The sequence below is a fragment of the Leptosomus discolor genome, chromosome 13 (genome assembly GCF_034619465.1).
Source record: "Leptosomus discolor isolate bLepDis1 chromosome 13, bLepDis1.hap2, whole genome shotgun sequence".
Classification (NCBI taxonomy): domain Eukaryota; kingdom Metazoa; phylum Chordata; class Aves; order Leptosomiformes; family Leptosomidae; genus Leptosomus; species Leptosomus discolor.
In genome coordinates this window covers 20,378,378-20,512,357 of record NC_141403.1, presented here as the reverse complement: position 1 = coordinate 20,512,357, position 133,980 = coordinate 20,378,378, and the positions used below count along the sequence as shown (strand labels likewise).

General features: G+C 42.3%; 1 protein-coding gene across 2 annotated transcripts; it reads right to left on the bottom strand.

Annotated features, from left to right (window-relative positions):
* Positions 1-18,335: 18,335 nt before the first annotated feature.
* Positions 18,336-132,713, bottom strand: LAMA3 (laminin subunit alpha 3). 2 transcript variants are annotated; one of them, XM_086472719.1, is made up of 78 exons: positions 132,453-132,713; positions 126,407-126,559; positions 117,377-117,494; positions 116,635-116,753; positions 114,907-115,077; positions 111,819-111,916; positions 110,269-110,384; positions 106,728-106,846; positions 101,310-101,400; positions 100,175-100,306; positions 98,298-98,360; positions 96,972-97,013; positions 96,702-96,839; positions 95,744-95,878; positions 92,162-92,296; positions 91,337-91,474; positions 90,770-90,816; positions 89,757-89,856; positions 88,431-88,483; positions 87,908-88,013; positions 86,573-86,672; positions 85,945-86,101; positions 82,970-83,108; positions 81,208-81,350; positions 79,790-79,890; positions 79,522-79,675; positions 78,011-78,171; positions 75,662-75,770; positions 73,369-73,466; positions 70,998-71,163; positions 70,489-70,615; positions 70,259-70,398; positions 69,764-69,879; positions 69,025-69,236; positions 67,994-68,198; positions 65,454-65,598; positions 64,555-64,695; positions 62,988-63,152; positions 60,147-60,248; positions 59,108-59,191; positions 57,933-58,163; positions 54,100-54,213; positions 50,244-50,353; positions 48,281-48,361; positions 46,934-47,040; positions 44,209-44,259; positions 43,668-43,819; positions 43,000-43,110; positions 42,789-42,900; positions 42,079-42,246; positions 41,050-41,246; positions 39,794-39,910; positions 39,109-39,263; positions 37,610-37,751; positions 36,915-37,014; positions 36,427-36,543; positions 36,164-36,343; positions 34,948-35,090; positions 33,716-33,892; positions 32,383-32,534; positions 32,117-32,279; positions 31,501-31,634; positions 30,849-30,999; positions 29,877-29,996; positions 28,864-28,988; positions 28,403-28,523; positions 27,087-27,227; positions 26,177-26,307; positions 25,235-25,366; positions 23,444-23,588; positions 22,980-23,140; positions 22,383-22,572; positions 21,940-22,080; positions 20,982-21,141; positions 20,714-20,841; positions 19,118-19,211; positions 18,665-18,781; positions 18,336-18,481 (listed from the first exon to the last, which is right to left on the bottom strand). In XM_086472719.1, the coding sequence occupies exons 1-78, from the start codon at positions 132,711-132,713 to the stop codon at positions 18,336-18,338; spliced, it is 10,317 nt and encodes a 3,438-aa protein (XP_086328845.1). The 2 variants fall into 2 exon arrangements, with proteins under 2 accessions (XP_086328845.1, XP_086328846.1); XM_086472720.1 differs by lacking the exon at positions 91,337-91,474.
* Positions 132,714-133,980: the final 1,267 nt, after the last annotated feature.

The window sequence follows — 133,980 nt, the reverse complement described above, 5'->3', positions numbered from 1 at the left end:
TTCTTGTAAAACCCACTGTGGTTTGTCACGGGTGGGATGCGGGAGCTGGGGCCGCAGCAGGGCCCTGGAAGTGAAATAATGAGCAGCTCCTCTTGATGATGCAGCTTTCGCTTTCCAGGGAAGTGATTTTTGTTTTTTTAAAGTAATGTTAGTGGCTGAGGTCAGTCGCACAGAGACTATAGTTCCTTGTTTGTGCAATGGTGACTTCATGACCTCCCCAGTGCAAATCTGGGAAACGGTAGGGTTTCTAGGAATTCACTCCCTAGCGCGTGACACCTTCCTGCATTTGTAGCAGTGTGAACTTGCCCATGACACTGACCGCAAAAATCAGTATTTTGCAAGTTTGGTTCAGATACAGGTTGCTCTGGCAGATATTTCCAAACACAGGACAAGTGAGAAAGTGCATTTGGGTTAATGTGTCTGTTCCAACCCAAAATGGCCAAGTACCTGGACACTGAAAATACACCCACGTTTTTTTCACCCTCCTTTGCCGCAAGAGGCTTTCTTGCTGCACTTAAGTTCAGGTGAAGACAAAGGCTATTACCTTCAACCTGGTCTTGCTTCCTGTCAGCTAGGACAGTGTTACAGCTGCTCTTGTGAAAATTCAAGGATCAGGCTTCCCTGCCCTGCCTTACTTAGCATACAGAAGAATGGGACCACACTCTACTTTCAGTAGAGTCAAGAAAAACATCTGTCTTCCTGCAAATCAAGTAGCAGTATTTCTGTACATGTTTTGTGGGAACCCCTACCACCGCCTCAGGAAACACTTTCTACCAAAAACCTCTCAAGACAGCACTTTTGAAGGGCAAGGATTGCCTTAACACCGGGAGGCTTCTGAAATCTGTCAGGTTTGAATAAGGCCCTTTGGCTGCTTCCCAGCCCCTCTGTCTTACGCTTACTGAGCAGAGCTGGATTCTCACAGGGGTGTTGGAAGAGAACATGCCTTCTGTTACAATGCACATCTCCAAAACAGCATGATCTACGCAGCCCAGAAATCCTCAAGGGCTTGTTAGGAAGCCAGCACAGCATGAATGGGGAATGACATGTTCTCCTGTGTATTCGCAAGTTATTTGTGAAATTTGGACGCAGGAAATTCAAGCAGCCTCGCTAAAAGGATCTTTCAGGTTTGCAGTTTCACCGTCTTAGTTCTCTGTTTCAAGTGTGTGCAAGACACTGCATTCCAGATGAAAAAAACTACTTCTGTAAGGTTATCTCCCATGCAGGATTCGGTGGGTAGGGTTCCACAGTGGAGTGGTTTACAATATCCTTTCCCTAAGTCATATGTCATCAATTTGATCAAGAAGCAATGAACCTTCTTATGGATTCCCTGAGAATTTGGCACAGAGAAGGCTAACTCCTAGCTACCATTTCTGAGGAGCAGCAGAGCGCCAAGTCCTTTGTGAAACACCTACTCCATTTATCCAAAGCTAGACTCCTATTTCCTAGTCCCTGTGTTTGAATAATAATGTAGCAGGGCTATGTACTCGCTGCAGCTTTTTGGGCCCATGCCCAAGGAGTTAGAATTCTTTGAGATCTTTCTAGCACCCAGTTGCTCCAGACCATGCTCAGGGCTGGCACTGTAATCTGTTTTCTGTAACAAACGGGTTTATAACTATCCGGTAGCTAGCTATTAATTTTGAAACTCAAGATGTGAACAGCGAAATCAACTCTCCAGGAACACCGCTATAAATCTGCGGAAAAAAAAATGGCAGAGTGAAACTGCATTTCAGCTGCTCAAGTGGAGAAGTAACGCATTTAAACACCAGTAATGGAGCAGCGTGACATCTGCAGTTTGACTTCAGCGGCTGAGCAGCAGCAGTTTTGTAGTGCCCGTGTTGTTGTGAACTGCACTGGGGCTGCATTTTCCTGCAGAACTGGATTTGAGATCCAGCAGGGCTGGAAGTCTCCCTGCCTGCCCTGTAACGGTAGCTGAGGTCTTGTGGCGAGTTAGTTAGTTTGATTCACACGGAGGATGTGGTACCGCTGATTCAGCCTGCTAAAAATGGCCAGGGGAGTGAGGAAACCACAGTGAGCAGAGCTACATGGATGACTTGTACTTGCTAATCAAAGCTTGTATTTACTTCCCAGTCTACCAGCCCTCTAAACGTCTGTCTTGGTGGTTTGGTTTTTTGCATTCCTGGTAGCATACTGTCATCAGCACAATAGGCAGGCGTCGGCCGACAATTTCAGCAGCGGGGCCAGTCGGTGGCCAGCTTTCCCCTTGCCTCACAGCTCGCTGCAGTGCGGTGTGGCATCACCCGTGCTGCTGTGGCCTGTGTTACCTCTCCCTTAGGAAAACTAGTGGAGGTGACTGGTTTGTAATTACTCAAGGACAATGAAGTTACTGATGGTGAACAAGAATTGTACTTTTAATAAATTAACTGGCCTAAAATTTCCAAGACGTTTACTCGGGTTTCCCAGAAGTCGTTAGATAAAAGTCAAAGTGGGTACACTATTCATATCCTCTAAGAGATGCAGAACTGTGGTGGGTTTATAGCCCCTTTGCAGGACACTGCTGTCGTAGTTCGAGATCACCTGTACCTTTGAATAAATACTCAATTGCTCTTCCCTTTGACAAGCTTTCCAAGTTTCTGCCCTGTCTTTGTGCTTCTGACGGGGAGAGGTCCTGCAAGTCATCGTCTTCACATACTGCTTCCTGAGTCAAAAATTATTTTTCATTGGTGTTTTTCCTCTGTAAGTCTGATTGGAATTCAGCCCTACTATAAACTCCATGAGATACAGAGAATGGCAAAAGCTGAAGTAGCGGGGAATAAATTATGATAGAAAAGCATGTTGATTTATCTAACACATCAGAGAGAAAAGAGTTAAAACCAGGAACAGGCCTATATTCGTATTTTCTTTAATATCACTTTCATACTCTGTAAATTAGGTCCCACTTGTCCCAGGGCCCTTCTCCACTGTGTCTGGATGAGGCAATCTAACCCCTTGCTTCTCTCTCAGAGTGCCCTAAATCTGATTTTGCTGGGTTTCTTTTTACCTGCCTTGTTTCTAAACTCTACCTCTGTCCTGGAACACCTCAATAACCCTGGTACAATTTATACTTTTTAAGATAGAGGTGAAGTTTCAGCTGTGGATTTAAAATATTTGATCAACAGCAATGAAGTTAGTCACTGCTAATTTAAGTAGAGAGAAGTGAAATCCTTCAGAATGGAATTAACTTTTTTCCTTCTATGTTCCAGAAAGTGTGATTGTGTGTGTATATCAAGTGTGGATAATACTAGTTAAATCATAAAAACATCTCCCGTACTTTTTCAATCTCAGACACAAACCTGCAGAATCCTCTCCTGTATTTTGCATTCCTTTTGAGGAGTTGCTGTTCTAGTTAAATATCAGGTGGGGTCCCGCTGTTGGTTAGGCAGGGGTGTTACAATCCAGGGTATAGCCATCTTTTCCACACCAGCTCTCAGAGGGGTCTTATCTGTGTCGGTGACTGCCAAGAAAGGCTAGTGAATACATAAATGGGAGTATCTTCCCTTTTTGGATATATTGTATTTGGTAAGGGAAAAAATTATTAAGTTCACAAGTCCATTTCTAAGGAAATACACTTTTTAAGCAGCTAAAGCCACTTGTTCTTGGGCTTTGTGCCTCACGTGGTACCTCTGAGTTTTGCAACAATGAAGGCGCCTGCCTTGTCACTTAAATATTGATGAGTGGTGAGCTCTACATCTGTTATGGTCATGCATTTTCCATACAGCACAGCAACTAAGCAGTACTGCAAAGCCAAGCTGATCTTCAGAGCTGGCTCTCCACCTTTTGCTATTAATATGCATTGTCATTTTAAGGGCTAAACCCCGCCAAAGGACGCAGACACGAAATGGCTGTTGAAATGATTGCTCTGCTCTGTCAATAGACAAGCAATACGCATACATATCCTGGTAAAACAACGGCTCAGTGAGCCGTTTCACCCGAAGTATTCCAAGGATACTGAAACTGAGTCTTTTGACCCTTTCCTCTGGTTAAAGAGCGTTGCAGTAATAACAGTTAGAAGAATAACCGCTGTTTGTTTGAGTGGACTTTACTCCAGAATGAACCATTCCCTCTCACAAGCTTTCTCTTTTCCCTGCCTGTTTTTTGCAGGAAGCCTTTCGTGTAGGGAGAGCTATCAGATGGAAGGTGACTGATCTCTCAGTCCTGGCCTCTTGAGCACTTGTTCGTGGCTTCTCTCGTCTGGCCTGTAACAAGAGCTGCGCTGTGGTATTTCTGCACAGGGAAATCACAGAGGTGGCTGGGTCAGAGCAGGTAAAGTTCTTGGAAATTCAGAAAGGAAAGTGAAAGATGAGACAAAGCAAGGAAGATTAATTTTGTGTGTTTCTTGATAGTATTTGATAATGTTTATTTTTATCCACACTTATTGTTGCTCTGGACCCAGTAATATAATCAGTCATATAATGGGATAAATTCCTGTGCAGTCACACAGAGTTATTTTTACCGAAGCGTATGAAGGTGTATAATTTTTGCTCTATAAAGGATGCTAAATGACAGAGCGTTTTAGTGTTGGGTTTTTTTCCCCAGAATGTGCAAATGGCCAAACATATGCACACAGTTCTGGAGAAAACAAAGGAATACACAAGTATTAAATACTGACAGCTGCTCTGTTCAGGCGGCAGCCACATGCTGGCCTGTTTTATGAAAATTAATTGGAAAAACTTCCGCAAAAAATATTCATCCTACTTGAATTTCTAAGAGCCAACTTAAAATGTTTTACTTTCAGAGGAATGACTTCCTACGGAGTTCAGATCTACATTTGGTTGTAAAAATACCTGCTCTGTATTGCCAGAGAGCATGACATGTAACGCCCAAAGTAATTGCCAAAAATCCACCAGTTCTAGCCCAGTCCTTTCTGGGGAGTCAGAACAAATTCATCTAGATCATAGAAGACAAATCTTTGTCTAAATCCCCTTAGAATCTTTTCAGTGTGGAAAGTCTGCAGATTAATTTTCCCTCTTGTTCTTGCTCCAGTGAGCAATGAAAACAATTGATTGCATCTTTGTTATACAAGCAGGGGGGTAACAGCAAATTAAACCAGGTGAGCTTATTGGTTTTGTGTATGGAGAGTGAGGCAGGCTGTCTTGCCCAAACTGGAAAACATAAACATCATTTGTCCCACACAATACCCTTCTTTCTACGTTACAGGACCTTGATTGGGGCCCTATTAGTCTTTCACTTTTTAGAACACTTTTTAGAACATTCTCTTTGACCTTTCACAAGCAGGCCATGAATTTTAAACCTCTAATCATTTTTGCTGATCTGCTTTGGAGGGTCCCTCCAGTTTTCCTGCATTTTTCGGTTGTGCATGGGGCCATTTCACAGACCAGATGCGTTTGTGAAGGATTTTTTCTCTTTATGTTCCTCTATATACATGCACGTGTATCTAGCTGCATCTGTAGCATTCACGCACAAATCATTTGCCCGGTTCCTGGGGATGTGCCACTGAACTTGCAAGCTTGTGATGAGAAACAAGTAGTCAGCAAGGCCATGGATAACCTGTGCCAAACATACGAGCCTCAGTAAACACCCTTTGTGTTAGTGCTCTCCCCCAATCCTTGTAATATAAAATAATCAAAAATCCTTGTAGGACCTATTTTGAAATGTTTGGAACGTAATAAACCAAATATCTTGCTGAGGCTTATTTTTCTTTTACTGGTTTAGCAGTAAATATTTTCTCACAGGTGTCAAGCAGCTTGATGCATAATGCGATTTGAAATGAGATTATTTAAAGATTACTTGTCAGCAACATTTGTACTTTTTTACTTCCATTTGGGACTTTTGGCATTATATGTGTTTTATATTTAGCATCTTAACATTTTTCACTAGCTTATTCCTCGATCCTTCGCTACAAAAATGGAATGGCCTTTATTGAGCTGCAGAGATGTTAGATGTCATATTTGTTTTTCCGTTTTGAAATCTGCGGTTCTTGCTCCTTTTCTTTTTCCTAGCCTGAGAGCAGGGAATATTTTGTTTAAAATTCTAGTGACAAAAAAGCCAGCAGACCCCACTGACAACAGGTTTTTTGTGACACAAACCCAAGTTTATGTAGACAGATTGTCCAGGTCATCACCTAGAGGAGACTAGGCAAAGCTGTGTGACCTAGCTTTACCACTCTTTGCTCTGAAAGGCCATCACAACTGCAATGACCAGTAGTTGAGGTAAACAAAAAGAAATGCATGAGAGAAAGAACTGGTGGGCTGATGGCTGGGTACCGAAGGCAGCTGAGAGCTCAGCTTGGGAGGCAGAGGGAGGTTAGAAGCAGCCGTGGCAGAGCTGTGAATCCCCCTCTCCTGGCATCAGTAAAAGCTTCAAACAGTGGGTTCTTGTGCAGATGTCCCTTCTGTCCTGTTTTCACATTTTCTTGTTGCTGTGGGCTTGTAGATGGGCGTACGACTTCAAGGTCTGAGAAACCATCACCACCCGACAGTCCTGTGTCGCTCAAGCACGAGGAAATCTTGTCTGCCCTGCGTCTTTCCGCGGGCCACTTCAAGTGTCCGCGCCTTGGTTCTCGTAGCTATTGGTGGGACCGTAGTGCACAATAATTTTGTTGGTGGCCTTGCGACGTCAGGGCGTTCAGTAGCCTACAGCTGCCTCAAGCTAAAGCATCTTGGCTTTCTGTGACTGGAATAGACCACACAGAGCAGAGTCTATGCCTACAAAGACGGTGAGCTTCTTCCCTTGCACGTACACTGTCTTAGCTCCTGATATCTTGGTCCCTGATTATTTCAGTTCCTTATGTTTTGGGAGTTTAATCATGTCTTCTGGAACATAGTGCTCTGTTCTTTACAAAACTCTTCTCTGAGGCTTGCACACATAGACATAGCGACTAGCTTTTAAAAGAAGCAATATGATCTGCAGCATATATTGTAAGACAGAAAAAAGCCTAAAAAAACATATTGAGAGACAGATGCTACCCCAGATATTCAAAGCTTTTATTTCTGGATACTAGCCTGTCGTCCGTGAAACCTGTGCTTTGGTCTGAACACTTTTGCTGCTCACTCAAGAAAATAACCAGTTGTACCGTTTGATTTAGGGAACCGTTTAATTTGCGAGAAAAGTCATGGTGTCTGTTTGTATAAACTTAAAGTGAAGGGATGCTCTTCTGTGAAGGGGGTAATCAGGCAGTACGTGTATTTATATACGCTCAGTTACGGCATTATCTAGAGGCAACAGCTAAACAGAGCCACGTGCTTAAATAATCTTTGTTCCAGTGGTCTTTGCCTTAATTTGTTTTTCTATAGTCATAAACATTGCTTTATGTGAATGGACTGTCAGTTTATATGAATGGAAGATTCTTCGTGTTTTGATGTGTAAAACTATAAAGCAGACATAAAAAGTGCACATTCATCATTTTGTGAGATTATTTGCTGCATCCGACATTTAATTTAAAGGAGAATTTAAGCGACTGGAAGCTGACGCTTGACCAACTAGGTTTTGAGTTGGCAGTTCCATAATGAAATTAAGCAAACCCAGGAATGTACATGCTATCTCCTGGTACGTAATGAAATAAGCAGCATGCAGCTGACCGAGGTTCCTATTCTCTAAAATAAGAAGCGATTTCTCTTTTTGCGTACCATTCGGTTCCCCTGTTCTTCTACTTACTTCTGGAGACTTGGGCCATTTGTTTGGAATACATACTCTGTCTGAATTGGTTTATAAAATGTTCCTATACTTGTTAATCAGGGTATGTGAATTGGGAAACACTCTTGAGAATTAGCGATTCCTCCGAGCAGTGACTCCCAGAACCAGTTCCCACTACGGGAAGCGGCAGCTCTGCAAGCGAAACGCTGCATTGCAGTTACAGGGCAGATGGCAAAGTCAAGATTCTGTGCGCAGGTAGTGGCAACCACAGGCGTGACTTACAAATCTTAACATGCAATGAGATTTTTACTAAAATAACAGCAGAACAACAAATTTTTAATTTTTTTCTCCTTTTTTTTAAAGTGTACTTGGATTCTGAAAGCTCTCCTGCCCTTAAACAGCACGGCGCCTTTGAGAACCACGTACTGGGTGACTTACGCTGTACTGACTCACTATTTAGTGCTCTATCACAGCGTGTTGTGAGGCTGAGCGCTGCGTAGCAGGCAAGCATCTCAAACTGAGTTGCGTAATTTTAGCCAGGATGAGTTATGCGCAGCAATAACCACGTTAGTACAGGGAGAAGAGCTGCGCTTTTACTGCAGGCCATTTTTTCAGAGTTCCTCTGCCAGACATAGCACAAGGAGAAATTGTCTTTTATTTTCTCAGTGCACCCCCCCCCATTTTTCATTCCATTAGCATTTTCCTCAAATGCTTTCTTCTACTGCAGTTCATCCAGCAAGTATTCCTCTCTTTTTCCTTCCGTTCCTTTCATTTTAATGGCTCTTGCACTTACCTATTTTTGGAGGGGCTGTAAGTACGCAAGCACACCTAAATACACATTCTATCCACATCTCTTTATTTTATATGCCTTTCACTTGGGGTTCAGCCTACATTTTCTTCTTAGGTACTCAAGCTTCAAATCATACAAAGCACACGCAAAAAAAAAATAGTTCATAATGATAGTTTCCTTGGTGTAAGGTAGAAACTAAAAAGAAATATGTGAGCCCACCAGTGTGCCTGGCTCATCACAAAAGCAGTGAGTTCAATAGAGATTTCTGCTAATGGTACCACCAAGACACTGAAAATAAGAAGGTGAAGAAATGCTGCCAAATCTAGTGTCGTAGAGCCAAGCACTGGCTTATCATCACGATGCGTCAGAGCATCGTAATACGGAGATGCCAGGAGGTAACCACACTATGCCTGGGTAGCTCGACACTGGAAAGGGTGAGAGACAAAAGCATTTGTAATGACAAACTGTCCCTGTAATTGGAAGCAGGAGGTAACTCCCTGTGTCTTGTTCCTTTCTTCACTGAGGCCTGCTGAGCACACTGCACAATGGCCTTTCTATAGCTAGGATGTAAGGCGGTCTAGTTACTCCTGAGGACTAAAGTGTAAACAAGTGCTGCCGCCCTCTTCAGGGAATTAGTTCCGTGGGTTTCTTGCCCGGAGCCCAGAGCTAGGTTGGCTGCTGCCGTGTCCTCTTACGGCATGTGTTTAAGGTGGTGGGTGGGTGTGGTTTTGCTTGGGGATAACTAGGGCCACCCACACACACACACACACTGGTTATAGAAGGAGAGCCTAGAGTAGACAACCCATTTTTGTATAACTGAAACTGGGAGATGAGTAACCGTACTACTGCACAACTGCTCGGGATCTTACTGAAGTCAGGCGGGTGGTACACAGCAAGTACCCGCAGGCCAGTTTCACGTGCACACAAGCCTGTCTAGCCATCCTGTTTGCTTAAAATCAAGTAGGTCTACATATTTTTTAACTTAAAAATAATGAGTTCACCTACCTTAATAGTAAAAGCCTTAACATTTTTGTCTGGATTTGGTGGTGGAATGTGCTCCCATAAGCACAGTTATGCCTGAAACGCAGATGCATGTGACTGTTACAGTGCTGCTTGGTGCCAGCCCGGGTTGTTTCGTGGGTTCCTGTTACGGGACGTTCACAAAACCCCTACGTTAGTGTTCCCCACCGAAACACAGGACACTTCATTTTACCTATACGAAAAGCAAACCTTTGTTTTCAACCAGGTCTCTGGGCCTTAATAAGTTTCTAAAAGCTACAGTTATATTTTTAAACAACTACTTGATGCAAACGCCTGCTGCAGTTTGTGTGAGTTTGTTATAGCTGGGAGTGCTTACGTACTATTAACGCACGCGAGTAAATCCAACGGAGACGCTGCAAATTACACCCAAGAAAGTTATTTCAGACATGCACAGGAATTCTCCAGCAGAGACCATTCGGTAGGTGTGGGACTCTTACCTCAACAAAAGCCTTGATCAGGCAGCTCTACAATGAGCAAACGCAAAGGGCCACGTGGCCTAATGGACTGTTGTCCACATTGGGAAGCCATCCCATTGAATCCAATCCCTGCTCGAGGCACAGCGGTCCCTTGGATCACACGCCAGCCCGTTCTTCTCCAACTTGCCCCTGCCCTAGCTGAAGCCCACCCTATTATTACACTCCCGTTTCAGCATACAGAGGAATTAAAAGCTGTGATTCCAGAGGCTGAAATTAAGGAATAAGCAAGGCAGTCTCTGGTTTTCATTGAGCTAGAAATTGGTTGTGCTTTGTAAATGACTCTGAAGTGTGCCTCTTGGTTGCAGCCCTGAGCAACTTCTGTTTTACTCGTCTAGAAAATTTGACTGTATTGCAGGAGAACTGAGGACGCCTACCCTAGGTGACAAAATGCTGCTTATGGCTTCATGGCCAGGGGACTCTCTACAACTGAAAAGGCAGGCATAGGTTATATGTATTTACTTGACGTGATAAGATTTTATAGTATGCCCTTCACAGGCCTGGGGTGGAAACCGCAGGGCAAACGTAAACTTTATAGCTGCAGGGAGTAGAGAGCCAGGATTTGCCTTGGGCAACTGCAGAAAGGCCAAGGTCAGCCACAGGAACTATCAGCAGTCAGAAACCACGCTCCAGAGCTCAGTTCTGAGAGAAGGGGCGAGGAAGGACTCCTGCTTATAGCCCCGGCTAAGCTGGGCTGCAGACCCGAGTGTTTCGACTTGGGTCACTTGCATCGTTTCTGGTGCAGAAAGCAGTTTCTACTAGAAATAGACGTAGCAGAGCAAGTTCATCCCAGTCAAAGCTACGTTGCAGGGTTTAAGCTCAGCTGTACCACTGCCTTCACAAAGCAAAAGGAGGCCAGGGCTCGGCGCCTCTCGGATGCACGCGTGAGAGGGCCGCTGAGGGGAACAGAAGAATAGGCAGGAAGGGGCGTGCAAAGCGATCTTCTCTCTAATTGCTCTTTGCAGCTGCAGAGAGACACGTGCTTAATTATCTGCTATATGCATGCAAATTTGCTTTGCTGTCAGGAGAGTCCAGATGTTCCCTTCCGTTATACTAAGTTCAACAAACAAAAGGAGAAGGGTCAGAGAGCAAAATAAAAGGGGCCAGGAGCAGCAGCTTCGTGCTGTTTTCCTTCCTGGCATGGGCTCGGCCCGGCCTACGGCTTTTCTGAACTCCCCGTCGCAGACAGGGATACGCTGAGCATCTGGTCAGAGAAGGGGTGAAGCCTGAGAAAAGCTGTTCCCGCCAGGGCAGCGCCGGGGAAGGGGCGCAGGCAGGCACCCAGCCCCGCAGGAGGCAGAGGCCGGGCTGCCGAGGGGCTGGGGCGCCTGGGATGCCGGGCAGGCACGCGGGAGCTGCCCGGGAGCGTAGCACCGAGCCTCGGGTGAGAAGGGAGCAGTGGCTGGGCACTTGCCGTGACCAGGGAGCCTGAAATTGCCCAGTCAAGCTAACAGTCATCGCAGTTTCTAACTGGTTTCTCTGCTGTAGACGTTTCCCTTGGCAGGCGAGTCCTCTCTGAGCGGTCCCAGGGCTCACTTTTCCTCGTTCCTTCTTCAACTGCAAAGTCTTTTTCTCTCTATCCATCCTCTAGGCTCGCAGTTGGTTTTTTAGGCATTATTTGGTACCGAGAAAAAAAAATACAGTATTATTTCACAGAAAGTGAATTGAAACATTCTTCATTTTAACTCTTTGTAGCAAAGTCCTTTCCATAAGATCTATACATTGTGTTCCTGACGTTTAAAAACAATAAGCTACGCAAACACGACTAGATCCTTTTCTGCTATCAGCCCCAATGCAGGAACAATGGAGATACATCGATTTACGCCGGTCACGCACCTGGCCTTTATTCTGTTTGATGGCATTGAGTGTCTCTTTGGAAGATTTAACCTCTTCATTCCATTTTAATCAAATAACAATAATGATCATTAGTGGGTTTGTGGTGTCTGTTTCGAATTAAATTTGTTCTGAGTATATACGTCATGTTGATTTGTTTTATCCTTTGTGATAAATGCAATATACATAGATTCGCTGATCACGTGTCCTCTTAAGTGGCTCAGCAGTGGGAACATTTCCTTCCTTTAACATGGCAATATCAAGTTACAAGAATCTGACTAAATACAACTTACTGGTTCAAAATTTGGCCCTACTTTTCTGCACGCAGGGATAACGAAATCCCATGCAGTGGGATGGCTGCAGTTACTGCTGCTTTCGAGCAGCATGGGAACGAGCTGAGCCCCGGCGGGCTCTCCGGGTGTTCAGGCTGGCTGGTTCATGGGTGGGGGTCTGAGACCACCCCCCCAGTGCTGCCTTCACCACTGACATGCGTCAGGCCGAACAGTTTATCATAGAATCACAGAATCATCAGGTTGGAACAGACCTCTGAGATCATCAAGTCCAACCGTTGACCTAACACCACCACGCCCACGTGCCACACCTACACGTTTTTTGAACCCCTCCAGGGATGGTGACTCCACCATCTCCCTGGGCAGCCTCTTCCAGTGCTTGACAACCCTTTTGATGAAGAATTTTTTCCTCATGTCCAATCTAAACCTTCCCTGGCTCAACTTGAGGCCATTTCCTCGTGTCCTATCGCTTGTTACTTGGGAGCAGAGACCGACCCCCACCTGGCTACAACCTCCTCTCAGGTAGCTGAGTAGTTCCCTCAGCTGCTCCTCACCAGACCTGTTCTCCAGACCCCTCACCAGCTTCGCTGCCCTTCTCTGGACACGCTCCAGCACCTCAGTGTCTGTCTTGTCCTGAGGGGCCCAAAACTGCACCCACCATTCGAGGGGCGGCCTCACCCGTGCGGAGTACAGGGGCACGATCCCCTCCCTGCTCCTGCTGGCCACCCCATGGCTGACAGACAAACAGAATTATCTGCGTGGGCTCCCTGCTTCCACCCCTATCGCTGATGCAAATACCCTGTGTGTGTGTGTAAAGTTTCTATTTATGTGTATTTGCATTAAAAGGGTTATCTTAGGTTTTCTGGAGACTGGGTCCTGCCCTTTATTACGTAACAGAGTTAATCTGCAATAACAGTTTTCTATAAACCTTGGCAGTATCTTAGAAGACGTTTTTTATAAACTGTATGTAGGATTTTCTGCGTGTTTTCGTGAGGTGTGTGAGCCAAAGTCCTGTGAAGTGGTTAGATCTTTCCACTAAGCCAGGGAACTTCAGATCATGCCTACGTGTTTTCTTGGAGAATTGCCCGGAGCGCCTTTAGCTTCTTTACTGCTTAGGTTACTGTCCCCAGGGGTACGTCATTACCTCTGATTTAACTGAGTACAGCAGAGGGAAAGTTAAAACTTTATTACTGATTTGACACAGTGCTCAAGTGAATTTTATTAGTTGAAACCCTTGCCTTAGCTGGAGGAATCAGTATCTGGGTCTATTACTGTCTAGGTTCGTAGCATCCAGACAGTAATTCTGATCAGAAAGTAATCAGAAAGATCTCAAATAAAGAGTTGTGGGAGGTGTTGTTACCTAACAATATAAATCCTCTATTAAGTAATATCTCATGCTGATAGATCTTGGCTTATCACGTTGTTAACACACTGTTAATTAAAACTGTGTCTGCAAGACCTGAACACAGAGCCATTTATTTCTGTATCCTTTACAATTGTTTTCTTCGTTATGGCTTCAGGCTTCAAAAACCCAGATCTGAACAGTTCTCTCTAGATTGAAATGCTAACCGTCTTCTTCCATAGTAATTTATAAATTGCTGACGTTCCTACAAATGCAATTATTCATTCTTACCAGCGCACAGTCCTCCTGCGACAGGAATCTTAGACATAGGCTCCCACACAACAGAGATGTGTTGCTGTTCCCAGTTTAAATATAACTGAACAGAGACAAAAGATCACAGTGCCAACTATCCGTCTTTTCACTCCATGTAACAATGCAGCAGTGCTCCATCTTTAGCAACGAGCCAGTGACATCTTAACAAAAAACCCTGCATCTCATGGAACATTTCTCATATGTTTCACATTCGGAACAACCTGTAGGAAACAGAGTGACCGGCTGAGGTGCGAAGTAACGACAGGAGCGCGTGTAAAAAAAGACCTCATCTATTTTGAATGCTATCAGCTGCAAACCAGGAGACACGTTGTGATATCAACAGCAGATCATAGTTTGGTTTCGTAGCTAAAGATGATCTCCAAAACTGACAGAACGTAAAGACTTGTTTATTTTGCTTGCAGTTATTTATACTGGGAGGATGCTTCGCTGCAGCTCTGGCAGTGACCAGCCTTTTGCAGTTTTGAGATGGCCGAGCCAGCTGCACAAGGGAGGTTGATGCTTATGCCTTGCACTCTTACTGCCTTCCGTATTACGGCACCATCCCCTTTAACATAAAGTAGTTCCTCTTGCCAGGGATATCCCTTTAATGTATTTTTAGAAAATACAGACAGATTTACCAAAGACTGGACCATTGTGCCCTAAATTTCCTTACATCATCAGAGAAAGATGCAGGAGGTTTTTTAAATGAGGAAACCGCAAAGAGAATGGTAGGAGGCAAAAAGCATGGCAAGAGTTTGTTACAAAGCCCTAACGCGTTTACAGCACTTTCACTAAGCCCGCATTTTCCAGGGTATTGTGTGAGGGGCAGAAGGGAAGCAGAGGGGAGAAAAAAAAACCCAAATAATGCACCGAGGACTCCAGCAGGGGCAAAGCTACTAGCAGGAGGGCGAGCTAAAATGAAATGGCTCAGAGGTGACTCCAAAGAAGTGGTTACAAAACTGGAGGAAGTTCACTCGCCCAAGTCCTTTTGCTGCCGACAGAGCGGAAGGTCGATGGCTCTGCCTTTCACCCGAAAGCTGCACAGTAACAGAAGCCCAGACCGTCAAGCTCAGATAGGGGAAGGCTGTTAAGCAGTTTTAATGGGAAGCTTTTTTATTAGACACTTACGTTACGGTATCATTAATAAGCAGTGAAATACAGGCTTTTTTCTACAGTGAATGTTTATTTTCTCCTACGGTGCCCTGTGATGGATTTTGTTTGCCCGCAGTTCTCACTGTCAGGCTTCCTAACAGTTTTTCAGCTCCCGTTAATCGGGCTGTGTTTTGTAGTGATAATAGATGGGAACGCACAGACCTTGGTGTCTTCCAGCTCAGATAAAGTGACTCTATTGCCTCTAATCCAAACTAACTGGAGGAGAACCCTTTGCCCTTGATACCTACACGGACAAGAGAGAGATTGGGCACTAGCAATACCAACGTGGTTCAGTCTAGAGAGGAAAGCTTCTGCTCTCCTTCTGTAATTGATCTGGGATTCAGATGAGCTGTTAGGGCAACCTAAACGCACTGTTACGGAGCGCGGGGGGTTAGGCATGCACTCTCAGTGTGCTGAACGCTGCATTGAATCCTTTTTTCATGCAACTTTTCAAACCTTTCCTCAGAAGCTTGAATTTCAGCAAAATCTTGCCAGCAGACATTAACCTGTGCGCTTCTTCAGTTATTACTTCTCATTTTAAGGTGAACGAAGCAAAATGCAAGCTGTAGTACCTTGGCACCCTTGAACACAAGCAATGAAGGCTCAGAAAGGACGACTGGAATTGAGAGTTTTTACCCTTGAAAATGTTAGTAGTACGTAAAGGCTTGAACAGCAAATAGTAAAGATGACGAGAATAAAAACTTACAGGGAAAGCCTCTCCTGTGGGAGTTATTTTTAGTCTAACGTGGGAATTGATAGGTTTGGGGGTCCACCTGAAATGCTATAGCCAAAGGAAGGTAAATGATCCAGGGAAGTTACTGTGAAATGCCAACACTTCAATGACAAAAGCCTTAGAAATACTACTTGTAACAATAAAAAAACCCCCGACAAGGTGTTTATCCAAGGCTCACGTTGCTATTTATTCTCATAACATTTCATCTTCCTACAAGATCTAGTCACTTCTGGTCTGCTATAACATGTATTGGGGGAGTTGTTTATTTTGACTTTTACAAAGATCTTTCCTGCTGCACCTGAGGAGAAGGAATCTTCACAACTGAAATTATCTCTGCCATTCATGATTTGAAATGCTTGGAAATTCAGGCTCTTGTTTTGCTGATGTTTCCCACGTGAGAGAATTCAAACATCCGAAGCACAGAACAGAAAATGCATGAAATGCAGTTCAGTGTCCGCGTGGATTTCTTCAATAATAAGAATTCTTTATCAGACTGATCTAAAGAGGACAACTTCTTTCCTTATGTAAAGAATAATCCACTGGCTCCTCAGGATCAAAAAGCTTTTTACCAAGTGTTTATCAGCCAGATACAGATTTATCTATGTTAAAGTACAAAACCCGAAACTCCAGTTGGCTTTCACTGGTTGTCCCAACCACGTGTGACAGCCTGACTCTATGGAAGCGATGCAGCTGAAGAAACCGGGGAGGAGAAAAACAACCACCGAGAACCTCATTATACATTTACTAAAGTCTTTATACATTTTTCATTTCTTCCTGTCAGCATTAAAACTACTTCTGAAAAAATAAAATCAGACAGAAGGGAACTGAAATCCAGGACTGGCTCCAAGGTTGTGATGCAAAAATCTTTGCCATGTTTGCTTTTTCTGAGGGGTGAAGGGAAGAAATAAAAGGCTTTTTTTGTGACTAGGGAAAACCTGCTTCAGAGAGCAGTTTGGTGAGCATGAGATATAAATGTTCCTGGAGAATCGCTTGATAAAGTTTACCTGTTCTTCCTTTCTCCCTGTGGGAATTTTCAGTGCCAGCTAAGGCCAGTAAATCAGTTGAGTATTTCCACAGTTTCGGTCACCTGGATGCGGGACGATCTACTTCAAAGGCAGGGGGGGCTTGATGTGTAGGAAGGATTCCGTTGCCGCTGTCCGAACAGCTGATTCCCAAACCCCACCACCTCCAGGCCGACGGGTGTTTCTGTCCCACGCGGCAGGCAGCCGTGCAGGAGAAGCTGTTCCTGCAGAGCATCTCCAGGGAGCGGGCTCCGCCATGACGTGCCAACCCTCTGCTCCCTCAGAGGCCTCAGCCCCGCCACGCTTTCGCTGCAGCCCGTTCGCTCCAAAGGCGGCTCCGCAGCTACACCGCCTCAGCGCGGGCCTGGACCCGCCTGTAGCAGAGTTGCCGTCAAAGAAAAAGCAACGCGGGATTTGGTGCGAGCAGCTTTCTGATGCTTTGGCCACCCTGCAAAGCTGCAAATCAGTGACCAAACCCAGAAGGGCTATCGTTCTGGTCTTCCAGGAATCCAGCCAGGACCTCATTCCAAACGCGCTGAGGACCTTGAGCAAGGCGGCAGTGGAAGGTGGGAGCAAACACCGCGTTAGGGGGGAAGGAGGGTTGGATTGCATCGCTGTCTGCTCCTGCCTACGACCAGCCTTAGAAAACGTTCTAGTTTTGCAAAAGAGGGCTGGCATCGGGGATTTAAAAAAGTGACTATCAAAATGGTGCTTCTGAACGGTAGCGGAAGAAGCAGCCGTGTCCAGTCTATTCAGGCCAGCCCTGTATTCAGGAGAATAAAGCAAACTGGGTCCCCCTGCCCTCCCCCATGGGTCATGATCAGGTACAAGGATTTGAATGTCAAAGAAAACAGTTTTGCTGATTTAGTCCTGCAATTCTTGCTACATAACTGCAGCAGGTGCAACTGCTGTTCCTAATATAACTTGTCTTCATTCAATAAAAAAGAAAAAAGCCCACAGAGGAGACTTTCTGACTTTGAAGATTACAAGAAAAATTACTCTCTTTCTGAGGTTTTTATATAACCGAATTGTACTAAGCAGAGATGACAGACTCCTTATTCAGACAAATCAGCTTCTTAAAGCTACAGAAATATTTGCCTAAAGCAAGCAGGATATAGCAGCCTGGAAAAAAGCACATCAAAGAAACACCAGGGTCAAATAACCAAACAAGATGAGGGATGGTTTTAAGAACATACTGCATTTATTTGGCCCCAGAATTCCTAGCATTGTAACAAACTCCCAGAGTTTCACTCCTTAAAGTGCTTCAAACTCCATTTATATTATTATTACTTTGAACATTAATGTACATTTCTGTATAAACATCAATCCGAAGAGATTTATATTTTTATAAAATTCTTTATATTAGTGGATCATATTTGCTCTCAGGATGACCAGCACTAAGGCAAATTTCCAAAGTTAAGACACTGGAGTTACTCAAGTCTATGCTGTTGTGGGCGAGAGCAGAATTTGGCCCCGCAGGGTATGTACAATTACGTTTTCTGCACCTCTTTCAAAAGGCACAACGGCTTACCTTGGAAATCAGTAACACTCAGGAGGGAGTTTATCAAAGCAAACACTTTTGCTTTGCTTTGGCACAGTCCACATCCAGAGGACACGTTTGCTCACCAGCTGTTCTCAACAACCAGCGTGGTGACGGTGACACGGTGATCAGCAAGAGGGGAACGCGGGCTGCCTGAATTCTCACGGTACTTCAGCAGACCCAACCCGATGTGTGTAGAGCTACTCTAAGAGCAAAGTTACTTCACTGGGCACCCATGCAAACTCACTGCCCCGTGAACCTCTGAAATTCTCCTGGTGGAGACAGGTTTGTCATTGATGTCAATATTCAGAAGACAGCCAAAAAACGGGTCTTTAACTGGAAGCCACGGCGTGTCCAAATTTGCTACGAAAAACAAGGTAGAAAGATCAAGTTAATAAAATGAGAATGACTTTAAAGAACATTTATTACTGCAAGGCTTTCAAAAGAGGGGGAATGATACAGGACTGTGTGCATGAATGGGGCCTTTGCTTTGGAAAGGAAAAAAGGCCAGTAGATACATGAAAGAGTAAGAAGCAATAATATTACCTGGAATCTTGCCGAAGTAGAGTGGCTGATGCACACGTCTAGGAGAGGGTGGAAGGGCAGTGGTAGAGTTACTCTGTGTGCCCACCTCTAGCTGCACCGTGTTCTCCTTCTGAGAGACTGCAAAGAAGCACGTACACGGGTACTCAGCCCTATTAAAGAATCAACTAGACAGGGCACTATTTTTAAATAGCATCTGTCTTGAAATTTAACTCTTAGGAAAAATAGATTTTATTTTAATTCAAAGTCAGACTGACGTGTCTAGGTACTCTGGGGCTAAATACAGCCCCCAAACCCCGTCTTACGTAAAGCCTTGAGTAAACACAGGACACTTTCATTTTTCTAAAGAGTATTCTCAGAATAAACAGAAGTGAAATGAACAATAGAAATCTGGAGCTGCAACTGCTCTGTGCCCACCGTCCTTTCAAGGTTTCAGAGCGGGTATGTACAACGTACCTGCAATAGGATGCCACTGTCCGTCAGACAGAGGTTGCTCAGGTGTGACTGTTGTCTGGAATTCTCCAGCACCACCATTTCCAGCAGCAATGACCTGTAAAAAAGTTCTCTTTCAAGGTACCGTGGCAAAGAAAAGAGCAATAGCAAAATACAGCACTTTATGTAACTTACTGAATTTGTGATGGCTGGGTTTCACTTCGGGTCCCCGCCAGTACGCACACATTTCAGAAATTATCCTCTCCAAGAGGAAAGTAAATTTCCCTAACAGAATCCCAGGAGAGGATATTGGACAAGTGTTACAAGCATAAATGCATACCTTTGCCTCTCCCTCTCAGTCTTACAAAATTACGTTAATTCTTTTGACGTAATCTCTCTGGGACAAGGTCTTTCCAACTAGGCCTTCCTTTCCTTTCCCAAAGCATCCACATGCTTGGCATCTCCTGAGAGAACCTCTGCCATACATTCCTCTGGCTTTTCACGCAATTTTGGACCACTGGTAATGCACTCACGAGGCTTGCAGCCTGACTACGTAGGATGACATTTTGAACAAGCACCTGCTTGTGCTTTCTCACATCTTGCTTCTCACTCCTGTGAGTGCATTACGGGTTTTTTTCAACATCTTCCTCTCAAACTCTCGTTTGGTGTGATGGTTACAACAAACTCAGTAATGGTCAGGTAACTGATATGCTGAGTCCACTTCCTATCAGGCTGACTGACAGCGTCCCATCGACCTTCTGTTCCTTCCTCTTGCATCCTGTCCACGCGTACAGCCGGGATTAATCTAAGTTACTGCTGAAAAAAGCGGTCAGTCTTGCCCTTAAGGAGTCCCCGGCTGTTGATGCCCCTGCTTCCATGTGCTAGCTCTGTCTTGAACCAGATCGGTGACCTGGGGGAAACTAACTGACAACAGAAAGATAAAGAATAAAACCAATCCCTAATCTGGGAAGAGAAGAGCAAAGCTGAGCTCTCTGAAGTAAGGTGGGCTCATGCTGGTTCAAACCGTGCCATGAGACAGCAGGTTCTGCGGAGCGCTGACATCTTTCTGTTTGACGCCTCGCCAGCAGCAACCACAATAGTTTTGTAGTCCAAGACTCACATTCTGAAGCTGTTACGTTATGAAAAAGCAACAGTGACAACAACCACCACCACGACACAACTAGGGGAGAAGACGCCAACACAAAGCAAGGTGCTCAAGTTCTCTAACGGAGGGAGTTATGGAGCTACTTCAGTGCAGCCACATGATGACTGACGTAGGAGTGGGAATAAGCCACAGAGTTCTGTAGCCTCTGGCCAAAATCCCAGTGGGATTTGGCAAAGGCTCAGAAGCCTGAGAAAAATCAAGACTGTGCCCTCCTGCTGCCCGCTGTGAGGAAAGCACGTGCAAACTAGCGTGCGCACAGTGGAAGCTGCTAACGGAGGCACAGAGACAGGTGAAACGCTCAGTTTGCCAGGCCATGTTTTAAACCGCCCTGAGGAAGCCGTTTAACGTTATACCTATAGACGAGCGTGGTGACGCGTAAGTCCAGAGTTCAAGGTCAGAATTGCCCCTGCTGAATGAGGCAATACAGCTGAAACGGAAACACGGCCTGTACTTGCCTTTCCTCCGTCCATGTAAATAGTCAAGTAGTTGTCTTGCTTGCTTCCAGCGTGGAGGAGTACACCTGTTGAACTCCTTGGCTGAATGCTAAATGCAATCCTAAAATCCAAGCCCATCAGCAAATGACCTGTAGGGAATTAAACAGGGGGTAGAGGAACGATCATAGGAGGAGACAACTGGAAAACCGTGTAAAAAATAAACAAAAGCCCCCTTACACATACATACTTCAGACATAATTCCACATACCATGACCTCTGCGCAGCTTACCAATGGTGATATGGCCTCCTTCATTAAAAAAATAAATGCCCGTGTCCGTGGGAACATCCAGACATGGAAGTACGCCATTTTTTTGATGAGGTGCATTCATGACTTTCCCATTCATCTTAAAATTCCTCAGGCAACCCTTGAAACTGTTCATTGGTATATTCTGAAAGCATATTTCAAACCATGAATACTAAAGCATGATGGCAATTGTTTTAGCAAGAATACCCACTAGTTCTTTTGCACTGTTGGACTGTAGAAAGCCAACTGGCACTAAAGGCACTGAAAACCCATCTCTGATGCAGTGAAAAGGTATTCCAAAATTTAAAAAAAGAGCTTAAAACTTGAAAGTAACAGTTGATTTTGAGTTAACATAACCCCTGCTTGCAGAAGAGATACTTCCCAATGATGTGTCAAAAAGACAATGCAATAGGAGTTGTAAAGTCTCAGGTATACCCTTCCCTTCCTAAGAGTCTGTTTACTTCAATCTGACTTTATACAATGCCCTGCATCGTTAATTGTCCATTTTTTAAAGTAATAGGAACCACACGTATTTCAGATTAAAATCCAGTTCTACATTCACAATTCCTTAATGAGAAGGATTCCTTTGCTTCTCTACAGGTTATCGCTTAGTCCACTGAGGTAAATGTTCTGTGGGAAGAGGGTATTCCTGGAATTACAAATGTGACTTTAGTCTTTTCTGTTTTTTAAAGAATAGAATGAAAACAGCACGTGGTTGTCATCAGTGCCTCAGCAACACACGCTGAAAATACGGGTCCAGCTGAGAGCTGTGTGAGCGGGTGAGGAAAAAGCTCTGTAGTGCACAACCGCAAACACCAACCACAGATGGTGCTCACCTGCTGCTTGGAAATATCCCCCAAACCTTTTCAACACGGAAATCCCGCATATGAACACTTTCCCATGTAATTAGTGCAGCATGGGGGGGGGTGGACGTGTCAGTTACCTGTCTTTTCAGTGAGGGCAGCCCTCCCACGTAGGCTGGTGGCTTAATGCTGATGGCAGAATTTGTTGCTAATCGTCCGTGCTGGGCCCTCAGACCATCAACGACAAGGCGGGCATTCTCCCCATCGATGCTGAAGACCACCTTTGCAGGGTGCAAACGTAACAGAATGAAAAACCCCAAGGCCAATGAAAGCCACTGGAGATTTTTTTTTCCTTTAACTTAAACACATATTGTTGAAATATTTAAACCGAAAAGAACATGCTGGGACCATCAGTCTCTATAAACTCTCTCATGACGGAGACCTGTCAACCACACCAACTTCCACGCATCAGAGTTCATTTCAGACAACCAAAGGCAAATTTCTAATACTTAAAAATCCAATAGGCTGTGCCTGATGAATGCTAGTTGTGGTTTCACCACAGCTCCTGTGCCGTGCTACTTACAGCGTGCCACTGCCCATCGTTGTATTTAGTACCGGTTTTGATTTTGATTCGTTTTCCTCCAGAGCCAAGTGAAAAGACAAAACGTCCTTTCGAAATGTGGAGAGCGATGTAAGAGTCCTCAGACCTTTCCTCCATGAAAACTATTAATCCTCGTGATGACCGAGTCCGTACATCTACAGAAAAATGTAACCTGTAGTGGAAAGTAAGCACGTTCAACTACAGGTCTGTTTTGGTAGTGCTTGTATTCTTTCTGTTCTCCAGAAAAATGCCAGTGAAACCGCATTTGTGAAATGCAGAAGAGCTTTTGGGTGGAATCAGTGTTCTACATTGCCTGCATTTCTGAATGTGAAAGGCAGTTGACATATTCAGGCTCAGGACTCGGCACCAATATGCACTGTAACTGGCCACCACATCCAAGTTAATCTGCTCAGTTTAGGTAAATGTTAGCATAGAAAGAAACCCGCCTGAACCCTTAGAAGCACTCTTCTCTTATGCCCCAAGACATAAGCAAGAAGAAAATCCTAACTCAGCACCCACAGATTCAAGCAGCTTTGACAATTCCAGTGTTAGGATAGGAACAGAGAACATTCGTATTACCTGTCTGTAGATGACGGTGGAGAAAACATGTAGGATATGAAACTGTTGGCGATGCTTCCAAGGAGATATGCTTCACTGCTGACATTTAACTGAGTTGGTAAAATGTGGTTTTGCTGGTTTTGCATGTCAGCAGCTTTCAGATAACCAAGGTATTTTTCATTCTGTATCTGTAAGCCAGAATTGAATCATTTACGATGCAAGAACATGAAAAGAATGATTTCAATCTGCACCGCAACAAGAGTTCCCACCTGAGGCGATCAACAGCCTTCTCCAAATGACAGAGAAGCTGTTGTCATTCTGGACAGGTCTGGGTTTAGCATAGAACTTCAACACAGAAAGAACTTGCTTCAGATGTGAGACGGAAGGAAAATACTAACATCTGAGTCTCAGTTCTACAACCACAGCAGTGCAGACAAAGCCTTGACGTCAGTACGGAGCAAAGATGACAGCAGAAATAAGCCTACCTTGAGCATCTTCAGCCGGAGAGGATTTTTAAATTCCTTCAGCAGCACTGGTTCAAGGTTCTCGTATTTGCGGCAAGCTCCAAGGGATACAGCGGTCTTTGCAGTATAATTAATGAGATTTTGAACCTCGGGGAGCTGCCCTGCCCTGGAGCGATGGAAGCGGTAAGTGCTGTGACACAGCATGCCTTTTCCTTAGCGTAATCAACAACATCTTGTAAAACTGTGTTCTGTACAAAACAGATTTCCCAGTGACCTGATGCTGAAGTACCAATTTCTTTTTTGATGAAAAACGTAGGTTCAATGCTGTAAAAAGTATTCCTATTTGCCCTGGTTCTGCCCATTTCTTTTCGGCTATGTAAAAACTCTGATGTTTTGTTCTCATCTCTTCTAAACGGAGTATTTTTTGCTAAAAGCTATCTATTTTAAAAACCCAACCAAATATTGCCATTGAAAAAAGGGGGGGAAATGACGGCAGCCTTGACTGAATACGATTTCTGGATCAGACTGCAAAACTTTGCCGGTTAATTATGCATAACCAGTGGCAGATCAAGAAAAAAATGGCAACATCAGGTCCTGCTAACCCAATGGTTCACTCTCCTCTTAAATAAGATGTTCTAATGACATTTGTCAAGGGGCAAAGCCCATCACAACTTCCTGTGTAGCTTTAGTATTATAGCCAAATTATCAGAAAGACTGTCAAAGCCAATTTCCTGTACGCATAAAGAATAACACTAAGTAATACTGTCATTTCCTAAGTTGTACCCAGCATCCCTGATCAGTAAATTACAGAACATTTTACAACTAGAAAAAGCAACGAAGCTCCTTGCTCCTGGTTTTCTATGAGAAGAATGGTAGAGTTTGGAGCAGAACCTGAACTTCTTCAGTTCTGGTCCAGTTCGCTACTCACTCGATCAGACTAGCTACAATACTAATTCTCCATCTATTTTTGTACTAAAAGCAATTTCCCATGTTTGTTTTCTGATAGGGAGGTAAATATTCAGGTTACTTCATTCTCTTGCAGTGCTTTAAATGAAGATATAAGCTGAGCAACCTGGTCTAGTGAAAGATGTCCCTGCCTGCGGCAGGGGGGTTGGAACTAGATGGTCTCTAAAGATCCCTTCCAACCCAAACCGTTCTGTCATTCTATGATAATCAAACCAAAATACACTGTTTTTTGTAAACTCTACACCCGTATAAATATTCACCAAAACTTAGCTAAAATACAGCCCCACCGGGACGTCACTTGTGACTCAAGGAATGCTCTTCTTTAAAGAACATATTTATGCAGAATTCTTCTCCTAAATTTTGCCTGTAAGATGTCTCTAATGACCAAACACATGTGAAAAAAAGACTCAACATCAATCAGGCAGAGGATTTCTACACACACGCTCTCACTGGTCCGTGTAACTGTTTGGCTGTCCGTAAGCTGTGCTCGCTCCGTCACCTGGCTCCCTGGGTAGCCATGAGAATACAGTCCAGCAGATCTTTGTTGGATGCCTTGCTGGGACACTTCCCATTCACTACGTTGAGTTCATTCTTTGGTTAAAAGACTACTAAACAGGTATGATTCAGACTCAAATTCCATTACGCCTGAACAGCAGATTCACTTACAACTTGATACCACGTATAATCTGCCTGAATAAAAGAATATTTTGGGGCAGCAAAGTTATGCATTCACGAAGGCTTCTCGCGTGGAGAAGAGGAGGAATTTGGCAAAAAGTGATTTTAACATGATTAAAGAAGGAAAACAAACCAAAGTGCATGAAACTAAAATCCTTCTAGGCCAAATACCTTTTTATAAAGATGTTTGAGATGCAACCTTCAAAACTATCTCCACCAAATTTTATAGGTTCGATTAATGCCCGTGCTCTTGGAGAGTCAACTGATGCTAGTGCTGATTCATCATCAACCAGCAGACGTACTCTGAAACAAAGTGAACCAAAACAAGCATGAAATAGTTCTGAACCTAAATGAAATACACAAATTAAGAACCATTTGACAGATGTGTTTTCTTCTTACGTTGTAATTTGGCTAGAGCCTCCTTAGCTTACTTCTGGGATTTTTTCAGTATGTGCTCATTGACTGCTGTGAAACCGCTCTGCTTTTTGGGAGCAGGTATTGAGCAAGAGTTGAAGCTGGTACTTCAGTCCTACGGTGAAATGCTGGTCCAGTTGAAATTCATGAAAAAACTCTCATTGAAAACTATGGGACAGGATTTCAGCCTTGGTGGCAAAGCAGTGGACTTGACACGTTACCAACAGCTGGTACACATAATATTACGCTATAATTACCTGAAGTTCTAACCAATCATTCAAAACTTTCCACTTTCACTAACACTGATGTCATTTCATGTGTTCCACAGAAATCAATACGTAAAACAGACACAATATTAGCTTCTTCCCTTGGCCTTCAGCCAACCGTGTTAGACAGAATTCTAACGTACAGTGACATATGTAAAGGCTATAGGAAGGGGAAGAGCTCCAAAGCTCCAGCTTGTCAAGCCATGAAAACTCAGACAATCTATAAAAGACATGCACAGTGAGGTACAGCTGAAACATCACGGGTACCAACATGCACGTTCATAGACTAAAAATCTCCTTCTGCTTCACTATTTCAGTGTCCTTGGCTAGCAGAGGCCATTTTAACTGTGTGCCCAAGGAACAAGTCACACAAAGTTTTAATCTTCTTCCTCTGGTCACAACATAAAAGAATCAGATAAAGAACTGGACTCACCTGTTGTCTGTCTTTATTACTGTCACATAATGCATTGACCCATCCTCGTATTTCTTTTTCAGTTCCATTTCCTTCTCTCCCATCTTTGCAATTACAAAGCCAGGTCTCAGAAAGATGGTAAGAATATTAGGCTATAAAGCAATCCCACAAAATGATCAGGTAAATGCAAGTGCCTTTAGTTCTCCTTGATATTGCCATTAATAGTTCTCAGTGGTCTCTTGTGGGAGAGAAATTAATTTCTTACACTAAAACTGCATTTCTCAGTCATCTAGTACCAGATATTATGCCCAATTCTGCATGATTGGGGTAGTCCTGTTCTGAAATACCTCTGCGCTCAAATACCAAACAGTTATTTAAAATACTTGTTAAAATTATTTTTACAAATAGCAGAGGTTTCAACTCCCCACTCCTCAAATGCCTGTTATGCACTTCACTGCCTAACTCCTCCAGCCAGCCAGAATGGGGCTCTGCTTGAACCTCCCTGCTTTCTGGGGGAACACAGCCAAAATCAACCCCTTTTCTCTGCGTATTTGACCGAGGTAACATTTCTGCATGGGCAGTGCCAGTTTTTCCTGAGAAATTTTCCAGCCAACTGTATCAGGCAACAGTTATCTTATTGGGATTGCGGTGCTCTGGTGCATGAGCTACTCTGCAGAAGGCTCGAGTTCAAAGCTCAGTTACTCGTTGAACTGCTTGTTGGTTGAGTGAAGAAATCGCCAGGATGAGTTTCTCTGGCCTATGACACGCAAGATGCCATGCTCAAAAGATGATTATAATAGCCATTTCTTGCCTTAAATACAGGAATCTACATGAGACTTAGGACTGATGCCAAATGGACACAGTCACAAACAGACGTGGCTGACCCAGAAATAAAACCGATCGCATATTCTAAGTTGAACATGTTTCATACCCATAGATTGTAATTCAAGAGTGTTCCAGTCGATGCCACGGTCTGAAAGCCAAAGCCAACTTGGAAATCCTTGGGAAATGGGAAACCTGCTGCACTCAGGCTCAGCGTTCCCTTCTTGGAGAAAGCTGCAGATCTGATGAGCTGAAAGAGACAAAATAATGCTTTGAGCGGTTCTCCTTTTAATCGGAAGAAATGGCAACATGGGACAACAACCGCTCTACTCAACACAACTGTGACCGACTCCAGGCAAAACCAAGCACAAGGCAAACTGCAAGTGTCATTATTTCAGCACAGAACAGACCGACTGAATTGGTTTCACCAGCACTAACTGTGATCCGAGAAACCCTAAAGGGGGGCGAGGCTCGCTGAGCATAATGAGCTGTTCATCCCCAGCTACTCTGCATCGGCATGACGGCTTGGAAAGTCTTCCCATTTGGGGACACAAAAGTGAGCAGCTGGAGGGATGATTCGTCCGGACAGAGCTGTGCAGATGAGCTACAGAACCGAAACGTGTGAGTCGCAGGACAGAGCATACCTGGGCTTTTTTGAACAAAACCTATTTTAATACACGAGAAGTTATAAGGATACAGAGAGAGAATGAAGGTCACATGCTCTGCATAGAGAAATGGCCTGCACAGAAATTGCTCTGTGAAAGGTTTAGATGCCACAAAAGGAAAACAAATGAGCTCAAACTTTCAGTGCAATGCCATAGTAAAAACAGCAAGTGGGACCACGCACCAAGGCAGCAGCAGGAAGCAGAAGGGCAATTTTCACCTCTCCGTGCAGCATTGGTTAAGCCAACACTGAAACAGCACGTTACCCTATTTTAAAAAGAATGTGGCAAAACTCAGGAAATAATGATAAAACAATCAGATGAGTGGAACAATAGCCTTACAATGAGAGACTCGCGTGGAAGCAGAGTCTGCTTAGCTCTTTCAAGAAAAAAGGTTGCGAGGACATTTAATTAGGAAGCATAAACAAGTTGGCAAGAAGAAAGACCTTGAGTAGTATTAAGTAACTAAGTATTCTGGCCTAATCAATAACAGCAACTGGAAGCCAACGAGTTTACATGGTAAATCTGGATTCTTAATTGTACCCTGTAGTAAAAAGGTGGACTATGTGCTGGAGCAAGCTGTCACAGTAGGGGTGGAGTCTCCTTTCTTCCGTATCGTCATACCAAGCCCAAATTTTTCATTGCCATCACACGTTAACCAGATACTACTTACAACCTAAGTAAAACATAATGATCTGGGATTTATAGACAAACCAGACTCTATGAACTCCAGCAGAACTTTTTAAGGGACTTTGTTAGTTACCTTCCAGTCATCGGAACATTTCTTGCTGACACCAACAGTCTCGTCAAAAATAACAGATGCGGTGTTAGGGTTTTTCACATTCTTCATGCAGCCCCGGAATGGAGGTGTGGATATATTAAAGCTGGTTTCAGGGAGCAGAAGGAAAAAGAGTTCAGTAGCCTGGTATTTCAAAGCACACCCCGGTATTGTAGCCTGTAAATGCCGACAATGTAAGAAACAGAAAACCAGCAGAAGAGCAATCTTTCTTGCACACACATACTTCACACTGATCAAACCCAATCCTCAGGATACACTCCCACAAAGATCCCACCAAAAATCACGGATTATGATCGTTATACGCTGGCTATTTTCCTATCACATTGATACCTGACACCGAGTGTGAAAGACATTGCCTAAGGAAAGTGCTTAGATGGAGTTTCCATACAACGCCTGTGTATTACAGTCTTTTCATGGTTACTCACCGTTCCCGCAGAGAAGGTGGAATTCCACCTAAGTAGTACTTAGTGAAAAGGAAGACATTTATGTTGGCCTTAATATCAGGACTGACATGAACAGTATTCCTACTTCGGGCAAGCACCAAATGAATCTGAAATAGGTGAATAATGAGAATTATTTCACTCAGCAGAAACAAAAATCATTCAGCAGATTAAAAGTACTCCCACTGAGCAGGACACAATGTGGGGGGGTTTTTTCCCCCCTCCTCTTGTTTAGTAGCCCAGAATAACTGCAGTAGTTCAAAGGTACTTTGCAAAATTTGGGCATTTAGCCAAAGAAAATGCCTAAGGAAAATGCCCTACTATCCAATCCAAGGTGAGGTTTTATTACCCTCAGGATCCACCTCACCTAAGATTCAGATATTCTGTTTGCAGCTGAAGATTCAGGAGCTGCTGCCTGATACGGAGAGTAGGTCAGTCAGCTGGGCGGACTTGACCCAGCAGGGCAGAAAGGCTCCCTCCAGCAGACCCCGCGAGCTACGCTATTTAGTTGGAGGAGTAGCCAGGGGAAAAGTGGGAATGAATCAGCATGGCAAGGAAAGGTTTTAACAACGTCTTTACGACTTCGCTCTAGCAGCGCTACAAAACAGACAGACTGGAGCTGAGTAGACAAGCAACAACACAAAGACTACAAAAAAGTCATCTCTGTGAAGATCAGCCTGGCCTGAAGAAATAAACCCTTAGGTGGTGAAAACACTATTAAAGTAATGTTAATAATTGCAACGTACACAGCTGTCTAAGTAAAGCAAAGCTCTGTCAAAGAGTTTTGTTCTTTGGTGGTTTTTCTGTTAAAACTGAACTTACAGGAGAGCATGACAGTGGAAAGATTAATTTTCACATGTCCGAACTAATCCCCAACAGCTTGATCCCCTCAACACAAAAGGAAAAAGTTCACAACTAAACTTTACAACAAGATGTTTAGTTTCAGCTAATGTGTATTTTTACAAATAATGATCACTTGATTGTTTACAACAACATACTTGTTTATATGTTCCATCATTTACAGTTGCATTGGTTTCTATTTCTTTCGGAGACTCAGAGCCAATTTTGTATCTAAAAACTGTATGACCATCTTTAATGAGCACACTGATGAACTGATCCTGCAGTAAAAAAACAAAACAAAAGAACACCAACACAATTAAACTGCCATCAAACATTTAATAGATTTTTCACTGTCACGTGAACGATTTTAATGAAGCTGTCTAGTTGCTTCAATAAAGTTTTTGGGGGAAAGGTAACACAAAGACCACCAAAACTTCAAATAATCAACCATAATTACTTTTAATTGTTATAAACAGATCTGGTATCAGCTCCAGCTGTATTCTCCAAATCTCTAGAGGGCTTTTTGTCATTTCGAGATGCCTACTGACTTTTTACAGCACTGAGAAACTATGCAGAACATGTCACTGTGATTGCAAACATGCGTATAATATTATTAGGTAAGTAGCATCACTGCTGTTTTGAGCACCTTTACAGGTAGAAGGCACCAAGTCACTTTAAACTCGTCCTTACTCTGTTACTACCCATACCCAGATTTGAGGAGTGCACTTCCACTTTTGGAGGATTTCTGTATTTCAAAATTGGCTTGATTCGGATTAAATCCTCCCTGCCGACCCCAGTTCTGAACTCTCTGCGTGGCATAATGGAGGAGCTACTTGGAACGGGTTTTTTTCTCAGCCTTGACAAAGTGAGTATTCAGCAGCCGTTACAGAACCACAGAATATCTCAAGTGGAAGGGACCCACAAGGACCACCAAGTCCAACCCCCAGCTCCTCACAGGACCACCTATGACATTAAACATACAGCAGAACCTACTAATGTGCCACATGGAAAAAAAATATCACTTTTAAGAAATCTCCTTACAGTTATTACTAAATCTAACACGTTCTCGAGTAAGTTTTTTTTAAAATGTTCTGGGACCACAAAACAGATGGAAGCATCCCATGAATTACCCCATTCGCTGCAAAAAACACGATGCCTTCATCTGCAGTAGTCTCTATTGTCTGCTCGTAGCGGACTCGGCTGTGGGTATTTGGTTCTTTCAGTGTGACACTGGCATACCCAGTGCCCTCAAAGTAGCTTTGGTCAGTCTCTTCTTTGTACCTGTAATAATTCAATGTCACAGGCGTGAATATGTGAGAGCAAAACCTACTACCACGTGGACTTACTGCCATTATAATTTTGAAAAAGCTGAAGTGAAAGCATTTGGTACAGGGCCAAATTCTCATCTAACCCAAGTAAAGAGAAAAACCTTCACTGGCTTCTGTTGGATTCGCATGTGGTCCTTAGAGAGGAAATCATTAGTGACTGCCTTTTTTGTACTTAATGTAATATTTACTTTATAATGGAGCTGAATACATTAGTCCATGAATTGTGTCTGCGTATTATAACATTTAAATTCTTGGCCAGTGGACTGAGATTGCCCTGGATGTGAATCATGCCAACACTGAGGATTTTCTCCAAGAAATGTAGTAATGACCAAGAGTTAGAAAAAAAAAATCACCAGTTTAGCCACAGTGGTTCTTCTTCGGGACGTGAAAAGACACGAATTCATAGTGATAAAAATTACAGAACTGTGAAAACACTTCTGTGTTCATATCATACCTTCTGCAGGGTTGCACCTCAGTGGTATTGAGGTTAAATGTCCTCTTGAAATTGTAAAGGCTGATAATATGCTCATTTAGGTTGTCTAATTCAATGCAGCCTTCATAATGAGGGTAGTCTAGCTTACGTGGTGGCTGCAAAATAGTGTCATCAAAAACATTCCATCGTCAGCAGCTGACAAAATTTTACATTGGCATGTAACTGCTAAGACTTACAGCAAATATTAGTTAAGACACAGAATATGACATTCTAAATATCATAAAATTATTATATCTTTGTATGTAATACCCAAACCATCGGACACCACCCCAGGAGTACTGCAGCACAACTCAGAGCTGAGTCATGTAGATGTATCGGGAACAGCACTCAGCGATGCTGGACAGGCTTCATGCTGTCCTCAGCTGATGAAATACCATCGTGCTCCCCTCTTTGAGTTCTAGCGTGCCCTAAGCCAGACAGCTTCCGCAGGAAGTAGCACCTCCTGGCATCCCGGCTTTTCCTGCTGACACGGATAAACCTTTACACAGCCTTTGAAAGACTGCTACTTCCACTTGTGGAAGAACAACAGAACGATTAACATGGAAATCTCTTTTAAAGACTAAGCAACTCTTTGTACCCTAAAATCCGGTGGGTATCCTCCAACATAAAAGACAACAGTGCTGGGATCAAGATTTAGGAGAACGTCACTGCTTCCACTGCTTGCAGTCAGAGGGCTTTCATGCTCTGGGGAAGCTGATGTTGCTGCTTTGACGTAACTCAGCTTTACATACTGGTAAATCCTAAAACCAAAACAGGCAAATGTCACATCACACTAATAAAAGATGTTCGGGAAAAAAGAAAAGGTTTTGGAAAAGACTGCTGTGCACTGTGGCTCTTTGATACCTTTCAAACTTAACTTGATCCATAACAGCTTCCTCAGTTTTGCTCTGACTCACAGACGGCTGCACATCTATTTCTACGTCACCGTCTCCCAGGTTATAGACACAAGTGAGGCGACCATCTTTCACAGCCATACCAATATAATCCTTGGAAGCCTAAGAATAGCAAAGCAAATAATCATTAATAAATGACTAATGTTAATGAAGGTGAAATACAGCAACACTTCCTCAGAGACATCATCATACTGTGCATGAGTCATAAGAAATCCACCCACCTAATGATGAGAATTGTTATTAAGTTTATCAGTTCTAGGAAGAAAAAATTGTAATCTTAGATGTTGCACGGATTCAGTGAGTAACGTGTTGCACCGATTCAGGGAATACAGTTATATAGTAATTGAAGAGCCACACGTGGCTTTTTATTTTTATAACAAGAGCAGCTACTATAATTTTCACATTTGTAACATCTCCCAGCTAAAGCCATGAAAACATGATGCCTTCACTAAAAATGAGACTTAACCTCTGTGAAATAAAATGATGTTTGTAGTAACAGTCAAGGGCAACGGTTCCTACTGAGGTGACTGGAACCAGTCACATTCCCAAACAATTCACATTTTACTTCTCCAACAGAACTTATTTCACAGGTAACAATTAAAATGCTGTCAACGGATATCCTGGCCAGATAGTCAGGGGATAATAAGGTGAAATCCAGCGTAGAACAACTACCTTCAAACAGCTTTCTGTGTATGCACAAGACTCACTTACAGACATAGCTGCTGTCAGGTAACACGACTTAAAAATACACAGTTAGGAACCAAGTGCAGGAAATTTTTAAAATGTTTGATGGTGCTTGAGCAAGCCTGAATGCAGAAGCAGGTCTGTACTATTCTGTATATTCAGAAGAGAAAGAAATTAAGAGCTGAGGGACTGAATTTTAAAACTGAAGTGATCACTGTTTTTTAACCAACAGAGAAACTCACAGTGACTTAGACTGTGAAAAGAGTCAAAGCTCTGAGGCAGGAGTTGGGCTGAGTTTGTGCTGACTGCTGCAGAACCCGACCCTTCCGACAAGACTGCATGATGGTATCCACGGCCGAGAAGTAACCTCCAAAGCAGCAAAAAGAGCAAAGCGTCAAAGGGTGAAGCAGTCAGTCACCCAACAAGTTACTTTGCCAGCAGAGGAATGAACTATTCAGAAAGCACTGCTGCCACCACATAATAGCAATAATAAAGAAATGGCCCAACAGTAGCTATAAACTTCAGTCAAAATAAATCATTTCCCACCAAAGCACATTGTCTGGTTCTAAAAATCAGATTAAATCCCAAAATACACCTACATCTTTATTACCCAGGTACAGTACAAACTTATTTGATGCCCTCTGGGGAGTGTCTAATCTTGTCTGAGGTCTTTGGAGAAAGAAAGACAGTGAAGTATAGCCTTTCAGATCTTCAAGGTTGCTTGGAGGTCGAACCTCTACACCAGAGCTGCCATTGAACCTCATAGGAATAGCAACCTGTTAAGAAAACCAAAATTCAGTACGTTATAGTTAACTGTTGCTACTACTGATTACTTATTTCATGGCTGTGCTTAACTGCAAAGTAACCTATTATATAGCCTAGTCATGTTACAGCCATCAGTTACAATAGATTTGGACTCTGATCCTACTCCACAATATAATTAGGAAACAGACTGGATAATACAGTATTCTGTATTGTCAATACTTATCACTTAACAGAGCACTTTTACTCCAGACATCAATTAATCCACCCTTACCGCACCTCTGACAAGTAATTGTTACCTTCATCACACAGACAGGGAAGGACATGCCCTGCAGCTCTCAAGAGCAAGCCTATGAATTATTTAGATGTCTACATACACATCCTGATGCTTCACTTAGCTGGACTTGACTGTCTGTTGGCAATGGTAATGCACCTCTGATATTAATAAAGACACATCCTATCACAGCTATTTACACCATGGTCACAGATTCCTCTTATTCATTGTTAAATGTGGGTTATTTGTGAGGACCTCAGGGATGCTTCCCTGGGACCTCAGGCCTTGCTACCCCTTGAGTAACTACAGCAGGTGCTTAAATGGAGAAAGGGCAGTCTGATCAGAAGATGCTAGTGACCAACTCGTAACATCGTGGGGCAGCTGGAGACCACATAAGGTCTGTGGACGCGCCAGTGTTGCACTGGCCATGCGTGGACATGGACAGCCCTGCCTCGAAGCTGCAGAGCTGACTCGACCCCGGCTGCCAAAGCCGACACACGTACCTTGGAAGAAAAGAGGCTGTTGTACAAAGAAGTATTACAGAGGTGACCTGGAAGAACCCTGCGGGAGGAGGATGGAGCAGAATGGCACTGCATCCACTCATTTTTACGTAGCAACTATTATGCTTCCCGTCATCACAGTTACTTTAAGGGCTGGGTGGTGCTGTTGAATTAAGTTTATGTTTGGTCTTACACACACATTTTGACAAAATGATTTAGAAAGAGAAAGAGGAACAAAAGTACCGCTGTGTCCAAACCACTGAGGTTAAGCATGATTGCAATGTTCAGGACAGACCTTATTTGCAGCATCTCTTGCCTGCTGAATCAGCTCTCTGATGCGGTTTACGTTCTCTGAGATGTTGCTTATTGGCATCAGCTGTTGGTTGATACTCTCAATCTTGCTGAACAGATCTGGAAGTTTGTTTGTCAATTTTTTTACTGCAATGAAAGAAAAACATAATTGATGACAGAAAGGAGGAGGAAAACAGGTGCCAAACTACAGTATGACTACACAATTATCAGAAGAGCAGTGAGCAGGGTGATGACAGAACTGTTTTCATCAGTCCTACAATATTAGGAACCCCTTGCTGAAACTAGCAGTTTATGCAGAGGTTATTGTACTCCCGGAATTCGTGGGCAAAGCTATCTGCAGAGGCCACAGCACTAGGTGACTGAAAGCACGGCTATGTGAAGTCCCGGAGTCGCATCTCCTGCCGCCACTGTGGGAGAGTGAACACGGAGGCTGGCAGACTGCTGGCCTGACCCAGCAGGGCTGCCTTCTGTTCTTGTGTCAGGGTTGCTAGTCATGAGACACGGATGTGCTCTCTAACATTATTATCCAGTGACTGCAGATGCTAGGGTTGGATGAGGATAATGGGCAGCAGACAGGGGTCACAGTTCAGCAGTGAGCCTTACAATATCTGGGCAGGTGTATTTTAGAAGAAAAGGAGATACTATGGAAATTTCAACATTCATTAAAACAAGAAACAATTTTTCATCTCCTGTGACTGAAAAAAAAAAAAAAAAAAAAGCCTGAAAGTATTAGCAGACTGCAACCCCGTGATGCAGAAGGCAAATAAAAAGAAATCCAGACCTATTGTTTCTCTAAATATGACTTCGAAGCCGCTCTTGTAACTGCAGGGATGACTTACAACACTGCAATAACACGCAGGGCTAGCTCTTGGATTTACCTTATTTAAAATGTTTTCCCTCACTTGACTTTACCAGACAAAGTGGCTGAAAAGATGAAACCAGATCCTGTTTGGGATTGGGATTGTGCCTTACTTTGTATTCAACACAGGCTCTGTGCAATCCATTTCACTTAATTTCAGCTAACAGACATCCAGCCTAAGCTAATTTTCTGGGTCCCTTCTCTAGTCATTGTAGTAGAAAACCACAGAAGCCCAGAGCAGCAGCAGTTGGGAGGTACTCTGAGGGCCATCTTGTCCAACTCCTGTGCTCAAGCGGGCCCTAACAGTGACTTGGCAGGTCTCAGACAGCACTTGCGACACCTGAATTGTTTGCCTCCATCAGTGCTTTACTGAAGCCAGCACTCTGCGCACTTCCATAGGTACTCTTCATTTTTTCCACATCAACTTGAATTGGGAGCAGCTCATCCAATACATTAGTTGTGACGTCCTCGGCACTTTTCACCATGTTCTTTGCACTGGTGATGATGCTGTCGATGTCATCTGAAACATATACAAATGCGCGTGCAGATTCTTACAGTAATAGATGAAAGAGGCAAAACAGAAGTGAGCAGTAAGGAACTGACCTCTGTTTATCCCATTGAGATTATTTTGAAGAGTAACAAGATCAACCTGCAGCGTATTCTTCTTTCCACCAGCGACATCAAGTCTTTGCTTTATGTCTTCAAGGGTCGGACCAATAGCTGCAAAACAGCGAATGCCCTGTAAGGAGCTGAAACAGAGATGCCATCTCTCTCGGACAGGGGCAGGCTGCACTCTTATACAGCTTGTGTTGCCACTGCGCACTGAACGAGCGTTTGTGCTGCAGAACAAGTACAAGGCTAAGGACTTGCTGGACAGCAGTACTGCAAAGGAGTACAGCACAGCAGAGGTATGAAACCCGCTTCTTGGCCTTTTTGCCATTGGAAATATCCATCACAAGATGTCCCACTGTAACAGAACTAGCCTCTTCTGGTTAAATACGTGCTGCAGAGCTTTGCTGAACTGAAAAATTTATGGTTGAACAAAAGCTTCTCATGCGGTGCCAACATTTCTGCTATCACTTTCTCGGTACCTTTCAACGTCCTTTCAGTCTCCTGTGCTTGATTCAAGAGTGTACTGCTCTCAGTTTTTAACCTTGCAGCTTTTCCTGATAGGTCTTCTCTCTTCACAGTCTGGCAACAGAAGCACGGCACTGTAAGACTGCTTTAATAATTATACTAAAATTTAAAGAGTAAAAGAGAAAGCTCAATCCAGTTTAAAAAAAGCCAATCGCACAAGGGCAGAGATTTCGCGTGAAGAACGCCACATTTAACAACAATTACCAAGATCAATTTAAGCATAATACAACCTTGATCTTCAGCAAACTTCTATCAGACTTTGCGGCATTAGGAAGAAATTGCTATCGCACAGCTGTTAGATGCTGCTCCTCTGCTGAAAAGCTTGTGGGTATTACTGGTGTAAAGTAAAAGAGAACCCCTGAAATCACCTTCAGTGACTACCGGCCTTGCCTTAGGCAGATGTCTTTATTTTGCACTGAAAGGAACAGTTAGTGTGCCTAGGGACAGCCCCATCAGGGAGGCAGTAACTCGCCTGTTCAGTGCTGAACCAAGACTAATTCATGAACATGCAGAACAGCCATTCATATAACGGCCACAGACAAGTAAGGCACGCAGAGACACACAGGTCTTTGATTTTGGTGCCTCTCTGACAGTTAAAAAATCTAGTTGTAACAAGTTTACCATCATTTGGCCACTTACGGGTCCTTACCGATAAAGCTGAGTCAGCTGCGTTCCCAGCTTTGTTGGCTGCTTCCTCTGCTGCTTTGATGGCATTAATAATATTGTCGTAGGCAGTAGAAGCTTCCACAGCACAGCCCACCAACTCGTCCTTCCTGGCACTGTTCTTTATTCTGTGGGAAACAGGGTGAAAACTGTAGCCTTCTGCAAAGACTGTGGACTTTGAGAAGTGTTCTGAACAGTCCTGAACTCAGTATTTTCTAAGTAACACCAATACAGAACATGTTTTCCAGTTAGATCTGTAATTTCATTCTGCAAAAATATCAAACCTGGAGGCAGGCCAATACGAGAAGATTCTTCAGAAGATGGGATAAGTTCAGGAGCATGGAAAAGCACAACTGTGGGCCTCCAAAGCAGCCTTTAAATGATTAAGATCAGGAGAATTCACCAAGGCACCTCAATCACAGACCCCCCCCCAAATACACTTCAGTTCAGGGGAGTTCAGAGATCTGCAGCTTCCAGATCATCTCTGGCTGCTCCCAGCATCCTACAGGAGAGGCAAATGGAGCACAACACGAAGCAGCTACAAGACCACTTGTGTTTTCCCCAGGAACCAGCACAGCAGCTCTGGAATCAGAAACAAAGACAAAATCTCTTCTACCCACTCCCCGTGAGCTATGCAACCGCCCAGTATTAGCTGCCTTGTATTTGTGAGAACAGTGTCTACTTAATTTGAAAAACCACACCGAAAACTAACAAAAAATGAATGATTTTTTTTTTTTTTAACCAAGAATTTTCCATCCGAGTTAGGTATTTTGGAATTTAACTTTTTGATGGTTTCTAGTTGATGTAATGACAAAATGCAAACAATTCACACAGGAAAAAAAAGAAATAAAATCAGGATTTCACTTTTTTTTGTTTTGTTCTGATGTACCATAGGCCTCCAAAACCTCACTCATAATTCCAAGGTAAAATACAAGTAACGGAGAGAGAAACACTTGATTAATATCAAGTTTATCATATTTTTGCCTTTCTATAAGATTCCTTGAAGGATGAAAAAACTATAGGAAGTCTTTTCCTCCCTAATGCTGAACAGGTGTGTCTGAAGACAGTCACGACAGCATTTCTTCCCATTATTTGCCCCTATGCACTGACATCATAAAAGTATCCCTGAGTATGAGTACAGGAAATAACACTACAAAAAAGATCTTCTAAACATCTTCCCGCTCTGTACATGAGGATTTTCTCTTGTTAGTAAGAAGTTAACGAAATGTTAGTCCAGTAATATAAAATTGCTTTATGGGAGTCCCCACTTCTGGGGAAAAAAAAAAAAAAGAAATCAGGAAAAACACAGGAAGAGATGGTTTGTGGGGAAAAAAATAAAACAGACCTGTACATCATGAAGAAGCAGAAAAAAACCAAACCGAATTTCTTTCTAACTTTGCAAATAGTCATTAAAGCAAGGGAAGTCACAGCCAGAGCATTGCAACCATGGACAGAAATGGCTCATTTACAGGAATGGCAACATACTCTTCCAGTTGTTTTGCCAAGTCTTGCAAAGATTTGGCGTGTTCCTCAGCCCTCACCACCAGCGGTTCTTTGCTTGCTGATAAGGATTGATTTGTCAGCTTTTCATTCATATCCTTCCTTGCTCCATCCAGCTGAGCAGCCAGGCTTTCATATTCCTATGGGTTTACAAAGACACAGTTTTATTTGTATTCACACATGTTTGATTTTGTGCTCATCGCCCTCAGTGTTACATGTACACTGCCCCTGAGGAGACCAAGGAGAAGAACATTCCCTTCCAACTTACTCTGCAGGTTACTGGAACAACTGCTAGTCATTACACGATGCTTCTAGACCCATTATGTAAAAACTGACTCAGACCAAAGAACCTTCTGGCCCAGCATCCTGTGTCTAAAAGCAATTGCCCAGAAAGAAATACAAGAACAGCACAACCAGAGTATTTCTCACACATATTCTCCCAAATTCAGGTACCTGCAGCTCAGTGCCTTCCTCAGGCACAGCACAAGCCTCAACAAGCTTCTCTTACGGAAGCTTCTCTTTTCTCTTGCACCCAGGATGGGCTGTGAGATCCTTCCCTTTTTGAGAGGCTCAGATAAGCCTCACGTCCTAGCCATGGAGCTCTACTACCCATTACAGTGACAGCAAGATACTGGAGGTTTTAACCTTAACTCAAGAAGGTTAACTATACCTCTTTGCTCTTTTGCAACAATCCAAGTACACTGTTTGCTTGCGTCAGGGAAGATCGGGCAGAGCTCAGAATATCCAAGATACCATTCTGTTGTGCGCTTGTCTCCTCAATCCGTTTCTGAGGAAAAACAAAAGGTTGGGTTAAAAATGAGAGGCAGGCAAAACCGCATCTACCTAATCTAGTTTGCAGTGGATTTACCAAAGGTACTGTTGCTGTATTAATCAGCAGCCTATACTGTTCAGGGACTAATGCTATCCTACTGATTAGAAGAGTGAGAAAATTCAGGATCTGCACTAGTACAGCATACAGCTGGGCAGCAGGCTACAGTAGTTCAGCTATTAGCACTCAAAGTAAAAGCAGTACGGGTCAGCTGAGACGAACAGTCAGGACAGACCATCTAAGTGTCTGATCTCTCAAACCTGGAAACTTTAAAAACAGCTCCCTGGTGACTACCCTGATCTTTTCTGTTCTCTCAATGGCAGAGATAAAATGATTACGCTATCCCTTCATCTGGGGATCTTACCAGAAAGGGGGTGTGAAACCTCTTCACCTTACCCTCTTGAAAGCTCTGAGGGGAACGAAGCTCCCTGGTCTAGAGCAGCCCTGTGACAATCCACGGTGTAGCTCTAGGGCAATGGCACACCACAAACACAGCCAGACAAGTGGCGCTGCAGGTAAGGGTGCTTTAGCTCTCTTCAGTTGGGTTTCTACCACGTCAAATCTCTCTCTACCAGAGAAGCATGTCAAGAGATGTAAGACTTCTACACATGCATCCTTCTTTTAACACAACCGTGCATACTTACGTGGCACATGTATTGTACAGTCCATGCACATACAGGTACAAGGGAATATTGAAAGGGAAAGTTGAATGTAGAAATTATTGTGTTATTGCTCTCATCTTTCATGGCTGTTGAAGCCAAATACTTGAAGGAACTTACTACGGAAATTACATCAGCATTAGGGATTTGATCTAGACTAGGAAACAAAACGGCCAGTGGCAGCTGAAGAGAAGGGCTAGGCAGAGACTCTCCTTCCCCATTCGCATCAGAGCTAAGTCTTGGTCAGGCTGTCCTGGTCACATAAAGAGGCCCCAAATGGGAATAGACTACGTTTATACCTGTCCATACACACGTCAAAAGATGGAAAGAGACCTTGGAGAAAGTCTAAAGAATTAGAGCTAGTTGGCTTTGCAAGGTAGCAATCAAAAGCACTTATCTCCTGAGGTTTAACTTTCTTCTCCCGAACCCCAACATTACCTTGATGTCCTCCAACAGAACTCCATTATCTCTGTTCAAGTTTTCAGCCTGCTTGATTTGTCCCGTCGCCTCGTTCAAAGCCTCATGAAGGTCAGTGATTTTGGATTCATATTCGTTCAATGAATCCCTCACAATTTTAATAAGCCCATGATTTTCTTGGTGGTACTTTTGTAGTTCATTCTTAATACGTGCCAGTACTGCAGTATCAGGACCAGAAAGAAAAGATTTCTTCAGAAAAAGGAACTAGAACAAGCTTCCTTCAAAAGGACTTGACATTTAGGATTAGAAAGCTGTGGTTGTGTGAAATACTGAGCATCTGTATTTTGCAGCACTAATTTCAGTGTTACTAAAGCAGAGACGCTATTCAGCATCTCACTGGATCAACTGTGCTCACAAGTTTGCTGCTGCAGATGCAGAGCACAGATAAACATTTATTTGGCTGTTTCTAAATTAAGTAAGGATGAAGATGATCTGCAAAGATTGAATACTTTTCTTTTTTTATACGGAATTAACACAATGTCATCAACAATTTCATCTATTCGGGTTCCACGTTAACATAAGGAAAAACTTTTTCCCTGTGAGGGTGACAGAGCCCTGGAACAGGCTGCCCAGAGAGGTGGTGGAGTCTCCTTCTCTGGAGACATTCAAAACCCGCCTGGACACGTTCCTGTGTGACCTGCTCTGGGTGGTCCTGCTCTGGCAGGGGGTTGGACTAGATGATCTTTTGAGGTCCCTTCCAACCCCCAACATTCTGTGATCGCTAACGTAGACCTCTACATTTGCGCTAGTCAAAGCTTCCTCTGTAATCAATGGAGAGATAGGGGAACATTTAATCTCAAAGAAGGCAGAAACATAAAAGAGGTCAAATGAATCACACTCTTCAGAGCGCCACTTCCCTGTTGACTAACAACCGCTACAAGTCCCACTGCAAGCTGCCCCTCCCTGCACTCCACCCCAAACAATCAATAATGCTTCAGATTTAAGATTGATCTTTCTAGAGAGTCAGAAGCTGAGAACGCAAGCCCTTACGCAGCTGAGCTTCTGTTCTCTCCTTCTCTGCCTCTGCTTGAAGTTGGCCAAAGTTGCGGTTTCGCATCTCCGCCATCATGCGTTGAGCTTCAGCCAGTTCTTTGGCAGCATCTCCCAAGGGCAAGTTGTTACCTTCCGCATTTGTACCAGCTATTTGTTCCAAGAGCACTGAAAAAAAGTATTGTCAAAGAGAGGATGCGCTTAAGGCTATGCAAAAGACCCAAAAGACAAGGCTGGGCTCTTTTCTGAAAAAGACATGCCTATTGCCGAATTCCTTACTGAAGCAGATCCATTTTGCATTAATTGCATTAAGCTGAAAAGTATCCCACGTCACACGACCAGAGCTAGTAATACGTCATCGGGCTTGAAATTTGTCCCAGATGACCAAGTTCACAGCAGTAATTTTAAGCCTCTGTCTTTAAAGAGCCGATGACAGCAACCCAGACTAAAGTCAGGACAGTCAAGTGTTGCTCTAAATGTTCCTGTGGTAAAGCTTCTCTGTCCCCATCCACTACACAGGGAAGGTGGGCTCCTAAATTGACATTATATATTACTTTTCTAATAGGAAGAGTGAATTCCACAACTGTGTAGATTCTGATTTATGAAGCTGTTTTCTAACAAAACCTCTCGTGCTTAATTAAGAATATTCTAAATAAAGTGAAAAGATTCCATAAACCAAAACATGTTACAGAGTTAGAAACTATTTTTACCTTGTATATTGTTGACAACTATTTGTATTCGTGAAACCAAATCCTTTCCTTTCTGATGAGTTTGGCCAAAATTATTAAATAATATCTCAGCTGCTTTGTAGTTAATTTCAGCCTAGCATGGGAAAAAACTGATTAGATGAAAAATATCTGGATAGAGCATGCTAATGTGTAGCCAAGAGATGTGTATGTTTAAATTGATTTTGTAAGTCACCTTTTCCTGGAGAGCATTTACATCACGATTTAGGTTAGTGAATTCTGTCTCCAACTCATCTACCTTTGAACCCTGATTACGAACAACAGAACGGTAATTGTTCAGTAAGACCTGAAAAGAAAGAAAGAAAGAAAAAAAAAAATAATAAAAATCAAATAGATCACCCACACACAGGAGACAAAAAGCAAATTTCACTGGGTTAGATCTTTACCCAAGGTAAGTAGGAGCAGCATTACTGACACGAAGGCTGACCAATTGCTGCCTAAAACCTGGGCTTTTTTATCTCCGAGTATAGCAACTGCTATTCCAACCGAAGAAAAATTTTTTAGGGTGAATTTTGGTATTGGCAATTGGAAAGTCGGAGTTTTTCCGTAATGCAGAGACATGAAGTGCTGGAAAAAGACAGAGCTATAGGGAAACCTCAGAGACAGAGCTTTCAAGGTGAGCATGCCTCAGAAAAAGCAGAGATACAGATTCTCTTTCAGAGCATGGCATGGAAACAACAGCTGCCTTCTAACAGATGAAGCCCAGTGCTGTCAGCACCTGGTATTTGAAATCCAAGGATGATGTATGTTTCCTTGCGAGCTGACAAAAGGATGGCACAAGTTCCTAGGTTCAGCTCTTACCTGCTCACTCGGAAATCCACTTTTCTGTTTATGTGTGCCTACCTTTAAGTCCTTGATGCGTGTTTCCAGACGTCTCATCTGCTCCAGTGTGTGGGTACTCGCATGGACATTTTGCAGCTGAGATTTAATCAGCTGAAGCTCATCACCTATTGTGCTCAAATCCTTCAGCAGGGTAATGACACAGCTATCACAAGCTGGAGGGAGCATGAGCAAAGGAAAACAATACATCTTATCGATATCTGGTGCACAGAACATTTCACTGAGTACACTAATAAACGAGATGCAATGGAAACACTTTGATGCTTGTGACCTGATGCCACCTGAAGAACAATGGCGACAACAAAGCCCACAATATTAAGGAGAGTGACCAAAGCCAGAAAGAAGGAGGAGGCCCCATTTACCTCTGGCTAGCTCACCACCTCTTTTATCATTTTTCCAAGTGTCTGGTTGAATGTTTGCTTTCAAGATACTCATTACAGGACTCCTCCAGTCCTTTTTAGATCTGCTACCCTTAAAAGAGTCATCAGTATGTATCCGAAGCCAGCAGAAGGCAATTTAAATGCAGTTCTATTTTATTACTTACGGTCGCAATCTTCATTGGGATCCACGTCTTTTGGTTCATTATTGAAACACTCTGAAATCACAGGACTGTTATGAGTAACCAAAATTTTCTTACAGAAATATTACTATTGCATTTTTGCCCTCAATTTTCCTGCTTGGCAGCCACTAAAACCCAGTGCTGCCCTTTCATAAATCCATATCCACTGTGAACGAGCTGAAAAACCCAAAAGGCTTGAGCATGCCAAAACATTCAGCTCCCACTTACGCCTTGCTGAGATCGACACCTTTTTCATCCCTCAAAGGAAACTGACTGTAACACCCCCCCTCCCCCCCCTCCAATATATGCTACTTGGGTAGCAGCAGGAGGGTCTCTCACACCAAGTGTGCTGCAAGTGCTGCTAGAATTTGCCTAGAGTAGCACCGCTGGGATTGGAGCCAAAACTCCATTGTTAAAGCATTTTACCCAGGACATAGGTTCAAACCCCATTACCTACTTTAGCATCCACATCCAAACCAAATTCTGATTCCCCAAAGGACGTCTTGCCCACAAGGAACTGAGAAACGTTTATGGCCTTCCTTCATACCTGTCATAGCTTGCAAGATTCAGGGATTAATCAAGCTTGAGAGAAATCCACAGTGTACGCATGGAAGGAGACACTCTATGTAACCCAAGGCATGGAGCTTGGACCACAGATACAGGTGGTATATATCAAATATCACCCTCAGGCTTTCCAGCAAGCTAGCACAAGCACCTGCCTGTCCAGGTGCTGTTTTGGTTTGTTTGTTTGTTTTACAGACCTCATTATAAGAAGCTTAACAATCTCCAGGTGCACATGGGATTGTAACATCCTGAGATCCTAAATCCTAGGAGGCAGGAGAGGAACTGGCTCCTAAAAATGCCGTCATATAGGACAGGGATCGCCCTGCCTTGATGCCCAAGCCCCTTTTACACGCTTGGTCCTATTGCCAAACTCTCATCTCCTCTTGAAAATGAAAAGGTCTTTCACGCCGCACGTCTTTCACACTGAAGGAAAAGGATGTGCTCAAGCACTCAGGGTATATAGGCTGCTGCTGTCAAGAGTCAACAACAGCTTGCAACTGTGAGAGTTTACAATGATAGAATTGGACCTGAACTTTAACAGCAGCATGAAATAGCCTGGAACAAACTGCCTAGCTGTGCCGCTTCCTTTGGCACTTGCATATTAAGTCATCAGGAAGTTAAATGGGATTGGTAGTAAGCATGGCTGCCAAAAGGAGACAACTCACAAAGAATATATTTGTAAGAGAACGAAGGAAAACTAGTTCAAAATTCAAATACCCGTGCAGCTCTGCTGTTGTGTAATTCGGCTAACACCAGGCACATTTCAGCTGTCGCTGTGAAGTACCAATTAAATAAAACTATTATTACAGCTTGTGTACAAATAACATCAGCCAAGAAATGGTGAAAAGAAAAACTCTGGCCAAGTGCCAAACATCACGCACAAGAAACCTGCTAGAACACGCTGTGCTGATGATCACAGAGAGTTTTATTCCTAATGTGGAGAAGGAGATGGCTGATCAGAACACACAGTTGGAGACAAACTGAAAACAATCTGGCTTGTTGAGTTTTGCCCTACAGATTAGTTTGTCCTAGCAAACTCTTGCTTCAAAAAGAAAGGAATGACAAAACATCAAACATTGCTTGGATCTGTTCCACACAAGGTATAAATGTAATAAAGACGTATTACTTCAATGATGAAATATGAAATGAGAACCAGCTATTGAAAAACTGCACCAACTGCCAACAGCAGTTCACATCACTTGCTGGTTTTCTAATTTCTGTGACCAAGGAAAGACAAGGTGATCCTCAGCAGTCACTTGAAAGCAGTGTGAAGATCAGTGCAGAGAAATGAAGAGCACGGAAATATTAGAAGTTATTAGTTTGACACTTCACTAACATCTGAGGAGGAAAAGCTGCCTACAGGGAAAGAAAAGTATAATTTTATTGGGGAATGAAAATATGGGAGAGTCAAGGTCCTTTTCAGGAGTGGTGGCCTGTATGTTTCTGAATATCCGAAGGGACTGAAGTGAACCGAGGAAAAGATAGTCTGAGGAATGTAGGCTCAGGCCCTTTACTTCAGAATTATAATAGATAAAGCAAATATATGCCAGCGGCATAATATTCTTATAAGAGCTTACTAGGAGTGCAGTACATGTGTGCCATACTGGGAAAATCACGGATGTCTTAGATGGCAGAACGTTGTACAGCAGGATTTAGAAAACAGCCTCCTAAGTCAGGTCCTAACTTCTACTGTAAACTGTTAGCTTGGATACCTAAGATGGCAGCGCTTGATGCAGACCTCGTGAAGATGTCACTTATCTGTCCCAAATCCATTTGAAAAAGGCATACTGAGACTGCTCAGTTTCATAAGCCCTAACAGAATGGCAAGATACGACTTAACCATGTCAGAAGAGGAACCATAACGCATTTAAAAACATACCCCTGAAACAGAAAACCAAAATAAAACTGGTAGTATTTATAAAGGGCAATACATGACAAAATGGCTTACAAGGGTGAAGTCGATTACTCAGGACAGCCCTTGTATTACCATGGTGCTACATTTTAGGAAGCCTTACTTTTTGTTAAAAATAATCTGCGTTTCCTGTAAGTCTACACCTTTCCTTCAGTTCAGCTCATCTAAATACCTTCCTCCTCTGCTTCCCAGAGAAAGCAACACTCCCTTCCATGTTCACAGGCCCTCACGTACCTCCAGTCAGGCGGTCACAGCTAGCCAGCTGTCCGTTATTATTACAAGTGCATTTCTGACAGTAGCCTCCGTATTTTTGTGGATTTCCGAAATACCCGGGAGCACAGCTAGATAGAGAGATACAAATAAATTTTATTAAATATTTGAAGCTACTTCTGTGAAATATACTTTTCCTTGACAAAAAAAACCACCAGTTATTCTCCTGAAGAAACTTTCGAGATTGATTTCATGTCTTGACTTAGACAAAAAAGGGTATATTTTTGGTTTACAGTATCCTCTGCGCTATGCTAAAAATAGTTCTAAGTACTGCAGATTTTTATTCTAAAAATAAAAGAACTCCCACAATGCTCGTATAGGAATAATTCACTTAATCTGAAAAAATACAACGCACACAGATACAGACACACATAGAGAATTTGACAAGGCTTATCCCAGCAAGCCACACCATTCTGGTTTGTGATCCTACCAGAAAACACACATTAAGGAGGATCATACTGCAAGCACATGTTGAGATTTCAAAAAGCAATGGCACTGAATGACATTATCCCCCTTCTGTTGGGTGATACCTCCTCTTGCCATCTGCCAGCAAAGCAGTCTGTGAGTGATCTCTAAATATTTTATATGTAAAATATGTTGTCCAGACTCTCTAGCTAATAGTCTTAGAAGCCACTCTGTTGTAAGACCTATAGGGGTAGTAACGCAGGATCAAAAGGCCGTGATGAGCAGCTGAGGTACAGTTAGATCTGGGAGAGAAAAATCTGCCTGTAACCGGCAGCTTAGATGGCAAAGGTAACAGTCCTGAAGCACAAGACAACGCGCTACTGGAGGTACTGTCTTCGGGTGAGACATCGTGACTTCTTGGCCTCAAGTTTCCAAACCAGACAAAACACCACTCCACTCCACTTGAATTCTCCCTGGATTTGAATCTCAGTGAAATTGCTTCCTCCGCCTGCCCCCAACTGCCCCGCTGTTCCTCTTGTGCTCTGCCAAACTGCTGCAGTGTTCCAGCAAAAGCGACGGCTTCAGCGTTGGGTTTGTACGCTCCTCCTGCGGAGCACAGCAGAACGCTCTGGGAGGAGGGCTGTGGTGTTAAACGTTACGCGATCGCTGTTGGATAACTAACGCTGAAGTGCCCACGGGCACATTGGAGGAAACAGGAAAATGTTTTTAATTGGAAAAATGAAAAAGTTAAGTGGGAGTCATTATTACCAGAAAGCGTGCAGGATAAGGCAAGGCATATATGTGCACTCTGTGCATATGCGTACATCCATACGTTACCCCACACAGACATACCTCCTTTTACGGCGCCTCTCAAGAACTGTTGGCCTTGAGAAACAAGTCACTTACCGTTCACAACGAACTCCAGTATAGCCTTCTTTGCAGAGGCACTGAATTTCTTCACCATTTGCCACACAGCCAGTTGCAAATCTTTGAGAAGACACAAAAATATTATGGTGAGCACAACATCAAATAGGTTTTACACTCTAGAGGCTAAGCTCAGTTAAATGACTTTCAGATTAAAAAGTTTTTATACCATCTAATTACTTCCCAGCTAATTTAACTGCCTCTAGCTAAATGCTGTGACTAATTCTTTGAAGTTTCATATTTTTGGTCTACATTCTTTCCTTAGACTAAAAAATAATAATTTCCTGACCCTCTGGACTGAGTATAATAGTACACTATCCAAAGGAATGCGTAAAATAAACCTTAACACTGATGTTGTAAAATAAAACAAGCCTGGGTTGCTATTTTATCTTACTAGGCAAGAATCAATAGCCTGTGCTAGACAACATTTCCTCCTGTTCGGATAGCTTTTTTTTTTTCCTTTTTTATGGATGGAAATATTAGAGGATATTTTTATGTAGCTAATATCATTTGGGGTTTTTTTTGACCAAGGCAGAATAGAGTTGCAGAATAGAGTTGTGCACTGTTTGGGGAGCTCTAGAGTGTATCCGGTTAACACAACGAACATTTTTATCTGCTCTTTCTAGCAGACTTGCCTAGATTCAAGTTTCTCTGGGAGAAAAAACTTTTTTTTTGGCCAATATTTGGGAAGGAGAAGGCAGGAGGTGAAGCAGGGAGAGGCCATGTTTGCTATTTCCATTTTTTAATCTACGAACGGTTGGACAAAGCAAGTTTGTGTATCAAAGACAGATGTCTGCACTAAGAATTACATATAATTTGACTAGTCAACTCCAATAATGCCAGGTGGGGTGCATTTCCTATGTCAGGAATGGTATTTAACACCCTAATGTGCAGCTATGAAACTGCCTGGGTTTATGGTCTCCCTAGGTATTTCAGCACTCTTAAAGCAAAAGACGACTAAAAATATGTTCAGTCAGCCTCAGGCAAGCACCTGCAGAAGAGGCCAGTGCTGTGAAAAACAGATCTATCAGAGAGTTCTCTGATGAATGAAAAACGTGTCTATTGTCTGGTAGTGTGAATCTCTTACTTAAGGCTACTTGGTGTTTGCTAATGCATCTGGCAAATACTATGTGGTGCCTTTAGCAATGTATCGCTTAGGGGTTTTTTAAATTTGCTTTTATTTAACACATTTCACCTTTCAGAGCTGACCAATGATGACAAACAACGTGGCTAAACATAACATGCATTTAAAATGCAATTTACTACCCAATTTTAAAAGCCTGACTACCTTATTAGATCCAAAGAAATTTGATTTTTTCTAGCTCAGTATGTTTGTACTTCAAACAGAGCTTCCACCTGCAGAGCAACCACACTCTTTCAGAAATCTAGATACGTGCTTAAGAGCTTTCCTATTTTTATATTATTTTTGCATCCTACTAACTTTTTTTTAATTCATATAAAAGGCTTGTTTCATTGCTGCCACTTACCTCCTAGCCAGAGTAATGGTGTTAAACGCGAGACTAAAGATAACCTACATCTTGCATTTCAGTAAACAAGAAAGATTCTGGATACGCCCAGAAGGGGAAATGGAAAGGGGAAAAGATGTCCATCCCACTACGAAGGAGTTACTGGTGGTTTTGTACATAAGCCCATTACAGCTGCCTGAGGCTCCCCCAGGCAGTGAGCAGCTGCCTTTGCGGTTCAGGAACCAAGGAAGAATTGGAGTACTCAGCTTATTAAAAAAGGTGGTGCCGTGAGACAGACCACCAAGTTACTGCTGGTCTAACGTGCCTCAGACGGGTCTGATGCCTCAGTGTGTAGGGCAATACAAGAATACAGAAAAAGATCATTATCATCCTACGGTAGCAGGGTTTGGGGGGTTTTTCTAAATTTTTTTTTTTTTTTCCCCTTTCCCTGCTTGCCTTCTTACGACCTTTTACTGTACCTGTTTGTATAGGGACAAGGACACACCCGGCAGGAACCTTGAGTGGCATCTCCAAAATAACCATCTCTACAGCGCTCACATTTCTCCCCAGCAGTATTATACTGACAATTCTTCAAAAGGAAACAAGCAAGACAGTTAACAGTGCTTTAGCACTCAATATGGCTTTTTTATTATTTAAACAAAAAATTATAATCAATCTACTCAGAGGATATGTTCTTTCCCTTCCACATAACGAAGCATTTACTGCCAAACTGCCTTCATGACCAAGACAGATTGATTCCAGTCATTCTCTAATTGTTGAAAACACAATTTGCACACTATTGTGGAAAAGCAACAGATAAATAAGCAGCATTAAACATATTTTTAAAGAAATTCAATCAGATGCATCGTTTGTTAAGGAACATTCCATTAATGCACTCTCTATGCCTTGATATTTCAATTAAAAATCACTATGTTTAAATGGCACTTTAAATGTTGCATTCTAACACTAATTAGAAGGCAGATATCATTTAAAAGCATGCAATTAATTGAGCCCAAATACAGTCTTAAAAAAAAATTTCCATAAAATCAATATAAAAAGTATTCCTCTTAGTAAATTCAGATCAGAATCGAATTTCATGTACGTTCTCCAGCGTATATGTAATTTGTATTTATCTGGGGTGACTGGAATAAATAACGAAAAGCAAAGGCTGGGAAAATAATTGAAACTGATACAACAGAGACACTTTTTCCATTATAAAATTGATGGGAATTCTATAGTATTTTAGAAACGTTCTTATTCCTGCTGCTGTCTAACTGTCATACACATTTGGTTGGACCTGATGATCTTAAAGGTCTTTTCCAACCTAAATGACTCAACGATTCTACATTTACACACTATGGGGAGAGGATAAGCAAGCTGCTTAGCATTACCTAAAGCAATGCTAATTTAAAATAGAAATTTTGAGCAGGTCAACACTCAAGGGACATTAAAGCTCCCAAATTCTAAAACTGTTTTCTTCAACATGCAACAGACCGACCCAGTGTCCCACAGAGCTGAGAGCGTCCTATTAAAGTGAAAGACGGAACAAGAAAGTGGGAAATGGGCTGGAAGCAGTCACTGAGCAGACTGCACTCCCATTTCATGGACTTTGATGAATTAGGGCTATGGCTGAAGGCCCTACTACTGTGTTTTGCAGCAGAGGGGCATTCTTCCCTACAAATGAGAAACAGTTCTGTCTCTCCCATCTCCTCTTACTCTTATTCCCATCCACATTTCTTCACACCCAGATTCCCTCAACCACATCAACAGCCCTTCCCTCAGACTCTGCACGTTGTAACCCCTAATTTGTTTTTGTTTTGGTTAAAGAACTAAATTTGTGGCTCATCTGTGAAAGGTTCTGGGAAAGAACAGGAAAAGCTCCAGTTCACATATGGGCCATTTAACTAGGAGAAGCTAAAGTAATATGAAGACACTATGTTTGTAAAAGGAACGATTTTAAAATGCAGCCTCTATAAAAGCTGGGGCACGTATCCTGCAAAAAGCTCATGGAAAATTCAAACTGTTTCTGAATAATTAAATTTTTATAATCCTGAAGAATAAATTAAACTGCAAGAAGAGTAAAAGAGAGTTATTTAAAAATATTCACGTTGGTTTCATCTTGGAGCAACCCCCCCTAGTTTATCTCCTAGCTTTTGTTTTGCTCACTCTGTCTATTGGAACTGAAGCAATTCTATAATTGCTGAAGAAAGTTCAAGATATTTCACACATAAGCCACTCCGAATGTCCCATGCTGTTCCTCTGGCTACAAGGCGCAGAAGAACTGGAGAACATAACCCAGCGCTCCCAAGGCACGGTGGAATGAAGCCAGAGCAGCAACTCCCTCACGGGTCTTCCTTCGAGTTTCAAAGGGCCAGAGACACCCCTGGAGTCACAGCATCTCCAAACCATCAAGTATTGCAAACTCTGAAAGCTGACTCCATAGGCACCCATATGGTACGAGGAAGCCGGAGTAGAGTGTGTCAGGGCCACAACAGAAACACCTACGTACATGGGGTTACGTGACATGAAACAACTTGTCACGAGATGAGCAAGTCTCAGCACCGTGCTGCTCCTGAGGGAACGTGCCTTTCAGCAGGAAGGGCAAGGACCATGAGGACGCCGGGACTGATTAACGGCAGAGGGCCAGCTTTTCCCTGCACTTGAGAACCATTTCTTCCGTCTTCTCCACCTCCTCCTGCACTCCATCCTCCTCCACTTTCGGCAGCGCAGCACTGCACCCCTCTCCTTCCCCCAGCATGCAGTGGGACAGCTATTGCCTGAGCTGGGGAGGATGGCACTGCTGCCACAGAGGAAAGAGTCAGCCTGGGCTTAGCCTCACATCACCGGAGAGGTGCTGACATGTGAAGGTATGGGGGTCCAGTGCTCCAGATGAGGAGACAAAGGAGGAGGCCAAGTGAGCAAGCTTTGCAATTTGGACATGAAACTTGACAAGCCCACATTGGGAAGCCTCCCGGTCTTCTCTGCAGCGCTACTGGTCTTTGTCCCATGGCTCCTCTAAGGAGAGACAAACTTGCTCCTTATTAGGTGGAGGCTCATGATGGAAACACAGGCCCTCTGGGCTTTCATTTTTCACTGCATTAGCCTGGATGACTTTGCTTGCCCTAAATTTTGTCCCAGAGCCAAATGTTGATTTAGTTCTACCGATGTGAAAGTTAATCCAGCTGTGAGAAGGAGGGTACAAAGTCAAACCTAAATCACATACTTCATGAGGTAAAAGTGAAATTTGCATTTTTTTTTCCTTTATAATTTCCATCTGAAGTAAAACTTCATCTTTATAGCTCTGCTGCAGCACTTTCCTGTCACAGCCTGCCCTCTCCGAAGCAGCAGCCTGTAAGTCATCCCCCAGAATGTGCTGAATTGGTTTATAGTTTCCATTAAAGCAAGAGGCTTGGTTGAGACGAAGTCGGGTGGAATGACATAACGCGCAGGAATGCACCGCAGGCAGAATGGATGCAGCACGAACAAGGAAGAAGTAACAGAGAAGACAGACCATGAAAGATGTTGGCAAGGTTCTTGTTTACACAGTAAGTGAAAAAATCAGTGAAAAGTTTTTAAGTGGGAATTTTTCAGAACAAACTGTTCAAAGAAGCGTCACGGATAAGCTGGAGAAGCACAGTTGGCCAAATGTCGCACTTCCATTCCCACGAGGGCTGATCCACTCCCGTGAGGCTGCTTTGGGTTTAATGCAGTGTGGCAGGGAGCAAAATCTGCCCCACTAGGTCTTCCATAACAGCTGAAATTTTCTAATTAATCTAACTTTTATCCCCTTTATCTCATTTTATTTATTTCAACTTTTTTTAATCCACCTAGCTGTAGATTAAATTAGTGGAGGTTTACCAGTGCTGATTAAACAAGAGATCCTGCAAAGGCTACGCTATGCACAAATGTGCCGTTTGTCAGCGCTGGCAAACCCCAGCACATATGTAGAAAACTAAGGACTGCATATGCCAGGATAAGAATCAGATTTATTATACGTGTGCAACACTTACATATGTACTTACATAAGTGCAAACACCTACATATGTACTAGTTTGGTGACTTTTTGTACCATGAGCTAACAAAAACTATAGGGGAACTAAGAAAATGAAAACAAGGACATAAATTATTCTAATGGCCCACAGTTATGTTAAACACACATATAAGTGTATGCAACTTACGCTTATGAACAGTACAAAATATAGAGAATCAGGCATGCAAGGGTTATTTTTAGTTGCTTGGGATTTAACAATACTGTATAGTCCATACTGCAGTGAGGTAAATGTGTTTTCCTCCTTTTTTTTCCAATTAATTTCTTGAATGTTAATAGTTACTTACAATACATTTTCCGGTACCATCTTGACACCTGTTTGAATTTCCATTGCAGTTGCATGGGACACAGCGTCCAGTTAATAATCCTTTATTCTCACGATAAAATCCAAGGCCACATTCCTGGACAGTAAGAGAGAAAAAAAATATCGCAGAAAGTTTTACAGGTGGTGTATTTTGAAATTGTTTGCCATTTCCAAGGAGTAGTGGAAGTGTACATTTCCCTGCAAGCTCTTCTAAGCCCATATTTTTGTTTAAATTACAAGTATTTTAACGCAGTGAATAGCAGTGAATGGAGCTGAAGAGGTTTAATCTGAACCCTGTGCTCCACACTTTGTAGTGGGGATTTTGATTCTAACCTCTGAGCAAAACACATTTCCTGTGGCTTTGTACGAAGATGTAGAATATCACTTTTAAACCACAGAGAAAGATTTGAATACAGATTCATACTACAGTGTTCTCAAAGAAGAACGTACGGAAATCTCACATATTAGCTAGTGGTTATATGAAATGTTGATATTAATTTAACTATGGTGTATTCCTTAGAAATACTTCTAATGAGGTACCTTTTACACGAATTCATGACTTCCACAATAAGTCTACCTAGAGCTATACTAAGCCATGCTTAGACAGAGCTAGGTGATACAACAAAATATACAGCGGTCTGATTTCTAAGTACAGGCTTGCCCCAGAGACCCGTGAAGCACGAGAAGAATGTTCAGCTATTGAGGGCACAGGAGCACAGCCTGCCAGATCAAAATTGGGTTTAAACAGGGAGCTGAACCAGAGGAACATTATGAATGAAGCAAGAGACGTGAAGCTCGTTAGCCTACACCACGAAGGTAGTAACTGATACGTTAAAACCAGGTTCTTGCTTGGTATGGGCAGGGAAAGCACAAGGGGAGGGAAAATACAAGGAATTCCTCCCGGGCATGGAGCCTTCCCGTATACAGAGCAAACACAAAATTCACGCCCACCTTCTCTGCTCAGCACCCTCCTGGCACACCAACCAAACCAGAAGTGACTGGACATAAGTCTATCCCTTCTATTTCCCAGCTCTTCTTCACTAGTAACTGAGCTGGTGCGGTGCAAGGAAGATCAGAGGCTGTGTGGAAGTGGAGAGAAGGCTGTGCTCCCCGCGACGCCAACACCTCCCAGGCTCCTGCCTCGGGCAACGTACTTCTGCACTGTACCTACACCTCGCCTCTGCCTCACGGTTAGGGGCCGGCCCCAATGACATTCAGAAAACAAATGACAGCTGAACTTTAAAACCATAAATCTTTTCTCACAGCAATTGCACCACCAAGACTGATGGGACTAATCTGAAGAGCAACGGGTTGGGGGGGACGGTGTTTCAAATCATGTTCCGGTGGTTTGAGGTGTAAGTATTGAAGCAGGGGCAGGATTAACCATGGAACCACCAAAGGAAAAAAAATAATTCTCCTCTTCCAAAGCAGATCCCAAAAGGAATATTGGGTTATTGCTGTTTAAACACCAGTTGCTAGTGGCAGCTTTGCCTTCTTCACATGTGAGATAAATGGAAAAAAAAAGAAAAAAAGAAGTAGTATGCAGAATCCTAACATCATTGACAGCTTTTAATACTGACTCCAGCGTGAGCAAGGGCTGCATTTAGAACAGGCACTTGAAATTTTTCAGATAAATTTTTGAAAGAGTGACTATGTTGCCTGAACAACAGGGAGCCAATACACACAGCTCCTGAAGAAACCAGGGCCTGAGATACATTAAACAGCATGACTAAGTAAAATATAGGCTCTAATGCATATCAAATTTATTTACTGAAAGTCTGTCTTTGGAGAGCAAAATGAATCGCTGATTTTAAAAATATATCCAAAACATTTTGAAAAAAAAAATCCTGCAGCTTTTTGGTTTTCTATTTATGTTGTCTTTAAAACAACATATTGGGAGTACATGGGCACTTTGTTTTTGAAGTAGCATTTGAGATACTAAGAAATTGATTCCACGCAAAGATAAAGCTCTAAGCACTTTCCCTTTCTTAGGAGTTCAGGCTGATTGTTTTCAAGTAAACAGGAATTTAAAAGAAACATCTCGCACACACTTTTGTTAGCAAAGTACTTTGAGACACAAGACTGGCACTCTTATTTTTTACTAAGTAATGTATAAGTTGTTATCAAATTCATTTAAAAACAAAGAGAAAGAAGGAGGCAAGGGAAAATTAACAGATTACCTGTCTCAGGTAAAAATCCCTTTGAATTTGTTGCTGCTGACTCCTCTCCTGAAGGTGAGGATACGATAGCCTCTGTTGCATATCTTCTGCTAAACAGTGCCCCAGGGCTACTAATGTGACAACCAGCCAACCTACGTTCCTCAGCCTCTGCGCTGGGACCATCATTTTACTTTAGCTCCGCTGTGAACACACGCTGCTGTCCTGGTGCTCGCCTGTTCTCTTATACCCCCCCCCCCGCCCCTTCTTCTCCAGCTTCTGACTCAGATTAACGAGGCTCCGTGCGGCGACGGGCCCCACCTTTAAACGTTAGACGTGAGTCAAGTTGTACAGCACGCATTACTGCTCCTGAGGTTAACAAGTAACCCCGCAGTTCCTGTAGCTCCCTGTATGCCTAAGCCGGGGTGTGGCAGGCATCACCTCCTCCCCACCTAAGGCAGCCAGACAGAGTGAGGTGATTAGAGCAGTAAATCACCGCATGAGTAATGCTGCATAAACACATGGGGCTTATGAACTACCCAGGTGAGTGTCTTGATCTCTTCCTTTGGCTACGTATTTCCACTAGGTTATATAAAACCCCCCCAGCCGCTCAGCTTATTGAGGCCGTACGTTGAAAGCAATGGGATGGCAGCCGGAATTTCAGTCAACGCTCCTTAATTTGCGTGTGGCAGGGAACATCAAATGTGTGAAAAAATAAGTTTCTAGAAATATTTCCAAAATGGTATTCAGCAGGTGATGACCAGCTGCCCTGAGCAGCGGATGCACACACGAGGCATAAGCCAGCCCTAAATGTTGCTTTGTTCAGTCTCTCTGCAGCTGCTCCACTGCAGATATTATTCTTTCATTCTCATTTCAAAAACATTTGCAAGGTTGCTACAGCAATTGCTGCTTTATGGTAACCCTCAATCATTTTCTGAGAGAATAATTCCTCATATTTTGTGCACTTTGTACACCACTTATCTCTCCAGCACCTTATTCTGCTGCCTTGGGTGCTTACACATGAGAACAATCAAGCTCCAAGCTAAGCAAAGTGACAACCAAAAGAATTACAGCTACAGGAACAGCATCAGGGACAGGATATACAACTACAGCTAGGATTTCACCATTCTTCAGGTAACAGTATTACTTTGCAATGTTTACATTATCTTTCATAAAAATATCTCCAAATATTTTTTGCAAATATGTTAACCTCAGCTTTCAAACATTTTTCTCCAAAAATAAGAAAGTATCCAAAATGAAGGTTACTTCCCTTGGACCCTGCTAAAATAAGGAACACCAGGAATCTTCTCCATTGTGTAGGGTCTCACAGACTTTGATCAAGTCAGTTCTGACCTTCCCTCCATTAAAGTATCCACCAAAATTATTCAGCCTCTCATAGGGCATCACAGAAGAAACCCTCACTATAGTGCCTTGCACACGTAAAGTGACATTCACAGCTCCACAAAAGCAATCACGAGTTGAATAACCCTACAGTGCCTTCTCAGACAGTTAAAGTATTTGAGCCATTCAAAGTGCACACACTTCCAAGAAGCGCATTTAATTACTTTAATAACTAGCCTGTTCCTCTAACTAAACCAGTATGCATAGCTGTAGGCAAGACAGAAGATAATGGCACGGTATGGAGGCAAACTCTTCCTACCTGACATGAGTCACCAGCGTACTCCGGGGGGCAGGAGCACGTCTCCACACTGTACGCAATGCTGCCGCTCCCTGCGCTGGTGGCTTCTTCCAGCCCAACCTCACCAAGGGATAATCGCTGGGTCTCCGTGAAGTAAAGGCCTCTGATGTGTAAACCATCTAGTCCAGCCAGGATTGTCATCAGTTCTTCTCTGGATACAAGGTCATTGCTGCTGGCATGCCTGAAGTTTCCCTGCACATTAAGCGTACAAAATGAGCACAGCCCTACAGTTTCTTAAAAAGAGTATCTGCAAAGAAGACAGGATGACAGAAAAAGGGAGAAAAATCCCATGGAACAGACACCTATAGTGCCAGCTGGTGTGGGGTGAAATAGAGGCCAGGAAAATAAATATGAATGTAAAGACAAGATAGGTGGAAAATGGAATAATGATCATAAAAAGGAAGGTGCCCTTTACTTTGCAAGGTACATACGGCTTTGAGGTATCTCAAAGTGAAGAAGCATATAGGTTCTTTTTCAGTCACCCAAATTTCACTGAGATATCACCCAACAAACCATAAAAGGGTGGAGGAAAACGCTTTTATCTTTAAGAGTAAGCAAAGTCCTGGAAGTGCAGTCTTTGAGGGCTGCCTTCGTATGCTTTCTTGCTGCTAACAGTCACAGCATTAGTGCATATGGCATCTGGCTTGAAGAAACATCTTTTTTGCCTATATATGAGGCAGAAATAAATAACCCAGTTTGACCTTCTGAGCACAGATTTAAGGTGGGAATAAGCCCTGGTAAGTTCCCCTGCCTGAATGTTGGACACCCATTCTGAACCAGGTAGCTAGACACCAAGTTCGTTCCATCCCTATTAAGTACAGTCTGAGGCTGCAATGAATCATCTTCCATCGATGACTGATTCAGTATTACTCCGCTGGCCTTGGAGGGAGTGCTAAGGGCTACATTGGACAAGATGCGTAACTTAGAGGTGCTAAAATTAGGCGGCATGAACCAGAACCTATGTCCAACGTGACAGTAAAGAGAGAGAAAAAGTGTTGTTTATATTTTAGGTCTACAGTATTTAAGTTTACATTCATTAACATTAACAGGTATTTGGAATTTCTGCACATATTACCTGTGTACTTTTCATGTGCCACTGGAAGAAAAGGGAAGGCCTTTCTGTTTTCATTTCTTACCTCAACTAGCTGCACACGGCCATAATATTGACGGTCAGGCAGTGGGTTGCTGGGATCCATATAAACAACTTTCATTCGCTGGCCCTATGTGAGAAGCAGGATATAACATTGCTGTTCCACTACTTTTTATGGTAAAGTGTTCAGACACAATAAAATTTGGTGAAGCACAGTAATCCTGTTCTTTGTGGGTTAGAAAGTAAGTAATCCTAGGAAAACAGTATGCCATTTTGTCAGCGAAGTGGTACAGCAAGCACTGTGTTCTAGTGTCAGCAGGGGTTTCACTGCTTTTGCCTATTAACAACATTGCTTTCAAATAAAACACCAAGAAAATTAAATTAATGCTGAACAACTTTCACAGGAACTAGTTATTACTCTTGAGTAAAAATGGTTTTGCATTTTCACACGCTCTCCTTTCCATCCTGGTGCACAAACAGCTTTGGATACTACTGTAGTACTTTGAGGCACGTTTCCCAGTAAGAATCCTAGAATACTGAATTAGTATTTCTGACCTGAAGAAAAAAAAACACCCCCTTGGGAATTTCAATAAACAGTAAAAGATTTCCATTTTGTCCCTAAAGTGGTTAAGTTAAAAAACTGTTAACCTAAACACATTTGTACTTCAGTCCCTTGAAGCCTTATAATTATGCTTAATTTTATGCTGAAGAAAATTCTCACAGAAAATGAGATTATTTACACATGGAACCCAGGGCATATTTTGCAGAGTTGAGGCCATACTTGTTGACAAGTGTGCAAGGCATTAATTAATTTTTTTCCACAGGTGCATTTTACAGCAAAAATCCTGTTTTATCGTTTTATTTGCTCTCAAGTCAGTTATGATTAATATTACTTTGGCAACAAAGATAGGTGTGTTGATGGCTTTGAGCAAAATGCAGTAAAATCACTTTTATAGAAACCTAGCAAGTTGCTATAAAAGTTAAGCACAGTATAGGAGCAAAATTTGCCACAGTTGTCAGGCAATAGAAAAAAAAAATCACGGTATTGGCATTGCTTGAAAGAAAAAACATATTTCAAAACTTACTGTTAGTTGTACATCAGGTCTCTTATCCAGAAGAACCATGCCTTCACTAGGTAAGCCAAAAGATTTCACTTGGTAACTCAGGAAGCCACCATATGAAGAAAGCTGTAAAGAAACGCACAAGACCAGAGATATTTTACTGCACTACTGCTTGATATTCATGTAACTTTGTGTTCAGGTTTCGCCCATCTTCCAGCACTGTAAATAACATATTTACTCTGTTCTTTAGACAAAATATGAAAATACGTGTTGCTTGGAAGGAATTACTTTCTGTTTTGTTTACTTTGTGTATCTGACATCACTTGGAGCAGTTACTGTTCTCTGCAAGGTTACCTGCATCGGGGTGGGGGTTTTTCATACCTGGGATCACACCATCTGTGTCATGGAGAACTCAGATGTGCACGTAAATGTTGTTCTTCCCCTGACCCTACAGAACAGACTTGCCTCATCAAGAGCAGATGTCAGACTGACAATGAAAAGTGGTAGTGAACCCCAGGAGCAGCCATGGATAAAAAGGGGAAGTCACACTAAGCACGTTTAAGCCTTCATAGACCAGCATTTTCTAAACTTACTACAAACACGAATCTGATCCGGAAATCTTTGCTCCACCTTCTGGAGGACAGGACTTCTACTGCTATCAGCTCTGGTGTAAACAGACTGTTGCTGTAGGTTGAGCTGAAACCACACTTCTTTTGGCTCAACTACAGCTGACCACCGGCAGCCTCAAACCCAACCAAACACAAATGCTGCTGCCCAGAACAAAGACTTAGGCCAGTATGTTTGGATCATCTGACAAACAGCTTCCCTGGGTTGTGTACGAGTGACTCAGTTCAAAACATATTGAGAGGAAAGGAAGCTCCAGGCACAGCCTAGACAGCTTTTGTTCCAAGACGAGCCTAGAAGGAAGGTTTGTGGGTACTAGCTGAAATCAGGTGTTTAGCCACAGATATACTACTTTGTTTTGCAGCCCTTGCTGTTTGCCCTCATAGCTTATCCTTGGTTTTGACCCAGGAGGAAGAACTGCTCTGTCAAGTGTCAGTGTTCCGCAACCCTGCGTAGACAATTTTTTTTTTTTTTTCAAAAATACAAGAAAATTAAACTTAGAACTAATTTCCTGTTTAACACACATTTTAGGACTGCACCATATGACAGGCTGTTATGTGACTGCTTTTTTAATGAAATGGTTTTTGAAATGGGAAAATATTGGTGTTATAAACTACCCTCTGTATTCTATACGTACAGTATTTATTTTCTAACATTGAGAGTGGTCTAGTAAATAGAATGCTAAAATACAAAAGAGCAGAAAACAGGGACAATGTGATCTGAATTTCTCAATGACTGTTAGTTTCTGCACTGCTGTAGATTTTACACTTGATTCCCTTTTAACTTTGTAAACAAAAGATAGGGAGAGGAAAGAAAATATACTCTGCTAAATATTAATGTTCCAGTGAAACTAGTTAAAAGGTTTAAGATAAAGCAAAACAATATTTATGACCTCATCATACTGAAAAATGTCTGGAGTGATCTTGTTCACATTTTCCGAAAGTGGTGCTATCACTGGAACTAGACCGAAACCTGGAATTTTCAGAATACAGTAACGTGAATAACTGGTAAATTTATGAGCTTGTACAACTAGCAGCAAGAGAGCGTTCTGGGGGACACTTTCACTACTGCAATATCGCCTGTGCTAAAATATACACTTACACATAGTGTACAGTAACAGCAGGTCCAAAAGTAGAACTGTTTTATTTACAGTGTTGTCACTGTAAATAAAAGCAAGCTACGGCATGCCCGGTTAGATACTGTGTCATGCAACATAAACCTCGTAGCTGTGTTCTTAATAGCTGTCTTTAAAAAGCGTTATTGCCTCCTTTATGTTTTATTATGGGAACAACAGAAGTCCTTTTGGTTTAACACTGTAGTAGATAACATACGCTTTAACATGAAATCTTTTAGAAAAATCATTTGTAGACATTGAAACAGAGGCCTCTGTAACATCAACAAAAAGCACCCTGACTAAACCTGCTGTTCACCTGAGAGATCCCTCTTCAAAATGAGGACCGAGAGGACTAAGAGGAACTTCAAAAATTGTACACCATGCTCCGGTGTCTATCCCGTGTATTTTCACTCGTGTGACAGCAGGATTGCATCTGAAAACCCGGTGTGTCCTACAGCTGGCTAGCAGCTATCGACACTGTCAGAGTTCCAAAGAGGGAGAACCCGGGGCTCTGGGCCTGCAAGCCAGCACTAGCAAAGTCCCCCTGGTCTGTGTGACTCCCAGGCTGAAACGCTGATGGGTACTAACCTTGGGCAAACAACTGCTCCCATGCGTGAGCAGAAAGAGCAGCAAGCGGGTCAAAGAACACAAAGGTTAGAAAATCTGGCGTTGTTGCTCTTCCCAAGCAACATACCGAAAGCAAAAGGTTGCTTTTCTTGTGTGCCACTGAGCATGTAATCACTTTTTATTCTTTGGGAAATCTTCCCAGGAGATACTCTAGGGAGTCTAAAGGATATTCAGGCACATCAGCAAGCTCTAACTGTTCTGGGTTTCAGAAAAGCGGCTGAAGGTACCAGCTCCCTGAAACATAGCTCCTGACCATGCTGTTCACACAAAGACCTCCCTGGCACCGTGCAAGATGTTTAATTCTATTTTATTGGTTACAATTTTAACGTTGTACTCAGAAGTAAAAAGTTATGATTCCTGGCATGACAGGTAAGAAAGATAAAAATCTCATGAGGGAAGACAGAGAAACGTATCTAAGAAAAACAATGTGACTCTTTATCAACAATGCTGGCAAAAATTGAATAGGTGTTGTTAAAAGAGATGAGTTAGGTGTCATTTACCTTCTCTCCCAGGTAAGACGGTGGTGCTTTCCAGTACAAACTATGCACTGAAGCAGGCAATTCTTGAACATCAGCCACTACACTATTACTGACTGGATTGAAAGTGACTGGAATGTCAATATTTTCATCCACTGCCTCCAAGCGCCAGTTCCTCATGTCCACAAACTAATGAAAACACATAAAGGAAATAAAAGCTTGTCTCATCCTTTATCAAACTTTACCAACAACAAATAATGAGGATAAATTGTTTAGGTCTCTATAATTCCCTTAGCATGAAATTCAGCCCCCTCAGAGCCAGGCTAAAGTCTTTGTGCAATGGATGTTGCAAGCCCCCAAAATAGAGCGTAAGTGGGACAGATGTGTCACAGCTACTTGGGATGCAGGCATTTGGGTTGTCACCTCCTGACTAAATTCTACCTTTAGTCACGTGAAGACATAACCCTTCCAGAGGGGACTAGGAATTGCGTACACAAGCCCAAGGATATAGTTTGGAGGTGCTTTTTTAAGTTCATTCTAAAATCAAACCAAGGGCAATAACCAAAAAGACGGAGTGAGGACCTGTTGTGGCAGGTTAACCGGGAGGGAGGGGATGTGGCAGGACACTTTGGAGAGGCAGGCAATGTAGCCTTATATTCTGTCTCTTTAATGCACGTTTTATGTTCAGGGCTGTTGTTTCATGAAAGACCTTACATTTATCATTATGCTGGGGGAAAGAAAGCATAATGCATATGTACCAGAACAGTTCTGTGGTGGGTTGGCTGGTTCTCTTGGCTGGCCAGAGAATAAAACAAAAAGATAGACATGTTTTCAAAGCCAATCTTTGGTGAGGACAAGTAATCTCTAGAGCAAATTTTCCTAGAGCAAATGGAAGTTTGCTACTGACTTCACCGAGGCCAGATTTTTATCCTTTGCTTGTAAACAGTGAAGTGCCACAATTTGGCACACTGGATTGCATCTAGTCTAAGTCTAAGCCTAAACTAAACTCCTCATCCATCATTCTAGGACTCTGCTGCTCTCTTTTCTTTCTCTCGAATTGTTTCAGGCCAGTTGTTGCTTTTATTTTCAGTTTTCAGCCATCTTACCATTCGTTTATGCTACTAAAAATCTATCTTCTTCTTTTCCCACAATTGATGTCATGTCTTTTTTATAGGGAGGGAAGAAAGACAATTTTTACAATCTCTGTAGAATCTGTCACAGATTTCTTAGGTTTCAAAATGCATCTATGATATAGACACGTAAAATGACACGTGCTTAACGAAGCATCTTGAAGGAGACCATTGACTCTAATGACGAACTACTGTCTGAAGATAAATAGAGGACCAGCTCGACTTCAGTCTAACTAGTGATTTGCAAACAAAAGGTGAAAAGGGCCATTTCTGCTGAAAGGCATTTTCAGACTACACCTCAGTCTTAAGAAGGCTGCACTAAATCTGCACTGTTTCTTGCAGAATTATTTCTCATCCTTAGAAAATAATAAAACATATTTTCAATTTTGGAAGAAATACGGCATTTCCTTAATGGAATAAATATTGGTTCATGATAGCAAAGAAAAAACTATTTGATACACCTTGGTTCTACGATGATTTGTGCTGCGACAGTTGCTGGTTGCCCCAAAACAAAAGCAAGACGTGCATCCCCTGGGATTAGAAGGGTCCAGATAAAAGGATCCTGGTCGGCAAGTATCACATTCTGCACCTTCAACATTCTTCTGTTAAGGCATAGTTAAAAGAAATCTCAGCACTTTCATTTTGGTTAGGCCTCCAAAACCTCCTGCACATACATCAAACCTTCTGAAAGAATATTTATTTAAACGTATGGAAACACAAATGAAAACGTGCGATTGTCTGGATACACCATATTCCAAATGCAAACAAAACTGACTTCTTTGAGACTATCTTAGTTATGAGCTGTCTTTTCAGTTTATAAAGTGAACCTCTGAGTAATAAATATTAGTCAGAGACAGCTGGCAACTTCCCTGCCAAAACCCTCCTGCTGGCTTTTCCAAACCTACAATATAAAAGGCCACTTGTGAAAGTTCACATTTATCACATTTAATTACGCAGATCAGAACAAAAGAAGATTTCCTGGATATAATGATGCGGTGAAATGTCAACTGACACAATATGGCTAAAAAAAGCACGGGACCTTGTTAACATCCAAAAGCCGCGATGCAGCTGCATAAAGTGGATCTGCGAGGGTACAGACTGCTTCAGTGAGTCAATGGACATCCACTCTGCAGCTCTGTAACATCTGCAAAGCCTGTACAACTGACAGATATTGAACTCATTAAAAAATGGCATTTAACTGGTGCGCACACACTGCGAGGTGTGATGGTTTTGTACAGCTGCACTTAATTTTTACTGAAAACTTCATGATAAACTCACTTCATTCACCCCATTAAATACAAAACAGTCCCCGATGTGCAAACGATGCATGCGAGCGCAGAAGTGATTTGATGTATCTGACCTTGCAGAGACAAATTCCTGTCTGGGGATCGCAAACATCTGGTTCTGTTCCACCTCTGTTGCAGTTACATGGCACGCAGTTTGGGAAACCGTAAGTACCAGGAGCACACTGATCACACTGCCGTCCTTTTATTCCTGGTTTGCATCTTTATCAACAAACACACACAGAGGAGGGAGTCAACAGGGGAGGCAGGAATGGAGTGAGGAAGGGAAGATTAAAACAAAAGACAGGTGGAACTTTGAAGTGATTGCACGGCTTTATGACACAACTTCATGATTTCCATGGAGAACCAGCAGCAGCTTGGTATTGTTCTCAGATTTGAAAGGTGAGATGGCCATGGAACTGACTGGGAATGGATTTGATTTTAAAGGTTATAAACGCTCACAATAGAATTAGACTTCTGCGGCTGTTCAGTGCTTGCAGGGCAGAACTACCCTCTCTATATACCAAGGTGTGAAACATGGATGTTGCACACAGGTAAGCGGAGCTGGAAGCAGATCTATAGCTGGAGGATGTGACTGGGCATTACTCAAGGCACTCGCTTGCTAACAAAAAGGTGGAGAATCTCAGGCATATGAATAATTATGGGGACTTCAACCTGCCACAAGGCTTGGGTTAGTTCACAACTATTCACAAAGGATAAAATCCACTTCGCTCACAGTGAAGGCCGAAATGCCTGAATTTGTTTAGGTGAAGTACAGCAGATGCAAAACCATCAAACTACTCCAAACTACAAACAAGGCTTAAGATAAGAGAGAACATCTTTCTGTGGCAGCAGCTACTTCATCCTACCGTTACAACAAACTGGCACAGTCTGATAGAACTAGTGAAAATGTGGGTCTGATGATCCCTCTTCCTCCCATCTATGCTGGTAACCTGTACGGACCGGCGCAAAGCAGGTTTCAAGAGAGTAAGGATCCCTTGATAAAGAACGCCTGCCACCACCACATCTCCACATCCTTACATTTTAGTTGTGATGATTTTTAAAGTCTCAGTAAGCTGGTGGAGTTCTTTTGTCTCTCAGCAGCACATCCATGTGTGTGCACATGAATTTAATGGAAACAAGCAGGTAAGGTACACGGACAAGGTAGACTGCACTTCATGTAAGACACGAAAGCAATTACTCAATTCACCAAACAACGGGTGAGGTTTCTCATAGTCTCTCTGAATAGATTACCTCCACACAAAGATAACTGGAGCTAGATGGGGACTTTGAACTTCACGTAATTCACAGAAGGAAAAGTATTAATCAGAATGTAGTAGTTAGCTATATACTTCAGCAATCAGTCCAAAAGTATTTTGCTAAATGTCAAATTTTGCTTCAGAATTTTTTACCAATAAACTGTCATTTCTTTGATATTTCCAGTTAGGCTGTACATGAAAAATATCACCATTATAATCAGGCAATACAGCTTTTCACTGAAATGGAAAAATGTGACTATTTCTGCAAAAATTATCCTCAATTTTACATGAGTAGAAATATGCTAAACCCACCTTTGAAGTATGAGATTTTATTTGACTGAATTATTTATTTGATTTGGTTTTGCATAGTATTTATTTTGATTTTGTTTTGTATTCTATGGGGAAAATGAAAGCAGAGATTAACCAGATTGAGAGTGCGTCAGGAGACACAGAATATGCTACACTTTAACCCTGAACCCTGACTTCTAAATATGAAAACAGATTCCTGTTTTGCTCTTGGGATTAGACAATTATCCACCTCATATGAAAAGCACGGGCTTCAGAAAAGAATTTAAATTTGGGTAATAGTATGAGCATTCTCTGAAAATTACTGCTCTGTCATATCTACAGGCTCAATGGCAGAGCAGGAAGGACAAATTTCTCTTTGCTAGGACCCTAACGTAGCCAAACCAATCAAACTGAACTAATCCCAGCCTTGCACAACCTACTGGCTACCAGGTATTTGCACTTGCTATTTAAGGACTTGAACTCCCCAAGGAAATAACAGAAATGTTCAACTATACTAATATGACAGTATCTGAATTTAAGATCATTCCCTACGGTCGTGGCTGTATGCTACACCTATTTCAGAGGGCATAAACAACAGAATAAAACTAAAGAATTTATTCTCATCTCAGCATGCTGAGTTCAGAAAATAAGCATATGCCATGCAGAAGGCATAACAGTAAGGGCAGTTACCACCTATGGCTCCAACTTTCCATTACAAATGATGTACGTGTTCAGAAGTCAGGAGCTCTGATTCAGGTCTGCTACGAACTGACATTGGCTAAGTCATATAAGCTGGACAGAGATTTGGTGACTTACCACAAGTGACGCGGCACGGCACTGGCAAACAGAATGCAAGCCCAGGAATCGCAAATAAAATTACCTGCATAAGCCAAGTTTCCACTAAAACATCGCAGGGGTCTCTGAAACAGCTGAGTCCTCACTGTCGCCAAGCACTGCTGAAATCCCTGCTCACCATCACCAAAGTTTCCCATATCCCCTCCAAATACCCGAAAAGAACGGTGAAGCAAACCACTCGTGCACTGTTTATAACGCACATAACCCAAACTTACTTGCATTGCCCGTTGCTTTTTTCACATTCTGGGCTTGACACATTGACGACTCCTCTTTCGGAGCAGTTGCAGCTCTCACAGCCAGCAAGAGGGTGATAGCTGAAGTAATGTTTCTCGCACACTTCACATTTTGGTTTCACAGTTCGCGGAGGGCAAATGCATTGACCAGTCATGTCATCACAAAGACGCTGCCCGCAGTTGCATACTAGGTCAAGAAAATGTTCTACAAATCAATCACATCTCAACTTACAACGACCAGCTCTTACTGAACTTGCATACGAAAGAAACACACACGACCTTTATGTACAGAAGACACAATTCTTTTCTCTCTTTCACTATGTTTAAGATCAGGGTCACGGAAAACAACCACGTGACTAACAGTAGTTTCAAAGAGTAGCTTTAGTGCCTGGCTCTTTTCCATGGACTGGTTGCTTAACTTCACCAAAGGCATTACTAATCACTTCCCAAAGCTGCCAAGGATAAAACGACAAACAATTTTGCTGTTAAGGGCACCACTTTTACAAAGCAATGTTTATAAACATCAAGTGTAATATCTGGGAAGGCAGCTGAGCACCATTGGTGTAATCTATAAATCTGTTGATTAAGATAACAACAGAATACGAAGAATTAAGAATACTATGTCTCTGACTATCTATGGAAAATCTTGAACGCATAAACTGGGATACAACAGTAATAACCTAGAAATGATGGAGCAGTCAGTGCAGACACATCCGTTTGACTGAAAGAGTAGGAATATGGATTTTAACCAGTTTAACTGTAAGTCTACTACATCTGATCAGACAAGACAGGCGAAGGCACGCTTCATCATGAACTAGGTGTGCTTTAAGGGAACGGGGTTACCTCTCCCTTAAACTGAAAGCTAGGCTACGCTAAATCTAAGACGGCTCAACCAGCCTCTCACAAGATCAAGCCCTATAAAGAAAAGTGAGGCTGCAGTACCTATGCAGCAACACCAGAGGATTACATAAAAGGGCAGGTCAGGTGCTGAGTAAGTCTGAGCATGTACTTACACTTGCAGAATGGGAATCCGTAGTAGCCAGTCTGGCATCGGCTGCACTGACGACCGATGACATTAGGTCTGCAGGTACACTGTCCTCCCAGGGGGCTGCACGCAGGGCTCGTGGCACCCGCGCTATGGCAATTACATGGCAGGGCTCCGTTGTTGTAGAAAGCCACCAGTGACCTTACAGAGTCCTTACAGAAGGCTGATGATCCTTCTGGGCTGTTTAAATTGAAACATAAACCGTGTAAGTACTGGCACTTGGGAATTGTTATGAGTGCGCTTTGCAGTGGTTCAGTAAATTAGGGTCCTGTCTTTCAAACAGTTCTTTGCAACAAGGATGGCATCAGTATACATGCAAGGATACGCTTTAATTAAATCAGTGGTGAATGGCTTTGAACATGCAAGTAGGAGATTTTTTTCAAAGAAAGTGTGTATATTAGTCATATCAGTTCAGACATGCCAAGGAAAATACCAAATACCAAAGATTGAAATACCAAAGACAGAAAAGTGAAAGAGATTTCCCTCTTTTGTACTGTGAGCAATAAAGCTCTACCTTTAAATTTCATTTATAATAGAAAGTAATGGAAAAATGACTCATGGAAATTTAATGGGCCAGCATAAGCTGAAAAGCGTTTAAATGTAGCACATTTATGTGGATTTTATACATATGTCTTCAATACAGAGTAAAAGTAATATTAATTCCCAGCTTGTTGACAACATCCATTTTTTTAGAAAGCGATGCTTACTCAATATAAAAACTGTTTCCTCCACAGCGGTTGATAAAATCAAATGATTTGTCCACTGTCTTTGCGTCGAGAATTTTGTAACTGTAGTTGTCTGCTGGAACAACTAAGACATTTTCCTTAAAACAACAAGAAAGCTAAATTGTACATTTCAGAGAAAAGCAAAAGACACAAGCTAAGGCATTTGTATGTTTAAACACTGCTTCATTATGCATTCTGGATTTTCTCAAAAGCCGTAACATTTTAACTGAAAAAAAAAGGAAAATATACTACTTCTTATCTTCCCCCTAGAGTTGTGATGGTACAAGCAGCGTACAATAAAAAGTCTATAGTATCTTCAAATTTAAAATAAAACTGAAGCAGTGCACAAGATCCTAAAAATCTGAACCACAACATTAAAAAGACAAATTCTTTCTTTTTGGCTTTCATCTTGGCATCTATCTCTAATGAATGGTGAAACTAATAACATTTCTAAGTACATTCATGTAATAAACATACCAGAACCAGCATTCTCCCGTCAGGTATCATCACTGTAACAGAGACCTCGGGTTCAGAGATGTCAAGCTCAATTTGATTTTCTGCAATCACCTGATCCCGACACCCAGAGGTATGAGGGCAGAAGGAAGCATTGAAGGAACCTCGAAGAAAAAAAAACGTTATGCCAACAAATACTTCATGGGCCAAAATGCTGAGAAAGGAATGGGTTTAGACCCAATTCAGATGCTTACCTGACCACACGTGCCCCGCATCCACACGCACTTGCACAGGGAACACTGGGTGTGCTGGCTGATAAAAATGTACCACAAACACGTATCTGCCCACGCGGGGCACTCTGCCACTCAGGGTAATCTGGTTCTGCAGAAACAAGAACAGCTCTGATGGCGTATTTGCTTCGTGAAATATCCTTGGGTTTATAAGCTCTGTGCCACCTACCCGCAACGAAAGAGAGGGGGCTTAGCACCCCTCAGCAAGTTAAACATCTTCAAAGAACACGGCATTACAGCTGCATGCTCCTATCTGTTTGCACGCCAAGCACACCTAAAGTTCTTCTGCAGTTTAGAAAGAAGCTGACATTTTTGTTTCCTTTCTGTATATGGTCTTTGCGGCTTACTCAGTCTGCAACATTTTGATCACACCATATCATTCAGTTCCGATTCTCTTAAAGTGTGTCATCTATTTAACTTCACTAAGAACATACTTTGTGACATAGGAAACAAATTTTCAAAATATGAGATACCTGTAACGATGTCAAGGTGACTCCATTAACTGAGTCAGAAGGTAAAGGGGCACTCAGTGGATCAAAGAGGATATTTCTCCGTACTTCGGAAATTTTCCCATCCTTGATCGCATCTAAAACCAAAGCTGCTGGTGGAGTTTCATACACTGAGGGAATGCATGTTGCACTAAACACAGAATTATAGTGGTTACTCCTGAGGCCAGGAGAATTTCTTAAGCATCACAAAAGCAAAAGCAGTCGACTCACAAAAGTCATTATATTACACTGTATTACAATTAATAATGCAATAGTAGCCCCTGTTACTCTTTGGATCTTATGTAAATGATCAGCAAGTTGATGAAAACAAGAGGTACAGATTTAACTCACAAAGGGGAAAATGTACATTAGCTGCCTTTATTCACTCAAAATTTCCATAACCTGAACAGTTTTAAGGGAAAGAGTTTGCTAAGGAAGATGAAAACTAAGGGAACCAAGAGTGTTAAATAAATAAATAAATTTTAGTTAATCCAGTCAGTTATGTTCACCAGAATCTGTACTAATACTGAATTCTCAGTTCTGCAAATATTTACATAGGTGTATCCTTTAAACATGCAAGTTTTCCCACTGAAGTCAACGGGATTACTTAAGTATTTAGAAGTTAAGTATACACTCAAATATTTGTAGAATTCGAGCCAAAATAAATAACGGTGCTCCTTGAAAGCATCCTTATTCATTCACTGCTGTGTTTAACTATTTCTTCCTTGGCATATTTAATTCTGAAGAACTCAATTGAGAGAAGTATTTTCCAAGACTGCAGGAGAAAATGTTTTTGGGGGTTTCCTGCTAGTATTTGTTCATTGTTCACTTCTCGTAATCTTTGCTCAAGACAGGCCCAGAACTGGAATGGCAAGTATGTTTCAGGGCCAGCATTGAGATGTATTTGCCAGGTCTGTGTGGGAAATCATGTGCAGCATACACTTACACTGCTGCTAAACTGAGCCAAGACTCTGCATCTTTCAACTTGGTGAACACTGAACACTTTCAGGAAAGCAAAAATGCTGCTAGATAATGGTCTTAATAACAGAATGTAAACATACAGTAAACTATACAAATGCAACAAGAGAATAAAAAAACCCCACAAAACCAAAGTAAGAGGTACAAATTTCTACATTACCCTTATTTTAATCATGTTTTCACCCAGCCTCTTTCCCTCATTTTACTCTGAATATAAAGGCCCAGGAATGTAAAATACCTTTGGTGGAAGGACAAGTATCTTCAGTCTTAGAAAGCTGCTCTCAGCTGTAACACTCCAAGCAGGAGAACTAACGCTGCGATTCAGTGCTATGCATGCTTGGAAGCCAAGTACAGTCACATGCTTTTATCCAATTTACTATCCAGATTTTTCTGCTTTCTATTTCAATTCAACCATTATATTAGAAGCTACCGTCTGGAAAACTATTAGACCTATTCACCAGCAATTTCTGCCTCTGAAGCCCTGCACGTGACATTTACTTTTCCTTTTCCAATTGCCAGATCAGCAGGAAGAAAGCCTTATGAGTAACATCACGAGGGATGTCCTGGGGAGTGGAACAGGAACCGAAATGTGGGGCTCCCTAATTTGAAAGCTGCAGTGATAGTTCCTCTCTGGCCCAAAGAATAAAACATATGGAGAGGGGAAGAGCTTCAACAGGACAGAGCAAGTGCTCTGCAGAACCCAAACAAAGCAAGAAAAAAAGCCATTGACCTGGGTGAACCAAGCTGTATGTGAGCGCTCTATACTGGTCCTGTACAAGTATAATGGAGAAGAGGGATCACCTGCTGTCGCTGTGCGGGGTGAATGCCGAGGGCACATCTACCATACGGGCCCCACTATGAGATGGACAAGGGAATGGCTTGTTTATGAAGTGGGGGATTACATGTTGAGTATTTTGATGCTGCCAAGTTGAGCTGGTGGATTTGTACCTGAAAGGGCAGTCACATCCTCTATCTAATGACGAATTAAAGCCATTTTGGAACAGCTGCAGTAGTTAACGTGCAGAATGAAACTCCAGACGGAGCAGTAAGCATTTCAGGCCACCAAAGTAGCAATGTTTCTCCAGCCTGGATACCTACGATACTGGATGGTGTGTGAAACATGCATGTTTTCTAATGCATCAGCACTCAGCAGTTCAGATGGGCCAGGAAGAGGTTAGTACTAACAAAATCCTGCACAAAGACTGTTTAGATTAGCACTAACAGTTCAGCTTTTTTCCAAATACTACTTGGCAAAAGTGGCCTACAAATCCCCTGTGAGTCACTGAGCAAAGGTTCATTCAAAAGAATTAAAATCCCATTTAGTCTGACTTTCCAGGTCCTCTTCAGAAAATACAAGGGATAAAACCAAGCAAGTTACCTTCCATCACGAGTGCTCCTGTAAGCAGCTATGCACTGTACTTTAGGATCCACATATTCTGGAGAAAAGTCTTCAGCTGATATAATACAAACCTTGTGCTGAAAAAATAAGCACAAGGCACAATTAGCAATTAATATCATAAATAACAAGGCCAGGCCTGAATGGGAAGGATGAGGCCTAATTTTAGCATCGGGAGACCTGAGACTAAAGCCATGATCTGTCATGGACTTCCCACAAGATTTTGGATCCCTTTACCTGCCTGCACCTGAACACCTCAGTGTCAAATACGATTTTCCTGTCCTTCTCAGGGGAATGTTGGCTATTCAGAAGTTAAATAAACTAAAATGTAAGTATACATATGGCAACGAGAATGACAGAAGACCAGCTCGCAGGGTCAGAAGCCAGACAAGGAGCGTACAGAGGTGGGAGGGAAAAGCCCTCATCTGCGGTGTTAGAGACTTTTGGACCCTGGGAGAATTCCTAGGCCTTCTAAAACGCAGGCACAAGCACTTGCTCACACAAAGTCCATAGGAGTGAGTTTCAATGATACCAGGATTTCTCCCAATAGATTCAGAACTTTTTTAAAAAGCCAGCGAGACTCATATGGTTTGGGTTTTTTTAAACTAAAACCAGAGATGAGCAAATGAAGCTGTGGTAGTCCTGCTGTAGCCATGGTGGTAAGGACATAAGGGAAGGCTTGTGGGTAGACACAACAGTTTGCACTAGTAAAATATATTACCTGGACTTAAAAAATACAAAAGTGCAGGTTACAAAACTTGTGCATGAACTACCTGAAAAGGAAACGAAAATGCCTGATAAGCAGTAAGATAACTAGCACCACGTGTTAGTATAAATAAAAACTGCATAGAGAGAATTCATTAATGTGCAAAGTGATTCAGTTTAACAGCAGGTCCTAAAGGAGCTCAGCTTGTGTTTTAGCAGTAGCGAGCAGGGACTAGAAACCCTTTATAAGCTAGAAGGCAGAGTGCTAGAATATCCTTTTCCTTTTCCTGGGCAGCAAACACTGTGCCTGTCCTGCGTGTAATGACCCACAGGGCTCCAGCCCATTGCAGCAGAACGAGGCCAGACTCTGAAGCTTTGAACTGCACTTCAGGAGTGGCTAAAGAGTTAGTGTGAAACACGGTCTGCGTTTAGACAGCTTGTTTGCTCAGTATGAGATAAAGACTATCAAGCTGCAGGAGCCTCTCTTGACAGCTGACCTCAAGAACCCCATCTACCCTTTACTGAGACCAGGTTTCTGAATTCTAGCGTTGGGAGTGGTTCCCCCTTGCCTCTCCAGTCTACATGACAACAGGATCACACCAGGGTCCAAAGCTGCTGCCATTAATGTCTATATACCAGAAGCTCTTCTTTTCCCCCTTCTTCCTAACTTTTGCTAAGTGCAGGCTTTACATTTAACATAGCAAAATATTTCCTGTATCTCAGGAGAATATTGAAATTTATCTTCCAGCAAGTTATTCAGAGAATGAAAACTAGAATTTAGAAATAAAAATGCAGAGATTCTTAGCACAAGAGACTTCCACGTGTGGAAATACAGACAGTCTTTTGGATATGGATCTTGTTGGCACAGCAATTGTTGCAGGGAGCTAACAGAAAATTTAAATGGTATTTATTCACACTGAACACTCCTCATGAAGAAAGCATGTATCAGTTGTTAATCCTTATAGTTCCACAAAACTACTCTCTGTTTATAGCTGGGTTTCAACGCTAGATTTTAATGAACTCACTTTGTGTTTCTAAAACGGAAAACAGAAACAACATAGAAGAAAATTCAGTGTCCAGAAAAATGTATTCCTGGTGTGGCCAGAAGAGGGCAGCGAAGGCTTTTTAGTCAAAGTATTTAAAAGTTAGGCGACTAATGAATACATTTATTACCTGAAATGAATGCATTTATTACCTGAACTTTGTAAGAGACCAGGAAACTCGCACATGGGTTTTGAGGATTTTAAAAAAGATAAGGAAAATAAAAAGATGAAGTATAAAAGCTACCGGAAATTTTTTCATTAAAAGTTTACATGTAGAAGAGAGAAGGGAATGAAATAAAGCACAAAAGAGTAGGAAAAATCCTTGCCAAGGAAGGCAAATTCCTGTTTACCTTTGAAACGGATGAAGTTTGCCTCAGTATTCTCTGAGTATATATAAAGAAACATCTTCAAGCATCTAATGTACATCATTTCACACATTACCATACAGCCTGTGAACATGGGGAGAAAACTATCTCTCTTTACCCACTCAGGGAACAAATATTACAAAAGGGAAACCGGCAACTTACCAGAAGAAAATTAACTGATAAAGCCTTAAGATGTATCTTTGTATCTGCTAGAAGGTCATAGGCTGCAATGCGATTCCTGCCGTCAACTACAACGCTGCGACAAAGGAAACTGAGACAGAAAGCAGGATTAAAAATGAGTCGCTGGCATTGCCATGCCGTTTAGGCCACCGCCTGGCTCAGCTGCCTGGCTTTTGGCTAGCCTCCCCACGGGTGCCCAGCTGTCCTGCCGCATGGTAACAACCACCTTTGGCCACCGGTGAACACGCAGTGTCCTCACTAGTGAAACAAAGGATGTACCACGCGCAAAACACTGCTTGTCCTTTGTGGGTTAACCAACCCAGAGCCCCGACCTCCAGACCTCAGCTCAGGTCTCCATTTGAGCTCCTGCTCTCAGCAGGATGCGAGCAGTCAGATCCACATACACGCTACCTGCAGAGGTTCCCAAGCGCTGTGACGTGGCATGTAACTACTGCTCTGCGCCCGGGCTGCGCTCCTTGAGGGGCCACCATGCACCAGCTGCTGCTTCCCCCGGCTGCCACGCACCATTGATGGTGTGGATCAGCAGCTCTCAAGCGCATAACGGCAGCTGGCCAAGTCTTGATTTTTAGGAAGCTATTCTGTACACCGAGGTACTCTTCAATAGAAGTGAAAAATTGTAGGTGTGCCTCCCACTGACTACCTCCAATTGGCTGCGCATCTTTGGTAAAGACAAATATATACCAAGAGGAAGAGTCGTGCTAAAGCCTTTGAACTCTGCCCCGTTCCGGGGGCACGACCCCTGCAACTTGCCAAAAGCAGCAACAGTTCCCTTTTGCTAAAGGGTAGTCATATAAGGCTCTATTTTTCTTTTCTTTCTTCCACACTTCAGCTCAGCTAGCCAAGCCAGCATGCTGTGGATGAGGAGCTGTAACCACCACACAACTGCTTCTCTATTCCTCCTCTGTGAACCAGAGAATGTGGAAATTTCACTCCTGTTTAGAGTACAGCTCAGAAATAAGGTCAGCTCAGGGCTATAGGCATTTAAGACCGTAGAAATGTAAGTCCCTTATGTGTGGTTCACCGGATGCTTGCAATGTTTTGTTCCCTTACAATGTTTTACTAGGAATAATCAAGCTCATAGAGCTGTAAGAAGGCCTGGCACAATATATTCTTGATTCTACAAGTTACTCTTATCTGCTTGTACCTCACTATGTCATCTCTTGATTTATTTATCAACAGAAGAGACTTGTAGCTTCCTGCTTAGGAAAGATGACACAGCAACTTGCAATGTGACCATTAGCTTCATGCAGAACAGCTGCAAAAGGGATTTACTGCATTGCTACACTAAAGTAGCAACGGCTTTCTTTGTATTTTCATGAGTGAGTTCTTAGTGTATCATATGAACAAACAAGCACGTTCAAAATTAGCCCATAAAAATGTGTTTGGGGAAAGAAACACCACAATAAAATGGAAGATTTCTAGCAAGATTTGAGGCTCAAAGTGTTATGTAACAGGCTAAAATAAGAGCTTTCTCCAGCAAATAACCTGACAAGGTCACTGCTCCACATAGCTCTGCTCTGTATCACAAACATGCTGATGAAAATGATTTTTCTTACTGGCCAATTTCATCCTGAATATCCCTAAGCCTCCAATCTGCCAAACACTTGGCTCAGAGGAAAAACGGATGCATGTCTGTAGTCCCCTGGCACTGGGTAGGCTCTCCCAAGGGTGCAAATATCTGCAGGATCACAATTCTAATTTGAGTCATAAGTTGAAATGTTCAAATGTTAAAGACAATTTTGCTCAGGACAGACAAAATCTCTTGTGCAGAAACATCTGCAGTAACCTCAGCAGTCAACAAGGACAAAGGAGCATTTGGCTGCAGACCCTGCCTACACCCTAACAGCCAGACAATGGCTACACTCAGAATTTCAGAGACCTTTATACTTGTGCTTCAGCAGATCTTGTTAGAAATGGTGGGAATACTCTCGTGAAACTGTCCGCTACATTTTTTTATAGCCAAAGCCCTTGGACATGCTTTTAACCAACTAAAATCAGCGCAGGTATCTGCAGCTAACAGTGATGCTCTTCCACTGGGCTTGGAGATTAATAGTTTATAAAGAATTATGAATGTATATAAAAAAGTAACGTATAGGAAAATAGTTCACTGAAGCAGTAGCAATATTCAATGAGCTAATTGCACAGAGAGAATTAAAAATCTGTATAATACCCACAGAATCATGTACTTGCTCTTAAATCACCCTCAAATTCAAACAACCTAGACAGTAAAATGGATTCCAACATCTAAAATATATAATTATATTCCAAATGCTTATTTAATCATTTAGCAACTACTCCAGAAATTCTTACCTGTATTTACAACTATATATTCTCACTCTGCCTTCAGTGACAGGTCCAGGGCTCTGTATTATTACCTCGGCAGTGAATAACTGATCCTCTTCATTGGCGTATTCAAAAACCAGAACATAGCGGCCGACTTGAGGAACATTTATGGTCATCTGTAAATTGACCTAGGTCAAGATCATTGCAAAAGAAAAAAGCCATTAGATTTTTCTCTCCCTTTCTTGCAGGAAGCTCCTTTTTCCTGCCCTGCAAGCCAACTGCTCAGCCTTAGTCCAGGGCAAATCTTGTAACGTCTCAGCAAAAGACAACCAGAAGAATGGAAGCAATGCTTGGAAGTATCACTTTGTCCTCCACTTTCCAGAAACAGCTGCCATTATAACAGTTCTAGGAAGGCTGTAAAATAAGCCTAGGAAATGAGTCTATATTATTATTTCTCTTCTCCCCAGTAGAAAGCACCAGTAAAGAAACATTAATTATACTAAAAAGTTGTCACCATCACCTCTAAGCTATCTCTAATAACATAAAAATTGAGTCTGCTTCTCCACTGGAAAAATATTTCCAGGAACCCAATTCCTGCTACAGCAGTGCTGTATATTGATTCCCTACAAAGAGTGAAAGGACCTTCTCCAGCAAACAGCCAAGGCCACTTTCTGAAGCATCAAGTTTTTCTTTTAGTTTACCTGCATAAATTTGTTAACATAATATCTGATGCAACATACTTCAAAGTAGTTGCATGGAAAGTGCTGTGGTTACAGAGGTTTTTGCTACAGTTAACTAAATAATTATTTTCAAATTTAAACTGTTTTTTTCTCAGTATTTCCTTAGGCTGCGAACACTAAAACATGTGAATAATTCTGTCAACAGCCCTCAGCCCTCTTGGCTTCACTGCAATTATTCATACCAGCAAAATTTTGCACATGCATCAGTGATGAAGCACCAGGGCCTGTGGCACATAAGTACTGTTGTTGCACTTGGTATTTTTAAAAGCAGTATCCAAGCACAGTAATCGAGGGCATGATCACTTTACATGTAGTTATCGTGTACTTGATAAAATACCTTATTTTTATCGAACACATTTCTAGTATAACTTCTCATTTCATAAAACATATGTTTCTCTTTCAATGGACCTACAGCAGTGGCAACATTGCTTCTGCTTGTTTTTTTAGTAAAGCAAGTATTTTACGTTAAGTATAGCTATTATACACGTCATAAAAAAGATTAATTTAGAGTAATGTATGTACACCATTTCTGCTGACAAACCATTATGCCATTTCTGCTGCAATGAAACAGTACAGTGAACAAGACAGTATGCCTAAAGCAAAGGGATTTTTATTTAATGAGATACTTTTGTCAGAGCGAAATGTCCACTCTAGCCACAGTTATAAATCTGCCCACACTGATCCCTTTACGCCGCTCCGTATAAAATGCAGAACTTGGCGCAGAGTGTGTTTTAGGGATGTGTTACAGATCTGCAAATCCTGAGCTGTAAATCTGCAATTAGCAGGCAGGAATCTGACCTCTCTTCCACTGATATGGGTCATCACCGGTTGATCAGGAGCGGGCTGTCGCACAGGTAGTCTTCTGTGTTCTCCTCCATGTCTCAAATACGCTGCCTCTGAACCAAGGACACAGGAAAATCTGCCCAATGGCAAATGCTGATAGAGCAAGCAGCTTACACAAAAAAGAAACCCAAACAAAACATAGAATTATTATTGTTTTCAAGAACAGCAGGATAATAATAAAATAACCCCAGGCACCGGTTTATTCTGTAGCATGTATACTGACTGGTCTGTTGAAGCTCGTCCTGAATAGCTGCAAGGCTCTGTAACTTGCATCTGCAAGATGGATGCTTCGTAGTAATCACTAGGTAATAGCACCATATAATCCTACGAACAAAGAACACAACAAATGCAAGACCATGCAGAAAATGACAACAGGAACATTTCTAGACTTTCACAACGTAGCCAGGAACAAACCCAACCACATAAATATTTTTTTACACAGCATATCTGCAAGACATGGATTTTTTTTTTTCGTTACGTGCGCCAATAACATCAGAATGTGCCTCCCTAACTCTATTTATACCTTCATAGAGATGGGATGAAGGCAGCTGCCCTGTGAGCAGGGAAACTCTGAAGCCACTTTCTCCCATCATGTGTTGTACAAGACAGTGCTCAGGCAGGAGCCTCCCCACAGCTTGGTAACACACAGCTAGCTGGGTGCAGTTTTCACCCCTGCCTGACTCCGCAAGGGAGAGTCATGTATCCCAGGTGACTTTATAAAAGTATTCCATGTAATCTATTAATCTGTGCTTCAAAAGCTGGTATATTTTCCTCTGTCTTACCTACTTAAATTAACATACTAGAGCTTATTTATAAAAACTGTTACTGTGAAAGCATGCTGGGCTAAGATCATTAAAAAATTCCTTTTCAAAGGTATTAGTAAAAAAACGAGGCACAATAAGTACTGTCACTTTCAGCAAGAAATACGTTTGCAAGCACTTTAATAACATTTTATGTGGTATTCCATAAATCTAACAGGAGCCCCAGGCTTCATGACTCAAGACCCTGGCTACTTGTTAACCCTATACAACACACACGAATTTGAGTATGCTGTCTTTGTGATAATAGACGTTTAAGGTTTCTCATAAATGATTACCTCAAACAATTTGTCTTTTCATAGCAATTTCTCAGAACCGCTGTCAGAAAAATTTTCAGTTTTTCAGTGAGTGAAAGGAGAGTAATGATGGGAGGATAAAACCATTTAGAAAATGACCTGCTAATCATGCAGCCCATCTTACCATACTTTTCTGAAGAATCTTTGTCAAGAAGCTAAGGCCTTGCTCACCTGTGGCTGAGCCAAGCTTTAGATATGACAGCTGATATGCAAGAATTATCACTTTCTGTGAGAATTCATGCTCAATCAGTTGTACTGTATGTTAACATTACTTTAACCTTTGAAGGTACAGAAACCGAATCGACTTAAAGTCTGTAAGCACAAGAAAAATTAGAGGTGAACCTCAGAGAAGAAAAAAAATGAAATAAGAGGGAGAATTGTAAATGTTCATAATGATATTCTGCTGCTGTACTCTTTTCACTAGTGCTGAATTTCAACTGCTTACAGGGTTCTTCCTGGCAAATAACTCCAGAGCAAGACTATCACGACAGCCTTCAAGCCCTTGTTTTCTTCAATTGTTTTCTTACCAAGAGGACTTCCTCTGCCATTATACTGACAGTCCACGTGCCTGGAATCAGGGAGAAAGGCTCTGTGGAGCTTTTTCCTGGGATTGTGACAAAAGCTGGCTCCTTGCTGGGTGGGAAGACAAACTCTTTGCTCTGAGCAGCCCCTGCCAGCAGAAAAAAAAAAAAAAAACAAAAAAAAACAAACAGTAAAAAAATAAGGGACTGTGTAAAATGTTTCTACACACTTAGTGCACTGGACTGATTATTTCATCCTTTAAACTTGGTCTAACAGGAGCTGATCAATGATTTTCACCATGTATTAACAGCGCATTCGACCACACACAGTAAGCTATAGAGCTAGGCAGTGTTTGTCTTCGTTGCTATTAATCTTCAGCAAATTGGTTCAGAAAAGCAGAGTTTTGCCCATGTAACGGCCAGTTTCGCTGAAATATTCTGAAATTTTCGCTTCTTTTCTTTCCCTTTCCATTATTTTCCCTTCAACCTGTCTCTGCACTGACTCACAATATGTTCAGCTGACACAAGGCCTGTTCTCCTGCGACTTTCAGCCAAATATTTCAGACACTGGAGGTTCTCAGCAGTACTAAAATGTTTAGTTACGGATAGTAACTGCAGGCAACTTCTGGGCAGAGATGATGTACAACAGAAACGTAGCTGTGGTATGCTTTATCAAAGAGAAGTCAGGAGGACCAACTGTCACGAATATTAAAGGTTTCCTCTTTGAAGCCCCTGGACACAAACAAAAGCTAGTTCCCTGCCTCCCAGGCAATATAAACCAGACATGACCACAAACTGCTGCCACTCTGCTGAGGAGTATCTGTAAAGTCTTCAGTCTTGTCTCCTCCGAATTACTGAAAGGATCTATGACTAAACTGCATTAGGTCTCATCACTACGCTGAGGTTAAGCATAGTAAGAGATAATTCTGCATGTAGGTTTGGTATGCCTCCATCATTCAAAGGATATGGAGTACTTATCTTTTATCAGGGCCCAGAAGGCTTCACATGCTGTTGAGGTCTGTAATCAGAGCTAACTTGGCAGATTGGATTCATCATTAAACAAATATTATTCATGGAATGAAAGCAGAAGCTACCTTTAAACTGAAATATTAAAGGCAGCTAAACCAAAACAAAGTGCTGTTATCCCTTCTTTAAAAGCTTCACAAAACACATAGTTCAGAGCTTTCAAGTGCAGAACTGAAAGCATCAAGTTTGGCAAACATTTGAAAAAACAAATGTTGGTTACTCCTGTAAGCAGGGGTTTCATGCAAACACAGCCACATCAATTTCACAGCAAAACGTATTAGGAAAAGCACAAAAGCACTGACACTGTTAAAAGTGATGCATTTTAAGCGACATTACAAATTTGACCTAGGTGCACCTTGAAAAGGCTCCTCTGATCTAACATTCACCTGATCTGTTGCTCCATTGAGTTGCACCTACCTGTTTCAGGTCGAGATTGACAAGCAGATAGGCGACCAGATAACGTTTCACCTCCAGGGTTAATATACCTCAGGACAATGCGAAATAAGTAGAGGTTGGATTTTTCCACATTCAAAGTTATCCTCACTTCATTCTGAAAAACGGAAGTTAATAAACAAAAACAGCCATAAAGTGCTGAATAGAGGAACAGCTAAAAGCCATGCAAGCACCATACTAAAGTCCTACAAGAAAAAACGCACATGCAGACAAGTATATACTGGAATGGCAATGCTGGTGTACGACAGAGGAAGACAGGCAAGCCTGGTGAGAAAATTAATTCACTTACAAGTATAATTAGTGCCAAAATGTTTTCCCTCAGCAACTGAGATCTTCCCTTTAGAGTTTTTTGAGCCCAGGCTGACATAGCGGAGGACTAGGTGGAAGAGCTTAGGGGAAGCCACAGTGATAGGCACAACCACCTCTGGCTGGGAAAAATAAAAAGAAAGGGAAAAAGGAGGAAAGGAAAGTATATTATTTGTTACTAGCACCCAGAGAAAGAAAAACCATCTGGCAAAGACAAACTCCGTAACAGAAAAGAAAGGCTTGGGCAGCTTACAAAAGAATATAGAACAAAACCTCCTGTGAAATAAAAGTCTGGTTGAAATATACAGAAAGGCTGAACTAACATGTGTGTTGATACTGCACCTTGATACAGGGACAGTATTTTACTGTTATTCTCCCCTCCCACGCTATAAAGGAGGCATATGGTATCAAAGCTTGTCCATATTCCTGGCTTCCCAAGGAACAGGCCAGCATCATTGATCCTAGCCTGAGATCGTACACAACACTCCACAGCATGCAGACGCCTCAGATCATTGCTGAAACTTCTGCTTCTCCGCCAGATCCCTCAGTTTCTTAGAGATGCGATACCGTGCATGACTCTCTTTGCCCTGGGGCTGAACAGACACCTCTGGAGCCCACAGAGGGTTGCACTCACACAGCCCCCACTATTTAGTTTGCAGAGCAACAGAACTGGCAGAGACATGTTCAAAGGTTGGTGGTGGATTAGGGAAAAATAGGATTGGTGCAACCTCAAGGATTTGGTTTCCTCCTTTCCATCCTAGATCCTAAAGCTCCCCTCATAATCCAACTCCCACTAGTCCACCCATCACAATCCACTCCTTGTCCCTTTCCAAGATCCTTGGGACACAGTGACCACTGTGGTTTGTTCTGCTTCCCCAAATGCACAGAGGTTTTCTCTGTTCTGTACATTTAAGAACGGAGCACAAAGCCTCATTTCCTCTTACTCCTAAAAGCTACAAAAAATGCAAGATTGCCGGCTCCCATACGCTGCTCTGAACGCGTATTCCTCAATTCTGTCATCATCATCCCAGAGACCTCCACCCTCTTAACAGAAATGCAAGCCAGAAAGCAAAGATAGACATAGGACAGATGGCAGGGCTGAGAGCTCCACAGAGACTAGACAGCTAAAACCTAGGTGACTGCAGAAGAGCAGCGGACCAGAATGGAAGATACAGACAAGTAGGGGAAGGTTTTACAAGTGTTCTTTTAAATGAAGGATGACTTCTGAAGGATACAGCATGGACAAGGCAAGCACTGAGGGAAGACTTGAAAAATAGACACGAACAAAAAAGAAAAGGCAAAAGAAATAAAGAAACATGATTCAGGAAATTTATCAAAATGGTTTCTAATCATTTATGGAAAATTTAGAAGACACAGTGAAGGGAGAGAAAGAAGAGATGGGGGAAGAACGAGGGAGGAAGTGATGCCAGTACCTGGCTTCAAGCAAAGGTAGGGAGTGGGGAGAAATTATTCCGCAAGCTCTGTCACAAACTTAGGCAACTCTGGCCAGTGTTTTAAAATCTGAGCCCAACTGCCAGCTTCTTAGTCTATAATGAAACACCCACGTTGGCAGCATGACCGGGCAGCAGTGACCTCCACTGAGGTCACACACAGTTTATTTATTCCACATCAAAAATTTTAATCGTATTGAAATAGTTTCTTTTCACAAAAGGTTGTCACATTAGCCTTTTGTGTGTCTTCTACAAAATAAATGTCAGGAGGTTTATTTCAGGGCCTTGCAAGACACAGAAATGCTACATCAAAATTAGGAAAGTTCCCTGAAGAACGTGAAACTGTATCTCAGTTATGCAAGGATCTACCTAAGGAGGGCCTGGAGCTGGCAATTTCTTACCTGAGTGAAAAGCTTTATCCAGGTAAGCAAAATAATGCACACTTTTATCAAGATTAGAGACTAAGCCCTTTCACTACCTCTTTACAAAATGCCACTGGATACGCAAAAAGCAGCTGAGTTAGAAAGCAGAAGTTAAGAAATCACAGCTACTGGAGAGTTGCCTTCATTTGTGAATGTGGAGTAATTCTGAAGATCCAATAAATACGAGCTCTGGGATAAAAAAAAAAAAAAAGGAACAAAGACGAAATGTCTCAGTCCATAGTGATCCATTAGTCCTTGGACAACTTACGGAGGCTGGACACAACTACACCAGAGTACTACTTTTAAGAAGAGTGAGAAAATCCCATTTATTGCTCAAATCTACTGTTTAAAAAATCCTGGTTCACTTGCTCAGCAGTTCAGTCCAAAATCAGACAGGTCCCTTCTCACACAATTAAATTATGGTGATTTTCTTCCCGTGATTTACTCATTCCCTCTGCTGTTGTTTAGTTTGTTTGTAGACTGTCATGAGACTAAAATAAGTGTTGCCAATATTCTCCTGTTCACAGCTTCTTTTACTGAATCTCACATACTCCTGTTTGTTGTAATGTGAAGGTATCGTTCCTAATAAAAGTTGGTGCCTTTCTCTTCTACACCCAATGTAAGTTGCAAGCGTAAGAAAACATCAGCGACAGCATTGTGATGGTAACTGAAAATCTTAGGGACACAGACTGCCACAGAATTGTGTAATTCAAATTATTTAGCCAAGCATCAATCTTCTGCTGTTTCTGCTGCCCTTGGCATGACACAAATTCCTGCACTTAGTATTACAGACTTTAAAGCTATTATTTCTTTTCTTTACATCTATTGCAAAACGTGGATTTCTCACAAAAAATCCTCAAAGAACATTTCTGAAGAACACATATTTGCACAAGCAACGACCTTACAATAATACCAACACTCACTAATCCAAACAGCAACACAGTGCCAAAGGGTTCGGATTAGTGAGACCCAGTCTCCTTTTCTGGTGTCTCCATGACCTTGCACACACATAGCGGTACTATAGAGCCATACATACCATACACCTATGTTTTCACCCCAAAGCTTTGAGTAAAATACTAGCTTACTTGTATAGACGTCATCCGGGCATATCCTCTCCAACTGAAGTTAGGAAATTCCTGAGGATTGTAGCCAAACCGAATTTCCCTTCCCTTGACAGTAGTACCATCTTCAATCTCAAACTTCATGTGGTGCAGATCAGGGAAAAAATAGGTTTTTTCAGGCCTTTCAAGAAGGGAAAAAAACAACAATTACCAGTCACTGTATGGTCTACATCTAAGAGCATAAAGCAGTGGGAGGTGACCTACTGATGACTGAGGAATCCTGATAGCAGCTAATAAATTCAAGACAGCCGATATGATGGATGTAATGAGAATTCTCTTTCCAGAAGCTTTTACAGTTTATGTGCTTTTTCCTGTATTACTCTTGAGAGATACAGGCATCCATATGCAACCCCATTGCAAAACAGGTACTGGTTATTTAAGGAACCAAGTTATAAAATCTTATTAAAATAACAGAAGAAAACTGCCCAGCAAAATGAATGTCAGTAACTAACACAGTTTAACAGCGTACTTATCACCAAACCCAGAAAGGATAGCAAGGGACTTGTGGGCAGTTTCAAAAGAACTATGCTGAAGCACTGTGCTGGTTTGGCGGGGCAGAGCAGGAGCAGGCAGGAGCTCCCGCCAGACTCACTCCCGACAGGCCATCCCCACGACGTGAGGCCTGCACCGGCAGCCACCCGAGGGCTCGGCACACGCGGGGCTGAGGGATCCTCCGACATCACAGCGGCAGCCTGTCGGGCAAAGAGCAAAGTCAGATAAAAACTGATAAAAGTTATCAGAAAACACACCTCACTTCCGCTAATTGAACACAGTTAATGATTCGTTTCCCCTTCAGACTCCTCTGCCCTCAGACTCATTAAACACATTACCACACACGCATAAGCTGCACTTATTTCTGCCTTCCCATGTTTGTGGTTGTTTTCTTTATTTCTCTTTGGAATGTGACAAAAACCACTTTTTTTAAAAAAATCACAAGTCATAAGCCACGCCATGTTACTGACTGCAGGAGCACACTTTCGCAGAACAGCCATTCAAATGGTTTGCTAAGTCATCAGAATTTCTATAGCAATATCACAATGAATAATTATTTAAAAGTATCCCCAAACCTAACTTACAAAAATGGTAAGATGTTAATTTTTCAGAGTCTGGTACGCCAATATTAAATTTATTTTAGAAAAATTGCGCACAACAAGAACATATGTGTTCATATAATAGCATATGCGTATTTTTAACCAATACTGGGCAATAATAATGAATTACTTTCTACAGGAAACAGAACTTGTGCACAAACTAAAGGACATCTCTAGTAACAAGGTATAATACATCCAAGTATGCCTAGGCTAAAAATTTCAAGCTGATTTGAAAGCTGGAAAGGTCCTAAACATGTATTTACGTCATAGTGTAAAAGCATCCTGTCCTCTAAGACATGTTAAGCACCTGTAATCTCACCGAAATCAAGGATAATTAAAGTAGTTGACACCTTTGTGAAACCAGATCACTTTCATTAGCTCCTGGGTTTCCACATTAGGCATGAAAGCTTTGTTTGATACAGTAGCCACTATTTTTAACTTTGCACATATTAAATGACTGTTAGAAGTACTTCAGTGCTTTAAATATAAATCTCTTGCATCAATCCGGGACAGGTGTAAAGCACACTGAAGTTGATGCAAGTGCTTTCAGTAATTTCAACAAACCTAAGTCTACAGTGGGGGGACAAGGACGGAAGGGAACCGTTGAAGTAGCCCTACATCACTCAGAATACATGGTGGAGCCTTGTTCTTTCTCCCTTTCGAAGGCAAAGGAGGAGTTACGCGGGTTACAAGCAATTACAAGCAGTAGTACAAAATGCTGTGCACATGAGTGATCCAACAAATACATCCACATCTTAAAAATGCAACCTAGGAATTCTAAAGACTTCTGTGCTAAGTGCAAATACGCTACTAGACACGTCCTTTATTCATTTTACCTCGGCAGCCAAAATAATTCTTGTTTTCGAGAGCATAATAACCAGCTTCACAAGTGTCACAGAAATCTCCACAAACATTAGGTTTGCAGTAACAATGCCCATTTTCCTGTGAAGAAATCAATGTCATCAAAAATATTTCAGCACCTTTATCAAAACTTTAATCTTTCAATACATTGAATTCCTTCTAATTCTAAAGAGGAAAAACATTCTAATCTCGACAAAAAATATTATCTGGACATAACTTCTGTCATTTATCATGTTCAATGAACAGACTAGAAGATACAAAAACTCAGGATGATGAAAAGTTTTCAGAACTTTTAATATTTTTTTTCTGAACTTTTTCTACTTTCTGAACCTAGAATGTGTAAAACCTGTATCAAACTGCTTCTTTGCTGTACAAAACCAGCCACTTTACGTGCAAAAGCAATAATCAGTACTAAGATTCCTACCTTACCAAATGTTACAACAGCTTACCTTTACAAAAGTCAATTTAATTACTGTCTTTCTTTTAATTTCACTTTACCTGCTGACATTCTCCAACTCCACTTAGTGTTCCACTCACATCACACTGGCATGCTGCACAGATGAAAAAAAGACAACCTGTATTTCGTCTTTCCAAAATACTTTGCAGGAAAAAAAAAAAAAAAAAAAAAAAACAAAAAACCACCACCCTGAATCTGCAATTTTGAGTCATAGTGCCACAAGGTGGATTTTACTCTGGAAGGTTCAAATAGCAGACACCCATCTGGCACAAGGTACTGGCACAAGGTGAGAAGAAAAAGCAAAGGAGAAAGAAGAGGACTTCTGTGTATGTGTGATTTACTAGTGTGTTTTAAAGTGTTCTAACTTTAAAGTTTTAAAGTGTTTAACAAAAAGAGTCTTGAGTTTGGATTTACAATTGTTTTCTTTCTTAGAAACATTCAGACAACTGATACAAAACAGCGTCTTCTAGCCTGAGTGACACCTTCTATTCTGCAGTGCTACTCTGGGACGAGTTCAGCTCTCTGCATGAAATACAAATGAAGCAAATATTGCAGGAAGGAGCTATGCTGACCTAGAGGTTTGGTGAAACACAGTATTGACTCCGCAACTGAAGACAGAGAAGATGAATTACATGAAAGGTGCAGTAATTAATCTTTGAGGAGATGATTAGACTGTATAGTATTTAGAGATTTAGGGTAAAAAATGTAATGAAATCACAGAATCACAGAATCTCAGTATTGGCTCAAGGCTACTCGTCCTATCTAGGTGGCTGTTGTGATGGAACCTGTTGGAAAGAGTCGGCGAGAAAAAATGTTTAAAGATTTTTTAACTTCCTCTTTTTAATCTTTAAAATTATTATTATCTGCCTGAACAACACACACTTGCTGCTAGCAAACATTGAAAATCGCAAACAGATCAGTATTATATAGGCATAAACCATAACAGATTTGTCACACCCTGAGGCCACAAGAGGCTTTTCACTCCTCTACAAGCTAGAAGATGGTAATAACTGAAACTGTACCTTTTTCTCAAAACAATGAGCCAAATTCTGGTTTCAGTGTAAAGGGCAGAAATCCCATCTCACTCCAGTAGCGATCCCACTCACTCACTCACTGCCACAGGGCCGTACAAAGTACAGATCGTTGAAACTCAGAGCACACCTTGGTCCCACACTGCAAACACTCATGAAACTATGGACTAATTTCTAAAAGTAACTCCTGGTATCATGGGTAACTTGGTGTTACAATAAAGTAGCATGAAAAACATATTGTTAAGAGGCACCAAAGATCGTGACAGCAAAGAAAGGTGGCTTTCAAAAGAACTTAACACATTCCATAAGGCAAAGAACTATCTCATGAAGCTGTACCTGTACATCCCTCAGGGTTTTCTTTGGCCAGGTTCCAGTACAACGGTTTGCATTTACTACAGGTAGGACCTTCAACGTGCTGAAGACATTGACAATAGCCCTAACGACAGCAAAGAGTTAATATGGGTTCATCTGCTTCATAAAAAACATACTGCTCTTTAGTACTGAGAAAAAACTAATATTATTAACAGCTCAGGCAGCTTAGTGGCTTTTACAGATACATGGAAACTAAGGCAGGTTTACACATCTTAGATTTTTCTGTCTCATACTATCAGCACAGGACTGTTCCACTCCGCATATTTTTTCCGTATCTAATTTAGTCTAAACGTCCCAACAAATGTACTTTACAATTCTTCTATAGACTTCGAACTGCTCAAAAGACTGTTTTGCAAAAAGTTTAAAACACAAATTTCCTTTAAAATAATCATTAATTTTCATATTCACTCATTCCTTTATTGGTAGAAGACACACATGGCTGTATATATGAGCCTACATAGATAGTTCTTCCATCAGTCAGACTTACCCTCTAGGTCTTTGCTACACATTTAGCAATGATCGTGATTTCTGGTAATATGCTACTACTAATAACCATCACTACGCTAACAACAATAATAGTGGAACAGCAACAGTTACAAAGATAATATTTTTTTTCAGGAATAATTTGATGCTGAAATGGCCTGTTGCAACCCAGAACCAGAAGGTCTTTGAGACATGCATAGGCTTATACGCATATCTGCATGTCTATATTAGTGTTCTAGCATACCAAGACGACATAAACAGTATCCACATTCTATATATAAAAGATAAAAAACCCCCATCAACAGCTAATTGCACCGGTATGATCAAAGAACAAAACACAAAGTTTATTTCCACTCTTATTCTGCAAACAGGCTCGTGCAATTCTTTCACAGTCTAAGAGCAGGCTTTGGGACCTGAGCAATGAAGCGAATGTGTTCAGCAAAGGCACACGAATTATTAACACGCACTGTTAGCTGCAATGGTAGAGTACTTACGGAATGAGAACCAACACTGCCTGAAGGGTCACACTCACTGTTGACACCTTTATGAAATTGAAAAACAAACACATTGAAAGATCTTTTGAAAACAGATCTGTGAACTGTAGTAGTGCAGAAGTACGATGTAGCAGGCGTGAGTTTGAAAGGGCTTTTTAATACTGTTACCTTGGAGGGACTTAAATACTTTAAACTTCAAGACCAGCAGAAGCCTTTAATAACGATTTTTCAAATGTGTTTAGCCTATTTTAGACTATCTGGTCGATATGAAAAGAAGTCAGTTGGAAAAACATAGCACTAACCTACAGAACTGAGACACGTTTTCTTGAAGTTCCTGTGCCATCGTCTAAAAAAGGTTTTAATCTTATAGTTCACTTCATGAAATAACATACAGAGCGACACCTAAGCTCATCTAATATGTGCTCCTGGTGTGTCACTCCCTCCCCACGCTTCTAGAAAGGGGCGTTTCTAGAAAACTTTGCAGATAGCAGACTGCCCTGGAGAACCCTGCAATAAAACTGGGGGTGATCTGAATCAGAATGGAGGATTTTCCCTCAGAAGCGTTACCTTCGCAGTAGGGGAAACTGTTGGCTGCAGAAAGGCACCTGTCACACCGCCGCCCCGTGACACCGGCTTGGCACTCGCATTGCCCTGATGCAGACTCACACGTGCCGTGCTGGGAACCGTTGGGGGAGCACTGGCAAGCTACATAACACCAAACACAGACAGTGGTGGGAGGGTTCACCCTGTAGGTACCAAGCAACAACTTTCCAAAACTTTAGTACTGTAGAGGTTTCCCTCTGCCTGATGTGAAAACCCTATACACACATTCCGGGCCTGATCAACTAATCCACACAGGCAGGAAAATTGTTGGTGTGATGGAAGATTTGCAGAGTCAAGCCCTTTTAGACTAGGAGCTTTGGTGCAGTGTTGGCACACGTCAAGAGCACACACTAATGCACTTACTTAAAAGTTTACAGGACAGCGTATCAAATATTAGAAGCCCAAACCTGTTGAAACACAGCTTATCTTCCATGAGTGAGCCAGAACTCATAAAGGTAAATGCTCATTGCCCAGTCTAAGCTTCAGATTCCATATTTTGAAAGAGAGGTACAGCTGCACCAAGGCCAAACACTGCCATGCTCACATTAATCCAACTAGCACAGGAACAGCGATGATGTGCCAGGGAGGACTACCAGAGTGTGTGCCTGCCAGGAAACCTGGCCACTGCCTGGATCTCCAGTGTTGTTGTTGCCAGTTTTGCATGGAACAAAACTATTATGGTTATACCAGTAGTTTTAGATGGAAATATATTTGAGAAAATTTATTTTCTTCAGTATTGCAGTAATGAGAAGGCAAACCTCAGTAAAAAGAGGAAAGGCTTTTACTCACACAAGCAGCTGGGATAGCTGTAATATCCTGGAGCGCACTGGTCACACCTAAGTCCAGCATAGTTACGATGGCACAGACACTGACCTCTAGGACCACATGTATTCTCCACTGAGCCAACAGCATCACAGTTACATTCTGCACAGAGAAAAAAAAGTAACTATCCTGACAGATACATGTCTAAATCAGCAGTTATTTAAACCAGAATTTTCAAAGAAGTTACCTTTGAATGTAAAGCAATCATGAGGAAACCAGACAGATCATACTTTTATCACTAAAAATAAATATCCTGAAATAGATGCTTATACTGTAACTGCCTCCTCAACCACTGCCAATCAGGTTCTTACTGCAATTCTATAACATACAGTTTATAGAGATTTAGTTCGATGCCTTGCAAAACACACGTGTAAGACAGAAATCCACCTTACACTGGAAAGAACATCACGTGAGAGAAGTACTTAACCTCTTTAAAAAATACCTTTGAGAAACAGCACCCAGAAAGCTAGGCTAGGTCTAACAGCTAACAAGAAGCTCAATAGGCACAAGTTCATGATGCACAAATAAATGATGCACAAGGCAAAGACTCCTGACATCTTAGTCCTACAAGCTGGCAAGCAGTGCTTTGCAGGAATCTGCATGTAATGTAAAAGGCATGTTGTCAGACTATAACAAAATCTATTGTCAGACTATAACACCAAACTTCTCTTGGAGTTACCACTATTTCAGTCTAACAGCTCTATCACAGATAAGACGTGCTGTTTCATTGAAACAATGCTGGGCGTTACACAGGGTCATGTTTTATAGGTACATGAATGGGAGCCCATCTGGGAATCCCAGCTGCCCCAGGTAGAAGCAAAGAGCTGCAGTCAATCACTTAGGTTTTACAACTGGCAGAAATGGCTGACTGACAGAAATATAAAACAAACACTGTCTTCCTATTCCATGTTAATTTTCCTGGTTCCCCCTTTTGGTTCCTCCTTCTGCTGCAGCCAAGGACATCTGCCTTTGCTGTGTTTACTTCAAACATGCCTGGAAAGACGTGAGGCTTGCTAGGAAGTTAGTATCAGAGAAACACAAATACTGAAGCTTCCAAAAACATCACCTACACTAGAGTCCACTCCCAGCTGAACAAGATATTACATTGTCTCCTCATTTTAATAACACTGATTTGTTTAATGGCTCCTATCAAATAAAGCTTCTATTGAGTTCAACAAGGCACGACCAGAGAGATCAGTTCTAGCTGCAGCAGCCAAAACGTTATAGATCTACCTCTCTTCTGAAGATGACAACTCCAAACAGCAGTAGCAGGCTGGGCTGCTCACTTTCCACCACAGTTTGCAGCATGCTGCACTAGTTCAAGTTTAAACCCACGGCGGCCCATTTTAACAGAACAAGCTGTGAACTGCAGCAGTTTTGAGTAATCCCACTGACTGTGTTTTCAATTATTTTTATCTGTCTCTTACAACTTGTTTTTGCATGCTCTTTTAAGCTTCTATCTCTCTTCTCAGCTTTTGGTGTTAAAAGTTCAGACGCATTCAATACGGGTCTGATTTGCTCTGATTGCCACCTGATTCAGTTCTAAGAAAAAAAACAATGGTTAGAGTATTTTAAAACCACTGAACAGCGTGTACCAACGCAGAATCCTGATTTTATGTTTTTCATTAAAAAATGTTAATCTACTCCAGACCATAAAACACAGTCATGTGGTATTCCTCTATTCCACCCATTGTGTTTGGTAACACAACACGACATATCCTTGCAAAGGCATAAAGGATTCTGTCTATTCATAGGACATAAACAAGTACGTAAGCCCAAAAGGAAGAGGACTGCTGTAGGCAACAGCTAAAAATAATGAGAGAGAAGAAAGTAAATCATAATTTTCTACATAAATCTTGCTAAGCTGTACGGGAAAGTACAGGATACAGCAATATCCTATATGCTTTCTCATTGTAAAATTCACTAAGGATTAAGGGCCTCTCACTCACTGCCAAGGCAGACGAAACCTAGGGGCCAGACAGGGCTTGATGGATTCCTCGTACACACACAACATCATTATGATATTCAAAGTTATACTTCATCTGTGCTGATCAATCTTCCTCTCTTGTAAAAGGCAGGCTAGTCCTTGGTGGCAGGTACACTGGTGAAACCCTGTGGAGATCACTCATGTTTCATGATTACACGAATGGAGGTTGGCTCTGTGCCTGTTGTATGATCTTAAAATGAGTGAGAAATCACTGTGAAGAGCAAAATGGGAGCTTCTCATTTTCAGTTTTACAGAACACACATTTTACAAGGTACCAAACAAAGACCCTCTTTCAAAGTAATTTAGTGCTTCACAGCTCCACTACGCCAGTTGCCATAGGTCAAGCATGCTCTGTGGCTGTAGGTCTCTGTGTGAAAACAGTTTTCAAATCCTTTGGTTACTAGTAAGACAGCTGTGCTGACCGAGGCTGTATCAAACCGTCTGACCACGTGTAGAGAGAGCGCAAAGTTAATCCCAAAGTCTGAGTCACGTACACCATGTAGCTGCATGCCTGGAAGCATGAAATTCAGCACTGGGCAAAGTGGCAAGCACTGGGCAGGGGGCAACCATCAGTAGGTCGATACCTGGTGTTAATGTGGATTGCCCGGAGGAGTGAGAGATGGGCAGAGGCCTCGTGGCCCCAGTCCCCCATTCTCTTTGCCCTGAACAAAAGGAGCCACTACCTCCCCCCATGCAGGTGTACATTGACAGACTTTGTGGCGTTAACATAAGGTATTAAGATTGTCTATAGTCATCCCCACCCACACGTATACCCTGCTGATGTAATGTAAAATTTCGAGTATAAATATCACCCCAATTTTGGCCCAAAAATCAGGACAGGATCAACTCTGAACCATACCGACGACTGGACGGATTGGCGAATTCCCTCCGTCTCCATCCCCCCGACTTGGGACGCCGTGTGGGTCAGATTATTGACCTCAGCTAACACTGAGAGATAGACTTTTCCTCCCTGGGTGTATTTCACATTTTCTCCTCAGGTGCATTTCTGTGCTTCCCTGAGTGTAACCTTGTTTGTCGTGACTTTACTGTCTCTTGTCCCGCTGTATCCCTGTTATACAGGCTTGTCTGTTTGCCAAGCGGCCGGGCCTACAGCGGGCAAGTTGTTATTGTTGTTGGGGTGTATGTGTGCGTATAGTGTATGTTGTTGTTGTTATATCAGTGATAAACCTTGTGTTATACCTGTAGCTTTTAATTTATCACCAGCAATCCAAAAGAACCTGTAAATGTTGCTGTAAATAAACAATTACTCTTTGTCTCCCAATTCGCATCTGTCGCATATTCGGTGCCGGCCGCACAAGACCGGATTGAGTTTTGCAACACCATGTGAAAAAAAGTCTGTGAGAAAACAGACTATATAATTCCTCCCTACTATGGAAACACACCCGAAATTAGTGCTTGGAGGATGAGAATGTATGAGGATTTCACTGTAGAGTCCCTCGCCCATTTACTGCTGCGAACATTGCTTCAGCCACTGCGAAAATGGTACCTGCAAAGCACTTTGGGGGCCTGTTTGATGCTGCATATGCGATCGGCAGCCTTACCTTGACAGGCAGGGAACAAGTGGTGGCCAGGCTGACAGCTGTCACACTGAAGTCCAGCTACCCCAAAGCGACAAAGGCACCTCCCAAGAAAATCACAGACTTCAGGCTGGGTACCCTCCAAATTACATTCACACACTGCAAACAAGAAAAGACATTTCAGAGTCAGTCTCTGCACAGGCTCTCTTCTTTTATCTCTCTTTAAACTGAAAAAAAAAAAAAAAAAAAGGCAACTCCCTGATGCTCAACGGGACCAAAATCCTCCCATCACATTTACTGTGATTTCTAACAGCTCTTATTGATTGCCCAAATCAGTAATAATTCAGCATCGAGGGAGACATTAATGAAAGAGCAAAAGAATCTGGCTTAAAGTAATTACTGGGTTCAGTATCAGTGATGCAGCAGTACACTTGTCCTGTGCCCCTTACAGTCTGATTTATTGACCCTAAGTGCTATGCCAACTATTGAAACTAGTTCCATCTGCTTTAAGACTAAAATGAAACCATTAGTGGTTTGGATTTACAATCTCAGGTGGGAGGGATTAATAAAATACCTAAAAAAACAGTACAGAGATGGTTAATAAAGTTTTAAAAAGTCAGTTTTGTAGTATTGATTAGAAAGGGCACCTTGATGCATCAGAGTGAGGTTGTAAACTCAAATTAAGCAAAAATAGGTTTTTTAAAAAACAAAGTACAGAAACGTTCCCACTGGTGTTCTAAATTTCATGAATGTTACTAAACCCAACCCCAAACTGGACTCTGCATCACACTGTAGACAGCAAGCAAGGAAACACGGGCATTTTTAGATAGAAATCCCCCCTCATCACATTTTTCTTCTTCCTCGACTTCTGTGAGTTTTGGGAGAGCCCCTTATGAACACACCTCTGTGGCAAAAGAACTTCATCCCTCAGAATAAAACTTGGGTCTGTATTTTGTATACAGAAAGGGAACGTTTGGCTTACCCTGGCAGAAGGGGTAATGAAAATACCCAGCGGCACAGGTATCACAGGAAAACCCCCAAAATCCAGTTCGACATCTGCACTGTCCGGTATTTCCATCACAGTCACCGTCCAGCACTCCTGCACCGTGGCACTGGCACGCTGAAGGGCACATTGGTAAAGAAAACATCTGCGGTGTTATGACCTCAAAGTTCCTATTTCACTTGGAAGCCAAAGGCTGGCATTTACACCCCAGCGCAGGCTCCAAGCGTCAAAGAAAACTAAGGCACTTACGCAGACACCGGGGGCCAAAATACCCTGGGTTGCAGCCACCTTCTAGTTACAGCAGGAAAGGAAAAGAAAGAAAGGAACAAAGTCAGTGCATAAAATCACACAACTCCTGGTATTTTTGCAGAGAAAAACAGATCACTGCTTAGTAATTATTACTCTCGAACTGACAAAAACTATTTGTATGACCCTTACATGCAAACCTTGTTTTAAAAAACAATAATCTGTAATTGTGCCTAGTTTGCCAGCACAAATTTACTTCTACAGAAACAGAAGCTTCTACTTAAGAGGCAGCTGCCTTTCTTAAGCCTTCAGACTCAGATACTACTTCTTGAAAATGTTCTCTCCTGTTTATATTTATTCATTTTCTTCTGAGTTTTCTTTCTTCTTCCTTTTAAAAACACGTGAGAGAAGGGGATATGCAACAGAGGCCTACCAGGGCAATTATTTTGGATGCTGAATGAAGGAGGTAAGTGGTACAGGAGACTGAGGCTTTGTGGGCTGTGATGGCAACGGCAGACACTTTCAAGAAAACAACTGGGACTTGTAAATACGCACTTGGATTTTTACTGTTTGTTTATGCCTAAGTGTCTGCCACATTCACTGAAGAAAACACTTTTCATTTGCCAACATAAACTCCAGTTCTATTAAATAAAGGGGAAGAATGTTGATTTTAGGATATGAAAAAGGTTTTGAGGTTTTTTTTAAAGCTACTAATCCTCAAGTGCGTTACAAGTAGGTATGTGATTAAGCACTAGCTGTGATGATGGCTCCATTCTGCAGTATAATAATATACACCAAAAAATATAAGCCCACAAAGGGAATCATTACACGGATTTCAGGCAGCTTTGCAGTGGGCTAAATAAGAAATACGTAGCTCTCTTAGGAATCAAACTCCTTCGTTGCCAAGGGCAGTGTACAGTTTTCCAGGTGCAAGAGGACAGTCCAGAAGCAGAGGCCAGTTAGCCTTAAGAAAGCGATTTACACTGCAAAGCAGCCAACAAGTTGTACATGTCAGAGAGCTTTGATGGATCTGTTCCTAACAGCACCAAACAAGATGGTCAGCCTCTTCTGCAGATGTTTGCCGGAGGCTGGTCAAACTTATTTTGATCCATAACTCTTTCTGGAACTAGCCCACTAAATTGTTTAATAGGAACACGACAACATGATGAACTTCTGGCATGAGCAAAGGCTCTCTGAAGGATAAATACCAACGGTGGCAAAATTACTACATAAATCTCCATGAAAGAGCAGGCACCACTGAAACGGAGAAAAATGGCAATACTGGGAAAAACAAGTGAAATGGGGGGAAAAAACCCACCAAGAACTTGCCTATTATGTCACCAGCCATAGCATCTCTTGGATTTGGAGAAGTAAAAGGATACACAGGAGTATCTTTAAAACAAAAGAAACAGAGGTGTATTTGAAACAGACACATTCATTTCATTAAAAATCATGACAAACAATGAAGTCATCTCCTGCCAATACAGAGAGCACGATATTCACATGACTCTAGTAACCAACTTCAGCTTAGCTTTCTTCCAGTTAGGAACAGGACAAGAAATGTTTTACTTTCGATCTCCAATTCAGGTACAAACATCCCTTCTCAAAAGAACACTATGAAAAGCCAGCCAGCCACCAGCTTGCTCCCCCGCTCCCCACCCTTCTGTGCAGAAAGTTTTCTTATGCTAGACAGTGTTATGAGAGCTATCGAGGGAGCTTGTATTTACTTCACATTTTCTGCTTCCAACAGAAGGTCCATCTCCTGCTATGTGGCATTATCACTCGCTACCTGAACTGCCAGAATTCATGGCATGTACTGTACATCTTGGGAACTTTTTATTTGATAATCCTGCAGATTAGGAATGGGAAAGACATCCCAACAAACGTTCCTCCATTAAGATGGGATCCAAAGTTGATGAGCTACAAACATCAGCAGGACTTAGATCAAGGTCTACCTGAGCTGAACCTGCATAAGAATGTTGGGTTGCAAACAAAAGGATACATGAGATACCATAATCTGGAATGCACTGTACAGAGAGGATTTATTCTACCACAGCCACTGAATTCAAATAACATCCAATTTTTTACACTGTTTTTTTTACGTTGTTATGTACTGACTTGCCTGTCTTCTTCCATTTTTACCATGGTACCTGTCTTTTAGTCAGAGCTCAGATCTTGCCCGAGAAAAACACATGTTTTATCACCTGTCAGAAACACGATTCTCCTGAGGGCCCAAAACATCCCACCGATAGATGTTATAGCATCTGTTCATGGAGTCACAAGCTTTTAAGCAGCAAACACAATCCTGATGTTACATTTTCTTCTCAGTTATTTTATGTATAATTTGTTTATGGGGAAAGCATTTAATTTTCTGAATTCTCAACACTTAATTTAAATCTCCTTATTTTAAAGTAAAAAATCTAATTTTCAATTAACCAATAGCATTAGATAGCATTCTATCACCACTTTCAATAAATGGAAGCACTCAGTAGTTCTGTGTCACATCATTTTTTCTAATATGTTTATTTTCTTTGGATTTATAAACACCTTCAACCACTTCTTAAAAAATCTGAAACAAACTGGAACACCTCCTTCAACCACATATCTGCACCTACCCGCAGCCCAGCAAAAGTAAAGAGAGCACGGCTGACAGCCTTATGGTCTGGCAGCAGAGCCTTTGCAACATTACACAGGTGTGATTTTAGAATTATTTTTATTTATTTTTAGAATCCTCCAAAAGCCCAGGGATGCAAGTGTGTCAGGGATGCAAGTTCCAAACCCTGGGAGGTGTCAAGGAGAACACGTAACCATTTTCTCCCCTCTTTCTCACTGCAGTCACGTTCCACTTCCCAGTCCAAGTGGTCTTTATACTTAAAGCCCCTGAGATATGTTTAAACAATTTGTCCAGGGTTATAGGACTGGAGTTCATGACTTACTGAGAGATAGGCTGTAGCCTCAACTAAGATGCCTTAAACGAACTCAGAATTGTGAGAATGCAGCACAATCTATTTGATGTTCAAGTAACCGCAATTCTGTAAAATAAACCAGCCTCTCTTCAGTCTTGTGACAACCGATTTATCAGAACATGTAAACATGTGAAGCTGAAATGCCAGATGTTTTAACCAAGTCAAATGTAATGAAAACTGTTAAATCTTTAATGCATATCTAAAATAGGGGAAAAGAGACATTTTTACTTGCATACTTACGGACACAAAATGGATAACCATAGAATCCATCAGCACAGCGTTCACAGTTTTCTCCCTGGAAATTCTGCTTACAGAAGCAGCGGCCTGACCCTTCCTCGCAGCCCTCTGCATGCTCCAAGTTACAACTGCAGGCTAAGTAAGCATCAGCAATCAGGCACTCTTTGGAAAAGAATTCATTTGCCTTTTACAGCAGTGCACAATGGTATTATAATAGTAAATTAGCAGTGTGAATGCCGCATTATTTAAATAATTAACATTTGCATGCTGTTACATATTTTCCAAGTACTTTATGTCACCAATTAATCTTTGTGATATCTTAGAAGTAAGACCTATGTTATTTTCTTAGATTTTTTTTTTTTTTTTTTTGATTCAGAAAGCCGCATGTCATTACTCCACAGCACTGCAGGAACTATCTTTTCTGTGGCGTCCACTCTCTCCGCGGTCTGGGCTAATCACTGTGCTCCATCCACCCTCCCTTACACACCACGTGCAGCATTATGGCAGCACTTCACGGCCCTGTTGAGTTCCCATTCATTTCAACACCCAGACAAATCAAACCTTTGCTTCCTCCTACCTGTCACAAGGCTCCTTCAGTCTGTAATTCAACCCTTATCTCTCACCTATACTCAGTTCTTCTTTTTCAAATGTTCTCTCAGTAATTATCCTATTGCGCCATTAATTAGTCATTAGGTTCAGCACTGCATAAAATAGGACTAGTGATCCTCGTGACCTTTTGAGCTACGGAACTGATTTTTCAAGTGACCAAGAGCCAAAGGATACCTCACATGTACATCAGAGAGCTAAAAGAAGCAAGGTCATGAGGGTAGGAGAGGATAGTGGCCTCCTAGAGGTCACACCTCCTCACTGCGGGGTGTGACCCTATCTCCTCAGCAGCCTTTTCTGGCTGACTTCCTCCTATTGTCCTGCTGCTGGTCTGAAGCTTTAGGCCCATATGACACCTAAGTTGAGAATACCATTAAAAGGGTCTAAAGCAACACAGAAAGTGGTTGTTCTCCAACATCTTTTGACTACTCTTTCATTTTCCCTCCCCAAAAGATGCATCTCATGCCTTGACTAAAGCCAAAAAAAACCCAAGCCACCACCATGAGAAGATACTTAATAGAGAAGGACTCACGTATACAGCCATCAGGAGCTCTTGCTGGAACACCGTAAGGACGATAGTAACCTTTTGCACACTTCTCACAGTTAATACCCGCTGTGTTATGCTGTGCAAAATAAAACAAAAGGAGAATAGGAGATAAAAAGTGGAACTTGGAAGAATTAAGAAACCACAACATCCTTTACACTGTTTCTATATACAACTGAAAAAGGATCAGCAAAGGAAAAAACAGGGAATACAACTGCAATAAAGACAGCATTCATCATTTGGTGTTCTTTAACCACCGGCTCTCTACAGATTTCTGAATCATGGTATTCTCACACAAAACAGCTGAATTTTATCTTTAAAGCATTATAAAAAAGGAACTATTTAAGGAAAAAAGATCTCTTTTCCCTATCACATGATAACTCTTTTTATGCTGCTTTCTTATCATAACGTATGTATCGTTCAGGCAACTGCATCATGAATTTTTCCTCATGCTATATATTGCTTTTTTGAATACCCTATGTCTAAGATGAGCAACATCAAAATAAACCAAAACCTGATCAGTCAGGTCAGCACAAAACAGAACTTCCAATAGAAAAGTAGATGTCTCTGTAAACATCTGCTTTAGGCACACAGAAAAAGTATCATAAGTAATTTGAACTACGGCAAAAATATGTAATTACCCTGAGGGAACACAGTCCTGAGTGTATTCCAACTCATGCGGCAGAGCTCTCCCCTGCAGTGGGGCAGCAGGAGCGTGCAGCGGCGATGGCATGCACCAGTCAAGTAAACCACCGTCACGAGGCATCCTGGCGAGCTTGCAGTCTTGTGAGCAGGGAAGCAGAGGAGGAAGCTTTGCCCTGGAGCAACCAAAGCAGCTTCCTCCAGCTCCCACTCCCTGTTCAGTTCCTCCTTAGGGAGTGCTGCAATTCAGGGCTGAGCAAGGACCCAGCATTTAACGGAGGGAGTTCATGAGCAGGGCACCCAGTTCGCTGCTGGGGCTGCTGCTCCTGGCTGACGCTCTCAGTTTATGCAGAAGTTTTGGGTTCTGCGTCCAGCTCTGCCAGGAGCCTCCTCTAGCATCTTTAGACCTGAGCTACTGCTGGGAAAGGCTGATGCTAGATCAGGGAGGGTGATGCTCACATCGCACAGCAGACGGAGACAGGGTGGTTGTTGCAGCACTTAGCATGGCAGGAGCACGGGGAGGCCCAGCACCCCTGCTCAAGACTGTGCAGGGCTACTTGGAGATTGCGCAGCGATGGTCTCATCACATTTGCAGGGCATATTCTTCTGAGACTACTGGTGCTAACTCCCGGGGCACATCAGAGGGCTCACCCCAGACAGAGCCCCAGGAGGTGGATGCCACTGTCCAGGTCTGGGGCTGTAGAGAGTGTCTGCGCCTCTCCCTGGGGTGGGGGCAGGTGACGAACCTGCGCAGAGCTTGAGGGTAAGGATCAGAGGACAGATCAGCACAGCTGATATTGCAGTAGGCGTCTGTTACAGACCACCTGAACAAGAAGGCCAATGAAGCCTTCTTTAGGGAACTAGAGAAAGCTTCGGTACCACCTCAATATCTGCCAGAAGGGCAATGCAGCTGGGTGCAAGCAATCCAGAAGTTATTTCGAATGTATCAAAGACGATTTCTGGATGTAGAGGTTCACGAACCAGTTAGTGGAGATGCTCTGTTCAAACTGACACCCACTAACAGGGAAGAACATGTGAAGGTTGAGGGCAACCTTGGCTGCAGTGACCTCAAGAGTGTGGATTTTAAGATCCTGAGACAAGTAAGCAAGACAAAGAGCAAAATTACAGTCCTAGGCTTCAGAAAAGCTGATTTGGGCTTGTTCAGGCATCTGCTTGGCAAGATCCTGTGTGAAACTGCCCTGGAGGGGAAAGGGGACCAGGAGAGCCAGCTGATTCTCATGGACAGCCTCCTTAGAACAAGAACAGTTCTTTCCAATGTGCAGAAAGTCAAGAAAGTATGGCAGAAGGCCAACACAGAGCTCCTGACTGATCTCAAACTCAAAAAGAAAGCACATGGAAGGTGGAAGCAGGGACAGGCTACTTGGTGGCAATACAAAGACATTGCCCACACATGTAGGAGTGGAGTTATGAACGCCAAAGTTTAGCTGGAGTTAAAACTAGCAAGGGAGGTGAGGTGTAAAAACAAAGGTTTCTAGGAGTACACCAGTAGCAAAAGAAAAGCTAATGGGAGTAGGCCCATTGCTTGGTGGGGAAGGAGGTCCCCTGAACAAATCATCTTAGAACACACGAAGGACAGGAAGGTGATTGGACGTATTCAATGTAAATTTAACCTAAGGGAAAGTATGTCAAATCAACCTCATTGGTCTCTGTGATAAGATGACTGGCACTGTGGACAAGGGGTGGGCAGAGCCACCAAGACGGTGAAGGACTGAAGCACATGACATCCAAGGAGAGGCTAAGACAGCTGGGTCTCTTCAGTATTATGAAGAGTAGGGAGAACTTATTTGCTATCCACCACTACCTGATCAGAGGATACAGAGGGGATGGAGGTGCACAGCAATAGGATGAGAGGCAACAGGCACAGTTTGGAACATGGAAAATTCTAATTAGATTTTAGGGAAAATAATTTATCATGAAGCTGGTCAAACACTGAAATGGGTTACTACGAGTGGTTGTGGCATCTGCATCCTTGGAGGTGTTCAAGGCTTGACTGAACAAATCCCTAAGCAACCTGATCTAATTAGACCTGCTCTGAGTAGGGGGTTGGACTATGTAACTTCCAGAATTCCCCTGTTATCAGACTCTAAAGAAACTGAAACTACCTTTGCAAGCAACATTTCAATTCTATCACTTCTTTGTTCGGGCATCCGTTCCTATAACACCTTTTTTCCCTGACAGAATCAGAAAAAGTAAATTAAAATCCCTGTGCTTTATCCATGAAAAAAAAAAAAAAACAAACCTAAAACACTATAATTAGATTTACGTTAAACTCATTTAATCCAGCATAACTTCTACAAAATTAGGTTACAAACAATTAATATCAGTCATATAACCAGGACTCATAGATTTAGATTAATTTTGCTCTTTTCTATCATGGAAGCAATATAAGAGAAATGTTCTTTCATGAATAAAGAGCTGACAGGAAGGACCAACATAATACATCTTACGAGGCTGCCTGAACAAAGCTCTGCACAGAAATGCCACCTGGAAGACAAAGAACATTGCTTCTACTCGTGCTAGTAAAAATAACTCTTCTCTCTTCTGACTGTCTTTTGGACAGTACCTGATTACATTGCGGCAATAAGATGGAATACGTACCCTATAAATTTTAGGGGATACTTCTTTTTTTTGTTGCTTAAATACAGCTATATCTTTAAATGCACAGCATGGTAATACATAAATCATGATGCACAAGTTTCATGGGAACATAGGCTTGATGATAATTTTCCCTCTGAATTACTACCTGGTCAGCTGCTTGTCATGATACTTCGGATGACTTGACCACAAAAGGAAGACAGACTTCCAAATAAGTATGGCTGTATTCAGCCCTGAGATCACTGAACCAATGAATAATTTAGGTTGTAAGTGACCTCAGGAGGTCAGGTGGTTCAGTCCCACTCAAAGCAGAGATAAGTCGAAGATTAGATCAAGTTGATCAGAGCCTTGTATGATCTTTCCTGATAATAATTAGTCAGAGTAGAACAAAAGTTACTCAGGATGAGAACCATTCTTTTTCTTTCCAAGAACATGTTATTCATTAATGACAGTGTAAAGTCTCTGATTCCAAATTTACATTTGTTGACTCAATCCAGCCGAGCCTCTAAGACAGTTATGGGGCTGGAGCACGTGACATGTAGGGGGGAAGTGAGAGAATGGCTTTGGTTGGCTTGGAGAAGAGATGTTCAAAGAGGGCAGAGGTGTCCAATGGCATTTTTCCTCTACCTAAGAGGGGCTTACACAGAAGGCCCAACTCTTCTCAGACATGGACAGCAAAAGTATAAAAGCCAACCGTCACAGGTTGCAATTGGAGAAATCCCCACTGAACAGCAACAAAAATCTCTTTACCATGAGAGCAATGAAGTGCTGTAAAAGATTACCCAGAGTCTGTGTAAGCTGCATCCTTGGAAATTTTCAGAACTCAACTGGATACTTCTCCGTGCAACCTGATATAACTGCATCTAGCCTTGCTTTGAGCGGAGCACTAGTCTAGATGACTTCCAGAGCTCCCTCCTATGATTCTGTGCTTTTTCAATACCTATGAGCTTCCTTCTTGGTATAGCCTGTTGCGTTAAGAGTAAGGATGTGACATTTGCCTGTCAGAGTCCTCTCAGGGACTTTCACTGAAACAGGTTTGCAAAGTTGCAAATAGAGATCATTTACTAGAGCGACAGCTATAACAGGTGTGGAAGTGCCGTTGATAAACGCACTTACTGCAATAGCGCTAATGGACTATAATAACGCTGCCCAAGTTTTCCCGGGTATTCTTCACCAGGGGTGAAGGTGCAATTCTTACCAAGAAGGCATCCCTATCTTGGGTGGAGGAAGAGGAGCACAGCCCGTCAACCATCTCTTCTAGATCTTCAGTCCCTTTCTCACAATTTTTACCCCTTATTCTCCTCTTTTTATTCTCTAATTCTCTGTTTCCCTTCCCACGGGTTACATATAGCATGATTTAGGTGGAGAGTTGAGTGACATAGTCATACACATACAGAATTAGGCATGGGTGTTAACTGTAATATTAATTTCCTGGATAATTATGCAAAAGTTTTTCACTCCAGGGCAGCGTAGCCTTCAGAGTTTTGTGCTGAAACAGTCTTTCTGCACTCTTTAGCCAAAACAGAGTCATCTTGCCTCCGCAAGGCTCCCTCCTTCTGCTGTTATCTCCCTTCACAAGGCTTCTAGAAGGAAGAAGCAGATACCAGCACTCTTATCCTTTTGCTGGTTTTTGCCAAATGAACGAGTTGCTCAGCTCTCGTCTTTGCTCTGTCCAGGGCATAATGACCTTACAAGCCTGGCATTTCTCCACATAGCCTATGCCCTCCTTTACTTCTGCTGATGAGGGAGAACCCTCTCTGTTTTGCTGCAGTAAGGAGCCACCTGGCCTGAGCTGGAATTTTATTTGGTTAATTTTACCTCCTTCTGTTAAACAGAGAAACGGCAGAGTTCATGGTAATACGAAAGGGGATTTTTGTAGCTGATTTAATTGTTGCATTGCGTGGCTTTATTTGAATCACTGACCGTAAATACAATTTATATGTGTCTTTTATACAATAACAAGCAATGTTGTACAATGTAAATTACTTTCAGACACCTTTTTCCCTGCTTTGCGTACAAACAGCAACACCAGAGAAATGGAGCTATCTAGACTGGTCAGCCTGCAAAGTCCTGGTGTGGACACAGTCCCACTTCAGTAGCCGTTCTTCAAACGTCATTTATTTAAACTGACCAAAATGACCTCTTTACCTGGCAGTTAATGCAGACTCCTCCACCTTCATAACGCCCATAGATGTTTAAGCTTTCTCGACGCTGATCAACACCAGGATCAAAGTAGCAATCAGTGGCATGTCCATGGCAATTGCAGGCTGAAAAAGTAATATTCCAAGTCAGCTTTCATTATAATGCCAGAACACAGTAATGTAGCAGAGATGAAAAAGATGCTTAGATTTTTTTGTGTATACATACACTCAGGTACGTTGGAGTATGCTCAAACACACGTATTTACCTAGCAGCAAGTGGATTTTCACATCAGAAACATGGTGAGATCATCTAGATACGAGGAAAACATGTGCTGCTAGGCTTATCAGAGGAGGCAATAGATGTACCATCTCAAAACAATATATTTATGCACAAATGCAGAACTAGGAAGCTCCAGAAGAATGGTCTCAGCAGTTTTTAAAAATTATCAAAAACATGTTCAAATGTTTATTCTGTTTTTCCATGTCTAAAAATCCATCTTGTCTGAAGCTGTGTACACTATATCTTTATTTAAAATAAACAATTAAGATATACACATTTAAATAAAAAGACCTACAATGAGGAACTCTCATACTCAGCCATAGGTACAGATATACTAACAAACTTAGCTATGCGTGTACCCGGCTGTTGTCTTCTGAATGGATGTGTTTGTTTTAAGTACGTATGAGCTCATTCTACTTCCCGAGAATTGTGGATTCAAAAAGAAGCATGGTCTGAAGAAGTATGGTATGAAGAACAATACTAACAACAACAACAATAATAATATATCAACATTATCTAGCAAAGGATAGAATAGGTGACTAAGATAACTCTTTTCCCCAGTTTATGGTTGTTTACAGTCTCAGCTGCGATAAACTTTACTTTGGATGGTTTGTAGTAAGCTCCTTTCCTTTATTTTTCTCTTTCCTTCCTATTATTTTCCCTTAAGCAAAATAAAGGTAACAGGTGAACTCACAGTAGCTCTGAATTCATCTCCACATCCATGTTCTGCTATACTTTTAATGCCTTGTAACAGATGTTAATATCGCAGTTCTCCGAAGAGATTGAGAGATGCCTGTGAGGTTTTGCTTGCAGGCACATCAACCTCACATATGCCTCGGTCTAGGAAGTTTACCTATTGAAAACATCTGAGATACATCCACTGCTATAACCCCTTGTGGCCTTGTACACACATCAGCTGGCTTCACCAACCTCCTTACATCAAGGTGAGAGACGTAAACCCTGAAAAGCCGTTGCTGTTTCACTTTGGCAAAAAGGCCTAGCAACAGCAATCCCAGAGCCACCCCAATGCTTATGCCTTGCTTGCGGAAGAGAATTAACCTGAAAAACAGCTCCACACTGAATAGCTCCTGCAAATACAGTTTGAGTAAAGGGTGATGGATTTACCCAGAAAATAATAAGAAGAAAATCTAATTTCCTATAGATCAGTTATGCATATCTCATCTTAGTTAAAACTAATAATCTTCCCATTGGTCACGTAAAGCCCTGCCTGTGTTCACTGAAATCTTCCAGAATACTGAGTAGGAACCAACCATAATAGCAAACAGACAGAATAAATCAAAGGGCAAGGAGTTTGGCCACAAACTCATCCTATGTTCTTTTTTTTTTTTTTCTGATCTGATCTTCTTTCCTCACTGGAGAGGAACAATGGGATTCCTTTTTTTGAAAGAATGCAGGAAGCAAAAAAGGCTTCCCCAAGTATCTGGGTGCTAGGTAGGCTTGTAATTACATATGTTCCAGCACTCCATGGAAACCTTCCCAGGAAATTCCTGAAGTTCTGATTTCATAAAGCTACGATTTCTTGTTTAGGGAAATCCGTAAAGAAAATAAAACACTGCACAAATGAGATGCTGGTTCGAGATACTAAGAAAAGGAAAGAAGAGAACATCCCCCCAAAAAAGGATTTACACTGTAAATGAAAGCGCCTTCCCTCCAGGGCCAAACCATCAGCGAGCTGTAGCTCACAAGTATGTCTTCTAACAGCGACAGGAAATCATTTGCCCTGATTGTAGTAACAGCATTTTCTCTCAAAGGGAATGGAAACCCCTTCTACCAAGCATCTTCTTGCCACTTTGAGTCATTTGCTGACCCATACAGTACTGGGAAACTCATAGCAAAGGGTTAGGCTTATCCCTACAAGTTCCTACTAACCTCTTTCAATCAGCTTCTCTCAAGGGACCTCAGGCTTCTGGGAAACTTAAAGAGGTTGCTTTAATTCCCTCCCTACTGGCTGCCAGGAAAAGAGGTCTGCACCTGGCAAATGCTCTCAACAAATCACCCCAAACCGCTAGAAGCAATCCATACTAAAAAGGGTATTTTTTCAGAAGCAGTTAGAAGCAAAGTTGTTTTGGCTCAGAATCTTATAGATGATCTTCTATAAACCATTTTTCAAAAAAACCATGACATTATTTATGCTCTTTGTCTATCTCTTTCCTGGCAGAAAATGTTTTCCTTTCAAAGAGAGGAATTTCAGTGAGGTTTCAAATATTATCCAAAAATTGTGTCCCAACATGCCTATTTCCTATCAAACGTTTTAATCACCTCCCCCCCCACCCCTCAACACTCACTCTTAGTACTGCAGTTTTGATTAAACAAGCCATCTCTTTATTCCTCAAACTAATTACATAGGCACATCTCTTTGGCTTTCAAATAAGGTTCCCCTGTTAACGGTTTGTACCCACTGGCTACTGAAAATTAATTACACCAGACACAAAGGAAACTGCAGGCTGCCAACGCATTTGCCCAGGATAGGATGTGCACAGAGGTGGGAACACTGTCTGTGCCACACTCGCTGGTTTCTGGCCAGTGAAGGATGCAAAACACCCATGTGTGACAGTACGCACCCCTCCACCAAAAGGCAGTTCGTGTGGCCATTTTCTTTAACAAAAGAAGAAAATACAGGGCAGGAGGGAGAAAGGTCAATGGGCTTCTCCAGCTTGACTACTCAGTCTGTGGGGCAACAGCACTCCAAACTCCCAACTACAAGCATGGGAAGGGGCGCAAGTGTGACATTGCCAGGACTCCTCACCAGGAACGCCTTTGTGCCCGCTTACGTGTGGTCAGCGAGGGGAGGCTGTCAGCAGAACAGAGGGCAGCTCAAGCACCTGTAAGCAGTGGCAGCCTTGAGCAACCTCCCTCCAACCTGAACACCAAGAGGCTGGGTGCTGGGGAGGCGAATTGTGAAGCTGTACAAGACGCCCATAGTCTCCGCTGTGCCAGTGGGGATCTACAATCTGTCAGCAGACTGCTACGACTGGTGAGAGATGCCGACCCCCTGTACTACAAGAAGGCTTCCACTTTTCTTATGTAATATTTTCACATGAATTACTATTTTCATTGTTTGATAAGAGAGAAGAACATAAACAATATCCTTATTCCTTATTGCTGTATGGAAAGAATTTTCTCAGTAAAGAAAAAAGGTGTTAAAACATGCATTGTGCTAGCTATGCTCCATGAACACGTGTGCCATGGCTAATTGCCACCCGCTTGTCAATGTCCCTTTTAACCTAGCATCTTTTAGGATACTCACGTTCACATATGTTTGTGCTCCCAGCTGTTGCAGGTTGCCACTGTTTCTGATTATATCCAGGGCAGCAGTGATCACAGGTTTCCCCACAAGTGTTATGCTGACATTCACACTGAAACCTACAGAAATTAAAGCCTCTTAGTCTATTGAAGCTGGATTTAAAGTTTTTTTTCTCAATTTTATTGCAGTCCAAGACTTACACATAGTGTGAAAAGGACAGGACACAAGCTCACATGTGAAAAGGTCGAACAGTAATAGTAGAACATTTTGGAACTATCCTAAAATCCTTCATGATGTATTACTTTAATAATGTGATTATGAGTTTATTAGCACAGACTACTTATAGAGAACATTTGTAATTGGATTCAGTAGATTGGATTATGAAACTTTATTCTAGAATATTAAATCAAGATGATATATAACAGTTTAGGATATATCCTATTTTAGCTTCATTCCAAGGCTCAAGATGCTGACCTACAGTAAATCAAAATATTTATCATGCCTTCATCATTTTTTCATGCTTTGTTTACAATAATTTTATTAGTGTTTTTAATAAACCAAGATCATAACTCCGTCTTGTAATTTTTAAAATAGTGCACACTATTCATCAAGAAAATGTAGTTCATATTTATTTGGATTTAGCCGAATAGCCTACTCAAAGGGCAGGCTCTCATTGTGGGCTAGGTCTTATTATCATGCATAGCAACTGAATACCAGGAGGAACAAAGACCTGGAGACTGGAGAGGCCTTTTCCAACATTCCTCTCTTATCTACGTAAGTCTAATAACCAAGGGGCAATAAAATTTTCAAGTATAACCATCCTATTCCCATAGATTTCACACCTTCTGTACTTTTCTCTACCATAGACATCTGGAAAGGAGGTACCATCTGCCCACTTACCCTTCATTAAAACACAGTTGAAAATATTGCATTGTCCTGATAAAAGTTTGTTTCAATGCCATCTTGGATAAGAGCAACAGCTGGTTTAAACCAGGCTTTTAAGATATGCTTTAGATAGCCTGATTATCCACAGTCACTTCCCCCTAGCAGATGAGTCAAGGAGCCTGACCTAACTTCTTGAGAAATAAATACGGAGATCATAAACTTTACAGGGAAAGGGAGTAGTTCGTTCAGTTTGGTTTTATTTTTCTAGTAACGATCAAAAGCCATTGGATCTTGGCTGAGCTCAGTTATAATGATCAATATCTCCAGGAAGTTCACTAACTTTGGTCTTCACTTGGACTTCTAATTCCTGCTGTTGGAAGGTGATATCTTTCCATGTTTTCCAAAAAGAACTAAGGGTTTCTAAGAAATTATTCAATCTGCCAAACTCTTATTTCAATTAAAAAGAAAAATTAAGTACAGACTTTTTATTATTTCACATATAATAGCTTTTGAGATGTTTTCTTGTCAATCATTAGCAGATTCTATTTTTTTAAATATAATGGAAAATCCCTGTAAGACTATATCATTCTATACCAAAAAAGGTCATTTGAAAACATTCATGTATTGTTTTTCTCACATTAAATTAATGTTATGCTCAGTTTACTTACTGGTATTTGTTTTCAGCACTCTTTGCATTACATACTTCAGCATGGCCATGGCAAACACATCGACCACCAATACTGATGTCCTTTATACTGTAGTAATACTACGGAACAAGCACAAGAAGTACATATAGGTCTTTCCTTACTTGTATTATGCCAGAAATATCAACATCAGATGGTTAAATCTTGCTTATCAGAATTTTTAAGGCGTGACTTTACAAAAGGCCGAAGTCAGGCAACCAATGGTGAAACCTCTGTTGATGTCTATGTCTCAGCATGAGTACCAGTAAACCAAAGCCAATACCCATGGCGTGCCTGAGAGCAACAGGCTTGTGCAGCTCACACCAAATGCATATTGCTATAGCTCTCCATTCCCCAGCAGCTACACAGCCACCAGTACCCATGCCCAAAGCTTGTTCAAAGCCAGCTTGAGGAAAGAGATGTAAAGTACTGTCAAAGCACCCATTGCTGAAACTGCGGTCTGATCAAAAAACAGGACATGCTGGCACGGGCACTGAAGTTTCCCCTTTCAGTCAGACATGATCACTGAACACTAGAAAGAGACCAAAACCACTCGTGGCTTAAACTGGATTTGAAATTGTGACCTGAAGTTGAACCACTTTGTATCTCATCCTCATGTCTTGCGGGCATCCAGGCAACAGAATATAAAAATTTAATTGGTTCAACTCAGTGAAAATATCATTACTTTACACAGATCAATAGTAACTCCTGCATACATTTTTGTAGCTCAGAAATTGTCTCCTTGTCTCCTTAAAGCATGAGGCAGAACGGAGAGCTGGTTGAAAATCTTGATCATCTATGTACCTCCAGCAAAATTAAAGAGGCAGATTTAGTCCACTGGAGGATGAAGAGAAAGAGGGTCAGAACATTATGCAGGTACATCTCCCGTGCTCACTGTGCACAATACAGCCACTCTAAGTGGTGATCCTTCCCCTCTACTTAGCACTGGTGAGGCCCCACCTGGAATGCTGTGTCCAGTTCTGGACACCCCAGTACAAGAGAGACATGGACATACCGAAGAGAGTCCAACAAAGGGTCATGAAGATGATGAATGGACTGGAGCATCACTCCTATGAGGAAAAGCTGAGAAAGCTGGGCCTGTTCAGCTTGGAGAAGACAAGGCTCAGGGGGAAACTTAATATGTATAAATACCTGAAGGGAGGGTGCAAAAGGACGGAGCCAGTGGTGCCCAGTGACAGGACCAGAGGCAACAGGCACCAACTGAAACACAGGAGGTTCCCTCTGAACATCAGGAAACACTTTTTCACCATGTGGGTGACCAAGCACTGACACAGGCTGCCCAGATGCCCAGAGAGGTTGTGGAGTCTCCCTTCTTGCAGATACTCAAAAGCTGTCTGGACGTGGTCTTGGCCAAGCGGCTCTAGGTAGCCCTGCTTGAGCAGTGGAGGTACCTGTGGACCTCCAGAGGTCCCTGCCAACCTCAACTATTCTGCGATTCAGTGATTCATTTCATTTGCATATACACCCTCTACTTTTATGTAGGTGGAGTTGGCTGGCACAGATGAGACGCTTCCCCAAAGCAGATAGCTTTTCCAACTAGCTCTCTTTGCTCTAGGCAGGTGAAGAACAGTAGGTGGGATATACAGACCAGAAACATTTTTTGCCTTCTGAATTATCTCTATTCAAATACACGCATTCATTTCTAACTGTGCATGCCATTTTCATACTGTAAATAAAACTTTCAAGTAAAAGCTTTCAGTGTTTTCAGCACAGCTAGAAATGATCACTGTGACTTTCGCCAACATTATTTGACAGTGGTTTTTTGGTATTAAGAGTCTTCACAACCCAGTCTATAGTTTCACACAGCTTTGCAGAGCTACGTTTTACTACTAACAGTAATTGTACTGTCACTGGTCAGTAATCAGTCAAATTAGTAACAGGCCAAAGACCAACTGCTATGTAGACCTAAAACATACTCTATATAATGCAGCATGTCATGAAATCAAACCATTAACAGGCGAAGCCAGGCAGTTACTTGGACAGGAGAACAGAACCGGTCTGGTTTTCATCTGTTTCTATAGTAAGTTTACCACAGCAATTTTCCTTAAGAATATTAACTATTTCCTAGACTTCAAAGGTCTCCACAATAAAAACTTGTGCTCTCTTTTAACAATTTAACAAACATTTGACATTTCATTCATCTATCCTACATCCCATAGCTACAGTAACATCAGAAGCTCCTTACACTAAAGCTGTGCTGCTTGCCAAGTAAACTAAATACTGCATTTACATCTGCTTGTGAGGAACATCTTAAAATTTACTTAAGGCAATAAAGGTACTTAATGGGAGTGCTAACAAGTAATTGGAATAGTTTTATGTTTTTCGATGCAGAAACTCTCACACACATTTGCGCAGTGCCTCACCCCAAGGCTTCCTCCAATTGTTACCAAATCTTCATTTTAAATGAAAAGGTTAAAAATAACAATACAATATGAAGTCTGCAATCTCTCTAAGTATATGAATTCCTATGCAGTATTCCCTTGAGGGAGCTGAATTTCCTTACATTTCCCCACTGAGTGGGAGTGGGACTTCGGCTTTCAAGCTCTTGGACAGCCCGAAATCCACTGAAAACACCTAGGCGTCGCAAATGATTTGTGAAAGACAGTAACTTTCAAGTATGCCCTTTGACTCCCACTCTTTCAGAAACTCAGGTACTGTTTCCTGATAATCTTTCTTTGAATAAATAAGGGAAAGCAGTATAAAATAAAGCTGAAGAGATTTAGTTCCTCAGTTCTGCGTAAGAGTTCAGAAGATTTCCGCTTTGGCTCCTTATAGCTCCCGTGATGCACCCAATTTCCTTCCATATTTGAAAACAGAGAAAGAAGGCAGTCTGTTACAAAATCATCAATCACTACTTCCCCTCCACAAATCTGTGCTGACCCAGTTACCCTCTTGTCTCAAACGAACCTGGAGAAAATACGGGGATTTAAAGGTGCATCACTGTAAATTCCAATTGTTAGGATGTTGCAAACTTAAAACTTTCAGATTATTTTTTGCTCTCTAACACGCTGAATACGATTTTTGAGTATATCTTGGTGAAAACAGTACTTACTCTACGGGTTACAGTGGGGTCTCGTTGAGCTTTCGATATCAAGTGTCCAAGAAGCGTATTAGTTCTGAGAAAATGAAGGCGGATGTTTGTTGCTTTTGTGAATTCTCGAAGACTAGGGGAATAAGTGAAGTTTTTTGCTCCTGGGCGGCCATTTACCAAAGATACTACAATCTAACAAAGAAGTAAGCACATTTTTGTTAAAACACATCAGCTGCAAGTGTCGGTAGCAGCACAGAGCAAAATTAATGAAGGAATCCAAGAAGCTACTACTGTCTCCGAGCATATTTGCAGTAACAACTACACATTTCATACTGAAGCCAGGACACTGGGAAAAATAGTGTTGTTAGTCTTGGACCCTCCTGAATTCTCATCATCCATACAGCACATCTGAAAAAAAAAAGGTGCCTCTATTTGTTTTGAAACCAGTAGGTATAACACACAAAAAGTATGTTTTAATAGGAAAAAACAATAGGAATAGTTGCAAGTAGTTATATTAATAGTTGATAGTGTCAATGGGAGTTTTGCTTGAGTAAAAACATCAGGTTTTGGCTTTTTACCAAAGCACATTTATTTTTGGGTTAAGGAACAAACGTTCCTGGAAAATATTATTGTTACTAGGTCCAGTGCCTGGGAGCGTATTAATGGTCTTTTGGAAGAAAGTACACAGTGTTGCTTTAGAAAATCCCCTCACATGAAAGCAGGTTTATCTGACTTTCAAAACAAGGGCTCTGGTACTTTTTTTATTTTTTAAAGAAACAGATACCAGCAGCCTAGAAATCATGAATCTCTATCAAATTAACAATCCAGTGTGTATGTAAAGGACTGAGTCAGAGACTTTCAGTTATTTATAACTGACCAGATAACAGATTTCTATTTTCAAACAGCTCCTATACTGCAAAGCACGTAACAAGGGGATGGTGACGGTTTTGATGGCAGCACAATTCCTTTAGGAAAAGTCATACAGCATGTAATAGGGGACGGCACCAGAAGTGTTAGTCTATGGAAATTATTCCTTACAGTATTTTATTATGAAAATTTTACTTTAATATGTTGATAAACAAATTCTACTTTAATAGGAAACTACAACCCCAGATCCATATGCTCAAAACTGGGTAACTCTTAAGGAGTTCAGATCTGGATTCTAACCACATCAGACGTAAAAGGATAATGTCAGCAGGGCTCATCAGCACAGCCAGGAGTTTAACATTCATTCAGATAACACAAGCCATGGTTCTGCCTAGCAAAGAACAACAGCTAAAAATCAGAGCAATGTTTTCCAAACACATGTATTATATTACAAACATGTAGCATTTTATATATTCTTTTCTTAAATAGCTACTTATTCTGGAATGGTAAATATCTGTTTCTACCGTCTTTACAGCCATGAACAATTCTGCTGCAGTAAGTTCTGGTATGCACATTGGAAGTGTTCAGAAAATGAGGTCAGCACCTTCAAATGCAGTAAGTGAGGTACCTAAGCCATGATATAAATCAACACAGGTGGCTCTGAGCAGCCCGTACTCCCACAGGGAATGGTCAAAGTTAAGAGGAGCCAGCTCACCCTTCAAAAATCTCACCAGCTACTTAAGCGCTTAGTTATAGACTTAATGTAGATTCAAGCAGTCACAGTTGAAAAATTACTTCCAGTTCTAGGTTTTTATTGAAACAGTAAACTTCTGAAACTCATGGCATGTGCTTCCAGCGTTACACTTTCCTAAAAGCACTTACCTCTCCGTTTTCAAGAGGCAGAATGCGAGAGTACTCTGTGGTGCAAAGGACATCGCTGTCCCTCCTCACTGGAAGATTAGCTTCCTTTCCGAAGCGCTCCAAGCAGTCTGCTTTGGAGTCTATTCAAGTGAGAATAAAACTATTTTTATGTGTGAAAATAAACGCTATTGTTCTAATTTAAATTAACAAAGAAGTATCCCCTGTGCTTTCAGGTAAATTCTCCCCTGTAATTGAATAATAACAGTGATTGTGTCACTCAGCACAGAAAAATGGAAATTCCTAAAATAAATCATTTCTCCTCCTAAGCAATTCAGTGGGGCCTGACAAGAAATGGCACAATGTTTCTCATATCGACACTAGAAAAAAGCTATATATGTATTCCAAGATTTTGCATTTGTATTTCACTTTGATTTTTGCAAGGAGTTCCAGGATCCCATGGGACGATGGATACTGTAGTTCTAATATGCCCAAAACCCAAGACAAACAGAACAACGCAAAAAATCCCAACAGACTGAAAAATATTCATGTGCTGAGTTACACTTTCAAAATATCATATTCATTTTTAGTTACACTCTTGTCACCACTTTATTGTGGATGACTAAGACAAGAGAGATGTATTTTTCACTGTCTTCACTGCAGTTGAAATCTTTAGCAAGCCCCATGGTCTGATTTTCCTGCTACTGGGTGAATGATTGAAGAAACCTGTCCATAAAGAAGCAGTGACACAACAATTGATACTCACGAGCGAAATATTGCCAGGGAGTGTAAGTTCTTCCAAAGTCCACTGATCTTTCTAAGATCCAGAGATCTGGACGAGGAGAATTCGCAAACTTGATAAGGATATAGGCAACATGGAAGAGCTGTTAACAGAATATACATAGATCTTATCAGGAGTTTTTTGAAGTCTATAAAAGTACCGCAATACTAAAATTAATGCAAATAAACACCTTTTCTTTAGTGTACAGTGAGAAGGTTATTCCCGTTAAAATAACAGGCCAGATTTTCAGCTGGCTACCTCACAAGGCCATGTGCTCCAATACATTAAGCTCTGATAGAACTATGTTAAATGCTATATCTCTTACATTTTGGAACAGCTCTGTTTTGCACATGAGTGATTGCTTGGGTATAGCAGGTGTACAGTACTTAACCTTAAAAATTTAGCATCTCAACACATCATTGAACTAAGATACTTTCAAAGCATCCTAGTACATCTGTTGCTTGTAGTCAAAGAAAATCACAAAGATGTAAGAGAAAACACACACTCCCTTTACACTGGGACTCCTTTGGTTGCATTTGACAGCAATCTAAGCCACCTGTTCTCTCACTTTAAGAATATTTCTAGATAATTTTGCCACTTGACAGACTTTCCAAGTAAGGTAAGCAAGCCACTCCACAGTTTTGTGGGTATCAAATAGCACAGGAGAGATTCTCCCGACTGGTAGTTCGTTCATTGTCTGAAACAGCTCACAGAGCTTCATCAGCTCAAGATTCCCAGGGCCTAGAGTCCCATCTAGCTTCTTTAGGTGCTCATTGTATGCCACAGCGATAGACCACAGAGACAGAAAGCTCCCAAACACTAGAGCAAAAACGGATTTGACAAGAAAGGAAATCTCACTGTAAGCCTCTTGGGACAGCCCTCAGTCATAAAAATCAGAACATCAGTAAATCACCTCTACACAAAAGGCTGAACACAGATTGATTCTACGGGTCATTTAGAATTTAAACAACCACAACATGGATATGAGCTGCCAATAAAAGTGATCTGATGCGGAGGTACAGTCGATAGTCAAGTGAAGGTGCACCGGAATTTCCCACTCAACATCCGCAATTCAGAATCATCTGCTTGCAAGAGAGGTGGGGGAGGCAGGCAATTAATTACAGCCAACAGTCACTGCTGCCAGAGCCCTCACATCAAATACACCCATGCAGTTTATCTTTGCTCAAACATCACAAATGTCATAACCCTGAAGCTAATACTTTGCACAGGTTATTAGACTCCAAACCACAAGGGCGTACAGGCTCCAAACCACAAACTGGGAACAGCATCTGTTGCCATGCCTGGCCCCTTCAGCTGCCAGCTAGGACCAATTCAATAGCTGTCACATCAGCTGGGGCCACCAAGAGCCAGATACAAATGGCGAACAATGCAGCGGAGCAGACACCTGCAAATATTTGCCCCTAACCAGTGCCTGCACGGCCCGATCCCACAGCTACACACACGTTGCAGTCATACGGCTACCCGCAGCCTCAATCTGTACACACCTATTTCAGACATCAGCTTCTGAATATTGCACGTATTCACAGAAAAAAGTAAAACCTTCTCACAGAGAAATGGGAGGAATTCAGGGACTTCTTGGAGCATGGTCTCATGGTAATACCTCACATCCCACAAGAAAAAAATGAAGCTTTTTCACCGTGCGTTCATTTAATGCAGTATGTACAACTACCCACGGCAATCACCTGTTCTATACACACCAAGGCATCGCTGCAGCACGTGTCATACCTTGAAGCATCTTTCAGAAACTGTGGATTTGCTGAATGTTGCTCACCTGGGTCAGTGGAGAGATAACTGGGGAAAAAAACCTTTCAAGTTAGTGTTGGAATTCACCCTGCCAACTTAACACAGCGTGACAAGCACCAACTTCACCTCCTGTGATACTAAATTTGGCACCTAAATAGCCAGACAGTATCTATATAATTGAAAATTTATTTTCCATTTTCTCCTTAAAAATTTAAACAAGTCTCTAAATAGAGTAATTTCCAAGATTTGTTCGAATCCTGAAAATACATATGCAAATGGAAGAAAGATGTGCATATACAAAAGTATAGTATATTTTCCTCTATTCCTACCACCATAGACTCAATACAGAACACTAAAATACTGGAATGACTTGTTTGTTAAATGCTGGACATAAACTAGTACAAAAGAAAAACACACTAAGTTCTGAACAATCATTATGGTGCGTGCTGCACATGTAGCAAAGGATTGGTTTCCCTTTTTGGCTCGTGAAGAATAAAAATTCCTGGAGTGCGGTACTAACAAGAACACAACTAGTGCCAGAGAGATCATCTATCTGAGGCATTCTGCGTATCTCAAGACGTGCTCAAAGAGATACCAACAACAATTCCTCTTCATGTAATCTGAATTGTAGAAGCACAGAGAACAGCTGTTTCCAGCATGACAGTACTTCCTCAGACTGTATTAGCAGGTACATCTACACCACCAAAACTTTCCTCAACATAATATGACTATTCTTCTAGGCTCCTGACATTATCTTGAATAATGTCAACTGGGGTTGGCATTGCATATTATGCAGAGGATAGTGAGGTCCCTGCACTGAAGGACCTCTGTAAAAGATGCCCTGCGTTAGCAGACACGCAAACTTTCTCTGCTTGCTGGATATGTTAGTAAAGGAAGTGAGAAAGAGGTAGAAATCTGATGATCACTCAGCACCTAAACTAACCTTGTGAGACATGGACCCATGCAGGAGTGGGATTCAAGGGAGTGCGAATTGTGCTTAGGACCTGCTCCAGAATACACCTTAGTGCCACCGACTTCACAGGGTTGGCGTGTGCACATCCATTAGTTTCTTAATGTAATGAAGCCTTAAGGTCTTGAGCACTGATTTTTCTCAAAGACCAATACATAAAAATAACAATCTGTTTCAATGAAATACAAATCCGATGTACCCTGGTTAAAATGAAAGGCTTCGATCCCTTGTGGTGGCAAAGAGGTCAGCACCCCCTTTCTTCAGCAACCTCTCAGTAGGACTTGAGGCACCCTTGCAGATCCAGAGACTTGATAAAACACTCCTGCCAGTCAATGTTTGGTAATCCCCAACAATGTATTTTGCAGATGGAACTGTAATATCAAAAATGCCAAGTAAAGAGAGCTGAAGCAGCCTTTTTGGCAGCTGCCAGCTACTCTTCTGGGTATGTGGGACAGCAGCTATGGCAGAGGTGTAGAGAAAAGCCTGTGTGAGTAGTATTTGGGAGGCATTAGATCCATGGAATGTGTCCTGTACAGTTTAACAGCGTACACATACACACAGAACAGCGATTTGAGAGGCTCCCACTGCACAGAATGCCCAAGTCATTCCTTGCATGCCAGCTTCACAGTCCAGGGTGCAGAAGCCAAGAATAAGTGCAGGACTTCCAACACCGTTCAGTTAGCACTGCACATGCTGTATTCTTATCACTTTCATTTAACTAGCCCCTGATGCTCAAAAGCTACACTTCTATCTAGTTATGGAAGTCAGTGCCTGCAAACATGCCTCACTGACACATCTGGAGATGTTGAGACTTTTCGCTATCACAGTTGATGGGCAGGAGCAGAAGGGAGACGCTCTCTTCTGGAAAGAAGGAACACTTCCAGAAATCAAAGGGTGGTCCATTGTCCAGGTTCAATCAATCCTTGGTCTTTTTGCCAAGGCTGCAGGCAAATACGTCAGTGATTGTATCCTGAAATGTCTCATGCAGCCATTTTTCCATTGGGATTTGGACAAAGACCAACTCAATGCCCATAATTATTTCTTACATACGGTCTATTTCTTCACAGAACATTGAAGCTATTCATGTGGGAAAGGATTTGTACAATTCAGACCTCAGCTGTCCAGGAGATACGTGTCCCCTTATAAGAGCTGCAGTCCAGAGCAAAAAGCACACAGTAGCACTCTCTGTGCTGGAAGGAAACACAGAGAAGTGCAGAGGGCTGGAGGCTATCAGCAGAGGTTCTGGTTTTACTATACTGAGTTGAAAGTGAGGTGTGAGCATGGGAAGGGAGGTGGGAGAAGCAGCAGTACAGACACAGTGGGAAGCAAGGTCAGCAAGTGGGAATGAAGACCTTCCTAAAGGGATGCTGAAGAACCACCAGAGGAAGACAGTGTCAGGAAGCAAAGGAGAGCAAGACTTGCAAGACTTTTTCTGTATATTTTAGAATAATACCAAATTAATGCCAAATGCACATTTTAAAGCCAACGACATAGACCTATTAATGCAAACATAAGAAAAAAAAAATGCTGAACCATTCAACGTGTCTTTAACTAAAGCTTTAAGAAAACACAACACATTGACTATATCTTAAAGTATAACATATGAGCAAGAAAGGATGTATTTAGGGTATTTCCCCGATCAAGGCTGGCAGCTCTGAGGAATAAATGGAGCGTGCATTACCTCATACAACTTTTAGAAACTTCTACCAGACAGCTGCTACTTGGTCAGCTGAAGTTGTGTTAATCTAGAGTTCACAAGTACATTCACCTTACTGTGGAATGAGCCAAGACCAACTAACTTCAAAGGACAGTGTTTTGTGGCATGATCCCAAATCAGCTTCCTGCACAAACTGAAATGCTCAGAACCAGAGTTGTCTAATATGAAGTAACACAAGATTCTCTGTGCTGTTAGCATCCCTGTTTTGGGGTACTGCAGGGACAGTATTGTACCTTCCCCAGACCTAAAAGCCCCTTTTTTCCCTCGTGTGAACCAAAACAGCAGAGCAGGGGTCAGTGCTGCTGCGAAGGAAAGGCTTTGTCTCACTGCTGGGGCAGTTCTGTATGACAGCAGAAGCTTTACACAGTGGTTCTCATGCCCTAATTTGTAGGACTTCCCAGCGTTATCATAGAGGTTATGCAATTCCACACCAGAGCTGGGTCTAATTTCAGGGTTAGTGGTAATATAAAGTCTTCAACAGCCAAACACAATGAATGCAGTGACTATTTTTGGAAGTCCCGTTCAACGCAGCTTATGATAAATCTCCCACCACCCTGACAGTTTCTCCCTACAGGAGAAGGGCCTACAGGCCTTTGTATCTTACAGAATGACAGTTAAATTAACTGTAACTTCAGACATTAAGAAATCATGTCAATTTTTCAAAAGTTAAGAACAATTGTTTCTAATAACAACAATTAACCAAAGCTGATTAATATTCCCAACAACTAATATTGTTTGTAAAACTATGGACACAAAGGATTACTATCAAATATAAAAATTAAACCCATAAGAAATACCTACCATATAAAAACAGCTCAGAAGCTTGGCCAAACTGCGAGGCTTTTTTACAAAATGTTTACATGCTCTAATTGACAGATAACATAAAAGCATAAAATCCTCCACAGGCCATACATTTATCTTAAATCTATTGTGGAGTTTCCCTCCCTCCTTAACAAAAGCACTAATTTGGACATTACATTCCACTGTTTGCCTTTAATTTACAACAGTGACTAATGATATCGCTACACAAAAACTATTCAATATGTTACTGCACAAGACTTCACTGAGCCCGAGTCTTTCAGCACCTTATTATTGACAAAAAAGCACAATAAAAAAAAAAATGACACATAACTAAAAGCAACAATAAAATTTGTGGACTAGACTTTTTGAAGTGTAACAGTTAGACACTTCTTTTTCATCATGAACTATCACGCTGCTCTGAACCTTCATCGTCTTCTGAAGACAGAGTTCAGAAAAATACCTGGGGGAATACTACTGTAATACCTGCTGAGCTTTAAGCAAGCCAAAGATGAGGGCACACCTGCTAAAATTAGGCAATCCAAAGAGTCAGGGGAAGGGCAATGAACTTCAGTCAGACATTCTGGACTCAGAAGTTTAAAATATGTTGAAAACTACATTAGGAAAATCAGGACCAATTAAAGGAATAAATGAGGCTTCATTTGATCCAAATATTTTAAGCAAGTCAGGAATAGCCAGAGCATAAGCAGCTATGTTAACAGCATGGAGAAACTGCCTCAGGGATCAACATTATAACTATTATTCAGAAGGACTGTGATTGATTAGAAATGTAACTATAGTACAGAAAGTCAGAAAGGGAAGTACAGCAGGGCTTTTGCTTTAAGGATTTTGCTTTTTCTCATATTACAAAGTACAGCAGAATGAGTGTTCTAGCAGAAAAATTTAACATCCTGAAGGGATTTTGACTTTCAAAATCACCCCTAGCCCTTGTGAAGCAGAAGCAGCAGCAGGTGGGTGCTCTGCTCCAACTCCATGGTAGTGAGCACTCAAACTTCCATCACGGTGCAAGTATTCAGTTAAATATTGTCATCAGCCCATGGCAAAAGGCTCCACTGGGACTCCACTCTCAGTCTTAAAGATATAATGGCAGGAACACAGTAAATTAAAAGGTATTGACATTGCACTAAGTTCTGCTTCCTCTAATTGTGAATATTTGATAACCAATTTAAAACTCAGTCGTTGGTTCCTTGCACACATATGTACCTTTCTGTCATGTTTTGCACGTGCAAAAATATTTCCGTATTTTGTTTGCAGAAAAAGGTGCTTTGTGTAAAAATAAAGAACAGCACAACTAATGAATGAGGAAAACTACATCCCTGCTGTCTTTTCAATGCTGTAGTCTGTGGATCTGCAACGTATTTAGAAACACATCTAACTTCAAGAACATTTATTTTTCCTTTAAAAAAAAACCAAAACCTTAATTTCAGCTAGAGGGGGAATTGCACTCCAAAAATTTCTGTCTCTGTCAACCACTGAGAAAGTCTGCATGACTAACATACACCAAGCTCCTAATTTTTAGGACCCTGAAATAAGGTAAGGTGAATTGGGGTCTCAGTGTTTACCTGTTTGCTTTAGTAGACCTTCTCTGTCACAGTATTTAATTTTCTTCTTCATTATTAGTATTGTGCACTACTGCACGAATTCGGGGTGTGAAAATACTAGGAAAAATGTCAAAAGTGAATCTCAAGTTCAAACAAACCCTGAGATTAAGGTTTAACTGACTGAATGCAGATACGAAATAACGTCTGTGAAGGGGGGGGGGGGAGGGGGTGAAATCACATGAATCCTACTAAACCCTTGTCCATCCACCAACTAAAACGATCCCTTCCTGATCACAAGACCTGAAGTCATTTTGACCTTTGTCTTGGGTTTCTCTCGTTTCCAAGTAAGGGAATTCAGAGTCACCTTTCCAAGTGGTACCAGAGTAAAGAGAAAAACACAGCCTCCTGCTGAGGAATCCTTTAACAACTACAAGAATTTTAGCACATAGCGGTTGGTCTCCAAACAGTCGTATGAGAAGAAGGCACTCAGCTCTTATCCTTCCTCTGAAGGAAGGAGGTTTCTCAGTTTACTCCACACATACAAGATAAGGTGTCTGTCAGTAGGTCTGCCAAAGAAACTAACAAGTACACAGTGGGAACAGAGTTTTGGATGGAACAATGTGCTACACACGTGGATGATGACGATGCAAAAGTCTTGGTCACAAATATGCTGGGCTACACCACAAGACAAATTACAGCCTGCAACTGAATCCTGCATCTTGCAGAGACCACAATGGACGCAAGCAGCTCAGAAGGTAAAGGTCTGTTTTACTGGGAGGCGATGGCTTTCCCATGCCTATTCACAGCACCCTGCTCTGCATTCAGTGTCCCGACTCCGCATGCCCAGCCTGAAAGACACACTTCCCTGGAGTTTGCTGGGAAAGAATGACCGAGCAACTCACTTCACAGGAGCAGAAAGCATCAGGGAATGCAACACGCTCAACTGCACGGTGTAACAGAAAGAACACCACAACTCAGAGACAGGTCCAACCACTGTGTGCTAGGCTAATGTGGATGCTGTGGCCTAAAAATTCACCAGCTTCTACATAGCTCTCCTTTCTTTCATGGTATACTGGAGAAAAACAACCAAGAAAACAGGCATATTATTAATCTAATTAATAGAAATGCAAATTCAATAATTACAGCAGTTTAACTACTGATACGCTCTATCTCGAATTGTCAGGCATTTCTGCACTGCTGGTGCACTGGATCCAAAAGCACTGAATGAAGATATCCTCAAAATGAGAGCCATTCCCGTCATGTGACAGACAGGAGCATTAAAACCCCGTGTAACAGAAGATGCAAAATAATTTGCACCTGAATCCCCAACAAAATGGCAGCCAAGACTCAGAGAAACATTTCTCCTTAGTTATTCCTCCCCTTGCCATCAACTAAATTGAATGCCTATTCAAAAAATCCTGTCCTATACCATCAGTCAATAAACAGTTACTACTGTCCAAAACATTTATGCATATATGTATGTATATTTTGCAGCCCCCAACATATATTTATAGTCATATATTTTCAGCTGGTGTGAACTTGCAGAGCGTAACTAATTTCACTGGATCAGTGCCCAACTATGGCAGCTGAGAATCCAACCCTATGACTTAAAATATAGATACAGAGGCTTTGCTGTTAGCTACTTGTCTGTCACCTGCAGAGGAAATACGGGTGTTCATGTTACTGTCATATTACTAATTCATATTACACTGGTTTTGCTGTCCCTTCCCTTTTAGACCATATTATCAGTATTTTTCTGTCTATCTTGAAGATCTGGCTGGATGACAGAAAAATCAGAAGGACCCTGAGGCAAAAGCAGACTCAAAACATTATTTTTAAAATGTGTGCATGGTAAGAGATCCATGAAATATCTCTCTCTCTGCCCATGGAAAAAGAGAATATGAAATGTAAGGTAAAGCCCCAGTTTCCACTGAGCAGTCTCCCTTGTAACATCAGGTTAATGAGGTATAGTGTCTGTGCAAGAAAGCACACAGTCATTAAATCTGTGTGAAGCCAGTGGCTAGAACCACATCATCAAAATTCCAGACAGAAAATAATCACTTTAATAAAGTTAACTTGGTAAAAAAACACAGAATATAAACCAGACCAAAAAAAAGCTGTGCTGTTGGAAGTTAACATCATCAGTTCAAACATCTCTCCCAATTGCAAAGCCTGTATATAAATGCAAGAAATCATGCACTCACCTGTCCCAGATCTAAAGTGACATTGACTTCATTGTACTTCAAGCCCACAGAAAGAGGAGGACTTTGCCACCAGCGCTCCGTGCCATCGATTGCGTTGGTTACTGGGTGAGCTTTACTGGGATCAGCAGCATTGCAATAATCACAAAACTGTCCCTGAAACACAATAAATTAAAAAGATGGTCTCAGATGAAATCTTATGCACTGCAGACACATGCTGTTGTTAACTGAGATTCTGGACTAGAGCGTTGACAAAAAAATGAGGTTTTGTTTCTCTGTATGTAGTGTAATTTTTAACGTATAAATGATTGCCCCAGTGATTAAGTTACACACTTATACCCTGAAACACACTAAATTTTATGTTACAAACTAAGATTTAGGAAAACTCTTTAAGGAAACTACAATGAGTCTTTCTTTATTAATTAATTTATTGATACTTCGGTGAAATTACCTATATTCTGTCTGCAGGGGTGTCTGCAGGGAATTGGTGAAACAAAGATTCTTAAAACTGGATTAAGACCAACACACAAATTATCCTCAATTCTTGTAAAAAGACTGTGAAATAGCCATACATGTAGATAGCCTGGTATTAATAAAACCATTAAAAAAAATACTCTGTTACCTGCCTATAAGTTCGGTGTTACAATTTTATAATACTGCTTTCACTGTTTTTCATACCATTGTAATACATTCTGAATCAGAGACTTGGGAACAATATGTACTCGTGGAAAATGCAATGGATCCTACGGAGTGTTCCCTTTACGTTTCCCTTTAAAGGATCCCGTTGTATCTTCATTTGCAGAAGTTACTGCCCAATTTCCAGTCCTCAGCCAGAGCCACACTCCAGAGATGCCCTGATAATCTCTCTTTGATAGTCTCTAAAGCTCTTTATACTGTTCTGTACAGTAATGATGAATAAACTTCACGGAAGTTAATTGTCTTTAAATTTGGCATCTTGGCTTGCCCAATAAGCAGTATTTTTACCTTCAAGAAACTGCATTTTACAGTTTACGAAGATTAGTGCTGAAGCATTGTAATTACTTATTCAGAGATCTTTTTAGTGTCCCATTCACTTCTTACTCCAGTCACTGGATGGAGATAATCAATGAAAAACCAATGAACAAGCTAAACTGTGCCAGGCACAGATCTCTGTAGAACCCCAACAGAAAAATTACATTTTCATTAAATGGCAATACCCTCTTAAAGGTTACTTTAGTCAGACAGTTGCTTAATCCACTCAGCCTGTGAGGTCCTGACACTGCGTGGGACCCATGTTTTAAACAAGGTAATATTTGCACCGTTCTCTTTATCAGCTAAGCATATTTTCATGAAATACCCACGTTGCCTGGCATGAAATATATTCTTACCCTTTAAGTATTAACAGAATCCCACATAACTGCCATTATTTTGTTTGTTGCTGCTGTCGGACTAACCAGTGTAAAGTAACCGGAGCAATCACACTTGTCCACTTTTAATAGAGGAATAACATTCAGGCTTTCACATTCTTGCTGGGTACAGTCTTGCAAGCTTGGTGAATTTAAGATGTTTAGCAGAATTTGTTTAACATCTGCCATAGCTACTAATGGATTGGAAACTACATCATTCTCATGTGATACAAACACACCATTTTGTGTCTTTCAAATACAAAACATAGATGTTCACTGAGTATTTCTCCATCAGTAGCCATAATTCCAGCATCTGCATCTAGCAGCGGTTCCACCCTCATCCTGCTCCTCCGGAAAGCCCAGAACCGACGACACCGATACAATTAGCTGTTCTGATTCAGCACTGCAGGTGTCAACCTGGCTGAGGGTTAACTCAAGAATTCAAAGAGTTGTTTAGAGACTTACTAAGCCCTCACGTACATGGGTTGATTAACTATGTCTGGAGTCATGTTTTAACACGATTCTCCTCCAGCTCTGTCAGAGAAAACAGTTTGGACGATTCTCATACAAACTACAATTGCCAGGACACTACTGGATTCAGATACAGTTTGCTGCAGCAGACACATCAGCCCATGCTAGCCACAGGCAACGCTGCCAGCTTCTGCAGTGACGACAAAAACCATGCTGTCACTATCTGCAAAATCAATCCATCGAGAAATCAATCTATACACCAACAGCTGCAGTTACCACCACATGCGAGCATCTCCCCAGTTAAGATTTTCCTGACAAATGCATACTTGGAGTTCTGACATATATGTTATAGTTTTATAACGTGCAGGAAACACAGTCTTTGGATCTAAATTCACGTTCACCACGATCAGGCTGGAAATATACAGGACACAGTTGCTGCCACAGCTGTTTCAGCTCCGATCCGGCAACAGCCTCAAAGAAAGGCTGAATGAACAGAAAACAATGGGGAGTATTAAACACCAGTGCTACATTTACACGCACCTATGTGATTCAGCATACCAGAGCACTAGATCTGAACTCAAGATATGATCTTTTTCTTTTTGGGTACATAATTCAAAGAATTTCATTGCCACAGCTGGAGTTTCAGTTATTTAAAGTACATTCCAGCAACCCTGCCAACAAGACAGCAAAACAAAAAAGAAAGAAAATAAATTATTGGCCAGAGCAGCCATCCCTGCTTCCCACTGGCAGTATCTCAGGCACACCGTGCTCAGCCCATCTGCTACAGGACACGTCTCCATTCCAGGAGCCTGGGCCTCCAGACTTTGTTTGATTTTGGCTGCCGTTTATCAGGCAGGCAGGTGTGCGTTTGCTGGTGACCTTGGTACCCTCCTTTCCCCTGGTTCTCTTGAGTGAAGGAGAAATCTGGAACTGCATGAAGGAGTTCACGGAAATACACTGGTGTGGAACAGGGACACTCAGGGATGAAAATGTCGCTCCTGTAAGTTACAGACAGTGACAACAACGAAGGATTTGTTCACTAATACCTAGCAGTTCTGTGCCCACCAGCAAGGCAGGACAGGTATGCAGTTAAACTTTAATTCACACCCACACACCACTGCAAGCACACTGGCTAACAAAACCAGGCATGCCATTTTTCTACCCGTTGCTGAAATACTTTACACTGCACTGCACCTCTTCACTCAACACCGCTCTTATTAAGTCATTGTCCCACTTGGCAATGTGCTACATAAGGGAAATGTGCTGCTTTCCACAGCATATATTCAGCATGGCCCTAACAGCTTCACTTGAGCTGCCCACGAAGGGACTGTCCACCCCACCGATCACCTCACGGAAGAGCTATAAATGATCGCCAAACGCTCCTTCTGGATTTGCTGGGTACTACAGGCTTCACTAAAAGACACATCACCAAATGACAAGCTGAATGAGAGAGGCCAATGGCAGAGCAGTGGAAATGAAGCTGGAGCTGCTCTTCCCCTCTTTGGCTTATTTTCAGAGCTTGGGATAGCACTGGCAACAGAGCTGCCTGCTCCCTTCACCAGAATGAGGATCACCCTCCACACCTTCTTTCCAATTTCCCTTCATAGAGCAACAACCTCAATCCAGCCCTGTAGAGACCCCAAAAGTGAGTGACTCAAGCGTGTGGCATCGCTTTAACTCAAACTCACCTGACACGGTGGCTATTCATCACCAGTCCACTGAGTGGACCGTGACACTATTACACCTATCACTTTATGTAAAAGCTGCGTGACCTTCCCTGAGACTCTTAAGAAACAACACGCGAATACTTATGCTGATTTTCAATCCTTCTATGTAAGCTCAGCTTCTGTAAGAGTTTAATGCACTTCTCTCCAATTTGCCACGAAAGAAGAGATTCTCTTATTTACAGTGTCTTTGAACTTGTGGGGTGGAGTGGCTTGATAATACGTACATTGTGCTGTTATCGCATTTTCTGCAGCTGGATTTCCCTGGACTTTCAAAAGACTTTCCAACCTTTCTTGAACCACAACAACTACTGGTAAACCACAGAAGTATTCATGTTATTTATCTCAATGGGGCTTTGTTAAAACGGGAGAGAGATGCTGCTGTAGCCGTGCTTACACGAATGCTGCAAGAGGCACACCATGCTTCCTTGTGCCAGGGCTGAGCTATCAGTAGTCCTTCTCGGCACTTTATTCAGGCATGAATCAGAACTGCCCTTTAACCTAGAACCTGTAAGGCAAATACTTAACAAGAGGAACTCTCCCCTTTCTAGTCTCTCCCTATATACAGCAAATCCTCATTTCCAGTTGGGTGTTAGTATACAAAGGGAACAATTACAAAAAAACATCAACGGCAACGTGCATCACACAACTGGCTTCGTTCCGCTTACTTGACGTGTTTATCCGATGTTTGCTTTGGCTGACTTTTGTGCGATTTCTGATATTTCAAGGCATGTTAGTAGGCCATTTCACTGCAGCAGTGGGCTACAGCGTGCTGCTGAGAGAGTATTGGGCTTGCTATTCACCTGGTAGCATGGTTGTTTTCAGGCCACTTTTAACATGGGTGTTGGTTTCAGCATGGAAGGATGGATGCCTAAACTTCAGAGGTGTGGTAGAAATAGCGGACCAAGCAGCTTCCTGATCATCACAACCTTTCTTTGTAACCTTAGTTTAAGCATGTAATACCTGTGACACAGTTTTCCAACTAGTAAAACTGTGTATTACTCAGCCTGTAAGCATCTCCAAAGCACTTTGAGCTTTTCGTGATGGAGGGCATTACACAGATGTAAGGTAAACGGAGATTTCACGGCAAGGCAGGGAGGCATGGAAGAGAGTTCAGGCAAAGCACACTGCTGGCTGTGGCCACCTAACGAACTGTGAGAGCAGCCTGCGTGACGGTGCATGCTCCCTCCTGGCACATGACAAGGAGTCCTACACGGCACCTTCTTAGTTCTCTTCCCCTCTCTTGAGCATCTGTCCCCGATAAAAATTGAGAAAGAAAACTCTCTTATCCACTGCAACCTTTTCTGAAACCAGATATTAAGGGTTATTTCACTATTAAAACATACAAACACCTCATAAGACTTGAAAACACTAACCCTTCTTCCCAGATGCTAAAAATTTACTTGCATTCTTTCTGTATTGCCCAGAGTCAGAAAGCAGACCTTAAAGCTTTTTAAATCCCTTTCAAATTGCAGTTTCATTCTGGCTCTCTTCTCCTACCACCAAGACAGAATACAAATAAAATACCTTTGGAAGGTCTGAGGCTTTAGGAAAGTCCCCCCTTTAACAAAGTTCTGATCAAACTGATACTGAACATCCACCGCAGTACATCACAGAGTTTGGTGCATTTGTTACTCCTTCCTTACCCTCTGACAGACATGTTCATACAAGTTTCTACCGAAGGAAAAATATACTTCCATTAACCCTTTGCCAGGAGTTTTGCCGTTTATTGTTGTCTTTCTTGTGACTGGCACAAAATGCGTGCAATAGTCTTACACTATGCTAGGAGAGAGCATCATCATCCTCGATGCCCTGTGTGCTCATACCCCCTGTCAGAGTCCCACGGAACCTCTGGCTTCCTCCCACAAGCAATGCAAGGCGTAGATGGTGAGCCTCACGATTAGTGCTTGCAAAATACCACAAAGCCACCCAAAACCGGCCCTCTTTTCCCGCCGCCCCCCTGGAAGATGCCCGCTCTCCAGTCGGAGGTTACGGCTGCAGCACGGCCCCATCCATCCCCCCTGGGCTCGCTGCTTTACTCCCAGGAGCATCTCGCTGCTCTCCACGGCCCACGGGACGAGCGCTGAGGCCACTAAACGCCGCTTGGCTACTTCTTAAGCCACCCCCAAGCGCCCTTACTCCGGAGGGTGCCGGGACACCTGAGGGCAGAGGCACCGGCCGAAGCGCCGCTTCCCGCCTCCTCCCTGCCCGGCGCCTCCCTGCGTGGGGTCCCGCCGGCCCAAGCTCCCCTCCTCTGCCCGTGGCACACGCCCAGACAGGGGAAACCGCTCGAGAACATGAGCCCACGCCCCCCCCCCAGGGTAACGCCAGCACCCCCGGAGCGGCCGGGACGCCCCAAAAGGACACACACTCCCCGCCGCTCCGCGGTGTCGGAAGGCAGCGGCGTGCGAGGGCAAGGGGGTCCCGGCGCCGCGGCCCCTCTCCGGCCCCACACGACGGCCCCGTTACCTGGATGGCGCGGCCCAGAGGGGCGGCGGCCGGTCCCCCCACCAGCTTGCAGTACAGCTCCGGCCGCCCGCCGCCGCCCGCCGCCGCCTCCCCACAGGTGGCCGTGGCCCAGATGCTGGCTGCCGCGGCCAGGTTGAAGTAGGGCGGGTGGAGGCTGAGCCCCATCCCCGGGGAGCCGGGGGGCTCCCGCTGCGCCGGGCAGAGGGTGAGGAGCGGCGGGAGGAGAACCCAGAGGAGCGGTGAGCCCGGCGCCGCGGCCATCCTGCGCCGGGCTCTGCCCTCACCGCCCCCAGGGCGGCCCTATAGCTGCGGTGGGCGGGCGGGCCGGGCCGGGAGGCGGCGGGGAGGAGGCAGGGGGCTGGCAGGGGGCTGGCAGGGGGCTGCCCGCGCCCTGTCCGCGCCCTGCCCTGCCTGCGGTGCGCGGGCTGGGGCGGGGTGAGGCGGGACGCAGTCCCGGGGCGGGCCGGTGTGTGTGTGTCCTTTTGGGGCGTCCCGGCCGCTCCGGCCGTGCTGGCGTTACCCTGGGGGGGCGTGGGCTCATTTTCGCGGGTGTTTTCCCCTGTCTGGGCATGTGCCACGGGCAGAGGAGGGGAGCTTGGGGGCGTCCCGGCCCCCTCCGGGGCAAAGGGGAAGGGAGGGAAGGGAGGGAAGGTCTCCGCGCCGGTGGGGTTGTCCCTCAGGTGTGTGCCCTGAGGGCCGACTCCGCGGGACGGCTGCGAGGCGACACCAGCACCCACCACCCCCCGCCGCTCCACGGCTCAGCTGGAGCTTTCTGATCCTCCCCCATCAGCAGGATGCGGGTTAGTATTTTTAACGGACCATGAAGAAGTCTCACAGCATCCATCCCGGTAAGCCGTGACCTGTCATGTCACACACGGGCAGTCAAACTAAGGTGTCCCAGCTTTCTCCCCTGCACAGGGCTATCTCCACACAAGGCGTACTCTGCTTCTACCTGCAGGTCCTTGGGAAGACACTCTGGGCAACTGTGCCGCAGAAATCGCAGCTCCTCTTGCCGCGCAGCCCAGGCCACCGCGCTGCAGCGCACAGCCAGTGCTCTCGGCTCCTTGTGAAATAGGTGTTCCTGCTCATCCAGGGCAGACAATGAACCTCCTGTCTTTTTTAAGGTATTTGGCACAGGCTTTGGATAACACGGAAGCTGGAGGGGAGGTTGGGGAGGGAGGAAGAGGCCTAAGAACCACATCGTCTGTATCGGGAGTTGCGCTGCTTAATGACACTGTTATCCTACGTTTCATGCCCATTCAATTTCCAACCCCACACGTGCTCACACATCCAGTGCTCAGTTCTCTTAATAAAATTTGCCGGATTCAGGCACCAAGATATGGTTAGATACACATACCTCTAATATTTTAATAGTGATTCATGTGAGTAGCGAAGTATTTCATAACTTTTTGAGGGCTTTGCTACATTCCACACAACTCTAGCAAGGGAGATCCCTGGTATACTGTTTCAGGAAGCACCAGCCACAAGCTATTGATTTTGTCTGCAAGAAGTATCACCACCCTTGGTT

Excerpts from the sequence above, each read along its gene's own strand:
- LAMA3 (XM_086472719.1), bottom strand. The coding sequence starts at position 132,713 with ATGGCCGCGGCGCCGGGCTCACCGCTCCTCTGGGTTCTCCTCCCGCCG. Across the intron at positions 101,401-106,727 it reads GAGTCTGCATTAACTGCCAG|CATAACACAGCGGGTATTAA; the intron begins GTAAAGAGGTCA and ends TATTTTGCACAG. Across the intron at positions 58,164-59,107 it reads GCCGTGTGCAGCTAGTTGAG|GGAAACTTCAGGCATGCCAG; the intron begins GTAAGAAATGAA and ends CTTAATGTGCAG.